The sequence below is a fragment of the Dendrobates tinctorius genome, unplaced genomic scaffold (genome assembly GCF_039654945.1).
Source record: "Dendrobates tinctorius isolate UK_male_01 unplaced genomic scaffold, ASM3965494v1 ptg000223l, whole genome shotgun sequence".
In the NCBI taxonomy this organism is placed as follows: Eukaryota; Metazoa; Chordata; class Amphibia; order Anura; family Dendrobatidae; genus Dendrobates; species Dendrobates tinctorius.
Window position 1 is genome coordinate 5,451,851 of NW_027361890.1, and position 144,179 is coordinate 5,596,029.

Consider the following 144,179-nt stretch of genomic DNA (forward strand, 5'->3'; position numbering starts at 1 on the left):
GAAGTTTATAACGTACAGCGGTACAATTAAAAAAATCATCTTTTTTCCACAAAAATGATCTTTTCACCCCAATTTTTATTTTCCCAAGGGTAACAGGACCCTAAAAGTTATTGTGCAATTTGTCCTGAGTACGCTGATACCCCACATGTGGGGGTAAACCACTATTTGGGCGCATGGCAGAGCTCGGAAGGGAAGCAGCGCCATTTGACGTTTTTGGCTGGAATTGAGATCTGACATCATGTCGCGATTGGAAAACCCCTGATGTACCAAAACAGTGGAAACCCCCCACAAATGACACCATTTTGGAAACTAGACCCCCTAAGGAACTTATCTAGATGTGTGGTGAGAACTTTGAACCCCCAAGGGCTTCACAGAAGTTTATAACGCCCGGGCGTGAAAATAAAAAATTCGTATTTTTTCCACAAATGTGATCTTTTAGTCACCATTTTTTTTATTTTCCCAAGGGTAACAGGAGAAATTGAACCCCAAAAGTTGTTGTCCAATTTGTCATGAGTACGCTGACACCCCATATGTGGGAGAAAACTACTGTATGGACACACGTCAGGGCTCGAAAGGGAAGTAGTGACGTTTTGGAATGTAGACTTTGATGGAATGGTCTGCGGGTGTCGTGTTGCCTTTGGAGAGCCCCTATTGTACCTAAACAGTGGAAACCCCCACAAATGACCCCATTTTGGAAACTAGACTCCCTAAGGAACTTATCTAGATGTGTGGTGAGCACTTTGAACCCCCAAGGGCTTCACAGAAGTGTATAATGCCCGGGCATGAAAATAAAAAAATCGTATTTTTTCCACAAACATGATCAATTAGTCCCCAATTTTTTCATTTTCCCAAGGCTAACAGGAGAAATTGGACCCCAAAAGTTGTTGTCCAATTTGTCCTGAGTACGCTGATTCCCCATATGTGGGAGAAAACTATTGTGTGGGCACACGTCGGGGCTCGGAAGGGAAGTAGTGACGCTTTGGAATGCAGACTTTGATGGAATGGTCTGCGGGTGTCATGTGCGTTTGGAAAGCCCCTGATGTACCTAAACTATTGAAACTCCCCACAAATGACCCCATTTTGGACACTAGACCCCCCACGGAACTTATCTAGATGTGTGGTGAGCACTTTGAACCCCCAAGGGCTTCACAGAAGTATATTATGCCCGGGCATGAAAATAAAAAAATTGTATTTTTTCCACAAACATGATCAATTAGTCCCCAATTTTTTTATTTTCCCAAGGGTAACAGGAGAAATTGAACCCCAAAAGTTGTTGTCCAATTTGTCATGAGTACGCTGACACCCCATATGTGGGAGAAAACTACTGTATGGACACACGTCGGGGCTCGGAAGGGAAGTAGTGACGTTTTGGAATGCAGACTTTGATTGAATGGTCTGCGGGTGTCATGTGCGTTTGGAGAGCCCCTGATGTACCTAAACTATTGAAACTCCCCACAAGTGACCCCATTCTGGACACTAGACCCCCCACAGAACTTATCTAGATGTGTGGTGAGCACTTTGAACCCCCAAGTGCTTCACAGAAGTTTATAACGCTCGGACGTGAAAATAAAAAAATCATTTTTTTCCACAAAAATGATATTTTTGCCCCCAATTTTTTATTTTCCTAAGGGTAACAGGAGAAATTGGACCCCAAAAATTGTTTTGCAATTTATCCTGAGTAGGCTGATACCCTACATGTGGGGGTAAAACACTGTTTGGGCGCATGGCAGAGCTTGGAAGGGAAGGAGCACCATTTGACTTTTTCAACTCAGAATTGGCTGGAATTGAGATCAGACGCCATGTTGCATTTGGAGAGCCCCTGATGTGCCCAAACAGTGAAAACCCCCAATTCTAACTCCAACCCGAACCCCAACACACCCCTAACCCTAATCTCAGCCCTAACCCTATCCCTAGCCCTAGCCCTAACCCTAACCCTGACCCTAACCCTAGCCCTGGACCTAACCCTAGCCCTAACCCTAACCCTAGCCCTGGACCTAACCCTAGCCCTAACCCTAATGGGAAAATGGAAATACATACATTTTTTTTATTTTATTATTTTTCCCTAACTAAGGGGGTGATAACGGGGGGTTTGATTTACTATTTATGGCGGTTTTTATGTTTGGCAGCTGTCGCACGCTAAAAGACGCTTTTTATTTATTATAAAAATAGTTTTTGCATCACCACATATTGAGAGCTATAATTTTTCCGTATTTTGATCCACCGAGTCATGTGAGGTCTTATTTTTTGCGGGACGAGTTGACGTTTTTACTGGTACCATTTTCGGGCACGTGACATTTTTTGATCGCTTTTTATTCCGATTTTTGGGACACAGAATGAACAAAAACCAGCGTTTCATGAATTTCTTTTGGGGGGGGTGCGTTTACACCGTTCCGCGTGCGGTAAAATTGATAAAGCGGTTTTATTCTTCGGGTGAGTGCGGTTACAGCGATACCTCATTTAGGTCGTTTTTTTATGTTTTATCGGTTTTATGCAATGAAAACTATTTTATATAAAAAATAATTATTTTTGCATCGCTTTATTCTGCGAGCTATAACTTTTTTATTTTTTCGCTGATGATGCTGTATGGTGGCTCATTTTTTGCGGGACAAGATGGCGTTTTCAGCGGTACCATGGCTATTTATATGCGTCTTTTTGATCGCGCGTTATTACACTTTTTGTTTGGCGGTATGATAATAAATCATTATTTTTTGCTTCGTTTTTTATTTTTATTTTTTAAGGGGTTCGCTAAAGGGGTTAACTAATAGGACAGTTTTATAGGGCGGGTCGTTACAGACGCGGCGATACCTAATATGTGTACTTTTATTGTTTTTTTTTTATTTCCAAAAAATGGATTTATTGGGGGAATATTTTTTTTTTTTCTAATTTATTTGGCGATTTTTTTAAAAATTATTTTAACACTTTTTTTATTTTTTTTTAACTTTATTACATAGTCCCAGGTGGGACATCACTGTCCTGTGACAGATCGCTGATCTGTCACATCACAGATTACTGTGACAGATCAGCGATCTGTCACAGGCAGTGCAGAAGGCTTCCTCATGCCTGCGCTTTGCAGCGTCCTCCTCAGCTTCCCTTTAAACCCCGGTACACCACGATCATGTTTGATCGTGGTGTGCAAGGGGTTAACGTGTCGGGGGCGGTCCGTGACCGCCCCTGACACATTGTGCCGGGTGTCAGCTGTGATAATCAGCTGACACCTGGCCGCGATCAGCGGCGCTCACCACGTGGGCACCGCTGATCGCGCTAGACGTACTATCCCGTCCATGGGCATAGGGGCCCGGGTCCCATGGACGGGATAGTACGTCGGATGTCAAGAAGGGGTTAAAGGAGCCCAGTGACACTCTTTGGCCCTGGACCCACGAAAATCTGGAGCCAGCACTACCCCCCCACAACTTTAGCCAAATAACCCCCAGTTTTCAATGCCTAACTATTATTATAAAGTAAATTAAGGTTGACTAGCTTAAGGAATAAGAATTGATGTTTTTGGCATTAAAATGGGCACTGTAGGTGTGTTTCCTGGCCTCCACTCCCTGTCGACTTTTCTTCCCCATTGACTTACATTGGGTTTCGTGTTTCAGTCGGACTTCGACTTTTCACAATAATCGGCCAATTTCGTTCAACCCGACTTTTGCGAAAGTCGGGTTTCGTGAAACCGGACTCGACCCAAAAAAAGGCAAAGTCGCTCATCTCTAGAACCATGTAAAAATTGTCTATTTTTTGCTTTTGCAATGACATCTTATCAGTACCCAGTAATCGCATTGACAGAAGTAAAAAAAACACCAAAACAGATGTATCACTGGTCCCACACCACTTAAATGCCACTGTCAGAAAATGACACCAGCACTGAATTCAATAAGTAGGTTAGGGACAGCCAGCACCTGTCTTGTAAGAAGCGGACTTGGATCCTGAGCCCGTGTAGAGGTCAGCCAGGGCCGTAGTCGTGGCTGAGTTCATCGGGCCTTGTGTGCCCTGGCCTTCCAATACATAAAAATCATGCTTTACTGTCAGCTTATTTGCTCTCTCCATCCCCAGCGTCATCAGGGTCTGTTCTCCATTCTCCAGCCGCTTCTGAATAAACAGAGACACAGTCCAGGTGCAACTCAAAATGCAAAACTTTACTTTCATGACTTTGCATCACATCCAGATTTGTTACAATATTATCGACAGCTTGTACGTTACACGATACTTTGTCTTTCTCTGCACTCCTCTCCCTGTGACACTGCACGCTCCTGGGTCGGACCGTATCCAACGGCTCCTCAGCGTCCTCCCTGGCCAGACTCACTGCGTACAGGTGTTCTCTTAGCCATTTCGCCCAGTTCTGATGGCATCAGACCAAGCAATGACCTGCCACATGGTGAGTGACCTGCCCTGCTGTGCTGCAGTGACTTCTCCTGTAGCCCAAGTTTCTGTAGATGCTGTCACTGCTATATCTGAAGCTATGCTGTCTCACTGACTCTGGATGGTTGTGTTCTCCTTAAATGTTGCAGGGCACTGAGTAGCTCGGGCATGTAGCCCACCCGAGCACTTCGGGCTACCAATCCCTGACTGACTCTAACCAGGAATTCTTCCTGCCTTACACCCAGATAACCCCTCCTACGATTAACCATTTACACAAATAAACTCTATCCTGCACTAAACACACCTATAATACCCCATCTGGTGGCCAAATGTGTACACTACACTTTCCCTAATCATATACATATCTACATAGTAGATTTTGCACATATCATTATGAACCAATAATATATACAATTATACAAATATACATACAATAAATTGGGACAAGTTTGGAGGTTTAGTTTCTGTAACCCCTGTACACCCGCTCCACACACCTGTGTAAGAGGGTGGACAAGGAGCAAGGAGTCCTGCCCCCCTCAAGAACACGTTGTGGCAAGTGTGCTCAAAAGTTAGGCTGTGTAGCTAAAATTTATGTGCATTATAAAAAAGTATTTTATCCCTGTGACCGGTGTGTGTGTCAGGTTCCTGCAGGGTTAAATGCAATGCCGTCCCCAGAACATGGGGGAGGGTGGCCCTATAGGGGAACCATTGGGAAGGTTTTAGGTATATAGGAAGTACTTAGTAAGTGTTGAGTAGAGGAGGTGAAAGGGAGAGGACAGGTTTATCAGTTATGGAACTACAAGGCTCAGCATTGAAAGAAGCTAGTTACAGAGGTGGCAGGACATCACAGGCAATTGGGACCCTTTCAGAAAGGAAAGTTTATAAGTCCGGGAAACGTGCGGTCCAGCATGAAAGGGGGACCTTAGAAAAAGGTAACGCCCTGCTGTGAGTACTAAAACAAGAAGCATTCTCCCAACGAGCGGATTCTGGGACAGATATAGGCAAAGACTCAGGGTATTGGGATCATAGCAACATACGTGGACCCGTGTGACCCTAGCCCTAAGAAAACACAGGCAATTCCAACTTATCCCAATGCCCCCTGCAGTACCTGTTGACGTGAACAAAATGCAAACTGTCACGGTGGAAAAGGAGCCGGTATATTGTGTGGAAGATGGAGAAGGAGAAAGTTTAATCTGTTATTCCCTGCTCACCAGTGTGGTCATGTATAAAATTCACGTTATTTTTAAGGATTAGTCTGGCTCATTGATTAAAAAGGTAAAAGGGAGCGGGATTGCACTAAGTGCATTGGAAACGATGATGGAAGTAGCAGTTCCAGAGACAATGTCGCACATGCACTTTCATGTAACTGGTCCAGATGTGGAGAGGGCTGCCCACTCACACAAATACCGCCGCCGGGGGCATGTGCTTCCCTGCCACCCGGCCCAGCCCCCCCCTGACCGCCGGGGGACAGTTACGTCTGCACCCAGCGTACGACATACTGGTGCATCTTACATCGAGAAATGGTTATAGACAAGATAATTTTTTTTATTTGTTGCAGAAAAATCCATATAGTAAAGTAAAAACAACCTTCAAATAAAACATTATTCTGTAAAGATTTCCTTTTAGCAAGGAATACATAAAGACATGTGCATGGAGCCAGCAATGAAAGGGGGTGCACAAGTAAACAGTCATTATAGGGGAGACCGTAGGATCTCTGCCCAGTAGTGTTTTTGTAAGAATAGGGAGTCTTTGTTTTCCAAATAAGAAGTGCTAATCCTCATCCAAACAGTTCCAATGGAAAGCCACCATCATTTCCCTGAGTATAAGCCAATATCTTAAGTAATCGTCACAAGGGATAATTTTACAGAATGAAAAAACATGCACATTGTTATCTCATGAATGCCAATTAGGAGAACTACCTCATTCAAAGGTGAAGGGTCAAGTTCTCGTCAGGATGAATGCACGGTGTGTGCAGTGAATGGTATAAGTGCGAACATGGCTCCTGTGTTTTCATAGAGCTCCACTGATTCATGATATGGAAAAAGAGGGCAGATTAGTTTTTTTTATTGTGTAGAATAGTGTAGTCGAATGCACCATTTTTTTTTTAAGCAAAATATGCTGTAGGCACTTTTTCAAAATGAGAGATTATGGGCAGCAAATGACACTATATGCTTACATATTCCAATGCTGTACAGACAATGTCACCACTGCCGCTTTGAGGCTTACAATCTACATTCCCTATAGAGGGACTGACATAAGGTACTGTCACACTTAGCGATGTACCAGCGATCCCGACCAGCGATATGACGCGGTCAGGATCGCTGGTACATCTCTAAGTGGTCTCTAGTGAGCTGCCACATAGGCAAATCTCACCAGCGACATCGCTGGGGACGGGGGTCAGACGAGGCGATCCTGACGTCCTCCCGCCCGGCTCCACGCGTCGCTCGTCGTCACAGCAGGAAGCCCAGCAGGAAGCTGACGACGAGAAACAGTCCAGGACGTTCTCGCGCGATCAGCGATAACCAGCGGGGAAGCGGTCGGAGGTAAGTATCACACATAGCGATATCGCTAGCAATATCGCTGCTATGTCACAAAAACCAGTGATGTTATAGCGATATTGCTAGCGATATCGCTTAGTGTGACAGGCCCTATAGACATAAGAGGGAAGCCATGCAAGAACAATATATGGGCCCTTTGCAGACCAATAGCTCATCATAATGCACAATTCCACTTACTGTGGAGATGTAGACGGCCCCCTTCCCTGTTGGGTCTCTGGCTGCACAAGTTGCACCAATGAAATGTCCGCCCCTGCCCTTTCACCAGTGTGAGAACATACAAACTCCATATAGATGTTGTCTTTGCTGGGATATGAATCCAGGTCCCCAGTGCTGCAACAGAGCTAAACCCTGGACGACCATGTTTAACCCCGTATAATTATTCTACTAACGCTGGAATCACACTAAATGTAGAAAAAATCACTCTGATTCTCACTGCCGAGAGTCGCACGAAAGCTCTCCGTATGGTAATCTGAGTGTAATGTGATATTTTCTCGCCCATGTATCCATATGACATCTGTCTAACATCCGTATGGCCATAATTTTGCACATCTTTTTCTATTGTAACGTCGGATTGAGTAAACTGCCTTGATCGTCTGAAACTTATAAAAACCTAATCAACAAGGCCATACACTGGGCCCACAGGAAGATTTGGCCACAAATATTTCCTATAAAGCTCTTGTTGGTGTTTTTGCTGTCCTTATTTGCTAAAAACATGTGTGACAGGATTACCTTCAAGACAACTGAGCAGGTTCTTTTCCATTGGGTCTTGTTTCAACGTCTTGGGGAGCCTTACCCTGTGATTGTGGATCTGAGGAGGCGGACATGAATGTGGGTACATCAGTTTTTGAGGCGAGTCTCACTAAGGGTACCGTTACACCTAGCGACTCACCAGCGATCCCGACCAGTGATATGACGCGGTCAGGATCGCTGGTGCATCGCTGGGTGGTCGCTAGTGAGCTGCCACACAGGCAGATCTCACCAGCAACATCGCTGGGGACGGGGATCGCTACTTATCTGTCAGACGCGGCGATCCTGCGTCCTCCCGCCCGGCTCCACGCGTTGCTCGTCGGCGCCACAGGAAGCGCCGCAGGAAGTGGCCGACGAGGAATGGTCCAGCAGCTTCTCGCAGGATCAGAGATAACCAGCGGGGGAGCAGGTCGGAGGTAAGTATCACATGCAGCGATATCGCTAGCAATATCGCTGTAACGTCACAAAATCGGTGACTTTACGGCGATATTGCTAGCGATATCGCAGTGTGTAACGGGGGCTTTAAGGACATTTCCACAGTCTGTATGGCTCTCTACACAGCCATCCTGACAAGTTTTATGACTACTGTCAGATAAACATCTCCACTTTTGATGTACTTTTGGAAGCAGGGTGACCTGGGATAACATTAAAGGACACATAGATGCAGAAATGTATTTCACCATAGAAGCGTCTTTTACTTCTGGTATGTATTACTCCTATTTTTGTTGCAGATGTAATGTTAATTTTTAAACACATTCCAGCCATACATTGTTAGAAAATCTTGTGTTAATGTTTATGCCATCTTGATTTCATAATTTTTCCTACATTTGGACATTAGCACTCCCTGATGTTAGTTACACTTTATTTTTCCTTAGCATGTAATAGTGATGTCTGTTGTTGACCAAGTGGGTGTGTTTTGATTGTGGCTAAATTTGTGTTTTGCAAACCAAAAGTTGCTTTGTAATTTTAATTATCATGTTGTGAATATGTGATTCCTCCTGCACAGCAACAGTTAACAGTTGCCAGACAATCACAGGCCCGCAGCTGATGTCAGAGGGCACATAGCTGGTGTATGACATCACTGTCATACGCTGGTCCGCGTATCAGCTGAATCGAGCAGAGAACACTGCTGTACCTTGGCCAGGTAAGGAAAAAGTTTTTTTGGAAAGTCGGAGTAATGGGGTGCATTATACTAATTTGGGGGTGCTTTATACTACTATGGGGTTGCATTATACTAAAATGGGTGTGCATTATACTGCTATGGGGGTGCATTATACTGCTATGTGGTTGAATAATACTTCTATGGGGCTACATTACACTATATACTACTGTGGGGGTACATTATACTACTAAGGAGTGCATTATACTGCTATGGGTGTGCAGTATACTACTATGGGGCTCCATTATACTGCTATATATGACTATGGGGTGCATTATACAACTATGGGGTGCATCATACTATTAAATATGACTATGGGATGCATTATACTATTATGGATGACTATGAGGGCAATATGGAGAGACATGGAGGCAGTATGGAGAAACATGAGGCAGAATGGGAGGACACGTAGGGTCCAGAATTGGAGGACATGTGGGGTCCAGAATTGGAGGACACGTGGAGTCCAAAATGGGAGAGCACATGGGGTCCAGAATGTGTGATATTATTACTGGAGGAGCTGATGAAAGGATATTATTTTTGAGGAAACTGTTTTCAGTGTGGAGGAATACAGGTCCTGTTACTGTGCAGAGCAACACGGTCGCTAATTTTCTACATCTGGCGTAGTGTAGAGGTTGGGGAAAAATTGTGGAATGTGCTCTAGATAACTGTGTTATTTTCTGCGGAGACGAGTCCCGGATGGAAGAAGTGATGGCGATGTGTGCTGGATGAAAAGCGAAAATGAAGGACTTCAACTAGAGATGTCACCAGTGAATAAGTGTTACCTGTACACTGACACTATACACTGTATACTATATACAGAACTCCTGTGTTGTCACTGGTGATCGCTGTATTATCTGTACCCTGACTCTCTATGCAGAGCTCCTGGGTATAATGTCACTGGTCATCACTGTATTACCAGTACACTGACACTGTATACAGAGTTCCTGTGTATAATGTCACTGGTGATCACTGTAACCTGTATACTGACACTATATACAGAACTCCTGTGTATAATGTCACTGGTGATCACTGTATTAACAGTACACTGACACTATATACAGAACTCCTGTGTATAATGTCACTGGTGATCACTGTATTACCTGTACACTGACACTATGTACAGAGCTCCTGTGTATAATGTCACTGGTGATCACTGTATTACCTGTACACTATATACACTATATACAGAGCTCTTCTGTATGTTACTGATGATCACTGTATTATCTGTACACTAACACTATATACAGAGCTCCTGTGTATAATGTCACTTGTGATCACTGTATTACCTGTACATTATACATTATATTCAGATCTGGACTGCCTCATTGAATAACATTCATCCAAGTGCAATGCAATTTTAAATGGCATTGCTCTCGTCCGATTCATACCCTAGTGTGACTCCGGCTTAATACATATGTAAGCATGAGCCACAGAGTTCCACAAAAGGTTGCAGCAAGCTTTTAGAAGATGAAAGTCCAAGGCAAGTCAATCCTCGTTTCCCGAGACACTGTGACCAGGATGACCAATGCTACACTTCTACTATGGCAGTTGGTCATGGTTGGTCAAATTTATATTTTCTTCATGGCACCATCTCTTTTTTATGCATATTGCAGTCTTATTAAAAACATATTTTCAAAAAGATCCAGATATACAGGGCCGGCTTCAGGTTTTCATGGGCCCCGGGCGAAAGAGTCTCAGTGGGCCCCTTTAACACATTCATGATGCACAGATACGGCAGAGAAATATGTATACAACTAGTACAATACCAAAGATTTCACTGACTTCTTACATTACAGTACATGAGTGATATCTATTGCAAATTCTGCAGTAACTCAGAAATCAGTGAATCTTCGCAGCGCACAGTGCATGCCCTGGGGCGATTCAAAAGTTTTCATTTTAGGCCGCACAGTGTAGTCCTCCATACAGTATTATGGGCAACACATAGCCCTCTGTACATTATTATGGGAACCACATAATCTTCCCTACAGTATTATGGACACCACATATTCTTCCATACAGTATTATGGGAACCACACAATCTTCCAGACAGTATTATGTGAACCATATAGTCTTCCATACAATATTATGGGCACCACATAGTCCTCCATACAGCACCACATACAGTGCTGTGCAAATTAATTGGGACAAAGCATTTTTTTAAGCAAAATCGTAAGTCGTTTACCAGTCAGTGATTCAAACCAGTTTTAACTGCTTTGAACAGGCACTCACACCTGTTCAAAGCAGTTAAAATTGGTTTGAATCACTGACTGGTAACCAATTTACGATTTTACTTAAAAAAATGCTTTGTCCCAATTAATTTGCACAGCACTGTAGTACTCCATACAGTGTTATGGGAACCACATAATCTTCCATATTGTATTATGGACACCACATAGGCCTCTATACAGGATTATGGGCACCACATACAGTTGTGGCCAAAAGTATTGACACCCCTGCAATTTTGTCAGATAATACTCAGTTTCTTCCTGAAAATGATTGCAAACACAAATTCTTTGGTATTATTATCTTCATTTAATTTGTCTTAAATGAAAAAACACAAAAGAGAATAAAGCAAAACGCAAAACATTGATCATTTCACACAAAACTCCAAAAATGGGCCAGACAAAATTATTGGCACCCTCAGCCTAATACTTGGTTGCACAACCTTTAGCTAAAATAACTGCGACCAACCGCTTCCAGTAACCATCAATGTGTTTCTTACAATGCTCTGCTGGAATTTTAGACTATTCTTCTTTGGCAAACTGCTCCAGGTCCCTGATATTAGAAGGGTGTCTTCTCCAAACTGCCATTTTTAGATCTCTCCACAGGTGTTCTATGGGATTCAGGTCTGGACTCATTGCTGGCCACCTTAGAAGTCTCCAGTGCTTTCTCTCAAACCATTTTCTAGTGCTTTTTGAAGTGTGTTTTGGGTCATTGTCCTGCTGGAAGACCCATGACCTCTGAGGGAGACCCATCTTTCTCACACTGGGCCCTACATTATGCTGCAAAATTTGTTGGTAGTCTTCAGACTTCATAATGCCACGCACACGGTCAAGCAGTCCAGTGCCAGAGGCAGCAAAGCAACCCCAAAACATCAGGGAACCTCCACCATGTTTGACTGTAGGGACCGTGTTTTTTTCTTTGAATGCCTTTTTTTTCTCCTGTAACTCTATGTTGATGCCTTTGCCCAAAAAGCTCTACTTTTGTCTCATCTGACCAGAGAACATTCTTCCAAAACATTTCAGGCTTTTTCAGGTAAGTTTTGGCAAACTCCAGCCTGGCTTTTTTACGTCTCGGGGTAGCAAGTGAGGTCTTCCTGGGTCTCCTACCATACAGTCCCTTTTCATTCAGACGCCGATGGATAGTACGGGTTGACACTGTTGTACCCTCGGACTGCAGGGCAGCTTGAACTTGTTTGGATGTTAGTCGAGGTTCTTTATCCAACATCCGCACAATCTTGCGTTGAAATCTCTTGTCAATTTTTCTTTTCCGTCCACATCTAGGGAGGTTAGCCACAGTTCCATGGGCTTTAAACTTCTTGATGACACTGCGCACGGTAGACACAGGAACATTCAGGTCTTTGAAGATGGACTTGTAGCCTTGAGATTGCTCATGCTTCCTCACAATTTGGTTTCTCAAGTCCTCAGACAGTTCTTTGGTCTTCTTTCCTTTCTCCATGCTCTATGTGGTACACACAAGGACAGAGGTTGAGTCAACTTTAATCCATGTCAACTGGCTGCAAGTGTGATTTAGTTATTGCCAACACCTGTTAGGTGCCACAGGTAAGTTACAGGTGTTGTTAATTACACAAATTAGAGAAGCATCACATGATTTTTCGAACAGTGCCAATACTTTTGTCCACCCTCTTTTTTATGTTTGGTGTGGAATTATATCCAATTTGGCTTTAGGACAATTCTTTTTGTGTTTTTTCATTTAAGACAAATTAAATGAAGATAATAATTCCAAAGAATTTGTGTTTGCAATCATTTTCAGGAAGAAACTGAGTATTATCTGACAAAATTGCAGGGGTGTCAATACTTTTTGCCACAACTGTAGGCCTCCATACAGTATTATGGGCACTACATAGGCCTCCATACAATAATATGGGCATCACATAGGCCTCCATACAGTATTATGGGCACCACATAGTCCTCCATACAGTACTATGGGCACCACATAGTACACCATACAGTATTATGGGAACCACATAATCTTCCATATTGTATTATGGGCACCACATAGGCCTCCATACAGTATTATGGGCACCACATAGGCCTCCATACAGTATTATGGGAACCACATAGACTGTGAGCCCTCTCGGGCAGGGTCCTCTCTCCTTTTGTACTTGTGTGTCCCTTGTCTTACACATGCTTATTGTACTTGTCTATATTTCCCCTTTTCACATGTAAAGCGCCATGGAATAAATGGCGCTATATAAATGTATAATAATAATAACCATATAATCTTCCATATTGTATTATGGGTGCCACATAGGCCTTCATACAGTATTATGGGAACAACATAGGCCTCCATACAGTACTATGGGCACCACATAGTACTCCATACAGTATTATGGGAACCACATAATCTTCCATATTGTATTATGGGCACCACATAGGCCTCCATACAGTATTATGGGCACTACATAGGCCTCCATACAGTATTATGGGCACCACATAGGCCTCCATACAGTATTATGGGCACCACATAGTCCTATATACAGTATAATGAGCCCCATATAATGCTTCATACAGAATAATGGAGCATTATTTGGGGTCCATTATTTTGTAATGAGCATTATATGAGGTCCATTATGCTGAATGGAGCATTATATGGGGTCTATTATTCTGTATGGAGCATTATATGGGTTCCATTTTTCTGTATGGTCTCATTTAATGCTCCGTACAGAATGGGCCCCATATAATGCTCCATACATAAAAAAAACATGAAATACTCACCTCTCCTTGTTGTCCTCAGGTCCGGATTCCTCAACCTTGCCATCTTCTGTCTCTCTGCACTGTGACTGCTCACAGCAGAGGGCGCACTGTAGTGATGTAATCGCGCCCTCTGCCCTGAGACGTGAAAGGGTCAGAAAGGGTGTAAGACAGCGGAGCTGCAGAGAAACAGGGAGAGGTGAGTATGGCAAGTGCAGGGGAACCCACTTGCTGGCACCAGGTTCCCCTGACTTACGGGCCTCTTAGCAGGCCGGTGTCCCCGATGGCGAGTGGTACCCACGCTTGCTCAGGGCCCCAGCACTTGCCCGGGTGCGCCAGGTGGTGACCCACGATTCGCATGTGTTACATCCTCACGGGGCGTGACACATTGCTACTGCCACTTTTTAAAATTTTAGCACCTCGGTGCATCTCTATAATCCAAAAATTCTCCCCCAATATCTATTTTTTTCTTCCAACATAAAACCTGCTATTTCTTCTCATAACACCTCTTATCATTCCATGCACTGGATTCAATTAGTTATCATAAAGTTTAATGTCAAGCAGTTTTCATTGTACTGTATCTGGAATGCGGGAGATTAATGACTGAGATAAATTCTTGCTGTGCAGCACAAACCGAGCTACAGTCTTCTCCATTACCCTCTGATTTTTACTTTTATTCTCTTTTCTATTTGTTCCATTTTTCATTCCCGGTAACAAGAAGTTTTTATGTCTGAAAAAAAAATGACCCAAGGTAAATGTTTAATTATCGGCCCTTTAACAAACATAGACACTTCCTGGAATAGATATCATATAGTCTGTAATGTGGTGTGATGAATGGGAATACCTCCCTATGACACACAAATCCATGCATAGACGAAATGATTGGTTGATTGTAGGTGAGAGTCATGCACAGGCCAAGGTGTGGTTCTGATTCATCTCAAGATGTCTCAAAATAAATAAGCAAATCCTACAAGCTGTGTGCCAATAAGTTACAGAGTATGGCATATAACGGCACATTCTGTAGCCCAATCCTAGATAACGGTCTCTTTGTAAAGACATTTTGAGCAGTTTTTAGTATCTCAGTGTATGTGCACGCGTTGTCTTTTTCAGATGAATCCGCCAAGAATCTGCCTGAAAATGGACCTCAAAAGCGACCCATAATGTCATGATCCAGTGTTGGATCTGGCGGTATTAAAAGCACAAAGTGAACTTTTTTTACTTTGGTTGAGTTCAAAGGTGTTTTGACTGTCCCCGGTGGTGGTTAGCGGTATCGCACCTTAGGTTTAGGTTAATGTTCACTTAATTAGGGATCAGGTGTACTCCCTATAAAGGTGTGCTCAGGGTGTTCACTCACGGCTGGTGATATTTCTTGCTGAGTTGTTGGAGAGCCTGGTGGAAGGATGGAGCGGGATAGGAGTCCTGCGCAGTCAGCCAGAGAGAATGAGTGCCAGCTAATGGTGTCTGCAGGAAGGACTGGCATGGCTTGGTGGAGTCACAGTTTATGGTGTCGGCGGGAAGTGCGGGCATGGCTTAGAGGAGTGGCGACTAGGAAGAGAGTTGCACTCAGCATGCTCTACTTGGTTGCTGAGAACTGGACTCGAGCATGCTTGGATTCTTGGCAGAGGCTGGACTCATCTTGGGACTCTGTGTACTGGACTGCTGCAAGTGGTGATGGACTCTGCTCCCAGGCTGCACGATGGTGACTGATCCAGTTATGGTGATGGATCAGGGTGGAGGAGAAGATGCACGCAGGTGGTGGGCTCTGTTGCTAGGAGCGTACGCAACAGAGCAAAGATAAGTGGTGTTTCCCCTGTATTGTCTCTTTCCTCATGTGTGTTGTTAGTGCAGTGGTGGGATTAGTCTCCGCACCGACCTATTCCCTAGTGAGGGTTTAGGCTCAGGGCGAGCAAGGGCGTTAAGGTACGCGTGCAGCGACAGGTGCGGAGCCTGTTTAGGGAATGTGAGGAGTGTAGGGACACTGGCTCAGGGGAGTGCAGGAGGTCTCCATTTCCCCATTCCCTATCGCAGGGCCCACCATTGTTATAGTTTCCCAGGTTCCCCCCTTATTATTTAAATGCGCCTTACTGGAGGCGGTGTTTCCAGAAATGTATATGTTAACGTGTAATACCGAAATTCGCCAGGTGGAGGCGGCGTATCCACCTGCACGTGTTATTATTTAAATGCGCCCCACTGGAGGCGGTGTATCCAGGGTCATGTGTGTTATGGGTTCGCCTTGCGGAAACATCTGCGTCCTGACACACGTGACCATGACGCATAAAATGAACACTGTTCATGCCAATGTCAAGACGACATTCAGTCTTAGGTCACTTTTTTTATCCATTTTAGGGTTCGGAAACCCTGGAGAAGTCAAAAGTGACATTCCCATTCTTCTTGAAAGAACTTATTCTTTTTTTTAATAAAGTCTTTTATTTAGTAAAGTTTTCAAATAAAACAAATACGGCAAAAACAACATCACCTACCCCCACCTTCAACATAGACCAAAGTATTTAGCTTTTAAAATTACAAGTAAAAGACACCAGAGGCATTGCTGCCTCAAGAACAAAGACAAAGCCGATGGTGAAGCTGCTTCAAGAAAACGACCAACGGCCTGGGAAAACTCAGCATGCTCACCGTGTGAGTGTAAGGGAGGGACAGGACTGTAGTTGTGACCGAGGACACTGAGGCTCTGGTGTCCTGGCCTCCCCTCACAGAAAATTCACATGCATTCATCAGCATACCAGTATCTCCAGGTCCAGCTCCATCAGGATCTTCCCTCTGCTGCAGGAGACCCTCTCCAGGCAGATTTGCAAGAATTGAGTTATTCCATATCAACTTTCAACTGAACAACTTTACTGACTTCAGGACACAGCACATCCAGTTCTGTTACAGCATTAACATCATATTTCAAGCAGTACATTTCTTCCACTTTCCCTGTACTTCTCTCACTATTGCACAGCACGTACCCGGGTCGGACCGTGACACACGGCCCCTCAGCATCCTCCCTGTCCAGACTCACTTTCACTGGTGGTTCCCTTAGCCGTCTCACCCCAGCTGTGATAGAATGCGCCCAGGCTGTAATCTGCCACATGGTGATTGACCTGCCCGGCCTTTATGCTGTGTCCAAAATTAGAGCACCAGCCTCTCCTTTCACTGACACTGCTCTTACTGCTGTCATTGCTGCAGTCTTCTTCCCACTGGCCCTGGATGGCTGGGCTTAAGCTTCAAACCTTACAGGGCCACTGCGTTGTCCCCAGGGCATGAGCCCCCTGGATGGTGGGGGGCTCTCTGGCCCCAACTGAACTCCTTCAGCTCCCTAGCCCGACTGCAGAAAAACAGGAAATGTTCCTCTTATCTCACAGCAAGCCCCTCCTACTTTAGACATGTCCTGACTTGTATATTAATATAAGAACTGTATGTACTGAAATGCACAAATAGTCTGTCTCTATGATGAGGAACATGTTTGTGCTAATATGTGGTCCAGCCATGGTGTGACAGTATTTGTTCCTTGTAAGTGGTTCATTTTAAAAAAAAAATTGACACATTCCCTTAAATACAATACCCAAAAAGAGTATTGGATATTGTAACAAATGTTTAATAGGTTAGAGCAGAGTAGGGCCAGACTACAAGAGTCTACCTTGTTGTGGTGGTGGCTTTCACACAAGCGCTCGGCAGAGCTGCGGAGGGCTGCGTATTTCCTCCATGAAGCTCCGCCCACTGCCGCACCTCCTCCGTTCAGCTCAACCTACATCTGCATGCAGCTTGCGTACCTATCTTTAACATTGGGTATGCAGGCCATGCGGATGTATGCGGATGCGTCCGCATGCGTCATTTTGATGCTGCGGCGACTGCAACAAAATGCAATATGTTGTGCTCGATGCAGGTCGCCACATACATCCGCATGGCCTGCGTACCCAATGTTAAAGATAGGTACGCAGGCCGCATGCAGATGTAGGCGGAGCTGAACGGAGGAGGTGCGGCAGTGGGCGGAGCTTCAAGGAGGAACTACGCAGCCCTCCGCAGCTCTGCCGAACGCTACTGTGAAACTAGCCTTAGAAAATCTTTTTACACAACAAAAGCTGATGTCTATGTTTGTATGTACAGCTCTGGCAAAAATTAAGAGACCACTTCCAAATGTTCAGTTTGTCTGTTTTTTCTCTTTACAGGTATATTTTTGAGTAAAATGTAAATTGTTCTTTTAGTCTACAAACTTCTGACAACATGTTTCCAAATTTCCAAGCAATAACTTTTGCTTGTTTTTTCTGAAAAGGAGAAATGGTCAAAATTTAAAAAAAAAATCCAGTGCTTTCAGACCACAAAATTTTTCCCGTGACAGCAGTTCTTAGAAAAGTCGTGCTACAAAAACATCCATGCGACTTGTCTGCATCTTTCTGTCACACAACTATTTTAGAGCTGTGATTTTGCTGTAAAATAAGATCGCCGAGTTTCGAATTTGCATTGAAGTCTTTGGCAAGCGAGTCTAACGTCTTGCGACTTGAAACAGAAAATCCAACACATTTGGAACTATTTGCAATCTTGCGGTACATGTTTGTAGTATTTGTTGTGCTTTTTCAGGCAGAATCCATTTGAAAACTACATTGTGTCCACATTGTAAACCCTATTTGGAACCATTATAAGCATTGTGAAAATCAATGAATAGACTTAGAAATGTAATTTGTCATATCTGACCTGCAAGTGTCATCAGATTTAGGCCGTGTTCATATGAGCGCATTTAACGATGCATATACAGACTGCAATGCCCAGACTGGCCACAAATTTTCCAACCTGAATTTAAAGCCTAATATTTAAAGAGATAAAGGGGTGCTCACATGTTGAAGGGAAGGCGGTGCTCTGAAGCAAAGTAGCTGCAAAATAATCAGAGAGCTTCGGCACTCAAATTTAAATTTTATTATGTAGTCAGAGGCAATATGTAGACAAAAGCAAAGCAGCAAAAAAAGACACAACCCTTTGTGATAAAAAGAAAAAACAAAAACAATCGACCCTTTGGAAACAGATTATATCTGTTTCCAAAGGGTCGCGTTTCCAAAGGGTTGATTGTTTTTGTTTTTTCTTTTTATCACAAAGGGTTGTGTCTTTTTTATTGCTTTGCTTTTGTCTGCATATTGCCTTTGTCTACATAATAAAATTTAAATTTGAGTGCCGAAGCTCTCTGATTATTTTACAGCCTGTGTTCTGTCTCCAACATAATTCATGATCTTTGACTGTCTGCTTGTTTATATATATACAATGATTTGCTGTGAATATCCAGAATATTCAGTTTCTTCCATAGATTTCATGTTTTCATTGTTCTGGCTCCATCTAGTGGCCAGAGTCATAACCGCATTGCTATTGTGGGTTTGCTTCCTGAATCTTTCCTCCATTCACAATGTATTCTGGGAAAGCTTCCAAAACACCCTAGTAAGTTTGCAAAGCATTATGGTTTAGTCCAGCCCCCATGTTTCCCTCCAGTCCTCCATTTTCTCTCAAGCCTGCTTCCTGGGAACATCTCATTTCTCTTTCCCCTTGTGTCAGCATCGCTGGTACGTAAACATGCTTCATGTATAATTTCTGTCTTAGATCAGCCTGCTTAGTTAGCACTCCCCTGCTCAGCTAGTACTGCAGATAATGTATGTTATGTATATTATGCATTCCTATGAACCCAGTACTGATTGTATTTATATGTTTTACTTGTAGTTTCACCGCGCCAATCTACCCTACGTTCAATAAAGCACAGATTCAACCTACAGTCTCCTTATTGGACCCCCGATATAGCGGTTTAGCTGCCTTTTATAAGCTACATGAATCCCGGTTCACTTAGTGAGGACAGAAAAGCCTGATAGACATATATGAGGCTGTGGGTTCAGATCAGGAAAGCCGTGATTAGTTCGGGAAATGTGGTTCTCATACTGACTGTGACATATGTACGGACTGGGCCTCAGTTGCCATTTAGGGAAGGGGCAGAAGTTATGGCTGAAACTCTACCCACTATGATGACCAATTTTTCATCACGATCAGGCAGCCACTGGACAGCTGCATGTAGTCGAAGCTTCAGCTGTACTGCCAGCGTATCGTCCGGGCACAGGATATTTCTTGATGAACAACTGTTCATGATTATTTGTACATGAAAAATCACGAAAGCCTGAGTGAGGCCTTACTCTGGGGTGAATGGTGTAGAAAAAAAATATATATGAAAAAAAGTTATTAAAATTACTTGAATATCCAAATGAAACCCTAAAAAAGCAGAGTAATTAATGTGCTGCTGTAATATGCAATAAAGTCACAAAAATTGCATTCAACACCACAGTACCGTCTCGTACCCCAAACGATAAATGAAAAAAACCAGGAGCAAGTCAAGTTAATATATTTAAAGTGAAAAATGCAAAAAACAGTTAGTGAAAGGGTTGATGTTTAATCTACATGAAAACTGAAATCGTAGGAACCCCTTTACCCAGAAGTCAAATTTAGACAAATTCATGGCCCTACTATACAAAACATGACAGCGCCAGTGACACGTAATTTGGCTCCTGAGCCTACTACAAGGCAGCATTGTATAGGTGTCAGTCTCTGCTAAGACATTTTTCCTCTCGTCATGCCTGCTTAGAAGTACATGCCAATCCGTGTTATAATATCCTGTGGACATAAAGAACTTTTGAAGTTACACAAACACAGTAATAGTTCATACAAATATTCCTCCTCCTGAATTTGTAAGTCTGGTTATAGTTTAGGAAAGCTTCACTTCTCGGCAATGAATGGGTTAGGGCTATCCCCCCTCCTTTGCAAATTGTCACCCACAGCTTGGGCTGTGAGCAAAGTTCTCCCTTGGAGTCCCACCCTAGGGGTGTGTGCAGGAGGCGCTGTATAAAAACTCCTAGCTATAGTTAGGGTCTACTCTTAGTACTGGAGGGGAGGTCAGTGCAGGACCATGGCAGAAGGTACTGTGTGTCTTAGGGCTTCTCCTCCTTGTCTTCTGTGTGTGCTTTAGTAGCAGGGATCTGCATAGAGCATGGGAGCCTTACTTATGTACATAGGATAGGAGCAGAACTGATTATTCAGCTAGAACTGAAGCAGAGCTGTTTGTCATTTCCCATACTTATTGGTAACCTCTAAGGAACCTCAGATGATACATATGTATCTGTGTGTTGTGTATATTACATGCAATCATGGGTTATTCATTAACCAAATGACACTATCTATGTCACCGATCTGCTATTACCTCTGCAGGAGTGTTCTTCCTTAGAGATAACTTTTGGGCTAATTTTTTGATCCCACGGAGAAAATATAATATCGCCAGATTAGTAACAAAAAATGTATATTTTAAAACAAATGCATTCCTATTTCAAGATAGGTGCCCTTCATGGTAGTCAGTGGCCACTTTTCACATAAAATTCTATTCTGGTCTATGGAAGTTACAGAAAGTTACAACTGCCAAGAGACCCTCTGGTTCTTCCCAGAAGCAGGATGGATAAATGCCAGATCACTATATATCATTGACGTACTATACTATATATAACTACTAATGTGATTATGCGCTGAGAGTGACAACTAATTAATACGAGAAATTTTTTTCATTATTCCTACAACCCCCACGCCCCCCAGAAAAGAAAAAAAATGAATTCCTTCTTTATTTCACACACTCCATAGATTTATTTCCTTTTGTCTTTGCTGATTAGTTTCCTTCTCATGTTGGACATTTGTGAATTTCTATTTGCCGAGGTCCTTTACAAACAACATAGCGTTGATTATTTAAGCAAGGGTTTTTAAAGAATATGATGAATACTTTTTTTTTGTTTTTTTAAGTAAATATTTGCACTTCGGTGGAATTTTGTCTAACCAATACACCCCAAAAGCAAACACTTGAATTTTCCATTTTTATTTGTGGCGTTGCTGACATTTTTTTCAGCAAAATGGTGCATGTAGTTCATGAATTTGACATCAAATTAAAAAAAAACTCTGCATGTTTTGTCTTTAACCGTTTTTGAGAATTTGAAGTGCAAAATGTTGCAAAATCCTTTAAAATAGTAAAAGTTTGGCAAAATATGAAATCCACCAGATTCCTTGCTCCAGACAGGGAATGGAATGAGATGCATGAAAATAATGCACCATTTAAAAGAGCTGCATTTTGTGAATCTTTCTAGAACATTTGTATAAGCAAAGTTGTTGAGTACAAATCGAAAAAGACTTTAAAAAAAAGAAAGACAACTTAAAAAAAAAACATATTGAGCATAAGGTGCAAATACTAATACTACTATCGCAGCCACAGATCAAATATTAATTTAAGCAAATCTTACATACATTCATATATTTTAGCCTTCAGCGTGAATGGGTTTTTAAAAGGTTGTACTGAGAATCAAAAGATATCTCCTATCTTCTGAATAGAGGATAAGTTGCTGATCGCAAGGGATTTGACCAGTGGGACCACTAATGATCCAGAGAAATGGACTCTGGATCCTGGGAACCATGCTCTATAGAGCCCCATCTTCAGTGGAACAAGGTTCACATACTCAACCTCCACTCCATTCATTGTCCATGGGAGTGTGTGAGGCACAGTAAATGGCTAGTCAGATAGTTCTCTCACTGGAAGTCAATTCTCATACTGCTGTGATTTTGGCAGTAGTCTAAACTCATGAATTGAAAGCATTTTATTAGTGACTTACTGATTTAAGATGTCAGTACATTGTTTTAAAGTGAAACTGTCTGCAGTATTTTGCTCAGTATACCACAGACACTGCCAGGTTGATGTTGTTACACTGATTAAAATGATACCTGGGGTGAAGAAATCGTCTTGTGGTTCTTGTGTAATCAGTGTTAGAAGTTTGCAGTTAATGATATGCCCGTGCTCCGGGGCGCGACTGTAGGCAGAGTCTTATCTTCCTGCTCTAAGCCATAGTAACCAAGGAAAGACCTGCATACAGGCTGCCCCGAAGCACAAACAGTCTGTCTCTATGATGAGGAACATGTTTGTGCTTCGGGGCGGCCTGTAGGCGTCTTTCCTTGATTTCTGGCTTAGAGCAGGAAGATAAGACTCTGCCCACAGTACCACCCCAGAGCACGGGCATATCATTAACTGAAAACTTCTAACACTGATTACACAAGAACCACAAGACGATTTCTTCACCCCAGGTATCATTTTAATCAGTTTAACAACACCAACCTGACAGTGTCTGCAGTTTACTGAGCAAAATCCTGCTGACAGGTTTGCTTTATAGTTCAATTTGAAACAATATTAAAGGGTTTGGCCAATGTTTATTTATTTTATTTTTTTGTGCATGGATTGATTAAAAATAAAAAATGGAGGCACATGTATCATCCAGGATCCTCGTTGATCCAGCGCAGGCTGCTATGTAATTGGCTGCAGCAGTCAGGTGACTAGTTGGGTGCATAATCAGGAGAAACATCAGATAACATCCTCTTCCAGTCAGCTGACAGCTGTAGCTTAGGGCTGTGACTTTCGATCAGGTGCAGACATCAACAGAGACGGTTAAGGCCTGTTTCACACTTACGTTTTTCTCGTCCGTTGGCAGCCGCCAAAAAGGCGGAGAACGGATCCGTAGCCATGGAAACACCAACGGGAGCCACCGGACCGTTGGTGCGCCGGCATCCGCAGATGTGGGAAAGTTAAAGGAACCGCGCAGAAAAAAAAAATACCGCTGATGTAGCGGGATGAAGAGGCCGGGCTATCGCGGGAATCTCCAGGTATCGCGGGATGAAGAGGCCGGGCTATTGCGGGAATTCCCAGGTATCGCGGGATGAAGAGGCTGGCATATCGCGGGAATCCCCTGGTATCGCGGGATGAAGAGGTCGGCGTATCGCGGGAATCCCCAGGTATCGCCGGGGAGAGAGAGAGAGAGATATCATCCAGCCAGGAGCGAGACTGGATTCAGGGTTAAACATGTAGGAAAAGTCAAAAATGCGGATCCGGACACCAAAAAACATTGCATTGTCCGTTCGGTGATCTCAACGGACGCCAAAATTTTGGCGGATCTGCACAAATACGGATGCAACGGACGATCGTCAGTCAAAATCCGCCGATAATGAAAGTCAATGGGGAAAAAAACGGATCCGCCAAGAAAAATGGTGGATCCGGGTTTTTTTGCAAATCGGCGGATTTTGACTGATGGTGACAAACGGATGTGTGAAACAGGCCTAAGGTAAGTATGTCACTGTTTTTATGTTTTACCACTCCAGTTGATTTTTTTTTATTTCAGCACTGAAGTGGTGCTTCTAGTCTAGGTTTCATTGACCCTAGTATTATATTCACCCTCTGCTATCTTCATCTGTTCCCTATGCTGCTCTGATCCTGGTCTTGTGGCCTTAACTTCTGACTGACCGGAAGTCAGAGGTAACGGTCACAAGCTCCCAATGTAAGTCTATGAGAGCTTCGGTCTGTGGCCTCGTTCTGGCTCACAGACTTACATGGAGTTGTGACTTTCGGTTCACGTAGCAAAAACTGGAGCAATCCGGCAGGTTACAAACTGCAAATTGGAGCAGCGCCTATAATAGATGAAGACTTAGGTTAAACATAAGTGACACAATTTCGGCACTGTAATAAAAAAAATGCTAGAGTGGTGCTTTAACCCTTTTATAGTATCATTTATTTATATATCTTTTTTTAAAAGCTATGTATTTTGAAGAGCTCCATAAAACCTAGCATGATTTTATGATTCTTCATGATCTTTGTGTGCTATTTTTGTTTTTATACTGCCAGAAAGATGTATATAGCTTTATTAACTTTTCCATAATAACAATGACAGATCTGGGGAATGCAGCTTCAGATTTGCTCAGGGGAATAGGATACATGAGCATAAAAGCTTGTTTGATGTTCCCTTTAAAATAAATATGAGAAACTCCTTGCATTAAAATTCCTTTCGGCAAACACAATAACAGTCGCCATAGTGGAAAACCTCTCAACAATCTCAACACCACGGAAGAATGTGATACAGGATAGGATCCAGTCCAAAGAGATAACAGATGGTATAGTGCTATGCCAAGGAGGCCGGATCTGCAAGCCTGGGTTCAGTTAAGGTTTACAAAGTGAAGATTGTGGGGAGAACTATGACCGTTGTAATTCTCACTATAGCTTGTTTCGGGTGGCAACCTATAGAAGGACTATAACTATGTGGATGGAAGGCAACATTAGAGGACATGACCCTGTAACCTGTAGAATATTATACCGCATTGACCTTCGTTTGAAGGGATAGTTCTTACGCCCTTTCTCATAGTCCCTATCTGCTCCTTATTGTCTTTTGTCTTTTCATCTTTAGTATATATGCATTAATATAATGAGATTGCTTTTTTGTAATGTGTAATTGAATAATTTTTAAAGATAGCGTATTTACTGTACTTAAAAGATAGAAGTAATATGCCACATGCACAGCTTGTTATTACTGTTAAAAAAAAAAATATTTATTTTTTTGGAAGGATAAAAAAAAAATTAAAATCTATTGAAACAAAAAATGGTTGAAAAATAAGCCTCAAAAGTGTTAAGCAAGGAATATGTTAATAGTGAAGTGTTCCTCTCGAGTCTCTGGCACTTGGAAGCTTTTGTCTCAAGTGCAGCCCCGGGTCTAAAGATTCTTTTCCTCCATGTGCAACTGACCAGCCTCGTATCCGATGTCAGGTTTTTTTCAGTCTAGATATCCATATATGAAAACCATGAACCTTGCAGTATGGATGACAGAAGTGGCAGTGAGGCAGGGACAGATCATCAGTTGCTCAGTGATCAATCCTTTTAAAAACCAAAAACATGCCCTACAACCACCATGTATTGTTTGCAAATGTATTACTAGTTGTGCATGGCCATTACGATTATAGCAGCATGTTTAACGGATTTTTGTGCTTGTTCTACTGTTTTGTAATATTTTAATATACTGTAGCTGTGATATATTCATCTTTTACTTTTTGTTTGGCTTTCCCAAGCTGAATTCCTATTTTTTAAAATAAATGACATCTATACACAAATTTGCGTAAGGATCTCCAAAGACTCACATGTCCTGAGGGTAGCCACGTGATGGCTCAAGTTTTCCTGTGTGTTATTTATCTGTCAGCTCAAAAGGTCTACCATGGACAGTCTTGGCACTAACCACTCTTCTTAGTAAGTCCCAAGGGCACTCTGGTTTTCATCCTTTCACCACTATAAAGTGATTTTGCCTTTGCTGAAGAAGCCCCCTGTGTTGGTGCTATGGATTAGGTGCTGGCAGTTGAAACCTGTTAAATAAAAAAAGATTCCGCAAGACAAGTCAGGGTCAGAGAGATGGAGGCAAACTCAAGTTCCAAAAGCTTACTTTGGTAAGTTGCTAGGCTCAAGTCTAGAAGTTTAGACGTTGGACAAGAAGAGTAAATCTACAGACAAGGGATCAAATCTAGATGGTTATTCAAGGGTTAAATAGTACATCAGTGCACCATAGCTGTATACAATGTAGTAGCTGTGATGGGGAATTGTAAAAATTTAAATAGCACACAATGTTCCCCCATTGCCTACTGAACCTGTCCTATTAGTGGTCCACAGCCTAACCCTAAAGAGATTAATATTAATGACACTCAGCGCACTTCATTGACTCCCCCCCGCCTCCAATAGATTCACTAGTAGAATATGCAGGGTGGCAGAGGCCCACCTGACACTGACCACATCGCCTCACATGTCAACACCACCCATGGGAACGTGGCATGTGAGTGTGCTACATGTGGTATGTTGTCACGTACTGTACAAGACCGTTCCTCTTTGGCTATTCCATCATTTCTTCATAGTTCACTTAATGAGACCATAAAGTGCAGCGGTCTGTGCTTGATTAACTGGACTGAAAGTTTGTCTGAGTGATAAATCTTGGAATGACTGTTTTTTCCAACGAGCAAACCTTTCATGAGTACAAATATTTACCTTGTGGAAAGTCTCTAGAAAGGCACCACTGAGTGCGTGAATTATTTGGGGCAGTATGGAGGAACAAAAGATAATTGATGGCATAGATAAAATATAAATAATAACACTAGTCACACTATAAAAAGAAACTATCCTCAAAATGTAAAGCATAAAAATATGTCAAAATAGTCCATAGAAAGCAAAGAAGAGATCAGCACTGCTGCAGCACCTGTGTCCGCAACCTATTATAGGTGTCCAAACCGCTATTAGGCTTCCCAGCCCGGCCTCACGGGTGCCAACCCATTGAAAGAACAGAGCAAATGTCCATGCACAGAAAAAAGAGAGTAAAGGCCCCATTACACACTTCAGTGTCCCAGTGATCCCACCAATGATCCGACATTGATGAGATCGCTGTTTACCCTGGATGCCAGCTCCCGGCGTCTGCTGTATGGCACTGGGAGCTCTCTGATCGTTGGTCTCTCGCTGTCACACGCAGCAATGTATGCTGCCCAGCGGGAGACCAACTATAGATTTATGGCCCAGACCATTAGGCAATGATTAACGCTCAGCCAACTGATCGTTGCTACGTTTCACACGCAACGATGTTGTTTCGAAAGACGGATACATTCTGGAACTGATGGAATAGCTTCCAAATGTCAAAGCCAAACAATTGTGACATTTGTAAAATGTATCGACAACAAATAATGACAATACCAGAAATAGCTGAAATACCTGAATGGTGGTAAATCTCCTGTCCCTGTGACTAAGCTTTTGTGATGTCTGAATTAGCAGAACATTCAAATAGTAGACATAATTACACCCAAATTACCAATAAATTCACATAATTATCCTAAGTGCTGCAGCTGCGCTGTACGATTTAAACGGGAACGCTATGTGTTGTAAATTCAGAGATGGTGACTATAAAGCCAAAGTTTGACTGCAGGATTTCTATGCTAATGCTGTTCAGCAGCATTGAGGAGTAAAAGGAGCCTCCAGGCCCCCACCTGTTATTCATAACACCGGTGGCATCATATCTGGCCAAGAAGACTTGGGGTCCATTCAGGGACCAGATGCAATGGCTTATTCTGCACCCCCTAAAGCAATGCCCGTAATGTTGGGTCGTTAGGTATGGCGATGTTTGGAGGCATTGTGACTTGGTGGAGAGAGCTCAGACAATGTCTGCATATTTCTAGTTCTGATTCTCCTGCTGAGGGATGACATACTGGAAAACTATTTTACCGTAACACTAACTAATGCCAAACTCTGTGTCCAAGTCTGTATGGAATATGGGTGTGTACGGTAGCGTAAGTGAGCTTGGAACTGCCGCCGCAGCACCAAAGGCTCTCTCCTCACACACACCATCTGCGTTCAAAGAAAGGGGTCCATTAACCTGGATTATAGTTTTCGAAGGGGGGTATAAACTTGGCATCGATTGCTTCAACCCTTGAAGAGATTATCTATAAGTAGTCACCACAATGTCTGCTTGTAGAACTAGTAGCAGATAGAAATGTATAAACTCACATTGCTTAGTAATCTCTGTTGTTTCAGGACAGACTGTAGAAAACACTAACCCACTGGGTATTATTGGCGCGTTTCCCCAAATTTATGTAATGTGCCAGGGTGTAAGAAACAAACGAGTACCTCGCCCACAGCTACCACCTCGTGCTACGTTACACTTGCTCCCACCAAAATACTGATGTTCTGGTATCCAAACGGCCCATCCTTCATGTCCTATTCTGTACTTCATAGCCAAAAGTATGCAGACTCCTCTGTCTACTACTGGGTTCAAGTGTTTCAGCCTCACCCAGTGCGAACAGATACTTAAAATTTCACTCAAAGCCACGCAGCGTTCAGTGACTATAAATGCTGTACTTTTGTAGGATGCCCCCTTTCACAGTCCAGTTCTTCAATTTGAGGACTTCCAATTTTGGCTTAGCCTCTAACTACTGGCTAACACTGTACACAGATATATTTTTCCTTAGATGTTTTTTTTTTATCTACTATAACTAACGAATTGCAAATCGGGTATACGTTTAAATTAATTTGGGTAGTACATTCTAAATTATTGAAGAATATTTGAGCCAAGCTCGAAATGCCAAAAATGCCTCATGGGGAAACCTTGAGTGTAATGGTTCATACCCACACAGTGCTCCCCACAAAAAAGTCACCACACCCCTATTCCCCTACCTGCCCAACTTGTTATATTGTACTGATAGTCTTTATTTTATCAATGCATTTCAAGATCTCATGGGTGAAGAGATCAGCAATGTCTCAAAACACATTGGAAACATGAAGACTTTACTATTCCTTGAAGGATAAGTCTAATTGATGTATTCTTAAAAGGGTATTTCCAGTTCCAAGATCCTATCCCAAGATTTAGTAAATGTACTGATAATAACATTAGCAAATACCTCCAATTAGAAATGTAGTATAGTTTTTCTGATTTGCTATGTCTATTTCCTCAAGTGCAGGCATTGCAGGACCTTAGGTGTCAATGGTTACAACCAATCATATAATGACATGGATACCTAAGGTCCTGCAATTCCTGCACATGAGGAAAGAGACATCAGAAAAACTATACTACACTTTACTATACTACATTTGTAATTGGAAGTATTTGCTAATATTATTATTATTATTATTATTACACCTACTATACATTATATTGGGATAGGATCTTGGAGATGGGAATACCCCTTTTAATATAGCGTGCAACCACAAGCTTAGTTTTGTATCGCTTCTCTTGGTCAATGGTTTTACATTATTGGGCAGATCTGGGGCAGTGTTGACTTGGCATGAATATGATTGATATCCAAATGGATTTTCCATGTCCTTAACATGAATATATGGGTTGTCTCCTATCACTGAAAATTCTCCCAAAAATTTGAATAGTAATATGAGCCGCATTGACGACGTAAGCTGGTGGCCCTTCTGAGCTTCATGTAATGTTTTGACATGTTCTGTTCTTTTGCAGCTCTCATACTAGAGAACTGTGACTTTGACTGCAGCACCAATAACCGGGCCCATCACACCGCAGAGGCTGGATGTACGAAACTCATTGTCCGGAGAGGTCAGGCTTTTGAAATCAAGCTGCAGTTTTCTCCAAGAGGTTATGAAGAAGGAGTGGATCAGTTGGCTCTTATTGCTCAAACAGGTAGCTGCATACCCATCATAGATACTTTGCTACTAATATCTCTCCATGACAAGTCAGGTGGTGAATTATCTGACATTTTTAGCCTTCTATTATTTCTTGGTGACAGAGAACATGACTATCTCTATTTCGGTGATTACATGGAGAGGTTTGTTACTAGGGAACCTGAATTCCTGGTTGCTTTGTGCTTCTGCTTCTGCCCACTTGTTTGCCATCTGCTGTAACCTTCCTGGAATTAATTAAATGCATTTTATCACACATTAACATGTTCAGTTTAGATATTACCTGGATATGAAGAATTAGCACACAGCTAGGCTGAGAAAGTAGAGCATTTACTGTTGCAGAGAATATCTTCCACATTTTGTGCTGTCCATGGAAGTGGAATTCAGGTCATTTGGGACTTGCCCATTATGGTTCCTGACTGTTTTAGCTGATGTATCTGTGTACATGTGTCTTAATGAATGTGTGCATAAGACTAGCCCTCCGTCAGGCGCAATATAGATTCTCCTCAGTTCATGCGCAATGTGCCTGACAAGCACAGGTCAGAAAACCACCTATAGTAGCTACATATTTCAATTTCAGGACTATAGACGTAGTCAGTGACCTTCATAGGAATGTATTAAAAGAGATTACACCAAATCAGATGCAAAAAAAAACATTTATTAACCATAAACTTATTAAAACTAAAAGTACCACTTTTCGGTAGTACCGCCAAATAGGCTCCAGTTATCTTTACTTAACTATTGCTTAAATATAAAATTATGGAAAAAAACTTAAAGGATATTGCACTTAGATGTTACTTAATTATTTTCTACTCATCTTCAGTGGTTTCAATTGCAGCAGAAGCAGCACAGGTACACTTAGAAAAGCAAGGCTGGCAGACGAAAGTTGCATGGGAAAGGCAGATTGATTCTTTACATATTTTGCAGTCATATTTAGAAAGCCTTCTGAAACCAGATACAAATGAGCAGGTAGTACAACTGCGTCTTTTAGAAGGTGGTAGAGTCGGTGTTTGTTCTGGAACGTCCTTGGGACGATATCTCTTCAAGCGGTGTTGCAGGGCAAGGGGCATTCCAACCGTCTTTGTACTTCTTAGGCTTAGCTCTCCACTCACCAGTTCATTAGCCAATTGTTTTAGGTACATTCTTCTGCGCATTTGTTTAAGTTCATTACCGAGGTAAATTACTTGTGAGTTGATGCCACCCACATTCAGCATTGTAAAGAAGATTACCATCGGCCAGCGTTTGATATTTCGACTTACATTGAAATTGCCACACATTTGGTCAGCAGTGTCAACGCCGCTTTTGGTCAAATTATAAAAAGTTATGATTTCTGGTTTCCTTAGCTCCCCAGACTCTGGATCAATGGTGTAATCATTATGTAATGAAGAGACCAAAATCACATTTTTCCTCTCGCGTGGGATGTAAGAAACTAAAATCTTTCCATTACTGAACCCAAACATAGTGCTATACTGTTGTTTGCCTTTTGTATATAGAAAATCTGGCGGCAACTGCCTTTTGTTTTTTCTAACAGTTCCAACATATGACAGCTTTTTCGTTTTTAAAAAATCAATCAGATCAAAGTCAGTAAACCAGTTGTCAGCAGTGATATTTCGACCAGATCCAAACATTGGCTCAGCAATTCTCTTTACCACATCACTAGGCTTGTTGCTCACATTGAAAGGACCTGGTGGCTGTCTTCCACAATAAACTTCCATGTTCATAGTGTACATCATCCTTGCATCAGCCATGGCAAAAATTTTAATTCCATATTTGTTTGGCTTTGATGGTATATATTGCCGAAAACCACATCTTCCACGGAAACCTGGAAGCATCTCATCAATAGTGAGGTTTTGCCCCGGGCAATAGCTTTTTTGACAATTCATAATAAATTGTTGAAATATGTCCCGAATTGGTGCAAGCCGGTCACAACCTTTTCGTTCTGTCCGGGTACTTCGATCATCGAAACGGAGGCAACAGATCAGGACTTTGAATCATTTCAGATTCATCACAAGGCTGAATTTTTCGATGCCATCACCGTCTGTCCCCCACAGCTCCTCCAAACTTTGCCTATTTGCTCTGAAAGCACCAGCTAGGTATAACAAGCCAATAAATGCCTTGAGTTCAATCACATCAGTGTTTTTGATGTCCCTCTCTCTGGAGAATTGCTCTTTGATTGTGTCAATATACTGGTTAGTGAACCGAACAATAGTTTCCAACATGCTATCTGTAATTAGATTACTCCAACATTCCACTGCAGTTTTAGCTTTTCTAGCACTTCCAATAACTCCAGGAAGGTGTGTAATAATATTGTGGGATTCTCTGCGCTGTTTGTTCTTGGGTGCCTTTTTGTTCCACTTTGTATTTTTATCTTTGCCCAAATAATAAGCTAGATCTGTGTCTGTTTCCTCTGTATCAGTGTCATCACCATCCTGCTCTGTTCCAGAATCAGTGTTACATTCTGCTACCTCATCTTCAGATGAAATGTCACTAGATTCCTCTACATCCTCAGTTACTGCTGGTTCTTCCTCATCATCTTCTAACAAAAAAATCTTCATTTCTTCTAAATGAAGGGGTTTAGATGAATCATACTGTTTTCTGGCCATTGCAGCAGAAAATCTGAAGCAAAAGAGAAAGAGTATGTGTTAGGGCGCAATGTGCCTTAGAAGCCACCCTCCTTTTGTCTAAGAAAACAGTACTTATGTACACTAACTTAGCATTAATCCTTCATAAAACAAGCTAAATACACAATCGTGATGAATAAAAAAAGAAAATACTAACCTTTCAATTTGTGTTGAAATCAGGCGCAATGTGCCTGAGAAGCCAAAGTGTTGATATCTGCTCACTAGAAGGTCTGCTGAGTCACTGTGATATCAGGTTTCACAGAGCCTGTAGAGTCAGGAGATAACTAGGAGGGGTGGGGTTTTCTGATAAGTGGGCAAGGAGAGAGAAGTGAAACTAATTACTGTGTGCCTGTCAGATCTATTGCGCCTGACGGAGGGCTAGGAGAGGGGGCGGTTTATGACCTTGTTGTTTCCATTGCATAGTTATGTTCCCAGTGCCTTCATACAATGTCAGGAAATAGTAAAAGACACACATTGTGCTGTCCTCTGAGTCAGAGACAGGAGTAGAAGACTCCAGCTTTCTTCATAACCTCAGTTTCCTTTCTGCCATCCATCTTTAGACTACAGACTTCCATCAGACTGGCAGTTGTTTATTGGCAGGCAAGCCTTGTGGCGTGTATACTCCTGCCTTCCTATATTGCCCAAATCCTACTATTCCAAGAGGCAATCATAACAGATAACATCATTGCTATGTATGTAGTCTTCAAATACATCTGACCACATTTGTAAAAAGTTGAATCCTCCTTAACTTTTTTTTTTCTTTCTGAATGAAAAACGCAGGCAGATATAACTTTATTATGTTTGATGTGAGGTTTTTTTTTGTGTTTAGTCATCTTGATCTCAATAGTAAAATACATTGACAAAATTGACGTGCTGCGGTTTTTAAAACCACACAACAGGTCAAGAACACTAGGGAAAAAAAAACGTCTCCATGAATGAGATTTTAGAAATGTCATTCAATTTGCTGTTACTAAAAAATGCAACTTTTTTCCAAGGGAAAAAAAAGTACTGGAAAAAAAATGTCAAAAATATTACATGTGAACAAACCCTAAGAGGTGACATTCACTCTGAAATACTGTATTTGAGAACTGCAGTTCAGATCTTTTACCCTTTCCCAGGGCCTGCTCCGCATTAGTGCCCATAATTGTAGGCTTAGCCCGGTGGTGACATGTTTGTCCAAAATTGTAGGCTGGTGGTCCAGAAGTGGCTTATGTACGGTAGAGCAGGGACCCATCAGGGGGAGGTCACCTTGCTGTGGTTGATGGGCTTGCATGAATTGGCCAATTTGTGCACTAAGAGCCTTCATTTTCATCTTACTGTAAGTTTAAAACATTTTTTGAAAAAAATATTTGAGGATTTTTATCTAAATTGAATGGTTTTAATGTTTTTCTGTGTTTTCACATGGCCAGGTTCATGCACATGTGCTGCTGTATTCTTTTTGTCTATATTGTGCAGTTTTTGCAGCTTGCACGTGTTCACACTAGGAGGTGCTGGTCGTTTTTATATATTTATATTGCAGAGATATATATATATATATATATATATATATATATATATATATATATAGAAGAATAGCCGGTAATTCATTTGCCAGCTTCTGTAAAATCACTGCAGGAGCTGACAGTATAGAAGAGATGGTTTACATACAGTAAATTCATATAGAATAGGTAGATATGTACATGTAAGTGACAAATACAATTAGTATACAGTGCTGTGCAAATTAATTGGGACAAAGCATTTTTTTAAGTAAAATCGTACATTGGTTACCAGTCAGTGACTCAAACCAGTTTTAACTGCTTTGAACAGACACTCACACCTGTTCAAAGCAGTTAAAACTGGTTTGAATCACTGACTGGTAACCAACTTACGATTTTACTTAAAAAAATGCTTTGTCCCAATTAATTTGCACAGCACTGTAGTGTGTGCAAAATACTGAAAATGTATTTAATAAAAGATTATTTCACAGAAAAAAATGGCGTACGGTCCCCCTATAATTAATAGCCAGCAATGGCTATGCAGACAGCTGAGGGCTGATGTTAATAGCCTAGGAAGGAGCCGGGGATACTGCCCCCACCCCCGGCTAAAACATCAGCTCTCAGCCACCCCAGAAAAGGCGCATCCCTAAGATGCACCAATTCTGGCACATAGCCTTGCTCTTCCCACTGCCCTGTAGCGGTGGCATATTGGGTAATATTTGGGGGGTTGATATCACCTTTCAGATGACATCAAGCCCCGAGGTTAGTAACGGAGAGGCGTCAATAAGGTGCCTTTATTACTAACCCCATAGTCAAATTGTAAAGAAAACACACACCCATTAAAAATCCTTTAATTGAAATAAAGACACAGACTCCTTTATTATTCTTAATTAAACCATACTGACAACCACACCTAATCCTTGCGAAGCCCTCGATCTCCTGTAATAAAGATGAAATAAAAAAGCAACAATATACCATACCTGTCTGTTGTTGTGTCCCACGCCGTAATCCATATCTGGAGAATATACATTTTTCAACCTGGACGGTGCTAAGATGCAACCGTCCTGGCTGAAAAACACTGGTGAATGAGGAGATGCTGCCAGCACAGCCTCAGTGACTAGCGAAGACATCACTGAGTCTGTGCTCCATCACAGCCTGAACTGCCGTGACCTCTGTACCGTGGGAAAATGCCAGTGAAGAGGTCATGGCAGGTCATGCTCAGTGTATTCTCAGTTGATCACCGTGAGAATTTCTGAAAGGTTACATCAACCCCCCAACTATTATCCCATATGCCACCGCTAAAGGGCAGTGGGAAGAGCAAGGCTATGTGCCAGAATTGGCGCATCTTAGAGATTCGCCTTTTCTGGGGCAGCTGAGAGCTGATGTTTTTAGCTGGGGGGCCAGTATCCATGGCCCCTTTCTAGGCTATTAACATCAGACCTCAGCTGTCTGCATAGCCATTGCTGGCTATTAATTATAGGGGGACCCCACACCATTTCTTTCCAAGAAATAATCTTTTATTAATTAAATGCATGTCCAGGATTTTGCACACAGACTATACTAATTGTATTTGTCACTGAAATCTATATATCTTCCTATTTTATATGTATTTACTGTACGTAATCCACCTCTCCTATCCTGTCGGCTCCTGCGGTGATTTTACAGAAGCCGTCAAATGAATTACCGGTTATTCTCTCGCTATGCAATATATACAGTATATATATATTCTTTTGTAACCTGTCAGTGTGATTTTACTGTACACCGCATATGAATTACCGACTTTTCCTCTATCTATGCAATATAAATACATATGTGTGTGTATCATTGATATGTGTATATATATATATATGTATTCTATGTGTATATATCTATTCTATCTATTCTTTTCTATGCTGTCAGTGTGATTTTACTGTACACCGCACATAAATTGCCGGCTTTTCAAAGGACACTGGTGTGTAACAATCGGACAGCACTCGCATGGTGCGAGTGCTGTGCGATTTGTTTTTTTTTTTCTCAGTCCGATTTCAGCTGAGAAAAAAAATTGCAGATGAGATGTAGCCCATGGAATAACATTGGCCTGAGTGCAATCCTATTTTTTATCGGATTGCACTTGTCCATATTTCTTCCAAATAGGTATGAGCTCTTACTCAGATTTACTTGCACCAGCTCTGCAGCTGGTCCTAGTCTTTATTGATGATGAGCTTTAGCAATGACATCACTATTACAATGCTCATGACTTCTGCAGCCAATCACTAACCCGAGGAGCGATGCTGATGTAATTGGCACAAGAACACTGAGCCTAGTGATTGGCGTTGAAATTACCATTTTTTTTGTCCCTCCGTAGGTCCGTGTCCCTCTGAAGACTTTGGCACAGAAGCTCACTTTAAAGTGACAGATGCCTTGCAGGAAGGTGAATGGAGCTCCACAATAAGCAGTGTTGATGGTGAAAACCTTGTTCTGTCCGTTATCTCACCTCCTGATTCCCGGATTGGAAAGTATGCCCTCTCCCTGGAGACTTCCACTGGAACTGAGGAGAACAGTTGCAACCTTGGGGAATTCTATCTCCTCTTTAACCCTTGGTGTCCAGGTATGTGCATGAGAATATTGCTCATAAATCATTTCAGAATTAGTAAAACAAAACGTGCACATTGGGAACCACAGGCTTACAATGTGCAGGTACCGTATGCTGGAACATTAGAACCGGGATAATGTGTAAGCTGGTAGCACATGAGGAGGCTGAAAAGCTATGGGCACGGTTATTGCACCATCCTTAAACTTTATACCTGTCAAATGCTAGCCAGTGGCCATAGCTGAAGACCTTAAGTATGGCAGGTTCCTATTGCTTTTGGTTCGCTGCTTCAGTGGCTCACCATGCTGCTTTCGAAAAAGAACTATCAAGTGATATTTTTGTAACTCAGTATGTAGCCTTTTGATAGTCGCCATCTCCTTAACATGGCTCCTTTAAGGCCATACTTGCAAAGCTTCCTATTCATTGCTTTTACATTAATTTTATATTATTCCCACCGAGTATTCTGTGTTGCTCACAGTGTAGTAATGCAAAGCAGTCAAAAGACACCCCCCAAAGAATCTTTGAGCCACGCCCCCATGGTAGAGATCAGGAAAATTAGCACTCAACAAGAAAGCCAATTTCTCTGGAACCATAAGGCATATTTAATTAAAAATTAATATATATATATATATATATATATATATATATATATATATATATATAAAATACTCACTTGTCTGACAAATGCCAAAGATAAGAGTCCTTCTGGAACAACAAGCTCAAACACTTATAATTTTTAAAGAGAACTTTTCAAGAGGTAAAAAATAGCCAGTAGTTGCTCATATTTTCCCCTAAGTATGGTGGTTATTGAGTTGTTTTTTCTTAGTTTTTTATTTTATATCCGCCTTATGGTTTCAGAGACACAGGCCTTTTTTGGCGCTATTGTTTTGGCAAGGGGGCGTAGCTCACAGGATTCTTTGTGGGCATGTCTTTAGGCTGCTTTACATTATTACCGTGTGAGCCATGCCCCCCTGGTAAAGACCATAATAATTAGCACTAAATAAAAAGGCGATTAAAAAAATAAATAAAATGAATTATAGAGAACACTAACTGAGAATGGAATATTTTTACCCCTTTCTGCATGTTTTAGGACTGTGCTGACTCCTAAAATAACACAGAAGTCTCCTGCTCAATCCAACAAGTCTTAACAAAGAAGGAAATCTTAGATGTGTCCTTCACAGTGTGTTAGCTGAGCATATTGGCACAAACTTTAGGATTTGATGTTGTCTAAGGGCCACACATCTACTTCTTCCTTTGAGTTTCTTAATCCTGGTATTATAATTAATCCCTGACTAATGTCCCAGTGCACAAACCTCCATTAAGAGTGTAACTGTCTCCTATTCTCAGAGGATTCTGTGTACATGGAGAATGATGAGGAGCGGACAGAGTACGTTGTAACACAGTATGGGATCATCTTCCAGGGCACCAAAGACTTTATCACAACTGTTCCTTGGAACTTTGGACAGGTGAATTTTTTCTTTATCTCTTTGTTACCTTACTTTATGTCCACTTTCACAACCATTTATATTTTGATGTTTAAATAGAGTTTTTTGTTTTTTTAAATTAGGACCAAAATGTTGTGTCTACAGCTCCTATGCAAATATGTTTCTTTCTTATTTAGCTTTCAAACAAGTTCTGTGAAGTCTGGTGCTGCAGACAAACATGCTTCCATTTGCCCCTTCTTGCCTGCCTACGTTAGTATGAGGTAAGGGACTGATGGAAGGGAGTATGGCTGCAAGATCAGATTTGTATGCAAACTGTAACCATAGAGACACAGATTTAGATAAGAGCTACAGATACAATTATTTTTTTTATTAAGACTCTTCGCAATGCCATTTTCTATTATAGATTAAATTCAAATAATAAAAAGGTGGAAGTATGGACACTTCTCACAAACCTATTACGTTATGACATCACATATGAGGGATATGCCACCATATTAGGTTTAACAAGTGTTTGATTAGTTAGGACTCAGCATCTAGGACCCTTAGAAGTAAGTGGCTGCAGCACTAGCATGACAATCCTTCAGATGACCCAGCCCTCTGTTGTGAATTCTCTTTCTGGGCTCCCTCTGGTGGTTACTGAAGGTAGTGTAGCTGGTCAGATTGACAGAGGTGTTTCGAGTTCTCCTTCTGGGCTCCCTCTGGTGGTTACTGGAGGTAGTGGAGCTGGTCAGATTGACAGAGGCTTGCCACCTGATAATGATGATGACGATTGGAAATCTGGGGTTTCTGACTGGTGTATTTAAGACAGCTGACTTCCTTCAATCCCTGTTGGTGATTTTCTTCCTGTGCCTTCTGAGGTCTGATGTCTGATGTCTCCTGCTCTGCTCCTGCATGGTTCAGCTAAGTGGTTCATTTGCTAATCTTCTTGCATTTGATCTGGTTTTGTCTATCTCTGCTTTGTGCGGGTCAGCTTGCTCCTGCTGGGGCTGTGCAGGATCACCGCCCATATGTTACCACTTGTGTCAGTTTGTTCTGTCCTCTGTTATATTGGTCTCTTTGCTTTCAGTATATACCAGAGTGCTGATATAGTGGGGGCGAAGTCGTTCAGTTTGTTCTGTCCTCTGTTATATTGGTCTCTTTGCTTTCAGTATATACCAGAGTGCTGATATAGTGGGGGCGAAGTCGTGTGACTTCAGTGTTCTTTCTGGATCAGACGTGTTGGATTTTTCAGGGTTTTTGCGTGATTGCAGACAGTGTCATTCCTTTCCTGTCCTGTCTAGTCAGTTTGGGCCCCATCATTTGCTCAATCTATTTTCCTGCCTGCGTTTGTGTTTTCATCTTGTCTCACAGACAATATATGTTTGGGGGCTGTCTATTCCTTTGGGGTCTGCTCTGGGGCAGTTTAGATTTCACCTTTCTTGCTGTAGGCTGAGTTAGTTCTCTGGCTGTGCTGAGGCGTCTAGGGCATCATAGGTACACTCCATGGCTACTGCTAGTTGTGTGGATAGGATCAGGTGTCTGCAATCCGCTTAGTTACCAACCTCTCTGGTTTTCTGTGGCTTAGCCTGGTCCTGCTATCCTCCTCGGTGACCCATTCATAACAGCCCTCCATTGCAAATATACTTCATCTGCATGTTGTGAATGGGATTCTGATGCAGCTTTCAAGTTCAAAGTGGTACATGAAAAAGTCAAAGAGTTTGTCCAGGATTTTTTTTTTTTACCATGGGTTTAAAAGGTTACAGGTAGGTGCTTATTACTGCCTGCCTGTGTAGGGAGATGGACTGGACTGGGGCAGCTTCTTGTGTGTTTGGGCTGGAACCATTGGGGCTGTCACCATTGTTGTGGGGGGAAGTACTATTGGCAAGTACCGATGCCCGAACAGGATCGAGCAAAGACTGTCTTTATTCTGCCCATGGGCTTATTTGAATTCAATCGAATGCTTTTCGAGTTGGCTAATGCCCCTGGAACTTTTCAATGCCTCATGGAAAGATGTGTAGGTGATCTGAACTTTGAAGCTACGCTAATCTATTTAGACGATATAGTTTACGCTGCTTCATTTGAGGAACACTTACAACGTCTAGAACAAGTGTTGAGTCGCTTGCAGAAATACGGGCTGAAGGTGAAACCCCAAAAATGTCATCTGTTTCGCTGTCAGATTGAATATCTGGGTCACATTGTGTCTGCTGAAGGAGTGAAACCCTCTCAGGTGAAGATCGCGGTGATTCCAGATTGGCCCACTCCAGAGACAGTAAAAGATGTTCGAGCATTCCTAGGATTGGCTGGGTACTATCGCCGCTTTGAGAAAAATTTTGCTCGCCGGGCCAGACCACTGCAAGAACTGTTCAAAGGAGCGACCTCAGGCGTAAAGAACTGGATGATTTTTTGGAAAAAACATCAGGAGGAAGCTTTCCAAGACCTGAAGAAAGCCTTGACGGAAGCTCCTGTGCTGGCTTATGCAGACTTTTCTCAACCGTTTATTCTCCACACTGACGTGAATTTCCATGGACTTGGGACTGTGTTGTCGCAGATACAGGGCGGAAGAGAGAAGGTCATTGCTTATGCGAGTCCGTCTCTTCATGATTCTGAACGTAATCCGGACAACTACAGTTCCTTCAAGTTGGAGCTGCTTGCGTTGGTGTGGGCTATGACGGAGAGGTTCACGGAATATCTGTCTGGGTCTGAAGTTCTAATGGGCACTGATATTAACCCTCTGGATCACCAGGAAAATACCAAGCTAGGGGCTCTGGAACGATGATGGGTGGCCAGAATGGTGAAGTTCCGGTATAGAATCATGTACAAGAGGGGAGCAGAAAACATTCATGCTGATGCTCTATCCAGAATAAGACATCGGGAACCTGGAAGGCATAGATATGAAGAACTGGAAAGTGAAGAGGTTCCCAGGTTTATAGAGCCCGCCAAGGCGGTGGTGGCAACGCAGAACCAAATACAAACACAGTTCCCCAGAGGTGTTTTAGGGCAGCCTCGGGTGGAATGGGTCCGCTTACAACAAGAAGATGGAGAGCTTGCTCTATTGAGGCAGTGTGTTACTTCAAGGAGACTCCCCAATCTGGCAGAAAGGAACACTCTGTCTCCAGAAACTCTGTCTCATCAGTGGGAACGTCTCCAAATGAAAAATGGATTACTGTATCGGAAAGTGCAACTTCAAACGGAGCAGGGGGTCACCTGGCAAGTCCTAGTTCCAAAGACTCTGGTAACCAAGATTTCTATCGAGGCCCATGAAACAGGAACACACTGTGGCCCGGAGAAAACTTTCCAGTGGTTCATTCATCATCCTAGGCTGTAGGCGGTGGTTGAAGAGACGTGCAGAGCTTGTCGGACGTGTGAACTGGCAAAACCACCCGAGCAGAAAGCTCCGATACAATCCATTGTGACATCCGCTCCCTTTGAGTTATTGATGGTGGACTATTTGACCATCGGACCGGCTCACCAGAGATATGAGCATTGCTTAGAAATGGTTGATCATTTTACAAAATTCGCGGTTGTGACCCCTACCAGAGACCAAACTGCAGAACCAGCTGCGTATGTTATCTATAAAAATTTTATCCAGATTTATGGCTGTCCAAAATGGATTCATTCAGATCAAGGAGCCTGTTTCTTGGGAAAGGTGATAGAAGAGCTACATCGCATGTACTGAATTGATAAATCTACACCATATCACCCGTAGGGTAATGGCACTTGTGAATGCTTTAACCGTACATTGATCCAAATGCTGAGAATTTAGGAAGACAATTGGAAGGCCCGGTGGCCTGAATTAGTTTCAGAGTTAGTGTGGGTCTATAACAATCGAGTACATAGTACCACGGGTTACACTCCCTACTCCCTCCTGTTCGGCAGAGATGATAAAGGAATCACCAAGTTAGAGTTAGATCCAGGGGAAAGCAGCTCACAGGTAGAAGTGTCTTCATGGGTCCGAGAACATCGACATCGTCTACAGACCCTGCATCATCTAGTGCAGACCTGACTCTGAGAATTGGAGCATGCTGAGAGAACTCCATCATGGGCAACAGACCTTCAAATTGGAGACTGAGTCCTAGTGCGAGACAAACGCGAGACAAACTGGTAAATCACTGGGAAAGAGACCCCTATCAGGTAAAGGCAACTCGGCTCTGAAGGCCCTGTGTATGAGATTCAATCTGAGGAAGACAAATTCTGCCACTTGAGTAGTTCACCGAAACATGCTTCAGCCTTGCTTGTCCAAAGATCCAGTAGTGGAAGAGATTCCAGAAGCCGTTGAGTCAGTTCCTGTTATAGAAGAAGATGGTGAGGAAGGCACAGAACAGGGCCTCAGGATCCCCAGGACGATGTCTCAGAGAGTACAGCCACTTCCGGGCCTTCGACAGTGCCAACGGGTTCTACCATACCAGAAGACTCCACTTCTCCTTCCAATTTACGGCGCTCTGAACGTACAACTGCTGGAAAAGCCCCAAATCATTGTGAGCAAGATCAATTTATCTGGCAACGGAAAATACAGAAGAGAAGAAAACCCCCACGCAGTTCTCAAAATTTTCACCCTTGGAATTGCAAGCAAAAGGAGTGGAGGAATGTAGGGAGATGGGCCGGCCTGGGGCAGCTTCTTGTGTGTCTGGGCTGGAACCATCGGGGCTGTCACCATTGCTGCGGGGGGAACCACTTTCTGACCAGAGCAGACCTTTGCACCTGACTGCAGGGGGCGGGGTAGGGATAAAAGAAGCTGAGCATGTGAAAGGGGGCAGGAAGACAGGTGACATGCAAGGAGAAGGTTGACTCCATCTCCATGGTTCCCCGCCAATCAGCAGGCCTACACTGCAGCTTAACCGCCTCTACACGCACTGCCTGCATTGAGATAGAGCCGAGCTCCTGGCAGACTTCCATACCTGAGCGCTCTGATTTGATAGCACCCTTCGCAGTGCCTGACGGTCGTTACCAGATGGACCACGCGCAACATGCTCACTCTGTAGGCCCCTCTGCGGCCTCCTCTCTGGAACTTTGTGGCCCACTTGTTTTACGATCTTCTACTCCCCATGCAACTCTGTGTATCAGGACCGGAAGCCCACGTCTGGAAAAGCCAGGAACCACAGTTTTGTTCAAGAGACATTGCTTTGACTTCATCCGGGATTGCTTCAGAGACTTCTCATGTCACTTGCGTCGACATCGTGGGATCATGTAATTCTGACCTTCCGGGAGCTACAGACTGATAAGTTGATCCGTATCTGTACCGATCGTTATTATCGTTATATCTACACTGTTCATCTTTCCTGTATATGAATTATTGTGTTTCCGTAATCTCCCTGCATGGAGTACTGCTTGCCAATTATTCTCTGCATAAAATACCCGTTAACTCTTGTTCTGCCTCCTGCTTGTCACTGCATCCCGCGTTCCTGCTATCAACCTTTTACATCTGTTCTACGCGGCGCCGGTTCACCGACTGTTACTGCTGGTGATTCAGCCGCTCCATGTCAACAGATCATCTTTTTTCCATCTACTGTCGATGGGGCGTGACTTTATGCTAACTGACAGCCTCTCCCTGCACTTAGGTAGTGGGGAGCCGGTTGACAGTCTGCATGACATCAGCTGTCACGTAGAGTTAACAGTGCAGATCAAAAGAGAAGTCTCTGCTCTCTTGAAGTGACGTCAGCAGAAGCCACTGAATCGGTGGCAGGAGCGGTCGTGACCACTCTGTGTTAGCAGCGAGAGTCAGGTAGGTAGCAAGTGACTTCCTGTTAGTTCTTAAACCCATAGTAAAAAAAAAGAATGCCCTGGATATCCTCTATAATGTGCAGTATGTAAAATGTTGTTTTGTTCAGTTTTTCCATTGTGATGATGTAACCATTATCTCTGGTTAAATGGAACCTGTCACCTCATTCACGATGCTGCACCATGTCCATGACTCAGAGCCAGGCTACACAATTGCAGCTAGGTATGTTTTTCATAGATGCTTCGGCCGTGGACTGTTGCTGTGGACCATTGGACAAGTCTAGGGTCACTTTTCCCATACTGAGTAACCAGTCAGGATCTTCTAACTATATTTTCTCAAAAATGCTGGAGAATTTCAGAACAGGATATACCTGGTTGCAATCGTGCAGCCAGGCTCTGATTCATGCTACCCGCAGTTTGGGCAGTATAAAACAGATGACAGGTTCCCTTGAGAATATTCAAGGACGTGCTGAAGCAGATTTTCCCTTAAAACTTAAAGATTTCTCAAACGTTCTTTCATTTGTCTTAGGCTACTTTCACACTTGCATTTTTTTGCGCTGTGCTGCATGCGCAGTGCAAATGCGCATAAAACCGCATCATGCGTTTTTTAATGCATTTTCTTGCTTTTTTGCAAAAAAAAGCATGCTTTTTTTGTGCTGAAGTGCGCATGACCATACGCACGTCAGCGCTCCCATAAACTTTAATGGGTTTTGGGTGAATTTCATGCGCATTGCGTGCGCATGCGTTTTTTTGAGACAGGTCAGACGCACAAAAAATGCAACGGGATGCATTTTGTGCGCCCGGGCGCACACTACAAAAAACCGCATACAAACGCATGACAATACGCACCCATGTTAAGTATAGGTAAAAAACGCATGCGCATGTATGCGCAAAAACGCAGCGCAAAAAAAACGCAAGTGTGAAAGTAGCCTTAGACAGAAATAAAGCAATAATAAGTTCCCTTAATGTCACCCAGGGTCTCATGATACAAGAGCCTCTAGTGTGCCCTCAGTATATTGGCATCATGTCTTATCTTTGTGTAATATGGACACTAAGCAGATGTTATGTGTAATTGTAACTTATCACTAGGTCCTCTGCTGTACTCCCTCCCTAGACATCTTATCTCCTCTACACATGCAGCCACTTTCCATGTCTGCCCTTCTCTGTACTCAGAGTTTTTTCAGGACACGTATCAAGTGGAAGTGCAGCACGAACCCTGAATGTTGGTATCTTGCCATGTTAAGACAAGACTTTTGTTTTATTCCATAAAAGGTCTTGGGCAAGTGGAGTAAGCATATGGAGTTTATTCTTTCTGATAATATTTCCTCTATGAGACGAAGCATGTATTTTAAGTTTGAGGGTATATGATGCGATTTTCTACATACACACTTATGTTTGTGGGCTTCGTTCACTCAAATCATCCAAAGCCTAAAATTTCTTCCAAAAACAAAGTATTCCGTTTCCTGTTTACCGTCCAAGCAACATATTGCTTATAGCAAGTCTTCTAAAGAAGGACATGGTTGTATCAATCTCGCTTGTGAGAAGTGACGGGTACTGAGCTGTGTACACTGTGGTTCCTTTCAGTGTTAAATCAGGTTGTATTAGATTAAAAACACATGGTTGATTTCTCCTAGAAACAGCGCCTCTTTTGTCAGGAGGCTGATCATGATAACACAGTTCAACTTTATTAAAAAAAAAAAAAGCTGCAATGCCAGAAAAATGGAAAAATAGTTTGCAAAGTGCTTAAAAGAATGATTTTGAGATTATTGGTGTAAGATACTGTATATTGGCACAAATATGGATTCACGTTTAGAGAGCTTTTTCGTTTTTTTCCAAAGTAAAGTCAGGATAGGAAATAAACTATTTATCCAATCGTCTATATCCCAAAGACTGGGGGTGTCTGGAAGATGTGTTTGCTTCCTAAGCAGAAATAGCAGACATAACCTACAAACAATAGTGGCAGTATTTCTAGAAAAGAGGACATGTTTTGTAACCTTATACGGCCACTTCTATGGTTAAGATTTACAGGAACTCCTCTACCCCATTTGTGACGCTCATCAACAATTGAAAAAATGTAAAGTATTAATGTTTTATTTTAAAAAAAAAACATTTGTTTTTAATGAAGTAAAATGGTAAAATAATTTTAAAACATTTGGTATTTCCTCTTTGAACCATGAGGGGGAGCAGCTGCTGTAATTTTTTCTTAGAGACCTAGTGTACAACTAGCTCACATGACGACTGCAGTAAATGTGGGCGGATCTTCGTGTGTGTGTGTGTGTGTGTGTGTGTGTGATGTCTCCTCTCCTCCCCTTCTGGGTGTTGGTAAAAGATAAGAGATGATGAAGTTTAGGATCACAGTGAGGAGCCATTTTGTTGGTGACTACCAGTGATACTGACAAGTACAGCGAGCTGCACCAATTCTGTTAGCTGGTGCTGCTCGCTGTATCATAAGTTGGGGTTAGATACATGCAGTGTATCACGTGCGCTATTAGATTCGATCATACGCTTAGAGTAACATGCTGAGATTAGATACAGAGCTAAGTGCATTATACTAAATTGAGGCCTATGGGAAGTGCATCATACTAAATGGAGGCCTATGGGGAGTGAATTATACTATAGGAAGGCCTATGGGGAGTGCATTGTACAGTGTGAAGACCTAAGGGGAGTGCATTATACTGTATGGTGGCCTATGGGGAGTGCATTATACTGGCCCCATATCGTACCCAACAACCAAAGGACAAAAGTAGACCCTAAAAATTTTCTTTTTTTCATACATTTTAAAAGGACTCAACAACAACAAATCCCATCAAAAAATGAACACACAGCATCAGGGTAGAAAATTATTTATTAATCTAAATAGTAGATAGAAACTATGCGTATTGTTACTTAGCTTGATACCCTAATAACACAGACGACACCTCATTCTTCAATGGTGTGATATCTAAGGGTGTCTATTCTAGAGATGGGCGAACCTGAACAGTAAAGTTTGGCTCCCGTACCGAACACCTACTGTTTGGGGACGGACACCAAATTAATGGACTAATCGAAACCATCATTAGCATAGGGAAAGCAAAGGTAATAAAGGCTTTATTAAAGCATTTATTTAACTAAATTAGGAATAGTTAGGGAGGGAACATAATCACACATAGCTGAATGCTGCTGGATTGGAGGGCATGGGGGACCTAACAGGGACAAGAGACTTCCTCTTTCTACATAGAGCAGAGAAAAAAAGAATTAACTGGATAGAAGGGGAAAATGAGGAATGAGCAACTGTAAGTACACAGTGCTACATAATATGATTGCAATATATTAAGAGGATAAAAACTTAAAAACTTTCTTTGGAGGAGTGCTTCTTTCAATCTTTTATGTGGCCCACATTTTCTTCATTTGGTACTTTTTTGTTCCTTTTAGTTTGAGGATGGTATACTGGAAGCTGCTCTTGAGGTTTTAGACAACAACCCCAAATTTGTGCAAGATTCCACCACTGACTGTACCCAGCGGAATGACCCTGTGTATATTAGCCGTGTTGTTAGTGCAATGGTGAGTTTATAAATTATAGCAATTATGAAATTAACATACGTAGTTTAATAACTGAAAGAAATTACAACATACCTGAAATATGGATGTCCTCAAAGAAGAGCCTGTGCCCATATCACTTGGCTCCTGTAATTGATTTTCAGTGGGCTGCTCCTTTTACGGTAAAGGGCATTATTTGTCCTTCTCAGTATGTTGATACCTTTGAGATTTGCTCATGTTCCTATAGGTGAATTGTAATGATGACAATGGGGTCTTGTATGGGCGCTGGGACAACTGCTATGGAGATGGCGTAAGTCCCATGTTCTGGATCGGAAGTGTGGACATCCTGCGACGTTGGAAAAAGTTTCTATGTCAGGCAGTGCGATATGGGCAGTGTTGGGTTTTTGCTGCAGTTGCTTGTTCAGGTGAGAAAAATGAAAATAAAAGATGATACAAAAGTGGACATTAAGTTAAATTCATTTTTGTTGTCTTTCAGTGCTAAGGTGTCTGGGTATCCCAGCTCGGGTTATCACCAACTACAATTCAGCACATGATACTAATGCAAATTTGGTGATTGAACAGTACTTTGATGTTGAAGGGAAGAAACAGAATAAGCTAAAAGATATGATCTGGTAAGATGTTGTGTTGGCAAAAAATATGACATTGCTCTAGAATAATTATCACAGTTATTTGGTGAAGATTACCATTATATAACTGAACATGCCTAATATTTAAAGTTAGTGGTTTTGTAGATCAACATAAAGAAAAGAGCTCCCTTGACGAGACATTTTTGTCACTTTTCTATGAAGGAACTTCCACTGTTGGGTTGAAGCCTGGATGAATCGACTTGATCTTCCTGAAGGATATGATGGCTGGCAGGTTGTTGATCCAACTCCTCAAGAGAAAAGTGATGGTGGGAATTTGACTCATTTTCTGTTTTCTTTATAATATGGATATTTCTATATCATGTAGTAAGAATTTTATTTTGACCTATAGGCTTATTATATGCTCACACTATAGTTTATAGTATATGTCTAGATTAAATGTTTTAATGGATTCATCTTCTAAAAAAAATAAATAAAAATCCAGATTTAAAATGTGCAATAGAAGTCAGGTTATCAAAAGAGGAACTCTACTAATTCATGCCAAAACATATAGCCATCCTTGGTTGGGAGAATACAAGCTTGCTCTTCCCTAATATGCCCCTTGAGCAGTTTTCCATGTTTTTGATGCCTCAATTTCGTGATATCCTACAGGTGACTATATAGAAGTCAATGTGTGCTGTACTCAGTGGTTAAAATAGACCTGCTAATATGGTACCATATATTGTCATCTTGGGGCACGATGTTTGATTGCTTCTCTTCACTTTTCCCACAACCCTTAAGGCTTCAGGTAAACAAATTGTTAGGATTAAGAACATTTAAATTAAGGTAACTCAGAGTAGAGTCTCAATTTGTTTTCACTGTACCAACACAATTTGTTAAAATCTAGACCTTTTTTTGTGTCGTGTAGGTGTGTTCTGCTGTGGTCCTGCTCCTGTTCTTGCTGTCAAGGAAGGTGACCTTGCTATAGACTATGATGTCCCATTTGTGTTTGCTGAGGTGAATGCAGATGTGATAACCTTTGCAGAGCAGAAAAATGGTTCTGTCAGACAAACCAAAAACACTACACAGGTTGGACAGAAAATAAGCACTAAAGCTGTGGGAAATGACAGTCGGGAAGACATTACACAAAACTACAAGTATCCTGAGGGTGAGTACAAAATCTGAAAAAAAAAAAGAAAATATTGGAAAATCTAATACCTATCAATCAAGTGTTGAAAGTCTGTCAAAACGAGTTGACTCAAAAGAGCCAACCATGGATGACTTGGTGCTAGGAAATCCATTGAGTGGGTCTTAGAACAATCCCAGCCTTCGCCATTTAATCCCTATACAGGGATCTGGACTTATAATGGGGTCCACTGGCTTGCATCTAGAGAGTAATTACTGTCCAGAGAAGGGAGTCTGAGCTAACAGGTCAGTAACTGCAGGGATATAACTTTATCGTGGACAATATCAACTGGCATGGCAGATTTACAATGTCACATTATGGGAAGTAACCATTCATTTCACAGAATGGCAGGTGGACTTTTACTAGTGTAATTGTTCACTTATGCTTTCATATTTACCTTTAGGGCTCATGCACAACCATCATATTAAGGCTCCAGACAAACTTCTACAGTAGTACTGTGACACCTGTAAAAGTTTAAGATCTTTTCTTTTTTTTTGCCAGATTCCATATTTGTGCAATGCTACTTTGGAAGAGTATCTCTCATATGGTACCATATGCCCACAGCTCCAAATTACGGTCCTGCAGAAAGTTCTTGTGCTGCCAGCACAAGGCTTTGTTTTGTGAATGGAGCCCAATAATTAATAGAACAGATTGAGAGCAGATAACACTGTTGTTGACATTGTGCAAATGCCAGACAATGACTATTCTCTTGGCAGTTTCTTCATTTTATTCTATGACAAAAAAAACATTATAAAGGAACTTGTTGAGTTCTTGGATGACTCAGGTTCCACGTGTCAAGCAGCCATATAGTATAGTATTATTATTGGGATCCGAGCAGTCACTCATTATTTACTATTCAAGGTAAATGGCTGTAGCCAAATCAGATTAGATTTTTTTAATATCCTGAATGGTGTACATTAGAAAGAAGACTTTATTTTGTCTAAATGACATCTGATCACATCTGAGAATTGTTTCCTGGCTATTTTATATGATGTAGGAGAGTTAGGAGAGTTGAATTATATATTTAGCATAGTATGTGTATGGATAGATATAGATATATTGAAATGTAACAAGGGGTAAGCTTAGAAATATGCATTGCATCTATTATACTCTTAGAAGAAGAATTAATGTGAAAAGTACATATAGGAGAGAGTCAAAACCCAAGAAATAAATGAACATATACCCTACAGCAAGTAAATAGTATTAGTAAATGTGTATAACATGGAGTACTTAGTTAGCACTATTTTGATAAAAAAAAGTCATCCCACCACGACATGGTGAACCCGTTGGTACGGTCCTATCCTGTCTAGTATTGAAACCTTACCATGTGTCATACAATGTCAGTGTGAATAAGGGAAGAGCAGAACACGGCCTCAACTGAGACACCCATCCATGGGAAGCTATACAGATTAAATACTTAGCTCAGAAAGGGTGGGCCACACATCCTATTGTACAAACTACAAGAAGATAATACAAAACCTAATAAATGACCCGGACTATAAGCTCATATACGTGCAAAGTGTAAGGGCACATTCACACTGGCCATTTCACAGACAAAACCCAAGAAAAAAAACAAAGAAATACCTAAATGAGCATATACCCGACATCAAGTAAATAAGTAAACAGTAATAGTACATGTAAATAACATAGGTTACTTATTTAACAATATTTTTATTGAAAAAGCATAAGCCATCCAACCACGACAAGCTGCACCCATCGGGACGGTCGTAACCTGTCTAGCATTGAAACGTTATCATGTGTCATATGACATCAATGTGAATAAGGGCAGAGCAGGACCGGGCCTTACAATCCACAGCTTGCAATACTGAGAAAAACTGCTAAAAAACTCCATCGTATCCTACGCAAGGAAGACCAGCTTAAAAGAATATTCAAAGACCCTCCCTTGCTGTGCTACAAGCAACCTCCTAATTTAAGAAACATTATGATCTGAAGTTCAAATCCCTTGGATACACCAAGAGGAACTTATCCTTGCAATGTGAAGAGCTGCCAAATCTGCACTCATGTACAGACCAAAGACAGAATACAGATCCTCCAACACACAGCAGGACTATAATTTTCCCGGAACATGCAGATGTCTCTATTCCAATGTGGTGTACTTAAAGGGAATTGTAGAAGGAGGACGGCGAGCAAGAGCCGGGGGGAGGGATGGAGAGGCACGAAACTACACGCATCAGACCGGACCGACACGATTTCCATACAGCGCGATGGAACATAAAAAGGTTTTCGGGTTGTATACAGGGGGAGTCAGGGGGTTAAATAAGCATTTTTGGAATGCAGCACAGGTGCAGAATAAGGTCACAGTTTTAGTTGCTATATGACAAAATTGGTGACAGGTTCCCTTTAAGTCTATGCCCAACTGGGGGTCTCTATGTTGGAGAAACAGAACAGAAACTGAGAACAAAAATGAGTCTCATCACCACACGATTGCAGGCAAAAAAATATATTTTATTTGTGTGCCAAACATTTCCGTGGTCCAGGACACAACATAAACAATGTAAAAGTTGTCATATTAAAAGGAAGCTTCAAATAATAAAAAATAAGGGTCTGGGAATGCAAACTTTCTAGTCTTTGTGTCAAGGGGCAGTAGGGGGAAAACAGGAGATGTGGAACCAGGGCCCCTGAACTGCCCCTCAGGCTAAGGGGGTGCCCTGACTTTCCTTAACTTGGGGGTGCACTTGATGGTAGTGAGGCCCAAGTCCCCGACCTGTCCCTATCTCCTGTATAGCCCTGAGCTAAACCCTCAACCCCCTCCCCAGGAGGTGAGACAGGGAAAAAAGTGCACTGCACCAAAAACCAAAGGAAAGATCCAACAGACAGGGTAAAACAAAACAACACTTAGCTTGCTCTGCTGCAATGATCCTGGACAGCAGAGTTAGACACCTGACAACAACATATAACTGAAGCACTACGGAACTCTGCCAGCTCCTGCCTCCAGCTTGGTTGGTCTCCAAAGAGAAAATGTATCACCAACAGTGAGCTGCAGCACCAGGTGGCCTTATAAAGGGAGGTGGAAGTGGCACCCACCTGCATAGATTATTAATCACAATGCAGTAACACCAGCGGCCACCGGGGGGAAAAAACCACCAGCAGACTAACTAAAGTTATAGTAACACCAGCGGTCACCAGGGGGAAAAGCTGACACTAACCCCCGATGGCCAGAAAGGAAAAAAGTTTAAATGTGAGCAGCCAAAAACTGACACAGATCGAAAAATGGATCGTGACAATTTGATTCCCTCACACAGGACTAAATCTGTCAGGAGGATTTATGATTTGCTACAAAATCTGAGGAATCTGCTCCAGAGACAGTGAGGGCACCAGGCCTCTGATCTTACTTGGATATTGGGAATATAAAACTTTCACATCTCTAATCGATTATAATGAAGGATTCACTCTCTAAGCTCAGTTTGTTCGTCCATTTATTATGTCATTTCTCTGCTCTTTTTGTGTATATATTTGTGTTTCTTCAGACTCTTTGTTATACCAAGCCTGATGAAAAGACCTAAGAAGTCTCGAAAACTTGATTTGTAATATCATTTACCGTATTTTATTTTTGTTAGCCATTAAAAGGTATCATAAACTGCAAGATTATTATTTTGTTTTTCCCACTGAGAGCAATCTTTTTTTCAATTGGCTAACACGGTACCAAACCCTTTTTTTCTTTTTACAACCCTGTACACAGGCCTGAGAATACTGATGTCCTGGCTTCATACAGCTTCGTGTTATCAGTAGCACATCTTCAAATTCTGAGTGGCAATTTGCTGCTGATAGTAATGATTTTTATGTCAGCATATAAGATCTGATCACCTAACAAACAAGTGTTTTTTGGGTGATTTCTGGCTTGTTTATACAGCTAAAAGGTCGAGACTAAGGCTGTGTTCACACGTAGCATTTTTTTGCGTTTTCGTGGCTTTTTTTACACTCAGAATCGCTGGGTAAACGCAAAAAAACCCGCATCCCATGCAATCCTATGGGATTCCGCAATGCTTTGCTAATGCTGTGGATTTTTACACTGCGGAATCGCATAGCGGAAAAATCCGCAGCATGCTCATTCTTTTTGCGGAATCGCTGGGATTCCGCACCCATAGGATTGCATTGAAACGCTCTTTTTTCGCATGTGGCTATGCCCACCATGCATGAAGTGAGCGCTTCATGTGCGGATGGTACCCAGGGTCTGGAGGAGAGGAGACTGTTCTCCATGCCCTGGGTACCATGTTCCTGTAAAAACTAGAATTAAAAAAAAATATATTGTTATTCTCACCTTCCGACGGCCACCGGAGTCCTTCCCGCCTCTCACCACGCTCCCGGCATCTTCCGGTCCCAGTAATACTTTGCGCAAATGACCGCGATTACGTCGCGCTCGGAAGGTGAGAATAACATTATTTTTTTTTTATTGCAAAATGCTAGTTTTTCGCCGGAATTCCGCATGTGAATTTCCCGCGATATTCCCGCGGCAGGGAGTTGCGGAATTGCTGCGGAAATAGCCTAAGGGTTCTCACACTATCAGTGCTTCAGTGCATTTAACTGCACAAAATATGCTCATCTGACAGCACAAGTCCTGTGCACAGTCTGTATCTGGTATTGCAACTTGCCACTATTCAAGACACAGAAAAATGGGGCTGTTTGTAGAAATTATGATACCTCTCCTGTAGATGTCACTGACAAACATATAAAATAACAAACAACTGATCATAAACATGTATCTGTGTTCTCTGCTCCTTAGGTTCTGAAGATGAAAGGCGGGTCTTTGAAAAAGCAAATCAGCATACTACTGTTCCTCGACAACAGAAGTTGGAAGTGCCACCTTCAGTTGCCATAAAGATTAAAGTATCTGAGAAGATGGACAAGGGTAGCGATTTTGATGTGTTTGCAGTTATCACCAACAACACTAACGAGGACAAAGAGTGTAAACTTACAATTTGTGCACGTCCTACCAGCTACACTGGTCAGGTGGGGCCAGTGTGTGGAAAGAAGGAGCTAGACCCACTCAGTTTGCAGGCAAATGCAGGTAAAAGACTAGTTTTTATTTAATACATTTAAATAGTGGTAGTGTGCAAATTGTTATAGTATACATAAATATGACAATAATGACTCCATAATTATATGCTAAAGTGGAAGCCACTTTTTCTAAAGAGCAGGGGTGCACAACCTTTTTTTTTTGGCCAAGGATCACACTGTCATACTGAACAGATCCCAATTGTTGCAGAAATACAAAGGAAACTTACATAAATACAGCACTAGAACCACCATCAGTACATTGATGCAATACCAGAACTACCATCAGTACATAAAAACACCACCAGAACAAACATCAGAACATGACTACATTAATAAGCTTAGTATAGTGTTCAATTGCAATGTCAAATCAGTACCCACCATATACACTTGTATCGCATGAGCCTACAACTCCCAGTATGTCCTTAACAATGGTAATGAGATGCTAGTAGTTATTGATACCAGTCATCATAAGATTATGTAGAAATCACAGTACTGATTAGACCAGATACCTTACAGGTGACATCTTCGCTGGTTGTAGTCAAGGATTCTTATCTTTTTTATTTCCATGTAGTACAGATGCTATGATGAGATTTCGTGCCCACAGAATTCCCTCTTTGCCGGTCTTTGTGGTATATCCCAACAAGATGCCCTTAAAAATAAGTGTCCTTTTATAACACCCCATGAATAAAAGTATCTTGTGCTGTGCCCCTGAATAAATAATTGCCCCTCACTGCACGTTCTGCATAAAATATAACCCCAACACTGTTCCCCTTATGAAACATTGTCTCCACACTGTCCGACCTTATGAACTATAACTTCCATGCTGTCCTTCCTTACCAACTAAGACCTTCACACTGTCCTACTTCACGCTCCATCTTCAGTGTTCCCCTATATTCAATCTTCTGTTCACTCCATGCTCATTTTTTTCCATACTGATCTCCCAAGCTCCCACTGCTCCGTACTGTCTCCTCATGCTGCTGCAACACTATACTGCACCCCTTCTCATACTTTTCCCCCTTCTATAAATTGCCCCGACCATACTATGCACTCACAATAACACCGCCATCTATATAATAAAGCCCCTATAAACTGTGGCTCCAAGGAGCTCTTACCTTATCTTCTCTTTGCCACTTGTTTGCCACAGTAAAAACTGCATCAGTGTGATGAGGTCAGCAGAGTGATGACAGTGAGAAAATGAACTTCGATTCTCCCTGTAGCTGATAGCTTCCAATCATAGAGTGATGGCTGTAGGGAGCGGTTACAGTCACAGATCACTACACAGTAAGCACGGCAGTAATCACTCCCCGGATTTTTGATTGACAGCCTGCTCTGCTCACACACATGCTGCAGAGCAGGCTGTCAGTTTCTTGGGAAGTGATTAGAGCCACACTTACTTTGTAATGACCTGTGATTGTTACCACTCCCAGCAGCTACTGTAACTGGAAGCAAGCGGCTAAAGGAGGAAAATTTCATTTTCTCCCTTTAGCTGTTACTCCAGTAAGAAAGGCAGGCATAATTTTTAAAGAGACGCTTTCAGCACAGAATGACTGGTCAAACCAAGTACAGGTTCTCTGTGCATCATGGCAGGGCCAAACATTTATATGCACCTTTCCACCTGCTTGAGTTCCCATATATCTCTGTTCTTCTCTGGCTCTATTAGGCCAGAGCGGTCAGTCATAGAGGGGGGTGTTGATAGAGGGAAAATGATGCACTCAGTGCCTGTGCTTTGTATGAACAGTCATTATGAGCTGACAAAGTTCCTTTAGTGCTGCTTTTGTGGTGGGAGGGCTACAATTCTGTGGACAGGTTGATATTCACGCAAGGATGGTACACATTAGTCACGAGTGGGGTCATTTCATTGGTGAAAAAAAGTGTGAAGGAAGCCTGAATCATTTTTTTTCCAAAGGTATACAAGATAGTTTCCACAGGAAGCTGAGTAAAACATTTAATGGGTTGGGGATGTAAGGAGAAGACCCGGACCAGGCCTACCTTCTCCGTGACGGATCCGGAACTGTCGGGGCTGTCACCCAGGTTTCACGGGGGGAAATCTTAAGGCCCCGGACCGACCTCTGCATCTAGGAGTAGGGGGCATGGCTAAGATAAAAGGGCGGCAGCGCACGGAAAATCAGTTGGTTGCAGCGGTAACGTGCAACGCGCAGGAGTGCAGTGTCAGGGCTTCTGTGAAAAAGCCAACTGCCAGAGAGGGCCAAAATGAGCAGAGGCAAAAAGCTGCTAACAGAGACTGCCAACAACGACGTACCTGGTCCCCACTGACAACGCTGACCATGAGTGACAGGACGCCCAGTCAGGACATCAGTGTGCGCACGCACCAATGGGAGAATTGAGACACCCGCTGTGAGGGGTTTCCCTTTGCATTGTTCTCAGCTTCCTAAGTTGGCTGCGGTGCTGACGTCACATCAGCAGTATGACAAGCAAACAGTGAGCTTAGCAGCTCTGTGAGGGAAGAGTTATGTCTACTAGGGAAGAACCACTGTTCTCACTGATCGAAGACTTAGCCCTGGGAGGGTAACATTTTGATATATATATATATATATAATATATATATATATATATATCTACATACGTGTATAAAACAATCTGCAGCGGGGAGAATATTTTCTGAAAGGAAGTCGATTGCTCATTCCTGCTCTCCTACCTGATCTGACGTTGGGAGTGGAGGGATGCTATTGTGTGTAGGGTGATACAATTTTTCAGGCAAAAATACATCAGATTTGGCAGGTGAGTATACATGGAAAGTATATACGGTGTAATATAACTAGTTTTCCTTTCTTATCTTGGTGATGAGGATTTGTTGAGAGGTGTGCAAGGCAAAAATGTTTCTCCAGCTATTACATCGACCTCATTGTAGACTAAACATTTCCACAAATGCTAGATCACTGTTCAGTTCTTTCCAGAGCTGATATATTCTAATGCCATACTTCTGATTCCCACGTAATAGGAGTACAACAATGCCTCCTTTCCTTGTATGGCTGTGTTTCTAAACACTTTAGATAACAGCTTCATTTCTCGTCTTGTCGATTTCTTTTTTTGTTTTCCGTCTGTTGCTTCTGAAGATTTTTTTTCCATGTAGAGAGGCAATTGGAATGGTTTATCTCATGTCTTCACACACTTTGTGTTGGTCAGGTGAGGCTCCGGCTGTGTTCTCTGTCTGCTCCCTTCTATGGTCAGAAATGTAGAAGATGACTATGATATCTATGTACTGTATGTCTAGAGCATGTCCTCTGTTAGAGAGGTTGTGCAGTTTAGTAAACCTATTTTCATATAGGTTATAGTCCTTGTGTCCCGCTCCTGGATTACACACACAACATCTTGACTTGAACGTGTGCTGGGTAATGCCTCATTTTCCCTATGATGCTGCTGTAGAGAGATTGGACACTTGCAGCCACTGATTATAGCTCATCGATGGAGATTCCTTTCTAATAAGCCTGTTGTTAAGGGACACTTGAAGCAAGTGATTTTGCAGCAAAAAAAATGGAATAGATGATGATCTAACAAATAAGGTCCACTAGTTCACTATGGCACATCAATAGGGTCCACTAGTTTGGTATGGCACATCATTAAGGTCCACTATGGCACATCATTAAGGTCCACTTTGGCACATCATTAAGGTCCATTAGTCCGCTATGGCACATCATCTTCACCGGTTTGAACTTTAATCATCAGTGAATACCATCTATGGATAGGTATGATATGGATATTAAAAGGGTACTCTCGTTTCAGAAAATGATGGAAGAAGGGGGCCCATCTGGTGCTGTTGCGAATGGTGAGATGGCCACACAAGAGCTGTTCTCTCCGTTCACTTCTGTAGGAGTTCTTCCATGCATTTTACAGTCAGCTCTCCATTCACAGTAGCACAAAAGGGGCCCTCTTCTTGATCTCAGAGGTAGGACCTGCATTTATCATAGTCATACTGTATATTCCAGAATTATCAGAAGCAGGAATACCCCCTCAAATAGGATATTTAAGTTGTAGAATATTGTTCTCTAACTGGAATAAAATCTTTCATAGCTAAAGATGATTATAATACAAATAATACCGCCAAACAAAATCTAAATAATACTACTATACAGTTCCATGTTCTCACCCAATGCAATAAATCTCTTAGGTTTCATCAAGGGGTCCAATCCTCCTGGTAAACCGATGCACCTGGCGAGTGATCATTTTGCAGTACGCTAAAACCTGAATGCAACTAATCCCAAATATGGCCAGAATGTGGTTGCCAATTTCAAGGGATTTAATTTGCCTCTTACAAAATATGGGCAGATAGCTGGCGCTATACAAAGCACGATCCTAGCTATAGAATAGTTTGGACAAAACTAAAAATATATATATATAATTTTAATAATTTAGGTCTAGTATTTCCCCTGGAGAAAAGACAAAACGACCGAGGCAGCAGTTATGAATTGTTTGCCACAGCATTTTGCTCAGTGATGATTATAAAGTATATTAATGTCAAATATTGGAGTTTTATGTTGTGTCAGTGTCAGTGCTGTGGGAACATTGTATTTCTCATGTGTTGTAGTGTCAATAAATCGATAATAAGCTGTTACTGCAGTTGTGCTGCGTTCTAGTGTGGTACTGTGAGCCTTGGACATCAAGTGAGCAATACTAGATAATAGAGCAATTGATGGGGCTGTGCAGATCAGAGAAGGTCCGTGCTCTCCAAATATTCCCTTAGAAAATCACATCCGTTTAATGAATCGGAGTTAATAGTCTGTCTGTGGTTTGTGTTATACCATAATGTTTTTGGTTACAGGGCATGCAACCCTCTTTCCTTGCTTGGCCCATATAATTGGTGGCATAAAAGTTTGGGTCATTATGTAAACTCGCTGACCAATAACAGCATATAACAATGACAGCCCCATTGCATGCCGCTGTAAGAGGAGAGGTGGCCGCGCTTGTGCAGATGTTTCCATTCATTACTGTGGGAGTTTTGAAGATTGTCGCACATACCTGACCTATCGCCTCGCCTCTGACAGAAGCATTACAATGGGACACTGTACTCAAAATGAATGGATTCATCGGACATTTATAGTATATCCAGTGTATATGCCATAAATGAGAAAGATGGGAATAACACTTTTATAACATGAATCTTAAAATGTCTTAGATTGAGAGAATTAGATAAAAAGATTTAAAGGGTACTGTCATGTCCCAAAATGCTATTAACCTGCAAATATAGAGTTAATCTGCACGTTAATAGTGTTCCAAAGCTGTCCGGCTGCCTTTCTGAAAGTGCAGCTACCAGGAGAATATTAACTTTATTCCTTGGAAAGCCACCATCTTTCAGTCACACATGCATGCACAGAGTGGTATTTTGACAGCTCGCTCTGCACAGAAGTGCTGCAGAGTGAACTGTCAATCAAAGTGTCATGGTGTTCTTACAAATGCCACGCCCCATGACTGAAAGCCAGCAGCTCCTGGGAGAAATAAAGTTCATTTCCTCACTGTAGCCGCACTTTCAGTGCAGAGACCAGACAGTGTTGGAACCCTATTAAAGGGAACCTGTCACACCCCCAGGGCGTTTTTCAGTTAAAGAGCCACCTTCAGCAGCACTAAGGCATGATGGACAGATGGTGGGCGGCGCCGAGACACCGGACAGGTATGATGGACTGATGGTAGGCGGCTGATACAGGGGGACACATCATACCTATGGGACACATTACAGGTATGAGGAGCTATTTATAAAAGTCGATATTTCAAGGTTACTAGGGGTCAGAAAAAGAAGAGCCACCTTCACAGAATGCAGCCTTAGTGCTGCTGAAGGTGGCTCTTTAAATGAAAAACGCCCTGGGGGGGTGACAGGTTCCCTTTAAGCTCCAGATTAACTCTATATCTGCAAGTTAATAGCGTTTTTTGGACATAACACGTTCCCTTTAAAATCTAAAAGCAAAAAAAGATGCCATATTCTCACTATTAAATTCCTAATTGTTACAGCACGACCATCATCCAATTTCTGCCTTCATCCTGCGAACAAAGTGTGCTCAATTATGGGATGAGTTGGCAGCAATAGTTGGCAGCTAAATGGTCTTATTGGTAACAGCTTTCTCGAGTGTATGGATACATTAAAAGATTTGTGCTCAGTTTTAAAGTTATCCCTTAGGGTGCTTCCATATTGCTTTCTTGCCCAAGTTCAGTGGTCCTGTTGAGGCCTGTGTCCGAACATCCCACAAAACGGGTTTCGGGCATACGTGCCAACGGGGCCATTGACCATAATGGTGCTAGCAGAATCAATGTGTGCTAAGTCGTGCATCATTTTAGGGTGTGTACAGCTACTGGATGCAGACATTGTAGATATAGTAGATACTTCCACTGGAGGTTGACGCTGTAGATGTAGTAGATACTCCATTTTGATGAGGCTCTCAGCCTTCTGGAAGTTGTACCCTTTACAAAGTATTAGGAATAACTGTAAAACTTTTATGAATGTTTATGAACAACCTGACATTCACTATTTCCTACACAAAAAATTTGAGGACTATTATAATACTAGATTATGGCCTGATGCTATCGCATCGGGAGGATGCAATAGCATCACACCTCTTGCCATGTTAACCCTCAACACACACACTCCTCTTACCTTTCACCATCTCCACTCACTCCTTCACTCCACATACGACCCCTTCTCTCACTCCGTCTCTCATACTCACGCCGTCATCGCCGCTGCTCCACGATCCCCGACATCTTCTTCCGCCGGCGCCATCCTGGATCCAGACGTTGTCCATGCCGGCGACATGTTCTTGCAGCGACGCCATCTTGAGTATCGTGAAATCCCGCGATAGTCAAGATGGCGTCGCTGCAAGAACATGTCGCTGGCGTGGATGCCGTCGGGATCCAAAATGGCGTCGGTGAAATCTCGCGAGATTTCGCCGACGCCATTTTGGATCCCGACATCCTCCACGCCGGCGACATCTTGACTATCGCGGGATTTCGCCGATCCAAAATGGCGTCGCCTGAAGAACATGTCACCGGCGTGGAGGACGTCTGGATCCAGGATGGCGCCGGCGGAAGAAGAAGTCGGGGATCGTGGATCAGCGGCGATGACTGCGTGAGTATGAGAGACGGAGTGAGAGAAAGGGTCGTATGTGGAGTGAAAGAGTGAGTGGACGTGAGTGGAGATGGTGAAAGGTGAGAGGAGTGTGTGTGTTGAGGGTTAAGGCCTCTTTAACACATCAGTTTTTTGCCTTCAGGCGCGATCCGGCTTTTTTTTGTAAAACCGGATCCGGCAAAATGCAATGCCGGATCCGGTTTTTCCCCATTGACTTGCATTAGCGCCGGATCGTGCCGGATGGCATTGCGTTTCATCCGTTTTTTGCCGGATCCGGCAACTTGTCTCATTCTGGCGTCTGGAAAAAACGGCTACTGTAACGTTTTTTGTCCCCGGCGAAAAAGCCGGAAGCGCCGGATCCGGCGCTTCCAGCTTTTTGCTACAATGAAAGTCTATGGGCGCCGGAATGCGCCGGATCCAGAAAAAGACGGATCCAGCCACCGGATCCGGTTTTTTTAAGTCTGCGCATGCTCAGATCCAATTGGCCAGCCGCCAGGAACAGAGACGGATCCAGCAAAAAACCGGATCCGTTTCTACAGTTCTCCAAAATTTATGCCGGATCCGTTTTTTCTAAAAAAAAAGCCGGATCCTGCCTGACGGCAAAAAACTGATGTGTGAAAGTAGCCTAACATGGAAAGAGGTGTGCGGTGATGTCACCGGTTACAACTGGACGGAAGTTGTTACAACCGGAAGCTGCTTAGGGCAATTATTATTATAGATTTGCAGAGTGCTATGGGATCCCTTTATGTTCTTTGAAGCAGCAATGGCCTAAAAGGTATGGGAACAGCCATCACCATGACTTCCAATGTAGTCACAGTAAAGTTTTTTGCTGCTAACAAGATTATCATAAAAATAAAATGTCAGGGCTGAATATAGCAATTATACTGAACATGTGAATATATTCATTAACTGGAGGGTCATATTAACAGTTCCTATTCTCGTAAATCTGCACTTCCATTAATTTTGACATTTTGATTCGAAGAAGGCATGGCCATTTAAATTACACTTTTTACATTTCAAGACCAATACTTATTGCAGAGTTGTCGTGAAAATGTTTTTCTAGAATGACGGTCTTTGGAAAGAAGAAGGCTAACATTTATTGGATATAAGGAAAATGAAAAATCACAGACGCTTGAAGCTTCTTGGTACCAATGTAAACTTTACTCCCAAACTGTCACCTAACTTTAACATTTGTTTGATAGGAGGAGACAACTAAGGATGGACCTTTTTTGGTCCATCCAGGCATCAGAGCCTGGATTTGACTTGCGGTTTCTGCACACCTATAGGTATATCCTTACAAGTAATGAGAATGAGAAAGACCTAGCTTGTGCAAATATGTACTATTACTACGCTATGTGTATAGACTTACTACATCAACATTAGATTTATAGTTTAGTGCTGAATTCTAGAACTTTGTTTTTTAGAGCTCATTGTTTTGGGATGTTTCCTATAGCCTATAGCCTTACACAATGGTTTCTAATTTGTTTAATTTTTTATCCAGAGCATAATTTTTCAAAAAGATTAAAAGAACAAAAAAAACAAACAAAAAATGAATGCTTTTTGACTTTGACTTTTTTTGTATTGACTGCTAAGTGTTAAACCTTCTATTACCAATAAAGAGATCCCTGTTGTGTGGTGGATGCGGAAGGCAGTAAAAACTATGCATGCCACCATATAGTCTGACTTCCAAAACATAGTGCCACCAAGTTTTCGGAGATCCACGGCTAATCAGTTGGCACGTACAGATTTCAGAAAGCAGACTGTACTAAGCTAGGATCTAATATTTATGGTCTATCTTATCAAACTATATATTATACACCTTTTACACCCCCCACACCTTGACCAAGAACGACACAATGGGTCAGATTTACTAATCACGCATCATATAGGGACAACATGGCGTGAGACTAGACTGTGCCAAATTGAATACAATGGGGAATGTTGCTTGATAGATTTAGATCTGTCATATTTAATGTTACTCCATTTACAGCTATGGGACACCCCAAAATGTACGGAAGACTATAAATTAAAAAAATAGTATTTAACAATTTTTTTCATTCAGTCCCAGTTTCAGCACGCAACCAATGTGATCTGTGCCAAGAAAAACTAATGTACTAGTGATACTTAGTATAAATGTGCCCCTAGGCGCATCTATACAGTTTATTGCTGTGGCTATAGATTATTCCCGCTCAGATTTTCCAACTTGACTGTAAATGAAAATCAATGCAGATTGTACATAGCTATTTGTGCCTGAGGCTCAGTTCAGAGCTTCCAGGTTGCAATCTCTATCTTGTCTGTGTCACAAAATGACCTGAAGTAATGGAGAATATTGTATTCAGAGCAATTAGGATAAATTGTACTTAATTACATGACCGATCTACATCCATCAAGATCAGTGCTTTCAATGGATTAATAAATGGCTTATCTCCATCCTTATATGACAGCTCTTGTTGATATGTAATTCTTTGAATAAAGTTGATTTGTTTTTGACCCTTCTTGGTATGTGACAAAGCTTTGATACAGTCATGTGCAGATTATATGCATTTTTAGTGCGTTTCCACATCAGGGACACACTAAAAATGAATATGCATTTTTCACCTGTAGATTTTCTTCATCTAATGTAATTCTATGGGGAATATCCACACATAAAACTCAGTGAACCCGAAACAGAAATTGACATGTTGCTCAGATAAAAAACCCACCACTGGTCCGTTTACACTATGTGAAAGAAGAAGCACAAAGGGCGCGAGATCCCTATAAATCCCATCTATTTTTCTGAAACTGTAAGACGCTTCCTGGGCTTTTTTTTGGGTTGAGTGGAAACTTTGAGCCAGGGACAACCAAAACGAGTCGGGTAACTAAAGTTTTTACTAGCCTTGACTTTGGAACTGGTCCTGGATTGGTTGATGCCTTGTATATTGTGTTGAACATACCATTTGTGCAACCTGTACAGCCAGCGCAGGGGTCTGAGAGGTAAGGGGGTCACTTCTATCCCCCAAAGAAGTTGGAATTGTACATTATGATGAGCTATTGGGCTGCAAAGGGCCCATATATTGTTTTGCACAAGGTTCCTCTCCTGTCTGTGTCCGATCCTGCTGTGTATTAGCTTTCACTGACATAACCACTTTATGACGGTTTATAATACAGTGCCCCTAAAATATTAGATTAGGAATGCGAGCTCCAGGTTCCTAAACCATCAGGCCAATGGCACCCACTTTTAGTACCGTAGTGAGAAGTGAGCCGGACCTACCTGGCAAACTGATGTACACGTCCACATCTGGTTGTCTGTGGTCCCGGTATGGCGCCCTATACCCATTATTATAGATTGCCAACTGTTGACTGAGCCTATCACTTTTATGATGGGATTACAATGGAGACTGCTATTCATTCTTAGACCATTAACCAGCCTTCTTTACTGGGCATATATGGCTATTTTTTCCACATTTTATAGATTCACCATAGGAAAGGTGATGTTGAATTTCTCAGGAAAGCTTGTCCATCGAGCATCTTGCATCTGAAGTTTAATTTTCGTGTGTCCGTTCTGACTTCTCTTTCCTCATTGCTGTTTTACAGTACATTCGCTGTGGTAATAATAAATGGGCCGCGTAGTTGTATTACATCACATTTTGGCAATAAGGGTTCTGCAAGGCTGCATCCATATTGACTGTAAATCTACAGAAGAGCAAACCCTATTATGCAATATATGATTATCTACTGCCATCATTTATTCAGGATTTTTTTTTGTAGTGTTGGAAGGAACAAATCACTTCCAGACTCGGACCTTTCCTTCACATTCAGCTATGATCTCATTATTTCAGATTCATATTGAAATGTGTGGATGATTATTTCTGTGTTATGTCTAGAACAAAGGAAAGCCAGCACGGTGGCTCAGTGGTTAGCACTACAGTCTGGGGTCCAGGGTTCAAATCCACCAAGGACAACATCTGCAAGGAGTTTGAATGTTATTCAGTGTCTGGTGGGTTTCCTCCGGGTTCTCCAATTTCCTCCCACACTCCAAAGACATACTGATAGGGAATTTAGATTGTGAGCCCCGTTGGGGACAATGATGATGATATCTGTAAAGCGCTGTGGAATAAGATGGCACTATATAAGCAACACATAATAAGTAAGAAGAAAACTCTAGGCTGAACAGCAAGAGATCAGTCATGTGACACTTAATGGTTCTTATCTACTGATGTCATGTGAATGTCACAGGGATCCTCCTCGCAGCATCTATAATGTACAGTACGCACAAATGACTAGACGATAGACTAAAATTTTCAGAGGATTTGCAGTCTAACTCATTCTGAGTTTTGGGGTTCTTTTTAACTCATTTTTGTATTTTGCCTATTCCAAAAGAGGCTGGCACCACACTGGAATGAGCCATGCTGCAAAACACATAGTCCCCGATTCATTAAAGCTTTCAGACCAGAATTCTGGCATAAAACTTTGAAAAGTAGAAAGTTATGCGCAATTTGGTGCCAAAATTTTAAGAATTTTGCCAACAATTTCTCCCAGCTCTGACAAAATGGGCCGGGAGGGACTCCAAAGCTCATCTAATTCCAGCATGCCCATCTTTATTCCAACAGTGCTAGTCTTGTTTAAATGGGCCCATCTGTTTTGGGGAAGACCAGTGTCCCTAATCTTTTAAGACCCTTGCAATGCCGCTGATGACTTAATTGTCAAGATGTTCATGTATAATTCCTTTTCATATTTTTTCCTTCATTTTATTCATTTACATTGATTCACTGACTATTGATGTTCTTTACTGTCAGATAATACTGTGCCCCTGAAGATCCTCTATGAGGAGTATGGCAGCAGTCTTACCCAAGACAACATGATCAAAGTGGTGGCTCTTCTCCATGACTATTCTAATAATGATGTTCTTCTTGCTGTGAGAGACATTTATGTGAAAAACCCAGACATTAAAATGAGGGTAAGTCTGAATGAAATATAGTGCATGCATCATCATTGGTTTATACAGTCAGACTGGCAAGGAAATCCATTAAGAATTATTATTAACTCATTGCTTTTATTGCATGATCTTATTCCACCCAAAGTGTATCTACTCACAAGTGAAGTTGTAATCATTGGTGGCAGGATGCCATAAAAAGGCAATAAAAGGGGTATGCTAGGACTTAAAGGTGTTAACTGTTTTTTCCACAGGACACTGCCTATCTGAATCAGCCCCTGTATTCCGTATGTGGTTATGAACAAGGTCATGTGACCAAAATGTTGGCCCATTGTTGCCTTGGTTCTCTATTTTACATTGCTATCTGCAGTATAAGTGACAACTTATTGATCACAGCCCCATGGTGAATAAATGGAGCAGTGGTCAGGCGTCCAAAGTGACATTCCATTTTGTCATGAGGATTCCCTACTCTACTGATCAGTGTGGGCCTACCAGACCCTTCCCAATCAGTAAGTTATCACCTACCCTGCCCATAGGTGTTAACTATTTTTTATCAGGACAATTCCTTTAATAATGATGACCTAGCCTCAGGATAGGCCTTCAATGTTTGATGGATTTCTAACCTCCAGGACCACCACCTATCAGCACAATTAGATGACACAACAGCTGATGTTACAGGTTGTTACAGTTTCATGTGATGTGATAAACCATCTTGAATCCTTAAGGAGAACCTGTCATGTGGAAAAACATTATTAACCTGCAGATATGGGCTTAACGTGATTGTTAATTGCATTTTGAACCTGCCCAGCGCCCATACTTAGACCCCGACTGCCAGGAGAAATTTAACTTTATTAAGTGTTCCAGTTTCAGTGACGGGGGTGGAGCCGGCACGGGTTCAATCACTACTCTGTGCGGTGGCTGAAGCTGGAACCCCAGCGTTAACTGACAGCAACTCAGCATTAGACCTAGCTGTCAGTCACTGCCGGGGACCAGTTACAGCCACCACTCTTTTTACACAAAGTGGTGACTGAAATTGCGTTGACGTCACCCCCATGACTGAAACCGGTACGCTACTAAGAGGAATAAAGTTAATTTCCCCACAACAGTGGAGGTCTAAATGTGGGTGCCCAGCAGGTTTAAAATGCTATTAACCTACAGGTTAACCCCATATCTGCAGGTCAATAGAGTATTTTTCACGTGATAGGTTTACTTTAAGTGAGTAAGGAGCTTTTGGAAGGTGCCCAAATGGTACAACAGTTGTGTTAAATTGGTACACTGATGGCACTAATGATGATATGGCTCTAATGAGGATGGGGCGAGAGCTATAGTTTGCACAGTATTATTGAGAAATATCTCCTGGTATAATGTAGAGGACCACTATGTCTAATCACCAATTTATTACAACAGTGACGATATTTGGGCTAGGAACAGATGAGTACACCTCCCTCTTCTATGTAATACCTCAACCTAAGCTTTCATACTGGACAAGCATGGGATCTTTTGTTAAGCTCTGAACTTTCCATACAAAATCACTTTGTGAGGTTGACATGGATTTCTCAAAAGGAGCCAAAACAGTAATTATGATGCCTTAGGGATTAAATAGTCAGAATGCTATATTTTTTTTTTTTTAGTATAGTAGGGCAGCTGTCAATCGCAGTCACCCTACTGTTTTTTGACCAGGCCGACTTGGCTGCTGCACCTGTGCTGTCATCTTGACATAGCGCATTTACCAACCAATTGTTTGGGTGGGTTGTTCTGGATACACTCTCAATCAGATCCCCAGGAGGACAAGTATAGTGTGTTTTTGTAGTGAATATGAGTACACATTGTAGATCAGAATTTCCTGCTGATTCATGACATCACTTACCCGTGTAATGACCCAAATCAAGCTGTGGATGAGCTCTGCAGGGACTGAACTGAGCAGCTTCAGATGTTCTGATGACTGAATTTGGCAGAACTCTCTAATATTCGAAGAGTGACATAATTCTGTTATGCTGTGTTTCTTAGCTCTTACCCATGTCTAGCATTAAGGGGGTACATCATTGTGACTGTCTATCAACAGCCTATTTCTATGTCACAGCAGTCTTGGAAGATTATAGCCACATTGAGTAAGCATTTCCATTGCACTCCTTATTCTGTACAGTATCTCCAAACATTTATACAGTAGATGATGTTATACATGAAAACAGTTAAGCTTTCTTCACTTAGGACAGAGACTATGTTTGTTGTCTAATACAATTTCCCAAAACTGAAATGTTAAAGTAACATTACTAATCGGACCCTCCATTATTTTTACCAGATATTAGGAGAGCCCAAACAACAGAGGAAGCTGGTTGCCGAGCTTTCCATTAAGAATCCTTTATCAGAACCCCTGGTTGGATGTAGCTTTACTGTGGAGGGAGCTGGTGTGACTGATGGACCTGTAGTTAAGGAACTGTAAGTATGATAATGTGTGTGGCATCTGGATCAAGAACACTTAACCATTGACTTTTTCAAGGGATTGTACCTGATTAGGGGGTGATAAAAAGGTATAACTTTAGTTCTCAAAAGCTGCATTACGCATTCTTGTCCAATGAGCTGAGTTTTAAGTGAGTGAGAGTAAGGCTATGTGCACACGTGTGGAATTGCAGCGGAAATTTCCACGGCAATTCCACAACTCCCTGCCTCGGGAAATTCGTGGGAAATCCGCATGCGGAATTCCTGCAAAAAACTAGCATTTTGCAAGCGTAATTAGCTTGCAGAATGCTAGCGTTTTCCAAGCGATCTGTAGCATTGCTTGGAAAACTAATTGACAGGTTGGTCACACTGGTCAAGCATAGTGCTTGACCAGTGTGACCAACTTTTTACTATTGATGCTGCCTTTGCAGCATCAGTAGTAAAAGATAGGATGTAAAAAAACTAAAAATATTGTTATTCTCACCTTTCGACGGCCCTCGATCTGCTCTGCAACGTTCCCGGCATCTTCCGGTCCCAGTAATACTTTGCGCGAAGGACTTGAGATGACGTCACCCTCTCGAAGTCATCGCTGTCATTCGCGCAAAGCATTACTGGGACCGGAAGATGCCGGGAGCGTGGTGAGAGGCAGGAAGGACATCAGGGGCCGTCGGGAAGGTGAGAATAATAATATTTTTTATTTTTATTCTATTTTTTATAGGATTATGGTACCCAGGGCCTGGAGGACAGTCTCCTCTCCTCCAGACCCTGGGTACCATCCGCACATGAAGCGCTCACTTCAAGCATGTTGGGCATAGCCACATGCGTAAAATGAGTGTTTCAATGCAACCCTATGGGTGCGGAATCCCCGCAATTCTGCAAAAACAATGAGCATGCTGCAGATTTTTCCGCTATGCGATTCCGCAGCGGAAAGATCCGCAGCATTAGCACAGCATTGCGGAATCCCATAGGATTGCATAGGATGCTTTTTTTGTGTTTTCGCGGCTATTTCGTGCGTAAAAAAAGCCGCGAAAACTCCAAAAAAAAAAAACACCACGTGTGCACACAGCATAAGTTACAATCACTGAGGGCGCGAATGTACTAGGATGGCTGTATACATATATACACAATAGTTTTAGGCAAGTGTGGGAAAATTAATCTTGACCAAATTCACAGTTACATTTGCTTAAATGAAACCCCATGTTTGCAATGAACCTTCACCATGCTTCACTGTTGCCTGAAGACACTCATTATTGGGGGGGTAGCACGGTGGCACACCACCAAGGACAACATCTGCAAGGAGTTTGGCTGTTCTCCCTGTGTTTATGTGCTATGGGCTCTCCAGTTTCCTCCCACACTCCAAAGACATACTGATAGGGAATTTAGATTGTGAGCCCCATCTGGGACAGCGATGATAATGTGTACAAACTGTAAAGCACTGCGGACTATATTGGTGCTATATAAAAATAAAGATTATTATTATTGCACCGATCTCCAGCCCTTCTGCAATCAAACTGCCTTCTATTACAGCCAAATAGTTCATATTTTCACTCATTACTCCAGAGCACCAGTTCCTATGTTTTTGGGCATAGTTAAGTCATTTGGCCTTGTTTCCAGTATGAAGGCCCCACAGCCTTTCTTTACACGGTATGATGGCCTCAGAGCCCCCCTATACATGGTATGATGGCCCCACAGCCCCACTACACATAGCATCCTCTTTATGAACGGTGTAATTCATGACCTATTTTAAATGGATTTCCTTTCCATCAGTGGTGAAAGGGTTAAGGACTCTTTCCATACTGTCTGGAAACATGCAGGTTGTTGATCCCAGCTGCAGATGCTGACATAATCTCATCTCAATACATATAGTAGCTGGGGGCGTTCCTTCCTTGCTCATGAAATAATATTCTTCCTGGAAAGTGTTGAGCTGTGTAGTTGGAGTTGGGAGTAGTAGTTGAATGTTCTATGTGCAGTAGGTTTGTGAGAGTTTATCTCCTTTTACTTATTCCTATTTGGTTTGTTTGTTCCTCCCTTCCCCTCCTTTCCTCCCTATTTTTGGTGACTGTTTTGTATGATAGTGGTTTTCAGTTATCCCTGTCTGCCTTTGTGTCTGATTTCCCTTATATTTCTGTCCCATACCTCATGGGCTCATGGAGGGGACAGATTAGGGTTTAACAGGACCATGGTAAGGTCGGAGATGCAGGCCTCTCTACCATAAAGAGTAGTTAGGGTTCCACTTCCAGTGACAGTTTCAGGCCTTTCTCCCTTACTTCATACTGTCACATCCTGACATTATGAGGCTCTCAGCTCTCAATAGTTTTCAAATAATGACTAATAAAATATTTTAATAAAAAATACTTACCTAGCAGCGTTCCCACAATGCTTTTCAGTGTGGACTGAGGCTCCATGCAGAAGGTGTGATCTAGTGACATATTGCCTGCAAAATGCTGCATTGAGCCTCATACACACAAAATGAGTGACGGAAAAGGAAGCTGTCAGCCGTCTCCTCCACCTGAGGATCTAGATACCATTGAAATCCAAACTTTGGGTGGGGGGCCTGTGCCATTTGTTACTGGGCCCTTCACCCTACTCACAGGCCACCTTGTGTCTTGATGCTGTGCTTAGTTTCATATCACAGGTCAGTTACAATGGCAAGATTGTCTTCCACAACATCAACTTTATGCCAGAATTTGGCTGTTCCTTACTGAGCTTTAAGCCTCCAACACATCAGTTTCTGTTTCAGTTAATGACTTTGCTTAAACTAGATATGAAAATGATGATCATTACCACCTGTTTGGTAAACTTGCTTACTCGTACACCTGTCTATAATCATACAAAATCCCAGACTTTGTTCTAATGTTTCCCACTCTTGCATAAAACTTTGGCACAATATATATATAATGTATATTTATTTTTTTCTGACCAACTCCTTTAAATGGAAACACATTATATTGCAACAAATCTTTCATTTTATGCTTACAGAGACTGTCCTATAGATCCAGGGCAAGATGCCAAAGTACGGGTGGATCTCATGCCTCAACTCTCTGGACTTCGCAAGCTAGCAGTGAATTTTGAAAGTGACCGCCTACAAGGGGTGAAAGGTTATAAGAATGTCATCATAGCTCCTCTTCCAAAGTGAAGGATGCCGTAGCCTTACAATCGAGGAGACTAGGCCTCACCAACAGCACATGTTACATACCAGTCCTATAATGTGAGAAAACCCATTACGTAAGGAGCCATATTTACAAGTATACACTCTGGCTCTGAATCTTGAGATGTGCACTGTGCATTATAAGATGTTTGGCCTAGGAGCCAGAATTTCTAGTGTGCTAAGGCAATTTAGTGTCTAAAGCTCCTGCTGCTTTTTGTAATCTGTACGCTCCTTGAATATTCTGTTTTGTATTGGAGGGGGGGAGATCTGTCACTGATATTGTAAATAACACTTTGTATCCAGACATTAAAAGATCATTTATACAGAAATGACAAGGAATCTTGTTTTCATTAGTCCTGACCTTTTGATTGCTCTTTCTAGCTATGGTATTGATTTCCTTCACAAGCCGTGTTCCTGGAAGATATGTGAGAACATGAGCCAGGTCTGGGACGCAGCTCACTTGGACTCGCATGTTACCAGAAGGCTTGGCTCTTGTAAAACACAAGCGTGCATTTTGGACGGCCTTGTTTATTAGAAACCTTGATGCTGGTCCAGAATAAATCCGCCACAGAGGGCCGGCAATGCTCATCAGTAATGCACAGTGTCAAGTCTGGCCACTGAGAGATGCAACATGTTTAGGGCTCATTCAGACGCCTGTGATTTTTCTCATGCGCAAAAAGGTTCCAAATTTTATCATTCTTTTTTTATCAAGTATCATCTTGTTTCATATGGAGAAAAAAAAATCTCAATATTTTCCTATCAAACGGTCCTTGAAAAACAGACAGCACATGAATGGCGTCTGAGCGCTGTGATTTTTTTTTCCCCGGACCTGTAGTAGGATGGACCGGGCTAGGGCAGCTTCTTGAATGCCCGGGCTGGAACTATCGGGGCTGTCACCAGTGTTGCCGGGGGAAGAGCTTCCTGTGGGACTTTCTGACCAACGTAGACCTTTGCACCTGACTATAGGGGGCGGGGTGGATATAAAAGGAGCTGAGCATGCAAAAACGGGGCTTCTGGCGGGAAGACAGTACATGCTGAAGGAGAAGGTTGACTCCGTCTCCGCTGCTTCTGACCAACCAGCGGGCTTACTCTGCAGCCTGTCTGCCCCTGCACGCACTACTTGTGCACCTACAAGACTGAGCACTTCGCAGACTCCGGCACCCGAGAGCCCTGACTGGTCAGCACCCCTGACAACTACTGACGTGAGGACCCTACAGTGCATGCCTCCCCCGCGGGGTCCTGCTGTGACCTCCACCCCGGGACTTTGTTTCACACTCACTGAGCCAACTCCTATCTGTCACATAACACCATGCTCCAGGACTGAGGGATTACGTTGGGATGAGCCAGGCCATGCCGTTGCGGTACAGAGACAATGCCTTAACTTCATCCGGGATTGCATCAGAGACGTCTCGCGGCACCTGCGTCGCCATCGTGGGATCTTTCAACCTCATCCGTCTGGAAGCTACAGACTGATAAGTTGAATCATTTTGTGCTATTTGTTTGCTAACATTGTTTTATCCCTTCTTGCATTGGTACTGTATCATTACTGCAAACTCCCTGCGTGGAGTATTCACTGTACTCTAAGTGCCCGATAACTCTTGCTCTACCTCCTGCTCGTCACTGCATCTCGCGTTCCTGCTAGCATCTAACAGACCCATAGATTTATATTGGCGAGATTAATCCGCAACTTTAATCAAAGTCAGACATGTCTTTGTGATTTTGTGCGGACCATTTGGCTTGCAAAAATGCACATACATGTAAACGGCACCATAAACTATAAGGGCATGTGTCCACGGTCAGGATTCCGAACGCTTTGGATGCAACGGAAAACCCTCCCTCCCAAAGTGCTGCCCCCTTTGTATATGTGGTGATTCCGCATGTGTTCATTTGGGACCTCTGTCATGGATAAGACTAAGTGCAAGTAGCAGTTATGCCTACTGTTGGGCCTATGTGTTTGTATAACAAGCAGTGAACATAATGTAGATGAATGTCAGATTATGTTTCCCCTTTTTTAAAAAAAAAGTAGAGTTTTTTCTTTTAAAGTGACCCTTTTGTATAGGAAGATTTGCGGATTGCAATACTTTTCTATTCAGTTGAATAAACAGTATGCAGAAAGAAGCCAACTGAACTGTCTTTTGGCCTCAGTGTGAAAATAGGAGCTTTTCATGACTGTCATAAGTGGAGTTATGAGTTATATAGATCAAAGGCTGAAGTCTGGGGCATTGAATCACTGCCAGCACCCACCCCTGTGAACTGGTAATTGAAGTAGGTTATCTGATGAAGGGCGGACATGGAGTGTGTACACAGAGTAATTAAGCTGCTAATGTTGGGTAGCGATTTGGCACAGCAGATGTGACCCTGTATGCCCCCACGCTGGGGTCTCAATGCTTTCACCTTGTGGAGCCACTTTGTCTGTACTCCACAGACAAGACAAGGTAAAACAATATTTCAAGGTTTTTCTAATTAAGCTTCTAGTTTTACATAAGTCAGGGATATATCCATGATCAGGGAGACTAATTGTATCTGTAGGTGAAATTGCTAAAGTTTTGGTAGCTGACAACCCACAGGAGTGTAAAATCTCCATGCATTATGGATATATCATATTGATATGTGGTATGTATAGAATACTTGAAGGATGTTCAGTAAGATGACAGCCATATTGTTTTTCTAAGAGGTTTCGGGGGGGGGGGGATATGGCCCACAGCCAGGGGCTTACATAGAAATCATGGGGCCCCATAGCAAAAGTCTGAATGCCTCACCCCAAAAAAAAAATCACCACCAGGCCCAGCTCACAGTCTTGCATCTCCACGCAGCCTCAGCTCCTCACGCTCTGCCTCCAACAACCGGTAGCCATCCTCACATGTGCAACTACTTCCGGACGGGCCCAGCATACACTGCTCTCTCTGGCTGGAAATCCAGCCGGGAGTAGTGCAGGAATAGAAAGGAGGAGTTAGGAGGAGCCAGGTACAGAGTGACGGTGGCGCACACATTTAATTAAAGGCAAATGGCACAGCCCAGGGGCGGACACTGACAGCTTGGGGCCACCACGCAAGAAATGTGTCTGGGCCCCCTCCTTTTATGGCGACAAAGCTACATATATATATCTCCACACACATACATGTGTATATATATATATTACATAATCTCCTTTATTATGTACTCTGCTCAAAAAAATAAAGGGAACACTAAGATACCACATCGTTGATATTGCTGAATGAAATATCGCAGCTGCAAATCTTTATTCATTACATAGTGGCATGTGTTGAGAACAAGAAAACATAAAAATGATCAATGTAAATCAAAATTAATATCCCATGGAGGTCTGGATTTGGAAGGATACTCAAAATCAAAGTGGAAAATCAAATTATAGGTTGATCCAACTTCAGTGGAAATGCCTCTGGGTAGCCCTCCCAGGGCTGTGGGGTACTCGGTACCGGGCCGGTATCAGTGGGATGTGTCACAGCAGCGGTGACCCGGACCATGGCCCTGGGCGCCCAAGTAATAGGAAGATGTGAATGGTGGGATGTAGTTAGATGAATAGTTCGTAACGCCACCTGTGGTGCTCAGCAAGGGAGGTGTTAAGCCGACGCTGCATGCAGATCCGCTGGGACTGATGGTATGGTGCAGCAAAGATGTAAAAGCTCCCCACAGGTGAAGCTATAGTCCCAGGGCAGTGTAGATGTGGTTGGCACGGGGATGCAGCGGTGCCGGAAAGGTAGGAAGCAGATAAGACACAGCAGGGTGCAATTTCTGTACCTTTACTTGATAACTGCAGTCCAGGGTCCTGATTACAGATGGTATTGGAGCATGCTAGCCTGGAAGCAATTCAGGGATTCTCTCTCAGCTGATGGGTTGTGCAGTCTCCTTACTAGCGCTTGTTTGCGGGATCTCCAGTACCGAGTTACACTGAAGTTCCTCCTGTCAGATGTTCCCAAGAACCTCACTTGCACGGCAGACAGCTGTAGCCTCTCTCGAGGACTCTTTACGCCTAAGTCCCGGCTCACTATCCAAGCTGCTGTTGTGCCCTCAAGTCTTAGATGGGAGTAGGGCATTTACAGCCTCCTACTCCTCTGGTGTCTGTTGCAGGACCGTTAGTATCCGTACAACCGTGGAGACCAGGCTCCAGTTCATGCGATCTCTCCAGAGATGAGCTCTTCCTCTCAGCTCTATCTCAGCGCTCCTTCCACACGTCTGCACACTTCACCCTCCGCTGACTAACTAACCACTCCTTCCTCTTGGCCCTCAGAGAGCACTCCTCCCCTTAATCCCGGTTCAGAATTCCCCCTGCTGGCCTGGAGTGGAACTGTGTTGCATGCATAGATTGACTGTGAGAGAGACCCATCATTGCCTCCAAGCCTGGCATTACCCTCCCCTGGAGGAAGGCAAAGCCACTGTGGCGACCATACCCCTGGGGGCGCCACACCTCAAAACAAGGAAATGATACTCAGTAGTGTGTATGGCCTCCAAGTGCCTGTTTGACCTCCCTACGACACCTGGGCATGCTCCTGGATATTGTCATGAGGGATCTCCTCCAAGACCTGGACTAAAGCATCCACCAACTCCTGGACAGTCTGTGGTGCAACGTGACGTTGGTGGATGAAGCGAGACATGATGTCCCAGATGAGTTCAATCGGATTCAGGTCTGGGGACCGGGCGGCCAGTCCATAACTTCAATGGCTTCATCTTGCAGGAACTGCTGACACACTCCAGCCACATGAGGTCTGGCATTGTCCTGCATTAGGAGGAAGCCAGGGCCAACCGCACCAGGATATGGTCTCACAAGGGGTCTGAGGATCTCATCTCGGTACCTATTGGCAGTCAGGCTACCTCTGGGGAGCACATGGAGGGCTGTGCGGCCCTCCAAAGAATGCCACCCCACACCATTACTGACCCACTGCCAAACCGGTCATACTGAAGGATGTTACAGGCAGCAGATTGCTCTCCACAAAGTCTCCAGACTCTGTCATGTTTGTCACATGTGCTCAGTGTGAACCTGCTTTCATCTGTGAAGAGCACAGGGTGCCAGTGGTGAATTTGCCAATCATGGTGTTCTGTGGCAAATGCCAAGCGTCCTGTATGGTGTTGGGCTGTGAGCACATCCCCGATCTGTGGACGTCGGGAACTCAGACCACCCTAATGGAGTCGGTTCCTAACCGTTTGTGCAGACACATGCACATTTGTGGCCTGCTGGAGGTCATTTTGCAGGGCTCTGGCAGTGCTCCTCCTGTTCCTCCTTGAGCAAAGGTTGAAGTAGCAATCCTGTTGCTGGGTTGTTGCCCTCCTACGGCCTCCTCAACGTCTCCTAGTGTACTGGCCTGTCTCCTGGTAGCGCCTCCAGCCTCTTGACACTACGCTGACAAACACAGCAAACCTTCTTGCCACAGCTCACATTGATGTGCCATCCTGGATGAGCTGCAGTACCTGAGCCACTTGTGTGGGTTGTAGAGTCCGTCTCATGCTACCACGAATGTCAAAGCACAACCAACATTCAAAATTGACCAAAACATCAGCAAGAAAGCATTTGTACTGAGATGTGGTCTGCGGTCCCCACGTGCAGAACCATTCTTTATTGAGTGTGTCTTAATAATTGCCAGTAATTTCCATCTGTTCAGTGTTGCTTCCTAAGTGGACAGTTTAATTTCACAGAAGTTTGATTTACTTGGCGTTATATTCTGTTGTTTAAGTGTTCCCTGTATTTTTTTGATTAGTGTATATTGCTATCCCTTATACAGTGCCCTCTCTAGCTATGTACAGCACCGTCCCTTACATATTGGATTATTTAGAGCTCTGTTTTGTATTACATACCATCCTCTCTTGTTAGATATATAATGCAATGATGGCTGATGGAGCATAGGAAAGCTTCTTTTCTTTTGGAGGTGTTAATCACTGGCTCCTCCATCAGCAGTCATTTTATATCTAACAAGAGAGCGGACTAGGTAATGAAAAAGGGTGCTGTGAATAACAAAAATAACAAGAATATGCTATGTACATAATAGCAGAGGAAGCTATATAATAAGGGACGGCACCATATATAACTAGAGAGGATGGTATGTAATAAAGAACGATGTTATCTACATACAGTGGGGAAAAAAAGTATTTAGTCAGTCAGCAATAGTGCAAGTTCCACCACTTAAAAAGATGAGAGGCGTCTGTAATTTACATCATAGGTAGACCTCAACTATGGGAGACAAACTGAGAAAAAAAAATCCAGAAAATCACATTGTCTGTTTTTTTTTCATTTTATTTGCATATTATGGTGGAAAATAAGTATTTGGTCAGAAACAAGCAATCAAGATTTCTGGCTCTCACAGACCTGTAACTTCTTCTTTAAGAGTCTCCTCTTTCCTCCACTCATTACCTGTAGTAATGGCACCTGTTTAAACTTGTTATCAGTATAAAAAGACACCTGTGCACACCCTCAAACAGTCTGACTCCAAACTCCACTATGGTGAAGACCAAAGAGCTGTCAAAGGACACCAGAAACAAAATTGTAGCCCTGCACCAGGCTGGGAAGACTGAATCTGCAATAGCCAACCAGCTTGGAGTGAAGAAATCAACTGTGGGAGCAATAATTAGAAAATGGAAGACATACAAGACCACTGATAATCTCCCTCGATCTGGTGCTCCACGCAAAATCCCACCCCGTGGGGTCAGAATGATCACAAGAACGGTGAGCAAAAATCCCAGAACCACACGGGGGGACCTAGTGAATGAACTGCAGAGAGCTGGGACCAATGTAACAAGACCTACCAAAAGTAACACACTACGCCACCATGGACTCAGAACCTGCAGTGCCAGACGTGTCCCACTGCTTAAGCCTGCACATGTCCGGGCCCGTCTGAAGTTTGCTAGAGAGCATTTGGATGATCCAGAGGAGTTTTGGGAGAATGTCCTATGGTCTGATGAAACCAAACTGGAACTGTTTGGTAGAAACACAGCTTGTCGTGTTTGGAGGAAAAAGAATACTGAGTTGCATCCATCAAACACCATACCTACTGTAAAGCATGGTGGTGGAAACATCATGCTTTGGGGCTGTTTCTCTGCAAAGGGGCCAGGACGACTGATCCGGGTACATGAAAGAATGAATGGGGCTATGTATCGTGAGATTTTGAGTGCAAACCTCCTTCCATCAGCAAGGGCATTGAAGATGAAACGTGGCTGGGTCTTTCAACATGACAATGATCCAAAGCACACCGCCAGGGCAACGAAGGAGTGGCTTCGTAAGAAGCATTTCAAGGTCCTGGAGTGGCCTAGCCAGTCTCCAGATCTCAACCCTATAGAAAACCTTTGGAGGGAGTTGAAAGTCCGTGTTGCCAAGCGAAAAGCCAAAAACATCACTGCTCTAGAGGAGATCTGCATGGAGGAATGGGCCAACATACCAACAACAGTGTGTGGCAACCTTGTGAAGACTTACAGAAAACGTTTGACCTCTGTCATTGCCAACAAAGGATATATCACAAAGTATTGAGATGAAATTTTGTTTCTGACCAAATACTTATTTTCCACCATAATATGCAAATAAAATGAAAAAAAAACAGACAATGTGATTTTCTGGATTTTTTTTTCTCAGTTTGTCTCCCATAGTTGAGGTCTACCTATGATGTAAATTACAGACGCCTCTCATCTTTTTAAGTGGTGGAACTTGCACTATTGCTGACTGACTAAATACTTTTTTTCCCCACTGTATATGACATTGAATGTGTGTGTATGTATGTGTGTATCACCAACCAATCACGAAGCATCTTTCATTTCACCAGAGCTGTTTAAAAGAAGCTGATCTGTGATTGGTTGCTATGAGCAACAGTTTTCCCACTCGACAACACCTCAGCAGACACTGACATGGTGGGAAAAATCTAGCATCCCCGGAAACATAAGCTCACAGCCATTGTCTGCCCCCCCAGAAAGGAGCACAGAGCACATGACAGTAATGAATCACCCCCTACCATGACCATATACCCATCACACATCCTCCATCCCATAGGCACATCTTCCCTCTTAAAGGGATCTCCGGTATGGAAGTTAGGGCAAATCCCTCAACGCTCTGATTCTGACCCCCAGGCTTCTATTAAAGGGATCATTGGTATGGAAGTTATGGTAAACCCATCCAGCACTTTGGTTTTGACTCCAGGCCTCTCTTAAAGGGATCCCTGGTATGGAATTAGGACCGTTCCACTCAGGACTGTGGTTCTGACCCCAGGGTCTCTTAAAGGGATCCCCGGTACGGAAGTGAGGGCAAATCCACTCTGCGCTTTGGTTCTGACCCCAGGCCTCTCTTAAAGGGATCTCTGGTATGGAAGTTATGATAAATCCATCAGAGCTCTGATTCTCACCCCAGGCTTCTATTAAAGGGATCATTGGTATGGAAGTCAGGGCAAATCCATTTAGTGCTCTGGTTCTGATGCCAGACCTCTCTTAAAGAGATCCCCGGTATGGAAGTTAGGACCGTTCCACTCAGCGCTCTGGTTCTGACCCCAGGCTGATGGGATGATGTGGGATATTAGGGGTAGTAGTCCGGTGACTCTGGCTAATGGGATGATGTGGGATATTAGGAGTAGCAGTCTGGTGGCTCTGGCTGACGGGATGATGTGGGATATTAGGGATAGTAGTCCGGCGGCTGTGGTGGGATGATGTGGAATATTAGGGGTAGTAGTCCGGTGGCTCTGGCTGATGGGATATTAGGGGTAGTAGTCCGGGGGCTCTGACTGATGGGATGACGTGGGACATTAGTGGTAGTAGTCTGGCAGCTCTGGCTGACGGGATGATGTGGGATATTAGGGGTTGTAGTCCGGTGGCTCTGACGGGATGATGTGGGATATTTGGGGTAGTAGTCCGGTAGCTCTGGCTGACAGGATGATGTGGGATATTATAGTGAATGTGGCTATGCGGAATGGGCAGGGATATACACTCAGCTTTATATAAATAGATATAATCATTATAATTTATTATAACTAACCGTAGTTAGTTACTATGCCCAGGCAACGCCGGGCTCTTCAGCTAGCACAGGACAAAAGAGGAAACTAAGTAACTAAGGATGGTGTTATACATAATAAGTGAGTACACTATATACTAAGAGACTGTGCTATCCATAATAAGTGAGTACACTATATACTAAGAGGCTGTGCTATGTATAATAAGTGAGTACACTAAGATATACTAAGGGACTGTGTTAAACATAAAAAGCGATAATAATGTCTTCCTCCACCTACCCCTGTTCCTAAATCCATTATAAATCCCCCATCCTCTCTTCCCCATCCCCCACACCCCTCATTGTCCTTCTCCACCCCACTTCCCATTATTGCTCTGTCACCCACCCCCATCATTGCCTTCTCCCCAGCATCCCCATCCTTGCCTTTTCCACCATCCCTATCATTGCTTTCTCCCCACCACCCAATCATTACCCATTCCACCACCTCCATCATTGCCTTTTCCCCACCACCCCATCATTGCCCATCCACCACCTCCATCATTTCCTCCTCCCCCAGCACCCCCAATATTGCTCTTTCAACCACGACCATCATTGTCCTATCCACCACCAACATCATTGCCTTTTCCCCACCACCTCCATCATTGCTTTCTCCTCCACCACTCCCATCACTGCCCTTTCCACCACCTCCATCATTGCTTTTTCCCCCACCACCCCATCATTGCTTTCTCCCCCACCACCCCCATCATTGCGTTCTTCCCCAACACCTCCATCATTGCCTCCTTCCCCACCACCTCCATCATTGTCCTTTCCACTGCCACTATCATTGCCTTCTCCCTCACCACCCCATCATTGCCCATTCCACCACCTCCATCATTTCCTCCTCCCCCATCATCCCCATCATTGCCCTTTCCACCACCACTATCATTGCCCATTCCACCACCTCGATCATTTCCTCATCCCCACCACCCCATTATTGCCCTTTCGTCCTCCATCATTGTCCTTTTCACCACCTCCATCATTGCCTTCTCCCCCACCACCTCCATAATTTCCTCCTTCCCCACCCCCCATCATTGCTTTCTCCCCCACCACCCCCATCATTCCCCTCTGTCACCCCCATCATTGCCTGCTCCCCATCACTCCCATCATTGCCCTCTCCTCCATCTACACAGACACACACAGCACCATTCACCTCTTTGCACGTTCCCCCTCAGCGCTACGCACGCACGCACACCACCACTCATCTCTACACACACATACACGTACGTACACACAGCGCAGACAGCACCGCTCACCTCTCTGCACGCTCTCCCACAGCCACAGCATCACCGTCGTCAGCAGCTTCCTCTCACTGTCACAGCGGCCGAGGCGCTGAAGGATGATGTCATCCAGCCGCGCCACTTACTTCTGTGTGAGTCAGAAAGTGTGGGCAGGAAGCAGGACGGATCACTGCAGCTCTGTTGCCATTTTCTCTTGTAGGCAGCGGAGTTGCAGGGATCTCTCCCTGCCCACCGCACGAGGGCAATCTAGCCAGGAGCCCCCCGGAGCCTTGGGGTGGATAAACAGGCCAGATTGCCCTCAGTATCAGCTGCGCTGCAGGGGCCCCATGGAGCCTCTGGGTCCTGATGCAGCTGTACCGGCTGTATATGCTGTACGTCCATCCTTGGCACAGCCATTGCGGTTCGACTCTGGCGGGCCCCATCGCCCCTCGGGGCCCCATAGCAGTCGTGTGGCCTGCCGCCATTGGCGGTACGCCACTGCCCACAGCAGAAATGAGGGCTAAAACTGGATTATAATCAAATCAATCTGATGAGCTGACCCTTTTCACCAATGGGAGAAGTGAGGGATCTGGCAAGATCATTTTATGATGTCATCTAAAGAATGTCCATGTCAGATACCAGGAGAAACAACGAGTAATACAAATGTGTCCTCCGCCAAAAGTTCTCACGGATCCCATTTATAAAACTTATCTATATTTTATCCCTTTTATTTTATAGTTTTTTTGCTTCTATGTGTGCATTTTTGTTATTTCATCTTTTGCAACCCTTTTTAAAGGACTGTACTTTTTTTGTCTACAGAATCAAAAAATGTATAAGTTTGTAACTCTTTGCTCTAACATAACCATGATATTGAGAATGATAGTGAAAATAGCTTGGTTGTGATACCTTGTAGTCAGAGGGCAAATAGTGAACCGTTTAGAAACTTGGGAAAGTTGGGTTTGCATGTTCCTGCCCCTGAAGACAACAACCGTACTGTGTGTTTAGTGTTATGCCGTTTTATATGTAATAGTGTACAGTGCAGGATAGCATAAGTACGGTTTATATAGTAAGTGGTTTAACAAGAACAATAGGTTTAATCTATATGATAGGAAATAGTTAATGATAGAACTAGCCCAGTGGGTTGGAACTAGTGTTAATAAAAAGAGGGGCACTTCCTAGTTAAAGAAGCGCAGTGTCAAGTTCAGGTGCAGTAGGCTGCTAGGGGCAGCATGTGCCATTCATTAGAGGCAGTGGGAGGCTGTACTTATATCCCTGATGCACATTCCTGTAAAGTCTTGAGCCTAGGGCTTGGGCCAGGTACCAAGGAGCAGGCCTGGTCTTCTGATATCTCGAGGTTGGTGGATGTGGAATTCCATGGGGGGGTAGGTGGCCAGTCCCGCGTGCACTGCTGAAGTGGACAGGAAATCCCTGAGGCTGATGGAGTCAGAGGGGTAGTCAAGGACAAACAATTGACAGGGCTGAAGACCTACTGTATCAAGGAAGTAAGGAGCATGAATTGCTGTGCCCTATCCCACGTCACAACCTAATGATCTTGAACTAATCAGTAAATGCTGAGTACCTGTTCTTTTATGTTTGTGTTTTGTTCTTTTATGGTTTTATTAACAGTTAAGTATTTTTATGAGCTGATATAAATTGCTAGTAATTACTAGATTCAATTACCAGCAACCTCATTCATCATATTTACTTTTAGCACAGAACAAGTCGATAATTAAGAATATATGGGTCGCCCTCCCAGGGCTGTGGGGTACTCGGTACCGATGAGCTTCAATGGGAGATGTCACGGCAGCTGGGACCCGGCCCATGGTCCTGGGCGCCCATTGAAAAAGAGGAATGTTCAGTGTACTTATGATGAATGATTCGAGACGCCACCTGTGGTGTTCGGCAATGAAGATGTTAAGCCGACGCTGCAGACAGATCCTCTGGGACAGATGGTGTGGTGCAGCAATGATGTTATAGGCCTCCTCCACAGGCAGGGCTGTAGTCCCAGGGCAGAGTAGGTGAAGTGACACTTAGATGGAGTAGTGTCGGGCGCAAGGGATGTAGCAGTGCTGGGCAGGTTGACGTAGGAATAAGTGGAGGACACCAGGGCATTTAGTTCCAAAGCTTTACTCACAGTCTGTTGCAGGTACCGGTGCCCGCATCCATGCCGTGTCCTCCGGGTCAGGAGCTCAGTCAACTTCCAGGCAAGATGAAGTACTCCTTTCCAACACTCCGCCAACTTATGTGCCTTTTCTGAACGTCTCCTCTTATAGCGCCTTTGAATGAAGTACTCCTAGTACTGAGTTACACTGGAGTTCCTCCTGTCAGATGTTCCTATGAACTCTACTCGCACGGCAGACAGCTGTAGCCTGCTTCGGGGACTCCTTCTACCTAGTCCTGGCTCACTATTGTTGCTGTTGTGCCCCCAAGTCTTGTGTGGGAATAAAGTGGTGACAACTTCTATTCCTCCGGTGTCTGCTGCAGGACCATTAGTACCCATACAACCTCGGGGACCGGACCCCGGCCTTGCGCTGTGAACTTGGGCAGGGTTCTCTCTTCCAACCCTGATCCTTAGTCCTCCTATTCTCTTTACGTTCCGTGCTAATCCTTCTTCCCAATGGAGAATCAAGCTTCCTTTCTCAATCTCTTTCCTGTGCCAGCAGACCCAGATCACTGTGGCCTGCTGCAGCACTTCCTTCTTCCATCCCTCTCCCGGGATCTTCTCTGTCCTTCTACATCCTCACTTACTGACTGAATGACTGAACTGAACGACTGACAACTCTTCCCGCTCTTTTGTGTAAACTCAACTCCACCCGCCTCCCAGCACGTTTCGTGTTCCAAGCAGGGAGCCACCAAGGGGTGCTATTCTACACTTCAAGCAGGGAGCCACCGACGGTGCTTTTCTACACTACTTTGTGGTGTGGGGTGCAGGTGTTGGAGTGTGGTCAGGTGTCTCCACCTTACCTGGATGATGGAGTACCACACCTCAGGAGGAGGTGCAATACCTCAGTGGTGACTGAACCCTCAGGGGCTCCACATATACATGTGAATTTAAGATTTAGGAGGGTAACAAAAGGATGTGACCTTTCCTGTGAAAATAGGATACAGGTGAGTCACTGAGAGAATAGCTCCAGTCAAATAAAGGTTAGTGCTGCCTAATAACTCGGTGGACCTAGGCGAACCTGGAATAACATATTAGTGCCTTCCACTTCATAAATTCTTTGTTCTCAAAATTCTTTTGCCAAAGGTACTTTGCATGTTAAGCAAATATTTTGCAAAAGATAAGTGCTTTAATTATTTTATTAGCGTAAAGGGGTTAAAGGGTTTGTCTGGTCTGCACAATTCTTTCAAGTTACTACATATGCAAACAACTGAAAGTGCTCTGGTGCAAAGGTTCAACTTGGTCGTCCCCCACCTCTCCCACCAAGACGTCTAACCCTTCCTATGCTCCAGGCCGGTCCCTTTTCAAATTAGGGCAGTGCTCCATTTGGTCTGGACTCCATCCAGTATTGGATATATGTATATGTGGCATACAATCGCGGTGGCGTTGAGCGACATCAGGACACTAGTGCGTGGAGATAACGAGAATCCAGGAGTGTGAAGGGTAAAGACTTGAGGCACTGTATAACTCGATGGAAGTTCCCCTGACAATATCAGCCTTTTGCCAGGGGTGTGAAATAAACACTTAAACTGCAGCATTTGATTGCTGAAGTAGCGCCATACTAAAATTAAGCATGAGAAATCTTTCTGCAGATGACCTGTGTACCTACATTTCTGTATTAATACATGTCTTACAGAGAACACAGATTAGTTATTCCTCCCTGAAGAATGCTGTTTATTAAAATGCTTGTAGGCGCACAAGTGTAATAGCACTGTTTAGAAAGCATTGGGTAACATGCATTATGAGAAATGAAGTGGTGATACAGACAAGGCGTGCACTCTGTGGATATGAGGTAGGTGCAAGCTGAACCTGGAACTTAGTCCAGACAGTCATCCAGTGAAGAGAAATGGTGTACACCACAGACGGCGCTAGCGGCCCCACGCTTCCAGCTCATCTTAGGACCTCTGCCTGGTCCCTGCCAGACTGGAGCTTTTTTTCAGCCCCTCCTGCACATTCATACTGCCGTGATTGCTTCTTTTTCTCTTGTGCTTTAAGTGAGGTTTGAAAAAGACCCGACATAGGGTCGAAACGTTACCTCAACGAACTATTCACCTGTGATGTCTTCAATAAAAAAAAATGTTTGCATTGAAAATCAAAATTTCCCAGAGTGCAGCTGTTTTCTCTTCACTTTATGAGAAATGAAGATAATCTTGGGAACCCACACATAACATTCAGATTAGTTTCTTACAGGGAATCTGTCAGTAGCATGAACCCTCCGAAGCCGCTTATATGGGCATGTAAGTCAAAGGAAGTTGGATAACATGATACCTTGATATCTGTGATCTGATGTATTATTCCAGAGATAGCCATGTTTTTCTCATATGTAAATGATCTGTTCAGGGCTATGGGCCGGACACTGATCTGTATGAGGCTCTATCTCCAGAGATTATTATAAACTAGATGGTGGCCCGATTCATCGGGTATTCTAGAATATGTATGTAGTTTATTTATGAAGATTTAAAGGAAATCTGTCACCCCATTTTTGCCCCATAAGCTGGGGCCACCGCCATCAGAGGCTTATCTACAGCATTCTGTTATGCTGTAGATAAGCCCCCGATGAAACCTGAAAGATAAGAAAAAAGAGTTATATTATACTCACCCTGGCGTTCAGTCCGGTCCGATGGGTGTCTCCGTCCCATCCGGCGCCTCCCATCTTCATACAATGATGTCCTCCTCCTTGCTTCTCCCTCGGCTCCTGTGCAGGCGTATTTTCTCTGCCTTATTGAGGGCAGAGCAGAGTACTGCAGTGCGCAGACGCCGGAGCTCTCTGACCTTTCCCGGCGCCTGCGCACTGCAGTACTTTACTCTGCCCTCAATTAGGCAGATAAAGTACGTGCAGGAGCCGAGGGAGAAACAAGGAGGAGGACGTCATCGTATGAAGATGGGAGGCGCAGGACCGGACCGCGACACCCACTGTACACGACTCCGCCCCCCGGTGAGTATAATCTAACTTGTTTTTTGTATCTTTATGGCTACTTATCCCCATCCTTGTTTGCATGGCTCCTCATCCCTATCCTGGAATGCATGGTGCCCATCCCTATCCTTGTATGCATGGTTCCTTATCCCCATCCTTGCATGCATGGCTCCTCATTCCTATCCTTGTATGCGTGGCCCCCATGAGAAAAGCATAAAAAAATAAACCATTCTACTTACCATCCCCTGCACACCCTTGCTGCATCTTTTTCCGATGCTCGCAGCTCCAGCTGCCGGGCTATCACGTGTCCCTGCTCATTAAAGTAATGAATAGAGTTGAGCGACTTTTGCTTTTTTAGGGTCGCGTTTCGTTTCGTGAAACCCGACTTTTCCAAAAGTCGGGTCGAGCAAGATCGTCCGATTATAGGGAAAAGTCGGGGTCGTCCCGAAACACGAAACCCAATGTAAGTCAATGGGGAATAAAAGTCGGCAGTGAGAGGAGGACAGGAAACACACCTACAGTGCCCATTTGAATGCCAAAAGCATCAATTCTTCTTACTTAAGCTTGTCAACCTTAATTAACTTCATAATACAAGTTACGCACTGAAAAATGGGGGTTATTTGGCTAAATTTGTGGGGGGGGAGGGCTGGCTGCAGGTTTTCATGTGCCCTGGGCGAAAGAGCGCCCCTTTAACACATACCACAACTCATCATGCTCCGATACGGCAGAGAAATAGCGGTATAGTACAATGAAAAATACCTCACTTTTTACATCTCATGACGAGGCCCATCTATTTCTCCATACAAAATCATTGGTCCCATATAATGTTTGAAACAGTATATGATGAGCTCCACATAATGCTACAGTATATGTTGGTCCCCATGGATGAAGCTCCACTGTCTTATGGGCCCAAATAATGCTCCAAACATAATGGGCCCCATTTCTACTGCTCTAGTGTATAATGGGCCCTGTAAATGCTGCTCCAGTGTCTGATGTCCACCTTTGGAATGTTCCAGTGTATGGTGGGCCCCATCTATCATTCTCCAGAGTATAGTGCTCCCCAAAAATTGCTGTCCCAACATAGAAAACAATCAAATAAGTCTCCTCGCTAGGGAATCCCTGTACTTGTCTGGACAGGTGCTGTAGCTTGCTTAACAGCTCGCCAGCCGTTCTCACGCCCAGTATGGATTGCACGTGATTGCACAAAGGTTAGAAAGGGTACCGTATCCCTGGATAACATGTATGGATAGTGTACACATTCAAAATATATGTCTATACAGCATGAGGCAGGCTCAGACGGTGTTAGGCCCAGTATGGATTGCACGTCATTGCACAAAGGTTAGAAGGGGTACCGTATCCCCGGATAACATGTATGGATAGCGTACACATTCAAAATATATGTCTATACAGCATGAGGCAGGCTCAGACGGTGTTAGGCCCAGTATGGATTGCACGTCATTGCACAAAGGTTAGAAAGGGTACCGTATCCCCGGATAACATGTATGGATAGCGTACACATTCAAAATATATGTCTATACAGCATGAGGCAGGCTCAGACGGTGTTAGGCCCAGTATGGATTGCACGTCATTGCACAAAGGTTAGAAGGGGTACCGTATCCCCGGATAACATGTATGGATAGCGTACACATTCAAAATATATGTCTATACAGCATGAGGCAGGCTCAGACGGTGTTAGGCCCAGTATGGATTGCACGTCATTGCACAAAGGTTAGAAAGGGTACCGTATCCCCGGATAACATGTATGGATAGCGTACACATTCAAAATATATGTCTATACAGCATGAGGCAGGCTCAGACGGTGTTAGGCCCAGTATGGATTGCACGTCAATGCACAAAGGTTAGAAAGGGTACCGTATCCCTGGATAACATGTATGGATAGCATACACATTCAAAATATATGTCTATACAGCATGAGGCAGGCTCAGACGGTGTTAGGCCCAGTATGGATTGCACGTCATTGCACAAAGGTTAGAAAGGGTACCGTATCCCCGGATAACATGTATGGATAGCGTACACATTCAAAATATATGTCTATACAGCATGAGGCAGGCTTAGACGGTGTTAGGCCCAGTATGGATTGCACGTCATTGCACAAAGGTTAGAAGGGGTACCGTATCCCCGGATAACATGTATGGATAGCGTACACATTCAAAATATATGTCTATACAGCATGAGGCAGGCTCAGACGGTGTTAGGCCCAGTATGGATTGCACGTCATTGCACAAAGGTTAGAAGGGGTACCGTATCCCCGGATAACATGTATGGATAGCGTACACATTCAAAATATATGTCTCAGGAGGCAGGCTCAGACGGTGTCAGGCACAGTATGGATTTGACGGCCCAGATTACACAGCGGAGGAGCAGGGAGAGGTAAAGATTGCAAATGCTGGGGCCCTGGCCAAGCAAGGGGGGCCCACTCGTGGGCGTCGGTACTGGCACTGGGCCCCTCATAGTACAGCGGTGTGTCTGACGGCGGGTGTGCACCACCGCCGTCAGAGACACTTGATTGCACTATGAGGGACCCTGTGCCAGTGCCCGCGCCCAAGAGTCGGCCTACCCACCTGTCCAGGGCAACGGCACTCGCACGGTGTCGTGCGCTAGGTGGTGACCCCGGCCATGGGGGGGAGGCAGCACAGTTAGGGAGTTTTAGAAAGTGGCATATGTTGATGTTGGACATTCAACTGATGCAAAAGGCGAAATAAGTGAAGTACCAGGAAGAGGTGGACCAAAGCAAGCCATTTTTCTGTCACCCTATGTGTCATCAGGGGAAGGTGGGACAAAATCCTTGGAAACCCATGCGTGGTTCATTTTAATGAAGGTTAGATCATCCACATTTTGGGTTGACAGACGGGTCCTTTTTTCTGTCAGGATTGATCCAGCTGCACTGAAGACTCTTTCCGATAGCACACTTGCAGCTGGGCAAGCGAGCTCCTGTAAGGCATATTGTGCCAATTCAGGCCAGGTGTCCAGTTTAGCGGCCCAATAGTCAAAGGGGAATGACCTGTGTGGGAGAACATCGATATGGGAGGAAAAGTAGTTTGTAACCATAGTTGACAACTGCTGTCTCCTGTCACTTTCCATCGATGCAGTATTACCAGTTGTGTGAGCGGTATTTGAAAAATCAGTCCACAACATGGTCATGAAACCCCTGTCTCCAACGCCACTTCTGCTGTGTGCACCACGAACACCTCTGCCAAGCTGCCCCCGGCCCGTACGGCTCGTGTGAGAACCATCACCGCTGCTGTGTGCTGGGAATGCCTCAAGCAACCGATTTACCAGAGTTGCTTGTTTATTAGCCAATATTAGGTCAAGGTTCTCCTGTGGCATGATGTTTTGTAATTTGCCTTTATAGCGTGGATCCAGGATGCTGGCCAACCAGTAGTCGTCATCGTTCATCATTTTGGCAATGCGGGGGTCCCTTTTTAGGATCCGCAAGGCATAATCTGACATGTGGGCCAATGTTCCCGGTGTCAATGATGCACTGCGAGTGCTGGGTGGAGGAGCACTTTCTGGCAAATCCACATCCCTCCAGTCACGCACAAACCCTGTACCAGACCTTGCCACGCCAACATTTTCACTTGCCCCACGAGATGCATCCTCCTCCCCTAAGTAATCATCCCCATCATCCTCCTCCTCCTCTTCTTCCTCCACCTCCTCCAGGAGAGGTCCCTGAGCAGACAACGGCTGAATGTCATCAAGGATTCCCTCCTCCTCTTCCTCCTCATCAACATTGGCTGCAGACGCCTGCTCCTTAAGGTGCGTCAAAGTTTGCATGAGCAGACGCATAAGTGGGATGCTCATGCTTAGGATGGCGTCGTCTGCGCTTACCAGCCGTGTGCATTCCTCAAAACACTGAAGGACTTTACAAAGGTCTTTCAGCTTCGACCACTGCACGCCTGTCAACTCCATGTCTGCTCTCAAAGTGCCTGGCCGTGTATCCTCCCACAAATGCATTATGGCCTGCCTCTGCTCGCACAGCCGCTCCACCATGTGCAGGGTGGAGTTCCACCTTGTTGCAATGTCGATAATGAGGCGGTGGTTGGGAAGGTGGAGCAATCGCTGCAGCTTCTGCATACGAACGGAGTGTACAGGCGACCGGCGGATGTGCGCGCACAGTCTTCGCACCTTCTGGAGCAGGGCTGTTAACTCCGGATAATTTTTGAGGAAGCACTGCACCACCAGGTTCAAGGTGTGAGCCAAGCAAGGTATGTGGCTGAGTTTTGAAAGGGCTATGGCTGCCACAAAATTACGGCCGTTATCACTAACTACCTTGCCTGCCTCAAGATGTACACTGCCCAGCCATGACTCAGTTTGTCGCTTCAAGTACTCGGCCAGCACCTCGGCGGTGTGTCTGTCGCCCAAACACATCATCTGCAACACAGCCTGCTGACGCTTTCCACTAGCTGCTCGATAGGGGGACACATCGTGTGCAACAGTGGCAGCTGCAGATGGAGTGCTCGTACGACTGCGCTCTGTGGACGAGCTGTCGCTTCTGGAGGAGGAGGAGGGTCGAACGCCTACAGCCAACTGTTTCCTATACCGTGGGCTAGGCAGCACTGTCCCACCACCGCTGTCCCCTGTGGACCCTGCATCCACCACATTAACCCAGTGCGCAGTGATGGACACGTAACGGCCCTGGCCATGCCGACTGGACCATGCATCAGTTGTGAGGTGCACCTTTCCGCTCACTGACTGCTTGAGTGCATGGACAATGCGGTCTTTCACACGATGGTGGAGGGCTGGGATGGCTTTGTGAGAGAAGAAGTGGCGACTGGGTAGGTCATAGCGTGGTACTGCATAGGCCATGAGTTCGCGGAAAGCTGTGCTTTCCACCAACCGAAAGGGCATCATCTCAAACGAGATTAGTTTGGCAATGTGGGCATTCAAACCCAGTGTATGCGGATGAGAGACTGAGTACTTTCTTGACCTACTCATAGTGTCTGGGAGGGTGAGCTGGACTTGAGAGCTGCATATGGTGGAAGTAGCGGTGGACAGGGCGGACTGAGAGAGGGTTGATGATGGAGTTGGTGTTCTTTCTGATGGCCTAGAATCAGTCTTTCGTTGATATAACAGTGGGATTCCCTGACTGCTGTGGCCTTGCAACGACACCTCAACATTTGCTGCTGTGCTAACCGGTGGGCTTACAGTGGGGGAAACAATGTAGCGTTGCTGACTACCTTCGTTGTGATCAGTTGCACATGTGGCACTTGAGGTTTGGTGTTGTGTCCACGCTTGCAAGTGCATGCTGGTTAAATGTCTAAGCATGCAACTGGTATTCAAATTTTTCAGATTTTTCCCTCGGCTAAAGGTCTTTGCGCACTTGGCCTGATCATGAGGATTTTGTTCAAAAAAGTGCCACACTGCACTCTTCCTACTTTGGCAGACATTTTGCGGCCTAGCACGCTGTGATCTTTTGACCCTCTGGACAAGCTGTCAAGCAACTCTTTTGATGTTTGGAACCTGTCTTTGGAGTGCTCCGGGCCTGCCAGATAACAGCTGTTGCGATGTCGATGTCTGCTGTGGATGCTCCTCATCTGAGCTATTGGGAGCAGCACCCTCTTCCCCCAATGGATGCCAATCTGGGTCAACAACTGGGTCATCCATCACCTCCTCTTCTATGTCATGTGCACCTTTCTCTGTGTCACCGTGTATGGTGGTATAGTGTGCGGGAAGGGGCACCTGAGTCTCATCAGGGTCAAAATCTGGCTCTGTACACTGCGAGGACAATGTAGTGCTCTGAGTGAATGTACCAGCAGAATCATCCATCAGCGGCTGTGCATCAGTGCACTCCATGTCAGATTCATCTTGGCCTGGGTAATTCACCATTTGACTTGATAATCCAGGCATGGTATGTGAAAACAGCTCCATGGAGTAATCAGTAGTATGGCCTGCGTCATCCTTCAATCTTGGTTGGGGTGAAGGACACAAGGAAAGGTGTGGTTCATGAACATGAGCCTCCAATGACGACTCAGTGCTTTTACTTTTTACAACTGAAGAAGAGGAGGCGATAGAGCTGGAGGCTGAGTCAGCAATGTAAGACAAAACTTTTTCCTGATGCTCTGCCTTTAAAAGCGGTTTGCCAACTCCTAGAAAACTAAGCGTTCGAGGCCTTATGTAGCCAGACGATGACGCAGGGTCAGCACCTCCTGCATTCGGTCCTATTTTGCTCTTGCCACTACCATCAGATCCACCACCAACACCATCATTACCAGCTGCCAACCCCCGCCCAATTCCACGGCCTCTTCCACCAGCCTTCCTCATTTTTGGTAGAAATGTAGACAAAATCCAACAAACTATATAGTAATGTAAAACAAGGTACAAGGTGTCTATAGGACAGGGGAGTTTTAGAATTTCTGCACACACTTGTGGACAGTGGACACTTGTGGATTGTGTGCGGCCCACTGATATCTGAGCGCTATGTGACACGCTCGATGGCACAGCTGCCTGTGACCAAAGTGACGAGAGGATAATGGAGATTTTGAATCTCTGCGTACACTTGTGGACAGTGGACACTTGTGGATTGTGTGCGGCCCACTGATATCTGAGCGCTATGTGACACGCTCGATGGCACAGCTGCCTGTGACCAAAGTGACGAGAGGATAATGGAGATTTTGAATCTCTGCGTACACTTTTGGACACTGGACACTTGTGGATTGTGTGCGGCCCACTGATATCTGAGCGCTGTGACACGCTCGATGGCACAGCTGCCTGTGACCAAAGTGACGAGAGGATAATGGAGATTTTGAATCTCTGCATACACTTGTGGACAGTGGACACTTGTGGATTGTGTGCGGCCCACTGATATCTGAGCGCTATGTGACACGCTCACAAAAACCGCGTGCCTATTGGCTCATCTTTCATCGTTTTTAAGAAATCTCAAGATGGAAGAGGCCAGGAGCCATTTGGTGAGCTGCATTTCTTGCTACATGTTCACAGATTTACCAGTGGAAAAGCCAAACTTCACGTGCCACAAATGCAAGCTTGTGTCCCTGTTGGAGGAAAAGTTGCAAAATCTCGAAGAGAGGTTAGCTACGTTGAAGATCATTAAGGAAGGTGAAGAGTTCTTGGACAGAGCAGAATTATCTCTTCATGTTACAGAAAGAGAAGAAATTCGAAGTGCACCTGAAGAAACAGAGGAATGGAGACATGTGACCCAGAGAAGCAAGAGGATCAGGAGGCAGTCAGCACCCATACTGCTCAGAAACCAGTACCAGGCTCTCACGCAGGAAAACGATAAAGAAATACATCAGGATAAGACTTTGCCAACAAACAGCAACCTTGTACGCCCTCAGAGTCCTCCTGGATGGAGAAAGAAAAATGATGTGAAGAAGAAACGGAGAGTGGTGGTCATGGGGGATTCCCTGTTGAGAGGAACAGAGGCCGCTATCTGCAGACCGGATATAACTACAAGAGAAATGTGCTGTCTTCCAGGTGCAAAAATTAAAGATGTGTCTGACAGGATATCAGGACTCTTCAGACCTACAGATGACTACCCATTCCTGCTACTACATGTGGGGACAAATGACACCGCAAGAAACGACCTGGAAACCATCTGCAGAGACTTTGAAGACTTAGGCAAGAAAGTGAAAGAACTGGGAGCGCAGGTGGTCTTCTCTTCCATCCTCCCAGTGGATGGCCATGGAACAAGGAGGTGGAATAAGATTCTGCAGGTGAACAACTGGCTACGTCGATGGTTCCGTCAGCAACGATTTGGATTTCTGGATCACGGAGTGAACTACTTATACGATGAACTACTTGCTAGAGATGGGGTGCACCTTACGAAGACTGGAAAGCATGTATTTGGAAGTCGCCTTGCTACACTTGTAAGGAGAGCTTTAAACTAGAACAACATGGGAAGGGAAGCAAAAGACCAGAAAAAGCCATACACCTGACAAATGCTATTGAGAACTCTGCTATTAGAAGTGGAAAGGAAGAACAAAGACGAAAGAATCTAATTAATAAAAATATTGGAGAAAGAGAAACCAATCACAAACTAAAATGTTTCTATACTAATGCACAAAGCATGGGCAACAAACAAGGAGAATTGGAACTACTAACACAGGAAAAGAAATATGATGTCATTGGAATCACTGAAACTTGGTGGGACAATACACATGATTGGAATACAAGACTAGAAGGATACAACTTATTTGCAAGAAACAGACTTGATAAACGAGGAGGGGGTGTCGCATTGTATGTTAGAAACGCGTATATCTGCACAGAGATTGAAGCTTCAGAGACTGGGAGTTCTGTGGAAACTGTTTGGGTAAAAATACAAGGACAGAACAATGGAAAGGACACCATTGTAGGCATTTACTACAGGCCGCCTGTGCAAGCCGAAGATATAGATGAACTCTTTATGCATCAGATGGCCAAGTTCTCCAAAAAATATGACATAGTTGTCATGGGAGATTTCAACTATCCAGACATTTGTTGGGAATCTCTCTCAGGCAAAACTAACAGGTCAAGGAAATTCTTATCCTCTCTTGCTGACAACTTTATCTTCCAAAAGGTAAGGGAGAAAACAAGGGGAACTGCTACCTTGGATCTAATCCTTATAAACAGGGAGGAAATGGTTGAGCAGGTAAAAGTGGCTGGGACCCTAGGAGGTAGCGACCATGCTATTTTAGAATTTTGGATAACTAGAGGTGGAAGACCTGTGAAGACTCAGACGTCAAGGTTAGATTTCAGAAAGGCAGATTTTAAGGGATTCAGAAAGAGAATTGGAGGGATCCAATGGCTGGATATCCTTAAAGACAAAAATGTCCAGGAAGGATGGGAAATCTTGAAAAATGAAATTCTCAAAGCACAGTTGTTAACAATTCCGAAAAGAGGGAAGAATAGGAAGCATTTAAGGAAACCAGGATGGATGAACACAGAACTTAAGCACATGCTAAAAAGGAAGAAAAAAATGTTTATAAAATGGAAAGAGGGAGGCATATCTAAAGAAGAATATAATGCTGTCTGCAGAACCTGCAGGGCACAAATCAGATTAACTAAAGCTGAAAATGAACTGAGGCTTGCAAGAGATGTCAAAAGCAATAATAAAGGATTTTGGGGATATGTCAAAAGTAAAAGAAAAGTCAAAGATGCTATAGGATTTTTACAGGATGAAAATGATGAAATGGTAAGACAGGATGTTGAGAAGGCTGAACTTTTAAATTCCTATTTTGCATCTGTTTTCTCTCAGAAAGGAAATGCAACATCAACTGTTATTCACTGTCCTATTAAGGGAATAGAAGAATCCAGGATATCTATAAACAGAAAGATAGTGAGGAAACACTTAGCTAACCTAAATGAATTCAAGTCTCCAGGTCCAGATGAATTACACCCCAGAGTACTGAAGGAGATAGCAGAAGAAATTTTTGAACCCCTCTCCATAATCTTTGAAAATTCTTGGAGAACAGGAGAAGTGCCAGAAGACTGGAGAAGAGCAAATGTTGTTCCTATCTTCAAAAAGGGGAAGAAGGTGGACCCAGGCAACTATAGGCCGGTGAGTCTGACTTCTATACCAGGAAAGATCTTTGAACAAATTATTAAACAACATGTATGTCAATACCTGGATAAGAATGAAGTGATTAAACAGAGTCAGCATGGGTTTGTAACTAATAAGTCATGTCAGACTAACTTAATTTCCTTCTATGACGGTATCACTGATTGGGTGGATCAAGGAAATGCTGTAGATATAGTATATCTTGACTTCAGCAAAGCATTTGACAAAGTCTCTCATACAATCCTTATTGAAAAAATGACTAAGTATGGAATGGACAAGGCAACTGTTAGGTGGATTCATAACTGGCTTAGTGATCGGACCCAAAGAGTGGTCGTAAATGGCTGCACATCCAGTTGGAAGAATGTCTCAAGTGGGGTACCACAGGGCTCTGTCCTGGGCCCTGTATTGTTCAACATCTTTATCAACGATTTAGATGAAGGAATTGAGGGTAAACTGATTAAATTTGCTGATGACACAAAGCTAGGAGGGATAGCTAATACTAGAGAAGAGAGAGAGAGGATTCAAAAAGATTTAAATAAACTGGAGAAGTGGGCAGCAACTAACAGAATGGTTTTTAACAGGGAGAAATGCAAAGTACTACATCTGGGCAATAAAAATGAAAAAAGCATATATAGAATGGGAGGAATAGGGCTAAGTGACAGCACATGTGAAAAAGACTTGGGTATACTAATAGATCACAGACTGAATATGAGTCAACAGTGTGATGCAGCAGCAAAAAAGGCAAATGCAATTCTAGGATGTATTAACAGAAGCATACAGTCTAGATCACGTGAAGTCATTATTTCCCTCTACTCCTCTTTGGTCAGACCTCATCTGGAATATTGTGTCCAGTTTTGGGCACCACATTTTAAAAAAGACATCAACAAACTGGAGCAAGTTCAGAAAAGAGCGACCAGAATGGTGACCGGTCTGCAAACCCTGTCTTATGAGGAAAGGTTGCAGGATTTGGGAATGTTTAGTTTGCAAAAGAGAAGACTGAGAGGAGACTTAATAGCTGTCTACAAATATCTAAAGGGCTGTCACATTGTAGAAGGATCAACTTTATTCTCATTTGCACAAGGAAAGACTAGAAGCAATGGGATGAAACTGAATGGGAGGAGACACAGATTAGATATTAGAAAAAACTTTTTGACAGTTAGAGTGATTAATGAGTGGAACAGGCTGCCACGAGAAGTGGTGAGTTCTCCTTCAATGGAAGTCTTCAAACAGAGGCTGGACAGACATCTGACTGGGATGATTTAGCGAATCCTGCTTTGAGCAGGGGGTTGGACCAGATGGCCCAGGAGGTCCCTTCCAACTCTACGATTCTATGATTCTACGCTCGATGGCACAGCTGCCTGTGACCAAAGTGACGAGAGGATAATGGAGATTTTGAATCTCTGCGTACACTTTTGGACACTGGACACTTGTGGATTGTGTGCGGCCCACTGATATCTGAGCGCTATGTGACACGCTCGATGGCACAGCTGCCTGTGACCAAAGTGACGAGAGGATAATGGAGATTTTGAATCTCTGCGTACACTTGTGGACAGTGGACACTTGTGGATTGTGTGCGGCCCACTGATATCTGAGCGCTATGTGACACGCTCGATGGCACAGCTGCCTGTGACCAAAGTGACGAGAGGATAATGGAGATTTTGAATCTCTGCGTACACTTGTGGACAGTGGACACTTGTGGATTGTGTGCGGCCCACTGATATCTGAGCGCTATGTGACACGCTCGATGGCACAGCTGCCTGTGACCAAAGTGACGAGAGGATAATGGAGATTTTGAATCTCTGCGTACACTTTTGGACACTGGACACTTGTGGATTGTGTGCGGCCCACTGATATCTGAGCGCTATGTGACACGCTCGATGGCACAGCTGCCTGTGACCAAAGTGACGAGAGGATAATTGAGATTTTGAATCTCTGCGTACACTTTTGGACACTGGACACTTGTGGATTGTGTGCGGCCCACTGATATCTGAGCGCTATGTGACACGCTCGATGGCACAGCTGCCTGTGACCAAAGTGACGAGAGGATAATGGAGATTTTGAATCTCTGCGTACACTTGTGGACAGTGGACACTTGTGGATTGTGTGCGGCCCACTGATATCTGAGCGCTATGTGACACGCTCGATGGCACAGCTGCCTGTGACCAAAGTGACGAGAGGATAATGGAGATTTTGAATCTCTGCGTACACTTGTGGACAGTGGACACTTGTGGATTGTGTGCAGCCCACTGATATCTGAGCGCTATGTGACACGCTCGATGGCACAGCTGCCTGTGACCAAAGTGACGAGAGGATAATGGAGATTTTGAATCTCTGCGTACACTTTTGGACACTTGTGGATTGTGTGCGGCCCACTGATATCTGAGCGCTATGTGACACGCTCGATGGCACAGCTGCCTGTGACCAAAGTGACGAGAGGATAATGGAGATTTTGAATCTCTGCGTACACTTGTGGACAGTGGACACTTGTGGATTGTGTGCGGCCCACTGATATCTGAGTGCTATGTGACACGCTCGATGGCACAGCTGCCTGTGACCAAAGTGACGAGAGGATAAGGGAGATTGGATTGCTTTTAAAAAAGCAGTTTGCGGAGCAGTGGGTAAACAGCAATGCCAGCGTGTCAGGAAGCCTTAAAAGGCAGCCCAACAACCAACACCACTGATACACCACAATATAGCCTCCCCTTGCACTGCACACACAGTGACTTGTGTGTTGTGCAGGCCAAATCGCTAGCAGCAGAAGCAGTTTTTTTTGTCTTCTTCCCTGCCTAACGCTCTCCCTACAGAATCAGCAGCAACCTCTCCCTATACTAAGATCGGCAGAAGTAAGATGGCGGTCGGCGTGCACGCCCTTTTATACCCCCTGTGACGCCCACCAAAGCAAGCCAATCACTTGCATGCCCTTCTTAAAGATGGTGGTGACCCGTGCCTATGTCATCACGTTGCCCACAGTGTCCGTGGATCCTGATTGGCTGAAAAAGAGCGCAAAACAAACTTTTGAAACGCGACTTTGGCGCGTAAGTCGCCGACCTCGTGGCCGACCTCATCCTAGGGTCGGGTTTCGTTTCATGAAACCCGACTTTGCCAAAAGTCGGCGACTTTTGAATTTTTTCGACCCGTTTCGCTCAACTCTAGTAATGAATATTCACTCCACACCTATGGGAGTGGAGAGAGGTGAATATTCATAGATCTAAAGTATCGCGCACCTGTGATAGCCCGGCAGCTGCTGGAAGCTGGCAGCTGTAACTGTGCATGCAATAAGAGAAATGAATATTCACTGACAGTGAAAATCCTCTCTCTTTAGCATCAGGCACAGGTTTTAGCTGCAGCAGCCAGCTCCTGTGACCTGCTGCTCCGCCGATCCCCCTCCACCACTGTCTTCTGGGACAATGACTTTAGTGTAAGCCAAGGGGAGCGTTATCAGCGCAAAAAAATGTGCTGGAAAACTCGGCTTATACACGAGTATAAACGGTACTTTATCTAAATTAACCCACTTACACATATTTAAGATCCTTTTGCTAAAGTCAAAAATGTTCAAATCCATACCCTTGGATCTGAAATTTTGCATTTAAATAGTCGGTATGTTATATGCTTGATTGCTTGATGTATATTTCCTGATCAATGTTTTCTGATAAATATACGATGTGACTTACCATATATTGAAACATATCCTTTGCTAGATATACAGAGAAAGATTTCCAGTTTGTCAAGGAGCGCTTCCGGCTGATTCATTAATTGCTCCGAGTATTTCAAGGAATATCCAGAAAAAGAAGGGGGGTGCAGATCTAAGTGCAGAGTTTTAATTATGTCAGATAGAAATAAAAAATTCTTCTCACCTTTTTGGTGTCTTGTTGCTCAGCGTACAACCCTGTGTTTGGGTATTGAAGAAATCGTCTGGATCTGCTGGCCTGCAGCTCAAAACAGGTGGAACGAACTACCGTATATACTCAAGTATAAGCCGACCCGAGTATAAGCCGACTCCCCTAATTTTGCCACAAAAAACTGGGAAAACTTATTGACTCGAGTATAAGCCTAGGGTGGGAAATGCTCCATAGATTATTCCCCCATATGCTGCCCCCATAAGAAGCTCCATAGATTATTCCCCCATATACTGCCCCCATAAGAAGCTCCATAGATTGTTCCCCCATATGCTGCCCCCATTAGAAGCTCCATATTGTTCCCCCATATACTGCCCCCATTAGAAGCTCCATATTGTTCCCCCATATACTGCCCCCATTAGAAGCTCCATATTGTACCCCCATATACTGCCCCCATTAGAAGCTCCATATTGTTCCCCCATATACTGCCCCCATTAGAAGCTCCATATACTGCCCCCATTAGAAGCTCCATATTGTTCCCCCATATACTGCCCCCATTAGAAGCTCCATATACTGCCCCCATTAGAAGCTCCATATTGTTCCCCCATATACTGCCCCCATTAGAAGCTCCATATACTGCCCCCATTAGAAGCTCCATATTGTTCCCCCATATACTGCCCCCATTAGAAGCTCCATATTGTTCCCCCATATACTGCCCCCATTAGAAGCTCCTTAAGATTATTCCCCCATGTGCTGCCGCTGCTGCAGCATGTAAAAATAAAAAAAATGACATACTCACCTCTCCGTCGCTGGGTGTCAGATTCTCACCTGTCCTGCGTCCATGGCTGCTCACCGCTATCTGCCACGTCATCAGTCAGTGACGTCCAGACTGCAGGGGGCGCGGCGCGCACTAATCACGTCACCGCGCCCTCTGCTGTCTGAAGTCACTGACCGATGACAGACAGCAGCAAGCAGCCATGGACGCAGGACAGGTGAGTATCGCTATACTTACCCGTCCTGACGCTGTTGCTTGAGTCCCCAGCTTCTCCGCGCTCTCTCTTCCTGCCTTCAGCGGTCACGTGGTGCCGCTCATTAAAACTCATGATATGCGCATATTCATGAGTTTTAATGAGCGGCACCACGTGACCGCTGAAGGTAGGAAGAGAGAGCACGGGGAGAAGCTGGGGGCTCAAGACAGCGTCAGGACGGGTAAGTATGACCTGACACCCCCGCCCCCCTCCCCCTCTGACCCCCCGGTGTATATGACTCGAATATAAGCCGAGAGGGGGACTTTCAGCCCAAAAAAACGGGCTGAAAATCTCGGCTTATATTCGAGTATATACGGTACCTTGTAGGAGATTCGTCAGAGAATGCAGAAAAGGATTTCCAGTTTGTCAAGGAGCGCTTCCGGCTGATTCATTAATTACTCCGAATAGTTAAACTGGATATTCCTTTATTATTAGACATAAAAACACTGTTTTTATGTCTAATAATAAAGTGGATATTCCTTTAACTATTCGGAGTAATTAATGAATCAGCCGAAAGCGCTCCTTGACAAACTGGAAATCCTTTTCTGCTTTGCTAGATATACATACTGTATGTACATAGCTATATATATATATATATATATATATATATATATATATATATATATAAATACATTTTTATTTCTAGTTCACAGATATCAACAGTGATGAGCGAGCAATAAAATGCTCGAATGCTTGTTACTTGAAGCAGGAAATTCCCAATGCTCGGATGCTCATTTTGAGTAATGAGAATAATGGGAGTTAATGGGAAATCAGAGCAGTTTTCCAGCAGACCCTACAAAGAGGTCTGGGGGAAAGTGAAAATGTTGAAATGAATGGAGAAGGTGCTGACTGGAAGGAGAACAGCATGGAGTTGGAAGCGATCTGGAAGCATCTCTGACTCCCAGATCGCTGCTGAGAACAATAGTGTCACACTTTTACTCCACTTTAAGAATTGACAATAAAACATTCAAAATCAAAGAGAAATTGGGGTTTACAGGAATAAGTGTTAAGAAACATTATTTTCTGTATAATGACTTGTATATGAGGCAACATTTAAAAGGATTTTAAAAAAGCCTGCCAAAAATTACAAACAGGGTCAAACATACACATTTGAAGGCACCAACTGAAGTGCCTCATTCAAATATTGTCAACAAAGTGTAGTTGTGGTACTCCTACACTCAAAAGCTCTGCACACTGGGCAAAGCCTGCCAAAAATTACAAACAGGGCCATCCATAATACATACACCCTTGAAGGCACCAACCAGAGTACCGCATTCAAATATTAAGAAAGTGTATTTGTGGTACTTCCACACTTAAAGGCTCTGTACACAGTGCAAAGCCAGACAAAAATTATGAGGAGGGTCATCCATACACCCTTGAAGGCCTCATTAAAAAATTGAAGATTTAAAACACATGTGCTGCAGTCATCTGGTGGTGTGGATAAGTCTGGGCAAATCCAGGCTTCAATCATTTTTATCAGAGTGAGCCTGTCAGCATTTTCTGATGACAGTCTGTTATGACCACCCCTGAGGCACTAAAACCCGCTCAGACAAGACGCTGGCGGCAGGGAAGCACAACACCTCCAAAGCATAGTGAGCAGCTCATTCCAGGTGTCCAACTTTGAGAGACAATAGTTGAAGGTCTGTAGCTGACTTGTGGAATTGGGTGCAGACTAGTGTTGAGCATTCCGATACCGCAAGTATCGGGTATCGGCCGATACTTGCTGTATCGGAATTCCGATACCGACTTCCGATATTTTTTCAATATCGGAATTCGGCATCGGAATCGGAAGTTCAGTTGATTGACGGCCTGACGTCATCATGATGCGCGGTGTGTGCGCATCATGATGCGCCGTCATTTCGGGCCTTCCGGGGGTCTCTGCCGGCCTGCCGGGGGGCTGTGCCGGCCTGCCGGGGGGCTGTGTGGACTGCCCGGGGTCTGTACCGGCCTGCCGGGGGGCTGTGCCGGCCTGCCGGTGGTCTGTGCACCCTGTGGGGGTCTGTACCGGCCTGCCGGGGGGCTGTGCCGGCCTGCCGGGGGGCTGTGCCGGCCTGCCGGGGGGCTGTGCTGATGTCCGGGGGTCTGTGCAAGCATCGTCCGATGGGACTACAAGTCCCATCGGGCGATGCCTGCTACCATGACAGTGATTGACACATTAGCCAATGATGGGACAGTAGTAGTCCCATCATCCGGCTAATGTGTTAAATGTTAAAAAAAAAAAAAAAAAAAATACTACATACATACATACTACATGCATGCTACATACATACTACATGCATGCTACATACATACTACATGCATGCTACATACATACTACATATATACTACATACATACTGCATGCATGCTACATACATACTACATATATACTACATACATACTACATACATACTACATGCATGCTACATACATACTACATATATACTACATACATACTACATACATACTGCATGCTACATACATACTACATACATACTACATGCATGCTACATACATACTACATATATACTACATACATACTACATACATGCTACATACATACTGCATGCTACATACATACTACATACATACTACATGCATGCTACATACATACTACATATATACTACATACATACTACATACATGCTACATACATACTGCATGCTACATACATACTACATACATACTACATGCATGATACATACATACTACATATATACTACATGCATGCTACATACATACTACATGCTACATACATACTACATATATACTACATACATACATACTACATACATACTACATACATACTACATGCATGCTACATACATACTACATATATACTACATGCATGCTACATACATACTACATGCTACATACATGCTACATATATACTACATACATACTACATACATGCTACATACATACTACATGCATGCTACATACATACTACATGCATGCTACATACATACTACATGCATGCTACATACATACTACATGCTACATACATACCACATATATACTACATACATACAATACATTCATACAATACATACATAGACATACAGTACATATAACATAGAGTAACATACTTACCAATACTTGTCACATTGTTCCCCGAAGCCATTGTCTTTTCCGGGATAAATATTAACATAACAAACCACAAAAATACTCACCCACGATCCGAAGCAGTCCACGAGTGTGTCCCACGACGATCTTGGGTAGAGAACTGCAGCATCAGATGATGCTGCCGTTCTCTACGGGCTGCAGAAATCCAATGACGGAAGGTAGGTATCCTTCCGCACTGTATTCCTCCGCCACTTAAAAAAAAAAAGTCCCTAGTCTCACTTTATGCCATTGCTGTGTGGGAATTTCCCACACAGCAATGGCATAAAGTGAGACTAGGGACTTTTTTTTTTTAAGTGGCGGAGGAATACAGTGCGGAAGGATACCTACCTTCCGTCATTGGATTCCTGCAGCCCGTAGAGAACGGCAGCATCATCTGATGCTGCAGTTCTCTACCCAAGATCGTCGTGGGACACACTCGTGGACTGCTTCGGATCGTGGGTGAGTATTTTTGTGGTTTGTTATGTTAATATTTATCCCGGAAAAGACAATGGCTTCGGGGAACAATGTGACAAGTATTGGTAAGTATGTTACTCTATGTTATATGTACTGTATGTCTATGTATGTATTGTATGAATGTATTGTATGTATGTAGTATATATGTGGTATGTATGTAGCATGTAGTATGTATGTAGCATGCATGTAGCATGCATGTAGTATGTATGTAGCATGCATGTAGTATGTATGTAGCATGCATGTAGTATGTATGTAGCATGCATGTAGTATGTATGTAGCATGCATGTAGTATGTATGTAGTATGTATGTAGCATGTATGTAGTATGTATGTAGTATATATGTAGTATGTATGTAGCATGTAGTATGTATGTAGCATGCATGTAGTATATATGTAGTATGTATGTAGCATGTAGTATGTATGTAGCATGCATGTAGTATATATGTAGTATGTATGTAGCATGTAGTATGTATGTAGCATGCATGTAGTATATATGTAGTATGTATGTTGCATGTAGTATTTATGTAGTATGAATGTAGCATGTATGTAGTATGTAGTATGAATGTAGCATGTATGTAGTATGCATGTTGTATGTATGTAGCATGTAATTTTTTTTTTTTTTTTTACATTTAACACATTAGCCGGATGATGGGACTACTACTGTCCCATCATTGGCTAATGTGTCAATCACTGTCATGGTAGCAGGCATCGCCCGATGGGACTTGTAGTCCCATCGGACGATGCCTGCACAGACCCCCGGAGCCTGCACAGCCCCCCGGCAGGCCGGCACAGCCCCCCGGCAGGCCGGCACAGCCCCCCGGCAGGCCGGCACAGCCCCCCGGCAGGCCGGCACAGCCCCCCGGAGCCTGCACAGACCACCGGCAGGCCGGCACAGACCCCCTGGCAGGCCGGCACAGCCCCCCGAAAGGCCCGTACAGACCCCAGAGAGGCTGTACAAGGGCAGGAAAGGGTTTTTCTTATTCCGATACCGGAAGTCCCATAGACTTGAATGGGACTTCCGGTATCGGAATTGGCGATACCGATACTTTTTTTAAAGATCGGCCGATACCATCCGATACGATACTTTGAAGTATCGGACGGTATCGCTCAACTCTAGTGCAGACACAGCATACCTTGACAGAAGCTCTGGTCTTGCAAATCAGGGTAGGTTTTCAGAAACAGCTAAACTACCAATTTGAGCACGTGGGCCAAGCATGGTACATGTGTGAGCTTGCCAAGCTTCATAGCTGCCACCAGGTTACGTTCATTATCACACACATCAATGTCAGGTTGTACATTCAATTCCAAGAGCTACAGAGCTGTCTGGTCTGTTATTCCTTTTAATAACTATCACAGTGAGCGGATGGTCTCCTAGACAAATTATCTTCAGCAGAGCCTATTGCAGCTTTGCTGAGGCAATGCTGCCAAGCTTCCAACTGATGTGGACAATGTGTTCTGAAACCAGAACGGAGATGGAGGAGGAGGAGGGGCTGCAGGAACTGGTGTAGGAGGTGGAGGAAACTCTGACAGAAGTAGGACCAGCAATCCTCGCCATTGGTATCGCGTGTGCCATGGCAGGGTGGAACGCAACCCCAGCCTCCACAATGTTCACTTAGCGTACCGTCAGAGAAATATAGCGTCCCTAGCCACACACGCTTGTCCACGTGTCGGTCGTTAAGTGTTCAATCCCAGAAATCAACTTCTCAATCTCCTCCATTGCCAGAGTCCGGAGGACTAGCATTGTACTCAGTTGAGATCCAAGTGTAGTGCTAGGTTTCACACCCACCCATAGACTTGTATGGCCACATGCAATACAATTCACAGATGCAATCGCAGCATGTTGCGATTGTTTCGCATGTCGAAGAGGCATGAGAAAGTAATCGCAGATGTGAGCTGCCCCAGAGGTTAACAGAGGTTAACATTCGGCAGAGTGCAATCAGATATTTTATCAAATTGCACTAGTCTGATTACATAGCAAAAGCGAGCCCTAATTGTTTATTTTTGTCAATTAATAAAATGCAAAGTGGATTATGACAATTTAAAATAAAATCAACATTTGCTGTGACCCATCATTGCCTTTAAAAATTGCATGAAAGCATCAATTCTTGCACAAAGATTTTTAACCCCTTCACCACTGAGCCTGTTTTCACCTTCACAATCAGGCCAAATGTTATAATTCTGACCAGTGTCACTTCACGTGGTAATAACTCTGGAACTCTTCAACAGATCCTACTGATTCTGAGAATGTTTTTTTTGTGATATATTGTACTTCATAATAGTGGTAACATTTGTTCGATATGATTTGCTCTTAGGCCTCTTTCACAGTAGCGTCGTGCGACGCACGTCGCAATGCGTCGTTTTGAAGAAAAAACGCATCCTGCAAAGTTGCCCGCAGGATGCGTTTTTTCTCCATAGACTTACATTAGCGACGCATAGCGACGCATTGCCACACGTCGCATCTGTCGTGCGACGGATGCGTCGTGTTATGGCGGCTGCGACGCACAAAAAAACATTACATGTAACTTTTTTTGTGCGTCGTCTCCGCCATTTTCGACCGCGCATGCGTGACCGAAACTCTGCCCCCTCCTCCCCAGACATGACAATGGGACAGCGGATGCGATGAAAAACTGCATCCGCTGCCCCCGTTGTGCACAGCTTTCACAGCGTGCGACGGTACGTGGCCCCGACGCAGGGCGACGGCCGTCGCACAACGCTAGTGTGAAAGTAGCCTTATTTGTGAAAACAAAATTGGAAATTTGGCGAAAATGTAGCAATTTTCAAACTTCTAATTTTTATACCCTTAAAACAGAGAGTTCTATCACGCAACATAGTTAATAAATGTGTACCGTATATACTCGAATATAAGCCGAGATTTTCAGCCCGTTTTTTTGGGCTGAAAGTCCCCCTCTTGGCTTATATTCGAGTCACATACACCGGGGGGTCAGAGGGGGAGGGGGGGCGGGGGTGTCAGGTCATACTTACCCGTCCTGACGCTGTCTCTTGAGCCCCCAGCTTCTCCCCGTGCTCTCTCTTCCTGCCTTCAGCGGTCACGTGGTGCCGCTCATTAAAACTCATGAATATGCGCATATTCATGAGTTTTAATGAGCGGCACCACGTGACCGCTGAAGGCAGGAAGAGAGAGCACGGAGAAGCTGGGGGCTCAAGACACAGCGTCAGGACGGGTAAGTATAGCGATACTCACTTGTCCTGCGTCCATGGCTGCTTGCTGCTGTCTGTCATCGGTCAGTGACTTCAGACAGCAGAGGGCGCGGTGACGTGATTAGTGCGCGCCGCGCCCCATGCAGGCTGAACGTCACTGACCGATGACGTGACAGATAGCGGTGAGCAGCCATGGACGCAGGACAGGTGAGTATCTGACACCCAGCGACGGAGAGGTGAGTATGTCATTTTTTTTTATTTTTACATGCTGCAGCAGCGGCAGCACATGGGGAAATAATCTTAAGGAGCTTCTAATGGGGGCAGCACATGGGGCAATAATCTATGGAGCTTCTTATGGGGGCAGTATATGGGGGAACAATATGGAGCTTCTAATGGGGGCAGCATATGGGGGAACAATATGGAGCTTCTAATCGGGGCAGCATATAGGGGAACAATATGGAGCTTCTAATGGGGGCAGTATATGGGGGAACAATATGGAGCTTCTAATGGAGGCAGTATATGGGGGAACAATATGGAGCTTCTAAAGGGGGCAGTATATGGGGGAACAATATGGAGCTTCTAATGGGGGCAGCATATGGGGGAACAATATGGAGCTTCTTATGGGGGCAGCATATGGGGGAATAATCTATGGAGCATTTCCCACCCTAGGCTTATACTCGAGTCAATAAGTTTTCCCAGTTTCTTGTGGCAAAATTAGGGGGGTCGGCTTATACTCGGGTCGGCTTATACTCGAGTATATACGGTACTTTACATCAGCACAATTTTTGAAATAGTTGTTTTTTGTTAGGAAGTTAGAAGGATTAAAAGTTGACCAGCAATTTCTCATTTTTCCAACAGAATTTACAAAACCATTTTTTTTAAATGGACCACATCACATTTCAAGTGAGTTTGAGGGGTCTATAAGACAGAAATGCCCAAAAGTGACACCATTATGAAAACTGCACCTCTCAAAGTCCTCAAAACCACTTGTAAAAAGTAAATTAACCCTTTAGGTGCGTCACAGGAATTAATGCAATGTGGAAGAAAAAAAAGAACATTTAACTTCTTTTTCACAAAAAGTTTACTTTAGATCCACAGTTTTATTTTCACAAGGGTAACATGAGAAAATGTAACCTAAAATTTGTTCTGCAGTTTCTCCTGAGCATACCAATACCCAATATGTGGGGGGAAACTACTGTTTGGGCGCACGACAGGGCTCGAAAGGGAAGGAGCAACATGACTTTTTGAATGGAAAATTTGCTGGAATAATTAGTGATTGACATGTCACATTTGGAGAGGCTCTGATGTGCATAAAAAGTGGAAATCCCCCCCCCCCCGTAAGTGACCCCCTTTTTTTTTTTAAACTGGACACCCACAAGGAAATTATCTAGATGTGTGGTGAGCACCTTGAACCCCCAGGTGCTACACAGAAATCTTTAACGTTCAGCAGTGAAAATAGAAAAAAAGAAATCAAATCTTTTCCACAAAAAGAGTACAAGAGTAGCAGGAGAAATTGCACCATATAATTAGTGCAATTTCTCCTAAGTACACAGATACCCCAAATGTGATAAAAAAATGGGTAAAAATGGCACCAACACTTGTCACACAATTTCTTCTGAACGCGGAAATACCCCATATGTGGCTCTACAGTACTGCTTAGCCACAAATCGAGACTTGGGAGGGACGAAGTGCTGCTTGCCTCCTGAAGCGCAGATTTTCCTAGAATAGTTTTCAGACTCCATATACATATTATAGCCCCTAAGTGCTAGAAGAGCAGAATCCCTCTCAAGTGCCCCCATTTTGGAAATTATACCACTTTGGAAAAGTATCTACAGATGTAGTGATGATTTTGACTAAATGAGTATTTTCAGAAACAAGTAGCAGTGGATGTTGCTGAGTGGAAATAGCAAATCTGCCATTGTAGTGCCCAGTACATTGAAATGCCCACTATGTTATGCCCAGGTCATGCTTCTGGACACACACACCCATAAATTAGGTGGGCTCTCATTGCTACAGAAATGGCAAACATGTAGACGTTAAACGAAGTTTAGGTACATTGTAGGTGATCTGCCCATTCATGTGCAGCAAGACATTTAAGTGCTGTTCCAGCTATGGCCATTAGATGTCATAGTTGCCCTTCTTTTTCCTATTCTTGGAGTTAGGTGCTCCTTTCCCATCAATTGCTACAAAACCGCCCCTTCATCTCCCAGGGCTGAAGCATGTAGCCATTTTCCCTCGGATCCCTAAGCTGCTCACACGTGTCCAGCTTCCTGCAAAATCACTGCTTATATCAAGCGGATTCCGGTGAGGGTTTAATGCAGTTATGTGATATGTGTTGTGTATTTGTGTTGGCTGGCCATGATGCAGCCCCATGATGTTGCAATGTATTTTCAGTTCCTCGTAATGCTTTTACACTGCATGATAGACAGATGCTCCCTTGTTCAGTTAGCACAATGCTTGCAGCCTAAGTTGTTTAGATATCTTTCTCTTTTCACTGCATTGTGTGTTGTATTGTTCAGCCTCTGTGGTGATGCCTACTGATGTAACAGCACTCTGTAATAATGCCTGCTACGGTTATGACAGTACCCTGTATTATTGCTGTGTTAATATCTGCCAGTACTGATGTATTATACTGTTTCTTTATAATTTTCACCCGAAATCATCCACTTCTGTATCTCCGAAATCATCCACAATCGTGTTCACCAATATCATCTACTATATCATCCATTATAATCTACCATTGTTGTTCACATCATCTAAATAAATATAGATTTAAACACCCATACATTCTTTTTACTTGGAGTGGATGAAGGGTTTAGCCGTATGCTGGAATCCACACAGCATCACCTGTGGAAGGCAGAACAGTAGGGCTCAGAAGGGAGGGGGGATTTAGATTTAGGAGTGAAGAATTTTGGAATTTCTTTTGGGGAGGTGAGGAGCCATAGCGCTTTTCCATAGCCTTTGTGCTCCCGGTAATATGGAAGCCCCCTATATATCTGTTAACAGATGATGGACCTTGCTTTTTTTTGGATTGAGTTGCTTTTATTGGGAAGATTGTACATAACATTTTGGATCACATTTATCCAGCACTCTCCACCTAGCACTTACATCGGAGTTTCCATCCAAATCTAAAGTGACATGACTCAGATGAAACCTGAGGGAACTATTCACTAAAAAGAGGCAGCACAGTTACTCTCTGTTAAGTGTTGTCCTTCTTTTCAGAGGTACACAAAACTATGGCTGACTGTGCTGATGCATGCCTAAAAAGATGGATACTGCCAGATTAACGACCAGACAGCATCCACAGTGCCTCCATCTGCCTCATTATAGGGAATCTTCCACCAGGAGTTCCATCTGAATCACATATTTCAGAGATTTACATAGAAACCCTGGGGTAAGTGCTCATCAAAGAGTGCAGGATAAATATGCACCGAGCCTTTACTGCTATCTTTGGGAGGCAGAATGAAGAAATCAACAGAAAGTGAAGAATTGGTTTTATTTACGTCGTTATCATAAGTGACTAGGCGACTTTATTCTTTGGGTTGGTGCGATTACAGCGATACCAGATTTATATTTTTTTTTTTATGTTTGGCTGCCGTCACACGGTAAAAGACTCTTTCTATTTGCAAAAACTTTTTTTGCATCACAATATTTTGAGAGCTATAATTTTTCCATATTTCTGCTGACAGTCATGTGAGGGCTTGTTTTTTTGTGGGACGAGTTGATGTTTTTAGTGATACCATTTTTGGGCACATGACATTTTTTGATCGCTTTGTATTCTGATTTTTGTGAAACAGATTGAAAAAACCCCATCAATTTAGGATTTTTTATCCCGTTCCGCATGTGATAAAATTGATAAGGCAGTTTTATTCATGGGGTCAGTACGATTATAGCGATACCACATTTATGTATTTTTTTATGTTTTGGCACTTTTACACAATAAAAACTATTTTAAAGAAAAAATTATTTTTGCATCGCTTTATTCTGAGAGGTATAATTTTTATTTTCCGTTGATGGAGCAGTATGGCGGCTTGTTTTTTGAGGGACAAGATGACGTTTTCAGAGGTACCTTTTTAATTTACATTTATCTTTAATAGCGTTTTATTCCACTTTTTGTTTGGTGGTGTGATGAAAAAGCAGTTTTTTTGCGGACAATTGTATAGGTTGGAAGCTGCGATACCAAATAAATCTTTTTTTCATAAAATTTTTTTATTTATCGGTATATATTTTAATATATGATTTAATATATATACTGTATATAAATATTTTTTTCCCCACTTTTGTTTTAAATTTGTCCCTCTATGGGACTTTGACTTTCACAGCTCTGATTGGTTATAAAGCATAGCAGTGCAGGAGCATTGCTATACTTCATAACCTGTCAGTGCTGCAGACACAAGTTAGTTAGACCATGTTCTGTGTATAATCTAACTAACTTGCTAGAGCCAGATGTCATCATGACGACATCAAGTCACCATGGCAATGATCAACCCCCTCACGAGGACTCGGTTGTTTCTTCTGTTTTTTATTTGGGCTCTCATTTCCCTCAACTCCATATACATTTTCAGAAGAAATCTACAGAAGGATTATCATATAAACTGTGTTCCAAAATATTATGCAAAAAGAGTTTAGGAGTGATAAGGTTAGAATTTTTTTGTTTGTCATTTAAACTCATTGATGGTGACATGTGTCAGGGCTCTTTATATCACTGAAAGCAATTTCATGAACATAAGGATGAGTGACCTCATGGAGATCAACATCCAACACTGCGGAGACACCATCACATGTTTCTCAACGCAGTGATCTAGAGCAATGCCCCCATCCCTTATGGGAAATATGCAAAAGCATGTAAATCAACAGCCGCGGAGACACCATCACATGTTTCTCAACGCAAGCAATGACTAGCCAGGTCTTTCCCCGGGAAGGAACAACCACGGGAAGGGCAGTCTCCAATGAAGGAAACCACCTATGCCAAAACATGGTATCCATCCACAGACAGCTGTTTCGGGGTATTGCCCCTCATCAGTGTGGAGTAGGAAACTGGCTAGTAGGAGCAATGCCTAGTGAAAGGCTATGAACATAAGGATGAGTGACCTCATGGAGATCAACATCCAACACTGCGGAGACACCATCACATGTTTCTCAACGCAGTGATCTAGAGCAATGCCCCCATCCCTTATGGGAAATATGCAAAAGCATGTAAATCAACAGCCGCGGAGACACCATCACATGTTTCTCAACGCAAGCAATGACTAGCCAGGTCTTTCCCCGGGAAGGAACAACCACGGGAAGGGCAGTCTCCAATGAAGGAAACCACCTATGCCAAAACATGGTATCCATCCACAGACAGCTGTTTCGGGGTATTGCCCCTCATCAGTGTGGAGTAGGAAACTGGCTAGTAGGAGCAATGCCTAGTGAAAGGCTATGAACATAAGGATGAGTGACCTCATGGAGATCAACATCCAACACTGCGGAGACACCATCACATGTTTCTCAACGCAGTGATCTAGAGCAATGCCCCCATCCCTTATGGGAAATATGCAAAAGCATGTAAATCAACAGCCGCGGAGACACCATCACATGTTTCTCAACGCAAGCAATGACTAGCCAGGTCTTTCCCCGGGAAGGAACAACCACGGGAAGGGCAGTCTCCAATGAAGGAAACCACCTATGCCAAAACATGGTATCCATCCACAGACAGCTGTTTCGGGGTATTGCCCCTCATCAGTGTGGAGTAGGAAACTGGCTAGTAGGAGCAATGCCTAGTGAAAGGCTATGAACATAAGGATGAGTGACCTCATGGAGATCAACATCCAACACTGCGGAGACACCATCACATGTTTCTCAACGCAGTGATCTAGAGCAATGCCCCCATCCCTTATGGGAAATATGCAAAAGCATGTAAATCAACAGCCGCGGAGACACCATCACATGTTTCTCAACGCAAGCAATGACTAGCCAGGTCTTTCCCCGGGATGGATACCATGTTTTGGCATAGGTGGTTTCCTTCATTGGAGACTGCCCTTCCCGTGGTTGTTCCTTCCCGGGGAAAGACCTGGCTAGTCATTGCTTGCGTTGAGAAACATGTGATGGTGTCTCCGCGGCTGTTGATTTACATGCTTTTGCATATTTCCCATAAGGGATGGGGGCATTGCTCTAGATCACTGCGTTGAGAAACATGTGATGGTGTCTCCGCAGTGTTGGATGTTGATCTCCATGAGGTCACTCATCCTTATGTTCATAGCCTTTCACTAGGCATTGCTCCTACTAGCCAGTTTCCTACTCCACACTGATGAGGGGCAATACCCCGAAACAGCTGTCTGTGGATGGATACCATGTTTTGGCATAGGTGGTTTCCTTCATTGGAGACTGCCCTTCCCGTGGTTGTTCCTTCCTTTGAAAGCAATTTCAGACACCTGTGCACATTAGTTTGGCAGGTATGTCCAAATAAAGGCAAGACTAATTAAGAAGGCTGTTCCACATTATTAAGCAGCCTACATTTTTTGCCAAAATGGGAAAGAAAAAGGATGTGTCGGCTGCTGAGAAGCAACAAATTGTGGAGTATTTAGTTCAAGGCATGACTACAATCAACATTGCCAAGACACTTCATAGTGATCATCGCACAATCAAAAAGTATGTAGCGGATTCCCAGCACACACGTGTGCGTGCTAAGGAAAAATTGAGGACTCTTTCCAACAGGCAATTGCGTCAGGTTAAAAGAGCAGCTGCGAAAATGCCTTGTCATAGCAGCAGACAAGTTTTTGAAGCTGCTGGTGCCTCCAACTCCCCCCGAACAACAAGATGCAGGGTCCTTCAGAGGTTTGCAGCTGTGCGTAAGCCATCCTGTCGACCACCTCTATCCACTGCACACAACCAGAAACGGCTCCAGTGGGCCAAACGATACATGAAGACTGACTTCCAAACTGTTTTGTTCACCGATGAGTGCCGTGCAACGCTCGATGGTCAAGATGGATGAAGTGGAGGATGGCTGGTTGATGCACACCCCATGAAAACACGGCTAAGGCGCCAACAAGGAGGTGGAGTAATGTTTTGGGCTGGAATCATGGGGAGAGAGATTGTCGGCCCCTTTAGGCTCCCTGAAGGGGTAAAGATGAACTCCATAATCTATGTGGAGTTTCTAAAACAGCACTTCCTGCCATGGTTCAAGAGGAAGAACCGTGCTTTCCGCAGCAAGATAATTTTCATGCATGATAATGCACCGTCTCATGCTGCAAATAACACATCTGCATCTCTGGCTGCTATGGGCATAAAAGAGGACAAACTTATGGTGTGGCCACCATCTTCCCCTGACCTCAACCCCATTGAGAACCTCTGGAGCATCATCAAAAGGAGTGTGTCATGGTTAGGACATGGTTAATGTCCTGTTCTCACAGGGTTAACTTTTGCCGGCCTCTCTTTGGATCTGGGAGGGGTATTTATACTCACTCCAAACTAGCATTCTCTGTCAGTTATACTGCTGTTCTGGTGTGTCTGACCCCTGGTGTGCGTTTACTCTGCGTTGTTTGCTTCCCGTGTATGACCCGGCTTGTTCCTTCACTCTGTACTCCGTCTCTCGTTTTTGTACAATTGTCTTTTCTGGTTCTGACCTCCTGGCTTGGCTAACGTTACTCCGTTACAGGTTACCCCTATTGTACCGTCTAATGCCCGTTCTGGTTTTCTGATCTATTGCTACGTCCTGACTGTCCTTTCTGTCTAATCCTTTGGTACTGTATTGCTATCTCGTGCTTTGACCTCGGCTTGATCTGGTTTCTGTCTCTGTCTATGCCCCTTGGTAACATTGTCCTGTAGTTACCTTTCTAGGAGTTTCCCTGCAGCTCCTAGCTCTGTGGAGCTTAGGCCACGCCCCCAGCAGTCACATGCTTCAGGTCCTGGAGCATGCATTGTCACCACTGCTGCCCGCTCCGCAGGTATCTTTGTGTAGTCTTTGTACTCAGGACACGGCGCACTGGCTCAGTGAGCAAGTGCAGTGCGGTGTTCCTGACAGAGTGTCTATGATGGCGGGAGGCAGTTCACATCTAAGCAACAGCTCTGGGAGGGTATTCTGTCCACATGCAAAACAATTGAAGCACAAACCATCCAAAAACTGACAAATTCAATGGACGAGAGAGTTCAGAAGCTTCTTTCGAACAAGGGGTCCTATGTGCAAATGTAACATCACCTAGAATAAAGTTTTGACTTGAAAACTGCTTGATTTCATTTTGTAATAATCTGATAATGCTTATAATTTCAAGACCATTTTTTTGTTCAAAATAAAAATAAAAAGGTTGAAAACTCTGCTGTGCATAATAATTTGGAACATGCTTTTTGAGTGTTTCTTATTTTTAAAAATATACTGTTTTCATAGGCAGTTTGTTCAAAAACATTGCAATTATACTAGAATAGTAGATGACTGGAAAAGAACAATGACTGCAATTCATATAGGTAATTTAGAGAAAATAGGAGGAAATATTTTTTGCATAATAATTTGGAACACAGTGTATGTTGTTTGCATTAGCAATGATTGGAAACTTTACATACGGGTTGAGTCTCCTATTGAAATAAATGCTAATAAATGCTGCGATCGATATCGATCGTAGTATTTACTGCCGGGAGCGGTGCTTGCATTGATCCGGTCAGTGAATGCCGAGTTGTCAGCTGTCATGTCAGCTGACTACTCCTCGGCGATTGTGCACGTACAGCTCCTCTGCGCTCAAAAACGCCTGGACGTATCCATATGTCCAAAGTTGGTAAGTACTTACCAACCTGGATGTATTGATACGTCCAAGGTTATGAAGGAGTTAAAGGAAATCTCAGTAGGATCCACCCTCCTATGCAGTCTATATGGGCATGTAGATCATATGAAGCTGAATATGATGATAGCTTGATATCTGCAATCTGATGTCCTATTCCAGAGAAAACCACATTTTTTCTATACGTAAACGAGCTGTTCAGGACTATGGGCCGAGCACTGATCTGTATGAGGATCTGCCTCCAGATTATTATAAATTAAAGGGACATTACCAGTGTGAGACATGTAACTAGCATGGCAGTAGAACTGAACTTTGTCTCCATACAAACACTTTTGCTGCAGCTCTCACAGCTCTGCAGTATTGCATTGCCACACTGAAGCCCTGAAAGGAACCTGCAGATGTGTCAGGTATAACAACACATAGCTCTGCAGTGAGATCAGGAAGCGTCTATCACACTGGTTACTGTCCCTTCTATTTAAAATAATCTCTGGAAACAGATTCTCATACAGATCAGTGTCTGGCCCATATCAAGGAATACCTCATTTACATATAAGAAAAATGTGGATTTCTCGGGGATAAGACAGTGAATCGCAGATATCACAGTATCACCTTGTTCAGCTTCCTATAACCTGCATGTCCATATATGGGAAGCAGGGTAACCCGATCGCAGGGGAGCGCAAAGGAAAGGGAGAAGCTTGAAAGGCTTTCTTCTTTATTACGTTCCACTACGCGTTTCAACGGATAACCTCCGTCTTCATCAGGTGGCACCTGATGAAGACGGAGGTTATCCGTTGAGACGCGTAGTGGAACTTAATAAAGAAGAAAACCTTTCAAGCTTCACCCTTTCCTTTGCGCTCCCCTGCGATCGGGTTACCCGCCTTCCCATGTTTATATCTTCTCTAGAGGCACCCGACAGGAGCAGCATCAGATTACTATTACCAGCGCCCTGAGACCTGTCAGCCTGGCGCTCCATATATCTGTCTCACTCTGACTATTTCTGCATGTCCATATAGACAGCTTAGGAGGGTTGATCCTGACAATTTCCCTGTAAAGGATCTCAGCAGAGAGGTTTTTCCAAACATCTTGGAGAACAAATTACAGATCTTTTGTGGATGTAGACTTTTGAATTTTGCTAATCCTTCTGTGTTTTCATGTAATCTCAGACAGACTTGATGATGTTGAGATCAGGACTCTATGTGGACCAGATCATGACTTCCAGGGCTCCTTGTTCTTTATGTTGAAGATAAGTCAATATCATCAAGAACTATAGATTGTTATCCTGCTGCAGAAAAAAATTTGAGCCAATCATGACAGGAAAGTTTGTGCCTGTATTTCTCAGCACTGAGGACACCATTAATCCTGACAAAATTCCTAACTCTGAATTCCTGAATTACAGCCTCAAACTTGTAAGGAACCTCCACCATGCATGACTGTTGCCTACAGGCATTATTGAACTGCTCTCCAGCCCATTGGCAAACACACAGACTTCTGTTTAAGCCAAATTTTTCTCATTTTTACCCATCAATTCCAGAGCATCTGCTGTCATTTTTCTGAACCCCAGTTCCTATGTTTTTATGGATGGTTGAGTCCCTTGCTCGTTTCCATGTTGAAGGTATGGCTTTTTGACTGCAACTGTTACATTAAGACTTTTGGCCAGACTTCTCCAAATACTGTAGAAAATGGGTGTAGCTGTGTCCTGCTAGTTGTTCTGAACTGATGGCACTGACAGGACATTGGATCTCAAAGGAAAGCAAGCATGATGTGATTTTCATATGCCATCGTCTATGGATGCAGGCCAACACCATACTGATGGGACAGACTTCTTACAACAGGGACAAGTCCATTCATCAATTATTGGGACTTCTAATAATACACACGCTCACCCGTAAGTGAAGAAAATGGAGTTCATATATTGGCCATCCCGTTTGACAATAAAATGGAGAACTGTAGATACCCTGAGAAAAAAAAACAATTTAACAAACCAAAAAAATAGCATCATTTTTATTATTACGGTTTACACTAAAGTATTTTATTTGCACTGGACAGAATTATTTTTGGCCAAGGTCCTAAAAATGACTCATTTCAAAATGTTGTTTAACTCCAAAATGCTGTTTGGGTTATTTTCCTAATATATGAGAAGCAAATTACCTATGTAGATGTAAGAACTTGCTGCTTCCCTGTAGCCGCCAATAGACAGAGGGAGTTCAATATGTAACAGTACACAACTAGCTCCATCTAGTCGTGATTACACTTAAAGGGAACCTTACAGCAGACACATGCTGCTCCATTTACAGGAAGAATGTATCAGACATTGGCTGTCTGAATCCAGTCATATATGATTAAACATAGCTTAATATCCTCTGAGGTCCGAAACGCACAGGATGGTAGTCTGACAGGCGTGTCCCTGGCGGCTTCTCCTCTATCTGCTGTCGTAGAGTGACAGGTCTCTCCCTGCAAGCATGTATAGGGAGAGACCAATCACTCAAGTGCAGCAGGACCTGCAAGTTACCCGTCTGTCCAACTAGTCTCCTGGGTGGCTCGGTCTCCATCTGCTATTATCTATGTTTAACATCGTAGAGTTTCAGCGTTAAACATACAGCTCTGGCAAAAATGAAGAGACCACTGCACAGTTTTAGAAAAATCAGCTTCTCTACATGTCTGACAGCCATTCCATTCCAGTGTCAGTTGAATTCCAACCAGAGGACACCTCATACTACTTAATGTGCTTCTGATTAGGTGATCACCTGAACCAAATCTTATTTAATGAAGGAAAGTATAAAAAAAAAAACCCTGCTGTGGTGTTCACAATCCTCTTGCAATAGGACAAGCTGGATGGCAAAACAAGTGCTAGTAATATCCCTAAAGTAATAGGAATGAAAAAATGACTTTTAACCGTGCCAAAGGATTTGAAAAGAAAAGTCTTGAGTGAGGAAAAGAAGCGCTCAATTTTGGCTTTACTGGCAAAGTGATACAGTGAGCATCATGTCTCCAGCCTTAAAATTTCTAAGACGGCAGTCCATTACAACAAGGTCAAGCAGCAGACATTGGGGACAACAAAGCTACAGACCGGCAGAGGGTGAAAACGACTCTCCACTGACTAGGATGAGCATCATCTTATTCGAATGTCACTCAGCAACCGCAGGATGACATCAAGTGACCTACAAAAGGAATGGCAAATGGCAGTTGGGGTGAAGTGCACGGCCAGAACAGTTTGTAACAGGCTGCTAGAGGCAGGGCTCAAGTCATGTAAAGGTAGGAAAAAGTCTTTCATCAATGAGAAGCAAAGGAGAGCCAGGATGGTTTGCCAAAGACCTTAAGGATTGGACCATAGAGGACTGGAGTAAGGTAATCTTCTCTGATGAGTCTAATTTTCAGCTTTGCCCAACACCTGGTCGTCTAATGGTTAGACGGAGACCTGGAGAGGCGTATAAGATACAGTGTCTTGCACCCACTGTGAAATTTGGTGGAGGATCGGTGATGATCTGGGGATGCTTCAGCAAGGCTGGAATTGGGCAGGTTAATCTTTGCGAAGGACGTATGAATCAAGCCGCATACAAGGTTATCCTGGAAAAAGTTGATTCCTTCTGCTCAGGCAATGTTCCCAAACTCTGATGACTGGTTTATCCAGCAGGACAATGCGCCATGCCACACAGCTAGGTCAATCAATGTGTGGATGAAGGACCACCACATCAAATCCCTGTCATGGCCAGCCCAATCTCCAGACCTGAACCCCATTGAAAACCTCTGGAATGTAATCAAGAGGAAAATCGATAGTCACAAGCCATCAAACAAAGAAGAACTGCTTAAATTTTGTACCAGGAGTGGCATAAGGTCACCCAAAAGCAGTGTGAAAGACTGGTGGAAAGCATTCCAAGACACATGAAAGCTGTGATTAAAAATCATAGTTATTCCACAAAAGTGAGTTCTGAATTCTTCCTGAGTTAAAACATTAGTATTGTTGTAGCATTATTTGAGGTCTACAAGCAATGCTTTTTTTTGTTATTTTGACCATTTCTCATTTTGTGAAAATAAATACAAAATTTAGTGCTTGGAAATTGGGAGACATGTTGTCAGTAGTTTATAGAATAAAAGAGCAATTTACATTTTACTCAAAAATATCCCTATAAAGAGAAAAATCAGACAAACTGAAAATTTTGCAGTGGTCTCTTAACCTTTGCCAGAGCCCTATATGGCTGAAATTGTGCAGCCGGTGTCTGGCAAGTGTTTCCTGTGGATGGGGCAGCAAATATCAGTTGTCAGGTTCCCTTTAACCTGCATGCCAGCTTTTAAATCAAAGCATGGCATGTGTAGCCCCGTGTCCGAAAAAAGAATACGGAATTGTTAAATTGTACCAAAGTTTGACACTCACTTACAGCAGGCAATACCCAATATGTGCGTTATTGGTGCCCAATGAGATAAATCAGTGGAGAATTATGTATCTAAATGTCTCCTACTTAATTAACATAAGGTAAAAAAAATCTCTGTGGTGATTCCAGCCTCAATGTTCTGTTGCCATCTTGCACTATGGGAGATGAAGTGAAAGTTTTTTCTACTACATGGACAACATATAGCACCATTAAATGAAGTTCCAGTAATATCAGCCCTTGGCATCTACAAAAGGTTGAGGCCTTTAACCTTATTTCAGTGCATGGCGGGTTATATAGTACATGAAGCTTTGCCACTTATTTACCACCCCAACATTTCACACTTTCCAGGTTATCATCATTATGACATATCATCAGAAGTCAGCTTTGTAAAATTATCTTGCATAATCGGAATGGGAACTCAGAACACGATCTATTGTTTCAATCAGGTTCACAATTTTCATATAGTTTTTTTTTCACATCACATTCATTATTAAAAAAAAAAAAAACCCACAACAACTTGCTGTTAATGTACATGTGTTTCCTGAAACCACAGGAAGTTTGAGTCTAAAAAAAAGCCCCAGTGGCCAGTGTCAAAATTACAAGATTTCTCATTTTTAATTTTAATAAAAGATTGTTATTTTTGGGGGAAAAAAAACACTGCGCAAATAAAATAAAAAATAAAACATTGAATGTAAAAATCTGATTAAAACAATAGGTTATTTTCTGATGACACATTCCTTGGAAGCACAAAATCGATATATTCTTCAAAACCTGAAAAACCACATATTGTAAAAGGCAAGAGAATCAACACTCAAAAAACAGTCAGATAGTTCTTTTGATATTGTAACTTTAGAATTTACTGTGCTTTGTCCACCACCTGATTATCTTCACATGGGTTTGGCCAGACAATACCCTATAGGAGGAATTCTTCCCAGGCAAGATAACATTTCATAGTTTTAAAGGTTGAAGGAAGACACAAGTCCAGTTCAACCTAAACCCTACTATGTTGATCCAGAGGAAGGCAAAAACCTCATGTCCTATGGGTTCATTCTGTACTTACTATCCATACAAGCCCCTTTATTATCCTTATTTTCTCTGTAAAATCCTCTCCGACAGCTACACCTACTTAAAAGTTGTTTTTTTATGGGAATTTGGTAATGAGAGTCTGGTCCAAGTACATGAAGATCAGCTTGGTGGGGTTCAAACTCCAAGGATCCCTATTCCTCAGCTGATTAAAGGGGCCGCCTCACTTTGGCCTGAAGCACCCTTTTCAGGGCTGCACCTCTTCAAGGACACAGTGCCATATATTTGGTAGTGGTTGTGCCTGGTATTACAACTCACTGTGTTAAGTCTCAGTCAAATAAATGGGACCGAGCTGCAATTCTAGGCACTGCTACTATTAAATGTATAGAGCTGTGTCTCAAACAATGAAGGGGGTGCATACTACCCAATATCTTGGTACATTAGATTTCGATGGCTAAAAATTAAACTTTGTATACAATCCTACTGTTTATTCAATACGAAAAAGAAGGAAACAAGCCGCTGCTACCAAAAGTAGTATCAGGAACGTTGAAATCCTAATTTTTTTTCCTATCACCAGAGGAACAGTCTGGAGACCAGTCATGTACACTAGGTTATTGGTGGATCTTACTGAGATCAGTAGGATCTACCCACATGAGCTAATGTGTCTCAAGCGCACATATTTCACAAAGGTGGACAACCTCCTAAAGGGCATAGCCACCTTATTGCTCAGTGGATGTTCATGATTTTATACTACTTACTAATGTATACTTTTTTTTTTTTTTTTAGAACGTTGTGCACCATTTTCTACATTTCTGTGCCCAACACACAGTGGATCAACCAACAATATGGCTGAAAATGCACAGGCATGTGACCAGATACATCATTTAGCCTCACTGGCCTCCTCTTCTGCTGCTTTGCTGTGTTATTACAGATGAGGTCTGAATGATATTTCTGGTCACGTGCCGGTTTATCTTATGGGCTGGGGTGCAATGGCACAAGATGGTGGCTGGATATCAGAAAGCTAGAAAATAGTACATGACCTTAAAAAAAAAACAAAAAAAAAAAAACACAGCATACAAGATATACCGTAATCATCCTTAACATGAATTATTTATACAAGCAGTATAGAGGCTAAACCCTTTAAGGACGATCAATAATGACTGTTTTATTAGAAAAATCAATAGCCCTAAAAAATAAATATGAAAATATGAAAAAATAAAAAACGTTTTAAGTGCATGTTATAACATGGCAGTAATCCATTAACCCACAGATGTTGGGTCTAAACGACCAATAGAGCAGCTCCCATCATGGCTGGTGGCATATAGGGTAAGGCTGTGAGGTCTGGTGGATGAGAGTGAAAATGGCCGCTTTTGTATGACAACCAACTGTACAGATCACTGGGATTTTTAGTAATATATAGCAGATTTTATAGCCGCCGGACAGGATAGGGACTTCTCTATTAGAAGTGTGAAACAAACTTCTGCCATTTCCAAATGTAACACACCTTGTAAAAACTCTTTTACAGTTTTTTTTATTAATGGTATAAGAAACTACCACTGCCTTATTAATAATTGTGCCATGCTGCTAAGCACGATCACTGTGGAAAATGTAGCGGTGAGTGCCACCCTGCTGACTCCCCACGCCTGTATTTGTTGCTTTCATATGGACAGAAAAAAAAAAGCCTTAACACAGCTGGTGAGAGCAGCTTCCATTTTTTAATAGTTCTATTTTGTGAATTTTTTAGGGCTATTGCTTTTTGTACAGACTGCTTCTTTAACGAGGACCACTCTCCAATGAAAATTTTAATTTCCGTTTTCAGCAGCGCTATGGTGTCACATGACCACATTTGAGATCTTCCATATCATAGTGTCTGCTCCAGGGTGCGGAGGTCACTTTTTGGCCACGCTCTGTATTTGGTCAGTATTTTCCATCAGTATTTGTAAGCCAAAATAAGGTGTGGGTAAAAAAAAAAAAAAAAGAGATGGTGCCCTTATTTCCATTATACTTTACATATGAATGTTCCACTTCCAGTTTTCGCTTACAAATATATATGTAAAATACAGACTGAATACGTGGCCTTAAAATGAGACTCATAATAAGGTTGCACAGACCTATTCTGAGTCTCTTAGATTTGCATTGAGAAAGTAACTCTACACAGCAAACACTGTGACTCGGAAAGTTACAATTGCGTCATGCGACAACAGAGCAGACTGTAGGAGCGCTGCTGAAAACGGCAAAGGACTGCGAAGGTCGAGTATGTTACTGCAGTCATTATACATACATAATTGTTACCAAAGGGAGAAATAAGAAAAACATTACCGGGGTGCTCATTATGGACAGATTACCGTTGAAGGATGTCTATGGTGGGTTGACTGTAAAGTTAGCAATAAACACTTTCCACACAATTATTAGGACACGATTTCTGAAAAGACACGCACTATATTGTATATTGCTCCCGTCTAGCAGCAAATTACAGAATATCTACCAATGCTGCCTTCGAACATAAATTCATCCCCCAATCTTTCCACTGGATCACAAAAGATAAAGCTGCCAGAGAAAGCTGATACAGAAGCAAAATCTGTGCACACGTTCCATAAACATGTCTCTATTAAAAAAAAATATATATGTGTATCACAAGGGTGAGATGATGAACCCGAAGACTGTCTTCTTGGCTCCATCCGTCAGCAGCAGATTCTACACGGGACTCAGGTACCAGGGGACTAGGCGGCCTCTAACAATACACAGCTAAGACTGCACCTGCAGTGAACTCATTGCGCGTCTTACACGTAAAGGATAACGCTCCAGTCTCTCTGAAAGTTGGTGCTCTCCACTCTCCTATGCTGGTGACTACCGAAGACTTGGGTGGACAAAGGAGTGTCCAAAATAGGAGTTAGTTGGTCTTAATCTGTAGAGAAGAGATCACCGGCGGAAGGAAGAGGTGCAAGACCCCCAGTGACATTGGGAAGAAGCGAGAGGTCAGGTAGACTCTGTATGTGGGACTTCAGCTCCTTCCGTACCTGCGTAACACGGGCCAGCTTCTGCTTGTATTCCTGGAGGAACATAAAACCAGACAGAGAACGATCAAAGCAATGGAGAGATTTTTTTTTTTTTTATATAGAGCACATTGGTTTTCCCTCCATCTAAACGGATGTGGGATTCTTCTAATATTAGTGTGAAAGCACAGAATGCCTTAAAATATTCTCACAATATATTCTATCATTTTGAACGATGGAGGGGTCCCTCCTGTCATTTCTATTTCTGGGGAGGTTAAAAAAATTAAAAAACACCCATGCCTAATGTCTAAAGGTGGTTATCATATTTTAAACCATGTCATCCCACATACAGGTGCTTCTTACAAAATTAGAATATCATCAAGAAGTTTATTTATTTCAGTTCTTCAATGCAAAAAAGTGAAACTCATTATATAGAGTCATTACAAACAGAGTGATCTATTTCATGTGTTTACTTCTGCAAAGTAAGAGATACACTGGCGCTACCTGAACACTGTGTGAGCAGCTGGTACCTAAACAGAGACTGTGCCCCACTGTCAAAAAGAAAAGAGAATTATATAAAAGAGAAGGCACCAGGCTCAAATAAAGAACTGGGGCTCACAATGTAAATTCCCTATCAGTATGTCTTTGGAGTGTAGGAGGAAGCCGGAGTACCCGGAAGAAACCCACACAAACATGGGGGAGAACATACAAACTCCTTGTAGATGTTGTCCTTGGTGGGATTTGAACCCAAGACCCTAGCGCTGCAAGGCTGCAGTGCTAACCACTAAGCCACCCCTTGCAGACATTGTCCTTGCCAAGGGAAAAGGTTTTGCTGCAGAAAAAAATTGCAGCAAAAAACACATGTGAACAGTTTCAAAGGTGGGAAAACGTTGGATACCAGTGATGTGTTTAAAATGCAGATGACATGATTGAGTGAATGATTGGATAATAAGTTTAATTCCTTGAAGATTAGTTAAAAATACTCTGAGAGGTACGCCGCTCAGGAGGCCGGAGCGCAAACAACTCCTGCCTGAGCATGCACTCATAAAGGAGTATGGATCCAAATTAATGGGCCTGATTATTGCATTTGGGTCTTTTTTGTCTAGTTTTTGGTGTATTTTTTTTTGCTTGTTTCATTTGTTTCTTATTCTTTTATTTTGTGCCCTTTTTAAAGCTTAAATTTTGTGTTCTCCTGTTTTGTTTTATTATGCTTGTTATTGTGCGAGGGCTTTGAGGTTTCCAGATGTTTTTACTTGATTCATTAATTATAACTTTTTAAAAAGTTGCCACGTTTTTGCACAAATGTGTTCCTGACATTTCCCCGGACTAATTCATTCCACTCAACTTTTCCATTAATATGCTTGGATACAGCACTCTGAACAGCCAGCTTCTATAGCAATGACCTTTTGGGGCTAACCCTCCTTGTGGAGTGTGTCAATGACTGCCTTCTGGACATCTGTCAAGTCAGCAGTCTTCCCCATGATTGTGGAGCTACTGAAACTGACTAAAGGGGCCTTTTTAAACACTTTGCAGGTGCTTTTTGTTATTATTCTAATTTACTGAGATACCACCATGGTTACTTACCGGTAGCCGGTTTTTCCGGAAACCATGACAGCACACCTGAGAGAGGGATCCGCCCCGCCTGGACAGGAACCTACTGAAATATAATGGGCGGCACCTCTCCCCCGCTTCAGTTGGTTACAGAGCATGAGAGGACTTCCCGGTTAGTTACATGTTTATCCAACACCACATCACACCCTACTAACGTGCACACCCATACGGTGAAAAAGGAGTGGGGGAAATATGCGGGTGCTGTCATGGGTTCCGGGAAAAACGGCTACCGTAAGTAACCATGGTGGTTTTCCCTTCACCCATGACAGCACACCTGAGAGATTTTTGGAGACTTCGAAACACCTTAGGGAGGGACCACTGCTTGTAGCACCCTTCTACCAAAGGTTAAGTCAGCAGAGGAGGATAGGTTTAATCTATAGTGCTTAAAGAAGGTTGATGGTGAGGCCCAGGTAGCGGCCTTACAAATTTGCTCAACTGATACCTCTGCCTTTTCAGCCCAGGAGGTCGCCACGGCTCTGGTGGAATGAGCCTTGATGCCGTCAGGAATCGGAACACCACTAGTTGAGTAGGTTATACTAATGGCCTCCCTAATCCATCTGGCAATAGTCCCTTTTGATACTCCATAGCCTTTCCTGGCACCCTGAAAAGCTACGAATAGGGACTGGGACCTCCTCCATTGGCTAGTCACAGTTATATATTCTAGCAGGGCTCTCTTAACGTCCAAATTGTGGAATTTTTCCTCCCCTGGATTTTTTGGATTTTCGCAAAAGGAAGTAAGGACAATCTCCTGACTTTGATGGAAATCTGATACTACCTTAGGCAGATATGCGGGGTCTGTTTTTAAAACTACTCTGTCCTGAAATACTTGAGTATAAGTGGACTTACTGAGAGAGCCTGCAAGTCACTCACTCTACGGGCCGACGTGAGGGCCACTAAAATAATCGTTTTTAGGATAAGATATTTTATGGGTAGTTGCTGAATAGGCTCATATGGTTCTTTTGCAAGGGCCTCTAATACCAGGTTTAGATCCCATGGAGCTACTCTTGTTAATGGGATAGGTCTAGACCTATGACAGGATTTAATAAATCTAGCTAGCCATCTGTTTGCTGCCAAATTGCAGTTATAAAGCGCGCCCAGAGCGGATACCTGAACTTTGAGGGTATTTACCGCTAACCCCAGCTGTAATCCTGATTGTAAAAACTCCAAGATAGCACTAATCGGGGGTTCTTGCTCTAACGGCTTACCTAAAAACTGCAGGAATTTATTCCATGTTCTGCCGTTGTGAGCTCATTTGTTGTGAGTTCATTTTCCCCTCCGTCACTGAGGCCTGGTGAACTCCCTATTCTAGTGAAGGAAGGTAGTGAGCCTGATTATCAGACACCTGGGACTAATGAAGACGATTGGCTGAGTGGAGTCACTGACTGGATTTAAGGCAGCCTATGCCCTTTCTGCCCTGCGGGTGATTTCTCTGTGGACTCTTGGACACCAGTCTGATTCCTACTCTCCTAAAGCTAAGTTTTCTGTTTTGCCTTTTGCATTTAAGATTTGTTTTTGTTTTTCTTGCTTATTGGATTCTGCCACTCCCTGCTGGAGTGTGCAGTGTTCCTTGAGCTCTTTCTTCTGAAAGTACCTGAGCGCTGATTTAGTTTTTGAAGCTTAGTTGCTTCAGGGCCATTTTTATATCAGCTTGTTGGCTTTTGTCTCTGATAGGGTTTTGGCAGATTGCAGACAGCAGCCTTCCTATCCGTTCCTATCTAGGTAGTTTTTGGGCCCCGTCTTTGCTCAGCCTGTCTTTCTGTCTGTGTAAGTGTTTTCATCTTGCTTCACCGTCATTATATGTGGGGGGCTGCCTATTGCTTTGGTGTCTGCTCTGGGGCAGTTAGATTTCCCCTTTCCTTCTTTAGGCCTATGTATCTCTCCGGCTGTGATCGAGGGGTCTAGGTCATCGTAGGAACCCCCCACGGCTACTGCTAGCTGTGTTGATAGGTTCAGGGGTCTGCAATCTGATAGTTGCCAACTTCTCTGGTTTTCAGGACTTAGATAGCATTTCTGTTTTTGCCTCCTACGGTGACTCAATCATAACAGATATTAGTCGTTACCGGTTTCCTACTTTTTAGCAGGGTGGCCACAAACCCGGGAGCGAACCCTCTATCCATTAGAAGCGACCTTTCAAATTCCACGCCGTCAGATGGAATCCTTTGACCTGAGCGTGGAAAATTGGCCCCTGAGTTAGTAGGTCTGGGATTTCCGGCAGAATCCATGGATCTGAGAGGGACATCATTCGCAACAGCGAGAACCAGGGTCTTTTTGGCCAGAATGATCTTTCTGACTACCGTTGGGATCAAAGTCACTGGGGGGGAACGCATAGGCTAGCCTGAAGTTCCACTGGATCTGTAATGAGTCCACCGCCCATGGTTTTTCCCTTGGGTTTAATGAACAGAATCTCTCCACTTGCCTGTGGTTCTTGTTGGCGAAGAGGTCTATCACCGGCTCCCCCCATAGTCGTGTTATTTTTTGAAAATGGACCGATTTAGAGCCCATTCCCCTTGCCTTAGTATATTGCGGCTTAGGAAATCGGCTTCTATATTCTCTACCCCCTTTATATGCAAAGCAGTTAGAGTAGGTGCTGTTCTGCTCTGTGGAAAATGTTGCTGGCTGCCTTCATTAGGGAGTGAGATCTTGTACCCCCCCGATGATTGATGTATGCCACTGTTACTTTGTTGTTCGACATGATACGGACATTGCGGCCACTGAGTAGGGGAATAAAGTCTCTTAGGGCTTTGCTCACTGCCCACAGTTCTCTCAAGTTGGAAGATGCGCCCCGTTCTTGAGTCTCCCAGGACCCCTGGGCCGCATGACCCCTTAGGTGCGCCCCCCACCCTGAGGAGCTCGCGTCTGTCAGGATTATGTCGGTCACTGGTTTGTCCCATAGCATCTCTGATGCTAAGTTTATCCTGTCTAACCACCAGTTGAGAGAGTTCCTGACCTCTAAGGAAAGTTCCAGCTTTCCTTCTAAACGCCCTCTCAGCAATCTTTGTGATGCTGGAATTTCCCCTTGAAGCTGCCGGGTGTGAAATTGTGCCCACCTGACCGCCGGGATACAGGATGTCAGGGTAACTAGCAATGACATCGCGTTCCTCAGGGTCATGTGGGGTTGGTCTAGGGCCGCCACGGTCACATTCCTCACCTTCTCCATCTTGGCCTCCGGTAGTAGACAGGCTTGTTGCTCGGAATCCAGGATAAACCCTAGAAAAGTCTGTCTTTTTAGGGGCTGTAATCTTGATTTTTTGACATTTACCATCCACCCCAGTTCCTGTAGGGTGTCAGTTACTCGTCTCAACTGTACAGTGCAGTGGTCTTCTGAGCTGCCCACTATCAGGAAATTGTCCAAATAGGGTATTATGACCGTGTCGTGAATTTGGAGGAAGGCTGTCATTTCCGCTACGACTTTGGTAAAAACTCTTGGGACTATGGATATGCCGAATGGAAGGGCCCTGAATTGGAAAAGTCTGAGAATGCCCTGGATATAGAGGGCCACTCTTAAGTATTTCTGATAGTCTGGGTGGATGGGGATGTGATAGTATGCATCCTTTAAATCGACTACGGCCATGAAACAATCGTGATGCAGCAGTTTTATGGCTGTAGTTACCGACTCCATCTTGAAAGTCTTTTTTTATCCACTGATTGAGGCCTCTGAGGTTTATGATTGTTCTGAATGACTGGTCCGGTTTTTTTTTTTTTTTATCAGGAAGAGGGGCGAATAGAACCCCGATCTCTCCTGTACGCTCGGGACTTCGGAAAGAACCTGCTTGTCTAGCAGGCTCAGGATTTCTGATTCTAAGGCCAGCTGTTCTTCTATTGCCTTTCTGATAGGGGTAATGACAAATGCTGTTTTCAGCTGCTGTGAAAAAGGAATCTTTAGGACTTCCCTTATGATGTTTAGGATCCAGGCATTGGAAGAGATGTTTTCCCAAGCCTGGGAAAAGAGCGCCAATCTCCACACTACCGGAATACTGGCGTCATTGTGGGGATTTTTTGGAAGTGGAGGTGGCTCCACCAAACATAAAACCGGACTCCTTTTTCCTTTCATCTTCACATCTCCTTCTATCCCCCGGGGGACGGCCCCTGTTGAATTTTCCTCTCAGAAAGGGCGGCCTCCTCTGAGCTGCTGGAAACCTGGGAAAGCCTTTCTTTCTGTCACTTGCCTTCTCTAGGATGTCATCTAGGTTTTTCCCGAATAAAAACCGGCCATCGCACGGGAGGGAGCACAGCTTAGCTTTAGACTGCAGATCTCCTGGGCAGCCCTTAAGCCACAATGCGCACCTGGTGGCGTTTGATAATCCTGCCGCCCTAGCTGTCATCCTCATAGAGAGTCAGCAGAGGTGTCTGCCAAAAAAGCTGCCGCCCCATGCAGAAGGTACATATCTGCTAGTATTTTTTCCCTAGAGACTTTTGAAGCCAGTCTCTCTAATTGCTGCAGCCAAATCATTAGGGAACGAGCCGTGCAGGTGCCCGCTATTGCAGGCTTCAATCCTCCTGCTACTGCTTCCCATGCATGTCTAAGTAGGAATCCGCTTTTTTATCTAGCGGGTCCCTAAGCACCCCTGGAGTCCTCTAAAGGTAGGGCCGATTTTTTGGACGACCTGGACACCACCGCGTCAATCTTTGGGACTTTGTCCCATATTTCTGCGTCCTTATGCTCAAAAGGGTATCTCCTCTTAGAGGCGGAGGGAAGAGCCCCTGACCTCTCAAGCTTCCTCCATTCTCTCTCAATGAGTGCTTGGACCTTTTCATTGACTGGAAAGGTCCATTTCTTTCTCTCTTGTAGTCCCCCAAACATGACGTCTTCCAGGGACTTAGCCGTTTTTTCCTCCTGTAGGCCCATCGTCACTCTGATGGCCTTAAGGAGAGCATCTGTATCTTCTACTGGAAAACAAGGTTTGCCACCCGTGTCACTGTCTGAGGAGGACGACGGGTGTTCGGGCTGAGATAAGGCCGAGGACGAGTCTGAGATAGAGCTAGGGGGATTCTTCCTACTCTTTTTCCCTTTTTTCAACAAGCTTTAAGCGAGCCTTCCTTCTCCGACCTGATAACAGATCTAAGATTGGTTGCAAAACTAGGCGCTTCCTCTGCCATGGTACGCTGGATACAGCTGGCGCAGAGGTCCTTCTGTCAGTCTCTTGCTAGGGGGCTTTTACATATGGCACAGTCTCTGTTGTTCTTCTTACTGCCTGCTTTCTTAGGTTTCTCCTAAGGAATTTAAGCATACAAAGAAGGCCCCTATTAACAGCTTGCTAACATTCACGAAGATCACTCACCACCCGTAGTCAAGGGTACCGGTCTCGGAGGCTGTAGAGGAGCACGCGATCCGTGTTCTCTGGATCTCTATGATTACTCCGACCTACGGCTGGAGCGACTGCTGCTCGATCGGCTGCCATGCTTGTGGACGGAGGGCTGTGAAGGAGGCAGAGACGGTGACCGCTCCTGCTCTGACCCCATGATTACCCATCCGTGCCGATCGCCATCCTCCTTTAAATATGCTGCCTCTGTCCTGGTGAGCGTCTCCTCCCCTCCTCCCTGCAAACGCCAGCCGACCGCTGTATCTTCTCCTCAGGAAAGGCCGGCCGGCGTCACACTCGCCGCCATGTTGCCATCGCCTAACTGACGTCAGCCGGCGCGCCCAGAATGCCCTGCGGTGCTGAAGTCAGCGGCCGGAAGACGCCCGCGGCCCTCCCTCGCTAGGCGCTCTGGGGGAGCGAGACCGCGGGCATACGCGAGAGGAAGGAGGCGCGGTGGAGCCTCCAGGAGACGCCGCCCGCGCCCACACGAACCCGGAGCCCCAGGGATCACCGGGGACTGTGCTTCCAGGACCCGACGGCCGGCGCTACAGGTGAGGCACCCTGTTCTTCCCGCGCCGGGACGGGCCTGGGACCTTTTCCCATGATAGGCACTGCCGACAGTGGGATTGCCTTCCAGGACAGGAACCCAACTGAAGCGGGGGGAGAGGTGCCGCCTCTTATATTTCAGTAGGTTCCTGTCCTGGTGGGGCGGATCCCTCTCAGGTGTGCTGTCATGGGTGAAGGGAAAAATGACTTTTGGGTTTTTATTGGCTGTAATCCATAATCATCAACAGAAATAAACACATGAGCAACGCATTGCCTTGACAACCAGAGGTCTCATAGAGACCTCTATGGTTATTGCCAGCAGACTGCTATGAGCGCCACCTGGTGGTCGGCGCTCATAGCAATGCAGTAAATCTGCTACATATAGGCGATCTGAACATCGCCTATATGTAAGCAGAGCCGATCGAGTATGGGATGCTTCCAGCCTCCCGTAGAGGCTATTGAAGTATGCTAGAAGTTAAAAAAAAAAAAAAAAAAAAAAAAATTTAAAAAAAAAAGAAGGTTTAAATCGACCCCCTTTCGTCCCATTCAAAAAAAAAAAAAAAATAAAACCTGCACATATTTGATAATCGCCGGGTTCAGAATCGTCCGCTCTATCAATAAAAAAAAGATTTATCTGATCGCTAAGGCTAGTTTCACACTAGCGTTTATGAGCGCAGCGACGGCCTGCGCACGGCCGCCGCTAAGCCCCGCCCCTGCCGCGCCCTCGCCGGTAGCTCCGCCCACCGGCACACGCGCCCCCTATCTTTATCACAGGGGGCGCAGGCCGTGCGCAGTATGCGTTTGGCGGCGCATGCGCCTTTTTGACGGTGCGCCGACGCAACCAAACTGCAGCAGGTTGCGTTTGGCGCAGGTCGGCGCACCGTCAAAAGGACGCATGCGCCGCCAAACGCATACTGCGCACGGCCTGTGCCCCCTGTGATAAAGATAGGGGACGCAGGGCGCATGCAGCGTCATGAGCCAGTGGGCGGAGCTACCGGTGGGGCGCGGCAGGGGCAGGGCTTAGCGGCGGCCGTGCGCAGGCCGTCGCTGCGCTCATAAACGCTAGTGTGAAACTAGCCTAAGCGGCGTAGCAAGAAAAAAAATCAAAACGCCAGAATTATGTTTTTTTGGTCGCCGCGACATTGCATTAAAATGCAATAACAGGCGGTCAAAAGAACATATCTGCAAAAAATTGGTATCATTAAAAACATCAGCTTGGCAAGCAAAAAATAAGCCCTTACCCAACCCGAGATCACGAAAAATGGCGCAATTTTTTTATTTTTAGCAAACTTTGGAATTTTTTTTTCACCATTTAGATCAAAGAGAACGTAGACATGTTTGGTGTCTATGAACTCGTAATGACCTGGAGAATCATAATGACAGGTCAGTTTTAGCATTTAGTGAACCTAGCAAAAAAGCCAAACAAAAAACCAGTGTGGGATTGCACATTTTTTTTGCAATTTCACTGCACTTGGAATTTTTTTTCCTGTTTTCGAGTGCACTACATGGTAAAACCAATGGTGTCGTTCAAAAGTACAACTCGTCCCGCAAAAAATAAGCCCTCACATGCCCATATTGACAGAAAAATAAAAAAGTTATGGCTCTGGAAAGAAGGAGAGCGAAAAGCGAAAAATTGAAAAAAGCTCCAGGAGTTAAATAAAAGATAAAACAACAGGTTCCCTACAAAGTTTCAGTTTAGAATATCCGCTAGCAAATTACCGACGTGTAAAGGATCCGACTGCTCACTCCACTAAAGACGGATACATTCGGGACTAACTCACATGAGGTACTCAGATGTAGGAAGCCCGCCTAAGGGATACACCTGAAAATCACTCAATTTGGTGAGCTTTCCAAGAGTGAACATTTAGTGATGATGTATCCTCGCTAAATCCCCCTAACCTTTACCAGATAATGAAGCCACTCATCTGAACTTTAAATAACCTTCAAGAACATCCCAAAATGAAATATCTGAGTGTCGGAAATTGTACATTTGCTTGTAAAAAATAGTCTGTCGCTAACTCGATGGGAATAATTTTTTAGATCTGGAGATTTTCATGCCAGCAGGAGGATTATTGTGACAGCAGTGAATTCCAGGTGAGATGCTGATGGATGGAACACAGGTTGGAATACCACACGTCTGCTGTGGCTGTGCAGCTGCCAAAAATGTGAGCCTGGCAGGGCTGCAGATGGAGAGAGGGTGAGGTGAATGCGAGTTCACTGTACATTAATACATCTGATTACATAATGATCTCAGTGCAAAGGAGAAAAGGCAGAGATGCAATAGTGATGAGCACTAGGCACAAAGCGTGGAGAAATGGCAAGGCATGAGGAGAAAGGGGACCATACACATCACACATAATTGCAAAACATGCAGATTTTGATTTCGACCTCATCTCCTCTGATGGCAGATGTTATTGGGAGGATTGGCCATGTTGGATTTCAACATGCCCAATCCTTTGGAGGGATGGAAAAGCCTGGCCTGATAGTTGTCGACCAACATCTTAAAGAAGATCTGTCATCTCTTCTGAACGGTCTGTATCTATGTGAAGTATCCAGAAAAATGCAAATTGATTCAACGCAAAACAAATTCATTCTGAACCTTACAAAATAATCTAAATTAGTTTGTGATTCAATTGATCAAATTGTGCAAACTGGCAGTCGGCCACAATTTCAATATGGCCAGATTAAAGAAAAACATAAATCCTTTCCTCATCCCTCCCATACCGGTCCTGCCACCACTGGTTCTCTGATCGGCTCTTGTTCCAGGCTTCTGTTCTCTTCCAAATGGGTCTTTTGTTCACTCAAATTAAATTTCAAGAGATTCGCTCAAAGCTAGAAATTGTTCTACAGCAACATCTCTGTTGTATTATACCTGTTACTCCTCCTGGAAATAGACAAAGAAAACTGACAACTGGGCGTTACCATTTACCTTGTCAAAGGGGTATGACTGGGTAACGATGAGATAATGTCAGACTGTGGAGGAACACACTCCAAACAAGTAAAACCAAGCTGTCAAATTATTCTTACATTTTCAGGACTATTAGAATGACAAAAAAGTAGTATATCAAACATTCAGAGTTATGAGAAAAGATGCTTTTTGTTTCATGGGTCTTACTAAAATAGACGTGTCAAGGGAGCCATCATGGACTTTATAAACGTATGACTGCCCCAAAGAGTGGTAAAGCCAAAGAATAAATGTAGGTGGTGTAACTAAAATGTAACTATGGTTCCTTCTAGGGTTCCATGCATAATGTTGCACCATGAGGGTCTGGATTTGAAGTAGGCATTAACGACTCAGGACTTAAGACTCTGTAAAATAATTTCAAGTTGGACATAGGTTTCCTATCTACAGGTCCTCCGCTACCACCCGCTGCCACTACTATTATGCATCCTCAGCAGTGAATACATTGGTGGATGACTGAGCCAACAGCTCCTTCTTCCCCCAATCGATGTGTGCGACGGACAGCAGATGCTAGGACGTCATTACATTGCATCTGCTGTACGGGATTCAGTGCACCGGAGACCAGAGTAAAGCAACGGGGGGAAAGGAGCGAGGAGAGCATGTATTGTTTTTTCCATAAGTGTATGGGATGGTTGCATATATTTAGACAGCTATGTGGGAGCTCATACTGTATATGGGGACTCATACTGCATATAAGGAGGCTACATGGAGGATCCTACTGTATTTCGGGGGCTATATGGAGGCTCATTGTATATACAGAGGCTCATACTTGTATGTAAGGGGCTGTGTGTGGGCTCATACATAGGGAGGAATGTCAGGATAGTTTAATTCTGCTCAATATTAACTGATACAATATTAATATAAAATAACTATGGTAATTGTATTTTAATTATTTAATATTGGGCAGAATTAATTTCAACCTAATGATTCGGCATCCACAACAGTCACAATCTCGCTTGTGACCCCTTGGAAAAATTAAATATCCATCCCCCTGATTTAATCTCATGGGCTTTTTGGGTTTTTGGTGTAATGGTCACTGATCAGACCTCCCACTGGACCGAAAACCCCTGAAAGAGCAGAGGATTAAATCACAAGTTTAACTGACTCTCTTTTCACAAAACTATACATCAATCTGCTCAGCTCCTCCTGCTCTATAATATGGTGCCTGCAGACTGGGCTGCCTGTTCATGGTGACAGGTTCCCTTTAAGGTCTTATCATGACGGTACATTGATGCCATAGGCTTTCCCTACACACTCCATAACTCGGGTCCCGGTATTAGATACAGGAGGACGGAATAACGAAAAGTTTAGGTGTTGAGGTGACAGTTATTCTGGTATAAGTCTGTAAAATTAGATCAGTATAGTCTTCTAGCCTGCTAACCAAACATTCAAGGGGCTGAATGAATGCATAATCTCAACTCATTGATAAAATGTCTCTTGTCTACGAGTTCTTTACACTTGACCTCACTACTGTATAACTAAAAGCAACATACAATGCATCCAATACTAGAGCTTTTAAAGAACATCTACTCCAGAAATAATTTTCTAGATATTGCCATAAAAAGCAGAGGTAGCTTATTAACTTGTAGTTTTTGGCAAGCCTGTGACATCCTCACATTCGCAATCAGTGGTTAGTAAGGGTTAGCCAGCTCCTTGGCCTACACTGTATCTTCTGTGATGCCTAGGTTATTAGTCAGATGACCACAAACAAACTCCAGCTTCCCTCTACTTTCCCACCAGTTGTCATCTCATCAAATGTGGTATGTGTCTGCTGGGAACCGAAGTCTCAGACTTCACCGAGCAGCGTGTCCCCTGGGCAAGGCAATATTCTGGCGCCAGTCTTCACAGTAATCCAGCTCCATGTAAACACTGAACACATTGGATTGTGACATATATACTTGATTGTTTTAGGAGCTTTTTTTTTTCCAAATTCAATGCTGTCATTAATTTACAAATGTCTACATTTTATTTAAAATGTTAAACATCAGCTACAACATTCATACTTAAAGGGGTTGTCCGGGCTTTTCACATAATCTTAGTACATATCTGGGCTGCAGAATTATGACAATAAGTAATTTACTTTCTGTCACTAGTTTAGACGGTTTTCTAGATATTCTGAACAGAACGTCCAAGGGGGGGTGTTATGGCATTGAAATGAGAACTAGTCGTAACCTCCTACTCTACTCCAAACATGCCCTCTATAGCAACAACCCCACCCTCCATAGCTACAGGCCCTCCCCGTCCACATGAAGCAGCCCTCATCACACACCTCCAACAGAAAATTGCCAGGGGGTGATGGGAAAATACATAAATAAATTGCAGCTTGTCTTTCCCAGCACTGGCAGAGGTGAATGGACCGCGTGCACCGGTTATGTATTTCTGCTAGAAACATTATAAAGTGATAGGATATAGGTACACACCTTACACAGGCTGGAGGTATGCCAGGGTCAGAAAGGAATAGTGGAAAGCTAGGAAGGAATGAAGGAAGGGCTCCTCAACAACACAAACAAGCCCTTTATTTGTAGTATCAGAATCCTTAGTATCATATATATCTCCATACATACACCCCCCAACACTTCACACTGTTACAGCTGCTGATTGGACGGGCTGCTCCCATCAGTATTTGTGTCATTAGAGACACAGTGCTCACACATACACTGCACCAAATCTGCTGCTGTGTGAAGACATCAGTGACACAGAGCTGTCTCATTTACACAGCAGAAGCTTTGTCACAGAACAGATTACATCAGTGACTGCCATCCCCTGTGCAGATTAGAAGCTGCAGACCCCCATCACTGGCCACCACACAGTCTGTTCTCACTGCTGCCAGCAGCCTGGGACAGTGAGGGAATCATAGAATCCGTAGAGTTGGAAGGGACCTCCTGGGCCATCTGGTCCAACCCCCTGCTCAAAGCAGGATTCGCTAAATCAAGGAAGGAATTACTAATAATGAGTTATGAATTGTAATCATGGAGTGGCCCAGGATACAGGACGATTTTCCCTCCTCACTAGTTTCAATTTCCATAGATCGCTGTTCAGCGTGTGTCTGGGGGAGGAGCAGCTGGGTGGTCTGCTCTCTTCACTGAGGCTGCTAGAGGGGGAGAATTTGTTACTGTGTGATGAGGGCTTCTTCATGTGGACGGGGAGGGCCTGTAGCTATGGAGGGTGGGGTTGTTGCTATAGAGGGCATGTTTGGAGTAGAGTAGGAGGTTACGACCAGTTCTCATTTCAATGCCATAACACCCCCCCCCTTGGACGTTCTGTTCAGAATATCTAGAAAACCGTGCAAACTAGTGACAAAGTAAATTACTTATTGTCATAATTCTGCAGCCCAGATATGTACTGAGATTATGTGAAAAGCCCGGACAACCCCTTTAAAGAAGCACTCCTTGTTTTTTTCATCCATGCATCCCACCTAATTATCATACTCTGCTCTCCTCATATACAGCATATTTTTTCACTGTAGTTCAGCCTCCTATTTTCTTCTCTTCAGAGTCCATCTTAATTCCTAGCTCTTGTCTTGCATTGCATTCCTTTATGCTCAGATCTAAATCTCATGATGAGGCATCATCAAAAGATTACATGTCCAGTTAGAGCCAATACCATCTCTGCCTTCTGAGATGAACTGACTCCTCTTCCTTCAACTTTTCCCTACAATAACTCATAAATTATAAGTATACAGTAATGGATGGTAAAATGTGATGTCCTACATTAGGACTGTGTGACAGAAGCTGTGTAATCATCATTAGTAGCAGTGATAGACGTTTGACACTCAATGTGGAGAAACTGTGTAGTGAAAACTAGATCATCTTATTATACACAAAGTATAGTTACTGAGAGGGTGACCAAGAGACCACATGACGTAACTGAACAGAAGTATACAATGATTTCTTAGATAGAAAGGAAGAACTGAATGCTAAAGATAGAATGAATAAAAAAAATGACCAAACTGCTGGTATTACTTGAAAAGATATCATGTCTTGTTTTTGTTTGGTGGAGTTGAAAATATACCATAAAAAGTTTCTTGCTACCACTTTTTTGCTGCAATGTACAATTTTGAAGTAATTTATTATCCGGCCCCTTATTAGTTATGTCATTTACAACAATGTCACTAGGTCAAAATGTTTGTGGTTATTATTTTTTATCATAACTAAAAGCATACGGTAATTGTAACTATGCAAACTTGCAAATGTTGCAACTGAACAGTTTCATCAGGGGTTGGGAGGGCTCTGTTCACTCTTACGAGATGGCTTCCATCGCGAAGGAACCCTGCCACCTATGCAGGATACTCTTGAATCCTGATGAAGGCCATTGTTTTATAATAGGGTTTGTTAAAATACCGTAAACCCTGATGGAAACAGCAAGACGGAACATAGGCTAACCTGACCAATTCCCTGACACACTTCCCTGTGAGAAGCAGAGCTCACAGGGGCATGCTTACCTCCAGCTTCTTCTCCTTGTTGCTCAGAGCCTCTTTTTGACTCTGGGTGTACTCCATTAGCATTCGCGCCAGCTGCTTTCTATCATCTAATTCTGCTGCCAGTCGTCCATTATACTCTGCCAGCAGGAGACAGGCCTCATCTACAGTTTTGGAAAGACGTTCTGCTGCCTCTTTATCTGAAAAATACAAAATGTACCTAGTTGTTTACCTCCAATCTAGAGACTATATTGCTATGTCCATATTAGTGCTGGCAGTGTGGCGCGAAGCTCCGGCATCACGGAGACCAGACATCTGCCTAAAAGTCCCCTAAAAGTACTTGACAGGTACTAGAGGATACCAAGCATCCAGAGTTGAAATCCAGACAGATGGTCTTACCTGTGATCTTTTCCAGTAAGGATACATCCTGAACTTCCTGTGGAAGGGATGCAATCTTCTGTCTCACAGCGGCATCTCCAGAAGCGGCATTCTCCAGATCCTGCAGAGCTTTAATGAGATCTTCAGTCTACAAGGGACAAAAAAATGTGCACTGGATAAAAAATATAGAAGGAAGCATGTATCCAAGCTTCCAAACTACCTAAATTATTTATAAAAAGACTAATATCAATTGCATTTAAATCTGGCTAAAATTCACTGTCTGAAATGGAGCTTCTAATGAGATCTATGCACACTCCGCTCACAGCCATGATGTATTATTTAAGCAGTAAATCCATTTTATCTCCAGCAAAACTTGCATTTTGTCACCACCATGAATCATTTACATTTTTTTCTTATAATTTTACATCTACAAGCAATTTTTCCAACACATCTACAAACACATTTAAGATGAAACGGGAAACCTTACGCTGAAAATCTATCACCGGTTTGACACAGATTTCTCTGTCAGGAGTTTTAATTGGCACCTGGCAAATTTACTGGAGCTGCAGAACAAATGTGTGAACTGTGAGACATGCACACATATACTTATGTGCGAAATGGTGGCAGGGGGCTCGTGCTACAAAACCTGCATGTGTGTGAGAAACCCATGGCCCAGATCGAAGGTTTAAAGGTCAAGGCTTTCAGTTATTTCACATGAATGAAGAAAATACTTTAAATAATTAGATTTTACAGAATATTGTAAAAGTTTTTAACAAATACAATGCAAATTGTCTCTTCAGAGAGGAAGAGGACTAGAGCTCCTGTGCCACCTATTGGAAGTAGCAATCCTAACAGTCAATGTCGACCTTTTAATGAGACTTGTCACATGACTTAGGATAAAACGCAAATCAGAATCTCAATTTGCAGACAGTGTTTCGGAATACTGCCCCTCGTCAGTGCAAAGTGTGAGATCTGGTTTGGCTGTGTGAGAGGCGTCTGACCGGGATCCAAGAAGTATCGTTTCTCCTTGCGGAGAGTGACATGTTAAGCATGCCAAGATGAAGAGATTTAAAGATGTAATACATTGAAATACCTTACTGCTCAAAATGTTTGGCCCCAATAAAATAATAAAGACTATACTCACCTCCGGTGTCCAAGAACTCCAAGAGATTAAAAACCAAAACACCCTCGTCTGGACACAAAGGTATCACAGCAAATCAACAGTTCATAAAGCAGGCACATATATCAGTACGGCTCACCCGAACAGATTACATACAGTCCTTTCTCCAAAAGTAAGGACTACTCCAATTAGAGGTATGATCCCCTACCAGTCTCGGGATCACCTGCAGCCTGACCTCCAACACCAAACAGAAGTATTCAACTCCATGCACAGTTCATGCTGAACAGGCTTTCACACGTTTCTCTGTGGCTCCAACACACAGACTCTGCTCAGCTTTCCTAGTCTCCATTCGGAGACTCTGGTATGTTTCTCTCCCAACTATAGCTCACATTTTGGCTCATAACCCATCAGTTTCAGCAAACTTGACTCTGCTCAACATCCAGCAGTCTCACACACCTAGCGAACTCAGGCCCTTGTTCCTAGTCAAAGTTAGTCAGGAGCATCTAATCAAAATGTGCAGTGCTAGGATTTAACCTAGTCCTACCTGACTTTGCAACACTACCTATACCTGATATTGCCATTTCCGTGTGTGACTTAGAGCAGCATGCTTACTTGTCTTGGGGTTATATCTGACTCAGAACTTTTCTTTACTTCCTATAGGCAATCATTTACTCATTCATGTCACTTGTACCTCAAAAACATCTCCAAAATCCAACCTTTTTGTGCCTGTAAAAATTCTTAATGTTGGCTCTTATTTATTCTCTTCTGGACTACTGCAACTCTGTATTAACTGGTCTTCCTCTCACTAAACGATCCTCTCTCCAATCTATTTTAAATGCCGCAGCCAATCTCATATTTCTGTGCAGCCTCTACACTTATGCCTTCAGCCTGTGCCAGTCTTTGCACTTGTTGCCCATCTGCTACAGAAAACAACATAAAATCCACAGTTCGGCACTAAACTACATATCCTCCCTCATCTTTGTCTACCACCTTATCTGTGACGCATGTTCTGCTAATTTTCTAAAACAAGATTAACATCCTCCATAATTCAGACTTTCCACTTCCATCTCCAAGACTTTTCTTGTGCTGACTGGTTCTCTGGAATGTACTACCCCAAACAACATGGTTAATTCCCAGTATCTACAGTTTTAAGTGTGTCCTATAGAAGTCTCTCTAGACAGGCTTATCACATCGCTTCAGTTCTCACATGATCCAATTTCCAAAGAATCTATCATCTCTTTGTACACATTTCACCTGAAAATATATAGATACTGGCTCATAATTGGTTTATGCAGATTTAAATGAATACCCTTATAAACCATGAAGATGGCAGGACCATGATCTACAAGCACTTTTTACCTTGTGTTTCCCCTATTCCCTCATAGATGTACAGTAAATACAAACCACACTTGGAAACATTACTTTACCATTCACCCACATACTCCACACCCAGTGGGGAAGAAGTGAGTAAGAGAAAAAACAGGACACTCCAACCAAGATTATTCCATAACAAAAGAAAAGGAGTACAAGTCCCAGAAAATGTAATTAAAAAGATATAAATTATATAAATTCACTACATCAGTCATGCAATAGGACATCAATACATAAATATAGAGAAGTAACAGCAAGGCATGTTCAGCTACAGGAATAGGTAGAAACCAGCATGTTGAACAGACAACACCATATCCCTCATATAATAAAGTGCATCTTGCTTAGGTAAAAAATGGGAAAAAGAAAGGGAAGAAGAAAACATAGAAGAACAAAAATGAATTGTAATTATCAAAGTCTACAGCAAAAGTGTTCATTTTCTATGCTCTAAACACCTGTCCTACTGTTCCTTACCCATCCAATGGTATATCTGAGGAGCACACTGGGCAGCCCCAACGCGCGTTTCGAAGCCAACATCTAACTGTATGGAGTTTGTATCAAAACTTGTAGGTTTTATTAAAAAACACGTGCCCTTATTTAATGGGGTGCATCTTAGTCCAGCAGTGCATTCATTAAGACTGGTTTACAAAACAGCAGTCTTAAAGGGGTTGCACAGGCTTATCACAAAAGTCTTGCAGACATGTGAATCTTCAGATCGCGCACATTCACTAGTGCCAGTGGTGAGAGCGCTCATGTGACCGATTATGCGACATGCATATTCCTGGTCACATTCCGACTAGACGTGCATGGCCTCGGCTCCGTTCACTTGTGTTTGTATGGTCTACTTTAAAACAATGCATTAGTAAATTTGATACGGTAAGTGTTTTAATTCCAACGCGTTAATACCTACATGGAATTGTTCACATGACGAAAAAACCCAATTGATCAGATAATGGCCGTAAATCAAGCATCTATGAACAGGAGCAGTTGTATAACATGGCCATGCAATCCTAGTTTATAGATAGCATTAACTTTCGAGATTGGGGGATAAAATACACACCATGATGGTAAAAAGCAGAAAATGGACTTAACAAAAGAATGGAGACTTGTAAAACACTACAGCGGTCTACAGGGTCAGTACAGAAGGGAGGAGAACAGGACCCAGCTGCTGTGTGTTCAGTGCAGCATGTAGTCATTTTTATTTCACCGTTTGACAGCTAATTAATCTTACTTTATTAGTCCCAATGTACCCACAAATCATCATCAGCTCAGGTAGTCAGATGTCTATGCCAGACACAGAGCTGCACACTGAATATATCCACGCTACGCGTCTACTATTCCTAGAGACCCAATAGAGATGTGGGTCACCGACACGAGCGGCGGCAGACGTGCATCTAGTTTTCCGGAACCCAGGGCAACAATTCTGTTTGGCGCAAACCTGTTGTGTTTTTGCTGCGTTTATTTCTGCAGGCAAAACGTGCTCTCTTGGTAGTAAAGAAGCTGCTTACATAAAGTAGGATTTACGGCATTTTTGCCAGGTACATTTGTCTCTTGTGCATGCAATTTAGTGCAT

The 144,179-nt window shown here is 43.5% G+C and overlaps 2 protein-coding genes across 2 annotated transcripts in view; one reads left to right on the plus strand and one right to left on the minus strand.

Annotated features, from left to right (window-relative positions):
• The first annotated feature begins 20,593 nt into the window (after positions 1–20,593).
• TGM2 (transglutaminase 2) lies at positions 20,594–71,754 on the plus strand. Its single transcript, XM_073555269.1, has 13 exons — positions 20,594–20,683; positions 29,579–29,758; positions 36,198–36,440; positions 37,770–37,888; positions 46,973–47,101; positions 47,325–47,502; positions 47,574–47,709; positions 47,887–47,990; positions 48,590–48,829; positions 53,589–53,873; positions 65,705–65,865; positions 68,141–68,277; positions 71,257–71,754. Exons 1-13 carry the CDS (start codon positions 20,674–20,676, stop codon positions 71,411–71,413), a joined length of 2,079 nt encoding a protein of 692 aa, XP_073411370.1. The 5' UTR covers positions 20,594–20,673; the 3' UTR covers positions 71,414–71,754.
• A 46,752-nt stretch (positions 71,755–118,506) lies between these two features.
• The window catches only part of RPRD1B (regulation of nuclear pre-mRNA domain containing 1B), a 124,504-nt gene continuing 98,831 nt past the window's right edge, over positions 118,507–144,179 (minus strand). The window contains exons 5-7 of the mRNA XM_073555272.1: positions 140,140–140,266; positions 139,765–139,940; positions 118,507–124,961 (exon numbers count right to left, since the gene is read on the minus strand). Coding sequence (XP_073411373.1) covers positions 124,812–124,961; positions 139,765–139,940; positions 140,140–140,266 — 453 coding nt within the window. The 3' untranslated portion in view covers positions 118,507–124,811. The remainder of the gene's footprint in view (positions 124,962–139,764; positions 139,941–140,139; positions 140,267–144,179) is intronic.

Bases quoted from the DNA above. Each gene is read 5' to 3' on its own strand.
- TGM2 (XM_073555269.1), top strand. The intron at 47,102-47,324 runs GTGAGTTTATAA...ATGTTCCTATAG, and splicing joins GCCGTGTTGTTAGTGCAATG to GTGAATTGTAATGATGACAA. The intron at 53,874-65,704 runs GTAAAAGACTAG...CTTTACTGTCAG, and splicing joins CAGTTTGCAGGCAAATGCAG to ATAATACTGTGCCCCTGAAG.